We start from the raw sequence: 144,179 nt of genomic DNA on the forward strand, positions 1-144,179 counted from the left end.
TCACCAAATATGCCGCCAAACAAGATCAGCCTCACAGGACCTTCTCTCGGTCCCACCAACTAAGACAGCTAGGTTGGTGTGGACCAGGGAGAGGGCTTTTTCGATCGTGGCCCCCACCCTCTGGAACTTACTTCCCTTTGACCTTCGGCATGCCCCCTCCCTACTGACTTTTCGCCGAGCCTTGAAGACCTGGCTCTTCAGGCAGGCCTATGGGATCTCTGGGGTGGGTTAGGTTTTACATTGTATTAATGTAAGATGGTCTTCAGATGAGATGTTATGATATTAATAATGTGATGATTATGTATATGAGTAGATTGTATTTTATATTGTATTTTATATTGTAAGTCGCCCAGAGTGTCCGTTCAGTCGGACAGATGGGCATCTGCTAAATAAAATTTTATTATTATTATTATTATTATAAGAATGTATAAGTGTGCTTCTAAAATGTCCTATACAACTACATAGTACATACAGATAGGGAAATTTGATTCCATTCACATTTAAAGGTGAACCTATCTCATTCACACTTTCTGAAACAATATGCAAACTGAATCACAGTTATCCAGTGAATACTTTCAGAGTCCCTGAATCAGCCTATTTCTGCCATCATCAGACCTAAGGGCTCTGGTGATGGTGGGCCTTTGCAGCCACACTGGGGAAGACCTGGCATGACTTCAAAGCCCCTTTCCTTGGGTACAACATGGCCACGTGCACCTGTCGCATAGGGGGTGGAGCAGGGTGGCTATATAAGCCCTGCTGTTTCAGCCTCTTTCCGGCCTTAAGTGACACCCACCCACCTCCCTTCAGGGCAGTACAAGTTTAAGTGGTCACCTTGGGGCCAGGTAGGAATTTTTAGCTCACCAGCTTTCATTTGCTGGCATGCTTTTTGCCTACCCTGTACTGTTCTTCTAATTTGGCTGATTTGCTCAATTTGATTTGGCTTAATTTGATTTGGCTCATTTATTACCTGGCCAAGTATTTTAATCTGTAAATAGGTTATTTGGTCACATTTGGCAGATATGTGCGGAATTTCACAAGGGTTTGGTGACCACCCTTAGGCACCTGGTGGGCTCTGAGGCCTGTCTTCCAGGTTGTGCAGCCTGTTGCCAGGATAAGGCTCACTTTGGGGGCTAACCTGTAACACCCACTCAGAGTTGTGTGGCCCTGGGGAGGTGGAGCAGGAAGGCCTCCCTAACCCCCCTGCAAGGATGGGGCCCGGAGAAGGGGATTGGGCTTGGACCACACGCTTTCTCACGGCAGGGTATCCTCGCCTGATTGGGTATGAGTTAGGTTCCACACGTGTCTCTGCAGATCATTTTATTATGCAATCAAGCATGTGATTGGCTTTACTCCAGTAAACATGGTCCTTGATTTACCCACACTTCATCTTGTCTTGCCTCTTCATTTCCTGGGTATGCGCTGCAATGGCTTTCTCCAAAAGAAGTCCTGAACATCATGAGACTAATTTCAAAAACTTCTAAGGATATTGGGATAGACCTAGTCATGCTTTAATCACATTGAATAGTCATGGCAAAGGGACCTTTCAGATGTACCTTTTGTAGTACTGTTTTTTCCAGATTTTTCTGCATGTTTCCACATGACATCATTATCATCATTATCATTCCATTGCTATTCTGGGATATTGCAGTTATCAAATCACTTTTTCTTCTATCATCAAAACTCTGACATTTTTGAAAGATCTGGAATAATTCTGTAATATTTTCATTGCGTAGAAATTGTTTTCTACAGTTTTTCACTTTTAGGTGTGGTAGTGGTGGTTTCAGCAATTTTTGTTTTAAGCCTTTCCCCCATCTTTTTTGTCAGGAGGCCTGTCTCTGCAGTCTTTAAATGGTGGATAGGTCAGACTAACATAAGAAGTTTCTGCTGTCTGTTCTCCTAAACTCCCACAGCATCAGAATTCCAGAATACTAAACAATGGCTGTCAGTAATCTGTGTGCATGGTCATAAATACAACATTTACTGGTTGATTGAATCAGGGAACTATAGCCATAGAACTTTTCTGAAACTGAATGTATCCCATCATTCGTGTGGATAGGAAAAAGTGCAATCACCTTTAAAAAAACAAAACAGAAATGTGTGATTGGTGATGTGAACAGTTAGCTACAATTTCGCCCTCCAAAATAATAGGAACAAGCAGCAACTGTAGTGCAGTAAATGCTAAATCCAAGGGCCCTTACTTAAATCTCATTAAATATGACTAGAACATGACTACCTGGATACAACTCACTTGATGGACTGTATCTGCTGAACATATTGCAATGGAAAAAAACCCAGAAAGGTCATTTATTTATGTTACACATTTCTGAAAAAAAAATTAGATTATTTGTAGAATAAAACATTTTGGAGAACAGATACATAATGGAGCAGATCTGTGATGTACTTTGTCACACTGGGTTTTTCTCCAGATGCCTATATTGTGTATTATGGTACTCTGTAGACATGTAAAAAAAATTCACAGCTGCTCAAACATTGCCTTGAAGCATCAAAATGATCTGGGCAATTAAGTTTTAAGGAAAAATAGTTTATTACACTCATTAAAGATCTCTATCTTTTAATACTTCAAATTCTCACAGCAAGTTAAGTGTGAGAGGAATGCAAGGCTGCTATTTCTAAATTTTAAATAATGAGTTCAAAATGCTGTGTTTTTAAAAACCATGCACCAGTCCTGACTTTTAAGAATAAATAAATGAAAGAGATTATTTATTTCTGGGGGGAAACAAAACTTATGCACAAAACAATTAGTGATCCAGATACATTTTATTTTCATTTTAACACTATCTACATAATTATTTCTAGGTCACAGTACATAGAAGCAAGCATAAATTGACTTATTTCTAAAACATGGTAAACATATAAAATCACAGTTTAGTATTGAAACATGATGAAAGAAATACTTATATTAACTGCTTCTTTTTAATGGTATCACAGGAGTAGTAATAATAATTGTAGTAATGAATTTACACCTCCTAATTTATTAATGCTTTGTTGAATAACATTTGAAGAAATCTCAGTGATCTCAAAACCAGTATATTGATACTAGTGCTGTGCTGAAAATTTCTCTTGCATTTTCCCCAAACATTTCCCATCAATTCATGAGAAAAGAAATTGCATATGAAAATTATCAAAGGGGAGAAAAAAAATTTGGTGTGATTCTCATGGGTGGATGCTAGAGTACTGTTATCCTTACCTTATTTTCAAGCTGGCCAAGATGTATGTGTGAGTGTCCTTTCTTTCCTTCTACAAATCATCTCACCAGTGGTCTGCACTTTTCAGCTCTTTAGCTGTCCACATTTCAATTAAATCCAAAAGGAAGACATCATAAAATAACTCCTCCTGTGGGGCTTCTTCAGATCAGAAAACAGGGGCAGTCAGGGAGGCTGCAGAGTGATGGAGAAATGTTTACTGGAAAGAAACACACGAGCGACTACGGAATGAGAAATTTTGGTTTCTTTCATTTTCTCATTATTCCAATTCTAAATTCAGTTCTCCACATTTCCACATCAGTTTATGATTTTTTTGAAGTCCTCATGAAAATTCATCAGCATTTTAGTGCAAAATTCTCCCAATATACACACATTTGTGTGCAATATTGTGTAAAATTGAGGGAGTGCGACCCTGTTATTTTTACTTGACCTCTCAGCGGCTTTTAATTCCATTGACCATGGTATCCTTCTGGGCTGACTTGGTGAGATGGGTATTGGAGGCACTGTTTTATAATGGTTCCGATCCTATCTCTAGGGTCGCTCTCAGAGAATAGCATTGGGTGACTGTCTTTTGGGCCCCTGGCAGCTGTGCTGTGGGGTGCCTCAGGGTACCATCTTGTCCCCCATGCTGTTTAACATCTATATGAAGCCCTTGGGAGCAGTCATCAGGAGCTTTGGGGTGAGGTGTCAGCAGTAAGCTCATGATACCCAGCTCTATTTCTCAGTAACATCTGGATCGGGAGAGGCCATGCCAGCCCTGGACCGCTGCCTGGACTCAGTGGTGGGCTGGATGAGGGCCAATAAACTGAGTCTGAATCCTAGTAAGACAGAGGCACTGTGAGTTAGTGGTTCCTGAGTTCAGATAATCAGATAATTGGTCAGTTGCCTGCTTTGGATGGGGTCATACTCCCTCTGAAAGAGCAGGTCCGTAGCCTGCGGGTGCTCCTGGATCCATCTTTGTCACTAGAGGCCCAGGTGACCTCAGTGGCTAGGAGTGCCTTTTACCAGCTTTGGCTGGTGAGACAGCTGCAGCCGTTTCTGGACCGGAAGAGCCTGACCACTTTTGTCCATGCACTGGTAACCTCCAGGCTGGATTACTGTAATGCGCTCTATGTGGGGCTACCCTTGAGGTTGGTCTGGAAGCTACAGCTGGTGCAAAATGCGGTGGCGAGACTGCTCACTGGGGCAGGGTATCGCCAACATGTCACCCCGCTGCTGAAAGAATTGCACTGGCTGCCCATTTGCTACTGGGCCAAGTTCAAGGTTCTAGTTTTGGTGTACAAAGCCCTATACAGCTCAGGACCAGGATACCTGAAAGACTGTCTTACCCCTTATATACCCATTCGATCACTGCACTCTGCGGGTGAGGGCCTCCTGCAGATACCATCTTATCAGGAGGTTCATTCTGCACAACATAGGAAATGGACCTTTAGTGTGGCAGCACCTTCCCTGTGGAATTCCCTCCCCTTAAATATTCGGCGCCTTTGGAAGACTTTCCTCTTTCAATAAGCCTTTTACGTTGAGACCAATCCCAGTCTGCGTCTGTGTTAGAATTGCTTAATAGTTTTTTAATAATGTTTTTAACCCTTTTTTTAAAGTTGTTTTTTTAAAGTTTTTAATGCTGTTTTGTTTTAATGTATTTTAAGGTCTGTTTTTATGATGTTTTAAAGGGTTTTTAGCGCTTTGTTTGCTGCCCTGGGCTCCTGCTGGGAGGAAGGGCGGGATACAAATTAAATAATAAATAATAAAAATCAATAAAATTATACACATTTTTGCAAAGCAATTTTTGTATGTTATTTTCACTATGTATATTTTTATGTACACAAAACCCCAGTATACGCATTTCTGTACATATTTCTTGGCAGCAGAACTGCATTGCAAAATTTGGAGAAGTACAAATTTCAGAGGATGGCTATTATTTCAGTTCTTGTATTGTTTCAGAAAGTGTGAATTAGGTACGTTCATCTTCAAAGTCTCACTGAATTGAATTTTCACCCATCCTTACACACCACCCAAGGTCACCTCACAAGGATCAGGGAAGCGCAAAACTCCACACCCACCAAAATGTTCAAGAAAGTATCAAGTGTCCTAAAAATGGTTGAAGCCTCTTTCACAGGGAAATAAAACTTTTTGAAAACTTGGAGGACAGATTTCAGCCCAGCACTAATTGATAAAAAGCTAAGTCAGCAGATTAGATGGAGCTGCAAAATTTATTGATTTGTTTAGAAAATGTATAGCCTGCCTTTTGATGCAATGATTTGCAAGGCGAGGGACAACAATTAAAACCACAAAATACAATCCGGAAACATCAATAAATCAGCAGGGAAAACAAAATGTATCCAATAAAAATTGAGTGGAGACAAACGTACATTCTCTACAGAAGGCCTATCTAAAAGACTAGCTTTTGCAGATCATAAAAAAGGGCCAAACTGGGTGGGAGCAATCTATTACTGACAGACAGTCATTCAAGGAATCATAATACAATGAAGATTATATGTAATTTTTTTTTAAAAAGGAAAACTTTTTTGAAAAAATAAGAAAACAAATAATGAAACTACCACAACTGGTTCAGACTGAAGTGGAAAATAGAACTAATTATCTAACTGTCTAACTAATTGTCATTAGTTACTGATGACAATTCAGCCATGCATTAGATACCTGTTTCAATGGTTTCATCATGTAGACCAGTTTTTCCCAAACTTTGCATCCCCAGATGTTGCACAACTATACCTCCCATCAGCCCCAGCCAGCGTACTAATGGTCAGGAATTATGGGAACTGTAGGCCAGCAACATCTGGGGACCCAACGGCTGGGAAAGCCTGAAAAAGTATGGAAGACAACATAGAACCCAAAAGCAGAATTTCAACTAGAACAACAGTCACCAGCATCACCTTCTGGATTCTCTTTCCAAGATAGTTCTCTCTGTCATCAGGAAAAACTTCCTAACTGTTAGGGCAGTATGACAATGGAACCAGTTACATAGGGAGGTGGTGGGCTCTCCAGCAATGGAGGAATTCAAGAGGCAGCTGGACAGCCACCTGTCAGGTATGCTTTAATTTGGATACCTACATTGAGCCAGGGATTGAACTTGATGGCCTTATAGGCCCCTTCCAACTCTACTGTTCTATGATTCTGTCCTTTTTATATATTTATATGTCTCATGCTTCATTTCCCTTTCATGCCTACTCATTCCATTCCCCAACCCACCCAGTTTTCAATTCTTTTCATTCAGTCAACATTCCATGGCACTGGCACTAGAAGCCCCCTCCAGCTGTTTCTGGGTCCTCTCCCCTTTTAGATGTATTGTGATTCTTCAAACCTTGGGGTTATCACAAGTTTGCATATATATCTTGTACCATGCAGCTTGCTGGGTGACCTTAGACCATGCACAGTCTCTCAGCCTACCTCACAGGGTTGTTGTGAACAAAATATGGAGAGGGAAGAGAACCATGTATGCTACCTTTTGCTCCTTGGAGGGTAGATCAATCAATCAATAGATAGATAAATAGATGACAGCATTTGGAGAACTGAATCAGAAAGAGAAGATCAAGTGGGGCCCCACAACAAAATGTTGTATCCTGTGTGTGTGTGTGTGTTAACTAGGCCTGTGTCAAGTTGAAAAACAAACAAAAAAGTTAGCATCAAAGACAGGGCTCCCTGCTCTAACTGGGGTCTTAATTTTATTTTTTAAATCTTTAAAAAGTATAACTAGTCTGCATTTGTCAATGGAGGATAAGGGTTATCCACACAATTAAGTACTTTATTTGACCTTGGATGAGTTGTGAGGGGGCAATTTTAAGTAACAGCACTTCTACCCTTCGATATTGACAGTGGATTGCATTACAAAGGTGCTGTAAGCTATTCTTTCTCAGCACAGCCCTCTTATCTGCAATAGAGATATAACAGTGAACTACGCTGCAACATTTTTCTATATGTCTCTTTGCAATGTGGAGATAAAACCCATGGACAACATGGTAGGGTTGTTGCAAGCTATTCTCAACTTCAGGCCAACCTGCTCCCAACAATAGAAGTGTAATACCTGTGGACAGCACTGCAGGGTTTTTGTAACCCACCCAGAGCCTGATAAGTGCATTCAATGTGAATTACACTGCTGACCTATATGAGTAACTCTCTACCACCAGCACCTTTGGGCAGCCTGCAGTTTCGAGACAACTGCATTTGCTTCGTTATTGGCATTAGCAGGATTATATTTTAAAAAATGTTTCACACTAAATAAAAACTGAGTTAGGGCAGAAACTCTTCTCACTGCTACCACTTTTTTTTAGAAGGGAATGATGAACACACACTTGTTCCCAGTCCCAGCTGTGTTAAATTCTGTACTTTCATAATTGATTTCCATTCCATGTAAAAATAGCTTTTCAGCATGAACAAGAAAGTGACCCATCCAGAATGAGATCCTTCTTGCTATCCTTTATCCTTTATATTTCTATGTGCATCTTCTACTCCTGTTCTTGCCAGTCCATTCTATTCCCCTAACCCACTTCTCCCATTTCATGCCTTTGAGTTATTATCGCATCCCCCTGAGCATATTGATCTCTCTCTCTTCTGTATGTGTGGTGCGGTTTTGGCTCCAGACCCATGAGCACTGGAAGATTCCCATTGGTATTAATATATCATGATGATAGGTTGCTCTCTGGGTAGGCTTGCAACCTGCTCTTTATTTCCGAGAACTGTTCCTTATTTAGTATTAAATATACTGTTCCTTTTCAAGAAAACCATAATTGCAATGCATTGTAATTTAACACATTACAAGGACTTCTGACACAAATAATACAGTTTTACAATGTGTTCCTTACTTTTGAAGTTCTTCAGCTAGCAACACCACCTCTGGAAAATGTGGAGGGAAGTAGAAGAGCAGAGGGTTCAGAAGAGACTCCCTCCTTGGAAGATACATCACGATGGCACACCTCACAGTGTCTCCACCACCACATCATTCCCAGTTGTTAGACTTCTATTTTAACATCCTCTTAAGAAGCTCAAAGCAGCTTACATGAGGCCTCCAGTCTACTTCCAGTTCCGGTTCCACCCAGACAGAGACTAGCTTAGCTCTAAACATGTGACAGCATCATATCTTAGTTTTTATAAGCCACTTCAAAACATGTTGGAAAGAAGCACATACATTTTGAAAAACACACTCAGACCCTTCACAGAGATATTATTTAAAACCAGATTACGTGCATATAATTTTGGACACTTCACATTCACGTTAAGAAAAAGTTTTCTAAAAGAACATGAAATAAATGCTATTTATATGCCTTGCCTCTTCCTCAGGATATCACAGTGTGGTTAATATAGCTTTGCTATTAATTCCTGATGAAGACACCATGAATGATTATTTTCGTCACAAAGAATATAGATTGCCTTCTTGTGTGATATAGCAAAAATGTTTTATAGCATCCTCTTAATCTTCATATGAAATGAAATCACTTCACTGGTAAGGATGGAAATAAATAGGTCCTTATCTGCCAGTTTTATTTTTGCTGCTGTACTCTATTGTATTTGCTGCTGCATTCTATTGTACTCCATAACTTATAAAACAAATGCAGTTAAATTACCTGTCCTAAGTATTTATATATTTAAAAACTCAATACAATGTTTTCAGACCTCAGTGCATGACAATACTGTTTTTTACTAGTTGATATGCATATATTCTAAGCACCATCATCAGTAGTTTAGTGGCAAATTCAGAAGTGCAAGATCCCTTCATGATAGTCACAGCCACACACCTCCCCCTTTTTTGCTGTTGGGTTGAGAATGAGAGCCTTGTTAATGTCTTCTCCCACAACAACAGATGTCCCTAAGAGCCAATCACCATGAATGGGGAGAGAGTTAGCTACTGAGAAGTTTTCTCAGTAGCTGACACACCTCTTCTCACTCTGATTGGCTCCTATCAGCAGGAAGGGACAGGGAAGCATGTTAGAAGAATCTTTTCAGTGGGTAATGAACACCCTTTTCATGCTGATTAGCTCATAGGATGCTGGAGACATACGGACCCTGCTGGGACCCTGCTCCCAAAAAAGTAAAGGGTCTAAGACCCCCTGAGAACCTGGACCAGCCCAAAGAAAATTAGGATCAGTCTCGACATGACTTTAAACATGTCAGGTTAACTCTCGATTCTCCCCTTTACTTTTAAATAGCAGTTGTGGGGGAAGAGATAGCACAGTTGGGTCCAGCATATAGAAGTATTTAAAATTAAATTTCTATCCCACCCATCCTCTCAAAGGAGTGCTAGGTACCAAACAGCAAAATCACATTTTTGAAAGGAAACAAATAATTTAAAACATTTTTTAAAAAATTCCAAAAAAAAATAAAAAACAATCAAATATGAAGACGTTGACCATTATTTCTGAGTATGGCCTTTGTACTTCAATATTAGTGGAGGAAAGCTGAAATACTGTTCACAAATAAGGGACCAATCCAAACCAAAGATCCACTAGGATGAGCGGAGCTTGCAATACACAGATCTCTGCCTAAACTGGTTGAAAGCCCTAATTCCAGCTCAACCAGAGATATGACAGCATAAGTCCTCCATCCCAACTGTTGGGGTCGAACATAAAGTGTTTCATGTTTCATTATTGCTCTTAGTGTCTTTTAAAAATAAATAAACCAATCCAAGTAAGTTTCCTTTGTGTTCATAAGTTATTACATACTGATGGTAAAAAATATTAGAATCCATTTTAGTTTTAGAGTTTAGTTTTAGACAAAGTTAGAAGCCATATTTCCCCAGGCAGACCAGCCACGTAGACAGTGAGCAACTTAAAACAGAAGGTATTGTAATAAAGCCAGAAAATAGAAGTAATGTAATAAAGCCAGATGAAAAAAGTTGAAACAGTCAAAAGGATATTTGTCTATAATGAAGTCAGACAAAGGGAAAGGTTGAAATGACCGACAGAATAAATGTTGGAGTCAGATAAAGACTGAAGTTGAAAAGGTCAACCAGATAGTCGAAACGGTCAACATGATACATATGTTTGGAAAGGAAGCAGTTGCTGAATTGGCATTGTTTGAAACTGCTGAGCCTACCTTGCCATATCCTGTAATGCCTACGTGATACTTAGATGAAACTTGTGTACTCGACTCTATAAATATCAGCACCCTTCTCCATAGAGAGCAGAGAGGGTGCCATTTTTTCTTCCTTTGAACCATTTTTGCGTAAGGTCTCTTGCAGCAAAATAAACTCACTAAACCCTATTCTGAAGTGGTCTGAAATTTTTCCACCACAATAATAAACAAATTACATACAATAAATATAAAGAAAATAAAGTAATCTAAAGTAATGTGATATTAATAATGCATTGGTTTAATAATGGTTTGAACTAATAATTGCACTAACAAATCAATCAAAGTAAATAACATTGTTATCATTATCTCCTCTTAACTTCCTCCAGCCCATCTAGTTGTAAAGCAGTTCTACCCTACCTAGCATGATGTTGTTGTTATATGCCTTCAGATTAATTACGACTTATGGCAACCTATGAATCAGTGACCTCCAGTAGTATCTGTTATAAACCACCCTGTTCAGATCTTGTAAGTTCAGGTCTGTGGCTTCCTTTATGTGGAATCAATCCATCTTTTGTATGGACTTTCTCTTTTTCTACTCCTTTCTATTTTTCTCAGCATTATTGTCTTTTCTAGTGAATCATGTCTTCTCATCTGTCCAATGTACGATAAACTCAGTTTCCTCATTTTAGCTTCTAGTGATAGTTCTAGTTTAATTTGTTCTAACTCCCAATTATTTGTCTTTTTCACAGTCCATGGTACGCACATGCTCTCCTCCAACACCACATTTCAAATGAGTTCATTTTTCTCTTACCCACTTTTCTCACTGTTCACCTTTCACATCCATACATAGAGATCGGGAATACCATGGTCTGAATGGTCCTGACTTTGGTGTTCAGTGATACATTGTTGCATTTGAGGACCTTTTCTAATTCTCTCATAGCTGCCTTCCCCAGTCCTAGCCTTCTTCTGATTTCTTGACTATTCTCTCCATTTTGGTTAATGACTGTGCCAAAGTATTGATAAACCTTGACAAATTTAATGTCCTCATTGTCAACTTTAAAGGTACATAAATCTTCTGTTGTCATTACTTTAGTCTTCTTGACGTTCAGCTGTAGTCCTGCTTTTGTGCTTTCCTCATTAACTTTTATCAGCATTCGTTTCAAATCATTACTGTTTTATGCTAGCAGTATGGTATCGTCAGCATATCTTAAATTATTGATATTTCTCTCTCCAGTTTTCACACCATCTTCATCTTGGTCAAATTCCGCTTTCTGTATGATATATTCTGCACGTAGATTAAATAAATAGGGTGATAAAATACACCCCTGTCTCACACCTTGTCCAATGGGGAACCAATCAGTTTCTCCATATTCTGTCCTTACAGTAGCCTCTTGTGCAGAGTATAGGTTGCGCATCAGGACAATCAGATACTGTGGCACCCCCATTTCTTTTAAAGCATTCTATGGTTTTTCATGATCTACATAGTCCAAAGCTTTGCTGTAATCTATAAAGCACAGCATGATTTTCTTCTGAAATTTATTGGCTCGTTCCATTATCGACTGTGTGTTTGTGATATGATCTCTGTTACCTCTTCCGTTTCTAAATCTAGCTTGGAGCTCTGGTATTTCTCACTCCACATATAGTAAGAGCCTTTGTTGTAGAATCTTGAGCATTACTTTACTTGCATAGGATATTAAAGCAACAGTTCAATAATTACTGCATTTCCTGGGATTCCCTCTCTTTGAATTGGGATGAATATTGAACACTGTGGACCATTGTTTAGTTTTCCATATTTGTTGACAGATTTTAGTCAAAATTTGGACAGATTCCATCTCAGTAGCTTGTAGCAACTCAATTGGTATGCCATCTGTTCTTGTTCTTCTCTTTTTGTTGTCCTCTTCTATTTCTATACAATAACTGTGGCAATCGTTTTCTTTGTCCCTATGTACTAGTTGTTGCATTTAGAGTTCTGACCATGTTTCTGCCTCCTTTTGCTTTTGCTTTCCTTCTCTCTTTAACTATTTCAAGAGTTACATCAGTCAGACTTTCTCTTTTTTTGACTAGGGGTATTGTCTTTTTACATTCTTCCCTGATAATGTCTGTGACTTCAATCCATAGTTCTTCTGGTTCTCTATCAACTGAGTTTGAAGCCTCAAAATCTGTTCCTTATTTGATCTTTATATTATTCTGGGATGTTATTTAAATTGTATTTTGACATTATGATTGCTTTGTTGTTCTTTAGCTTTACTCTGATTTTTGATATTAGGGTTGCTAGGTCGGAAGCATCCCAACCCTGAGATTTCAGGGGCGCGCCCTAGTGATGTCACAGGGGGCAGGTCGTACTAATATTATGAAGGCAGGCTGTAGTGATGTCATGGGGTGGGTCCAAGTGATGTCACTTGGGCAGGCCCTAGTGATGTCATTAAGCATGATACCTTAAGCATAATTTTCTCTGATTGGAAATTAAGATAAAAATCTTAGCTAAAAGATAGAACCTGGGTAGGGAACATTTAATCTAGCCTACTTGCTTCTCACAAGAAGGGGTTAAGTGCCTTCAGACCAGACCAATCACCAGAAGGCCATTGTAGGAAGGAAGGAGCTTAGTGTTGTGGAAATATTAGATAGAAACACTCAAGAGTAAAGATGGATGCCCCTGAAGGCTGCAATTCTAAACGCACTTACTAAGCCCTGTAGAACTCAATAGGACTTACTTCTGAATAGATATCATTTTGATTGTGCTGTTGGTAAAGCTTGACTAGGGATCCTCTGCAAAGACGTCCATATCCAAGCAGGGCTGGCAACCCCCTGCCTGGAATGCCCTGCCCCTACTTTTTAACATGGCTGCTCCAAACTTCTTTACAGATTTGACCCTTCACTTCAGAAAGAGGTCTGAGAAATGAGTAAGGGTAAGAAGATTCTCTACTCTTTTCTGTCTACCTTGTGGGCTGCTATAAACTCACTTTGACAGCCAATCCAATTCCAGTGAGTATTAACTGACAGAGAGAAAACACACATGGTTTGATCTACCTTGACAGACAGCAGTTTGGGAACAACAATTGCAGCCACACTTCCCAGTATGTGAATTCTCTTTTACCACTATTGGGCAAGAAACAAACTGTCATGCAACCAACCAAGTGCATCATCACTAGGTTTAACGGGGTAGAGCAGAGCACATGGAACCACTGTTGTTGCTTCTATGGCTGTAAGGGAGTGAGGTTAAAGGTTAATGAAATGCAAACAGAAAAACAAAAACAAAACACAGTGATGATTTCCTAAATGCAATACCATACCAACCACAACAAAATTCCTATGAGTAAGTCAGAAAACCCAGCATCCCACAACCAGTCAGGATTCCTAACCAAAAGCCAAAGCTAAAATAAATGTTGGCAGCCAGTCAGCCAAGGTCACAGAAATCCCCATGCAGCACAACCTTACCCAGGTGCTGCAGTTAGTACAGAATGCTGTAGCACAATTGCTGACAAGAGTGATACCCTATCAGCACATAATAACTCTGCACTGGTTGCCGATTTGCTACCAGGCCAAGTTCAAGTTGTGCTTTCCATGTTATGGGTGCCACATAGTACTTGTTCTTGTAAGAAATCAGTCTTTTAGTGTGGCATCACCTACACTGCGGAACTCACTGCTTATTGACATTAGGCAGACACTTTCATTGTATTCTTTTCAGCACCTGCTAAAAACATTTTTGTTGAGGCAAGCCTACCCAGGAAGGTAGAAGCTATTGTGTGTTCTATCTGTTTTTAACTCATTGTTGGTTTTATTATTTTGAATGTTTTCAAATACCTGTCTTTGTTTTTTCCAATAATTTTATTATTTTAATTCCTTCTGTAAACCACTTTGAGATTTTTTTACAATAAAGCGGTATATAAATGTTGTAAATAAAATACATACATAAATTTTGGAGTCACTGTGGCCCTTGAGTCTCTTTCCGTGTTTAGGAGCAAAGGAATCTTCTTCATACCAACTCAGGCAATTTGCTACCATCTATCTCAGTACTGATGACATTGACTAGCATTGGCTCTCAGCAAAGCATATGCCCTGCTGCTGGGCTACAGCTATTTCCCTGTTTAAAAAAGTATCTTTTAAAATTGTTCTTTTTAATTCACTAATGAACACCCAGCATACCTAGGGCAGATCCACATTATCCATTTAAAGCACATTAAACACACATTTGAAGCACGTGAATCCCACTACAGAATCATGGGAACTGCAGTTTGTTAAGGATAGTGGGAACAATAACTGTGAGGGGGAAACTATACTTCCCAGGATTCTTTAGGGAAAGCCATGCACTTTAAATGCAAGTTGGATGTGTCATGAACCTGTAATGGTCATGAGTTATTAGAAATCTGATGACAACACTTTGGTTCCAGTAAGGGACTCTGGGAGATGGTTATAGTCAGAAAGGACAGGCCTTGCCAATTTGCAAAGTTAAGTTTCATTTTCCCAGCTGAAGACGGTTAGAAGAAGCCTTAACGAGCTGCACCTGTTTATCTTTGTTGATTAGCCAGTGCCTGGCACCCAAGGTCATCCTTGGCCTATGCAGTTGGAAAACACCGTTGGGAGGGGGGCCTGAAGGCGCGAAAATGTGAGAAACATCGAGAAGAAAGTTACATCAGTCAATTCCTGATTGGTCAATTAATCTTGGACCGTTAGGATCTTTTTCCCTTAAGTATAGGGCTAGGGACCCACAGCCTTTGTTCTCTGTTCTCTGCCTATGCTGACTGGCACCAGAGTTCCAAACCTTTTCTGCCTTATGGTTCCTGGGGTTGCTTATGGGAAGGCAACCTATGTCTGGTTCCATTGCTTTATGTTGAACATCCATCTCTCTTAGGAGAGGTGCCACGCAACCAACTACCTCGTATGTAAGTAGTTAGGTGAGCTAGTTTATTATTTTCTTGTTGTGTGTATGAATTCTCTTGTAAGAACCTAAACCCCTGTTGGGTGAATGGTCTTAAAGGATTACTTGCTGCTATATGATATGTGCACTTATATATTTTAATAAAGCTACTTCTATTTAACCTGGTGTGTTCATTTGAGAGAAGGGGTGGTTCTAAATTCAGTGTTTTGACCCAACCTCAGTCACTCACTACCAAAGAGGGTTAAGAAGTTAAAAGCTTGGATTTTAAGTGTTAAACCAGAGGTGCCTGGCAAGGAGTGTAATTGTGACTCTTGCCTTTTAGGACCTTGGTTTTATATACCTTCTGGGCTCAGAGATCCCCTGGCTCTGAGTGGACCAGTATACAGGGGTGGTGGCAGCCTACCTTCTACTTTGCAGGGTTGTTGTGAGCGTACACAGCCTTGGCAAGGGTGAAGTAATAGCTTTTCGGTTCCAGTCTCATTTCCCTAAGGGTGGGGGTCTGAGCCTGATGCATGTTCCCGGGACCCTGAGGGTCGGGCGGGCATGACATGGTGGCAGCGGTGGGATCGAAGCCATTCCTGCTCTTAAGTGAACACGCTGTGTGAGATAAGTGCATTGCAGCAAGTTGTAAATTTTAAAGAGACTTCTGACACAATTGTTTGTTACTTTGGGTAGTAAGGTTAGTGCAGAATGTCGCAAAAGATAAAAACCAGATCTCAAAAGAATGGAGCCGAGGATGTGCTCCTGGCAGACACTGCGTTGCCTAGTCAGCTTGTTCAGCTGGAAGAAGGCGCTGCTGCTCTGTCGTTTATGCCTCAGCCTTCTGTGGATGACCAGGAGTTTGTGTCTAAGCAAACTGAGGATAGCGAAGATGAGGAGGAATCAGATTTGGATGAGGAAGAGCTGCCTAGGAGCATGCAGCGCTACCTGGCTAAGCAAATGAAGCTGTTGTCCCTGCAGTTCAAGGCTATGGAGGAAGATCGCCGGAGTAGGGAAAGCTTTGCTCGTGAGATGCAACAACCGCGAGGAGGAAGACCAGACCTCCATAAAAAATCCTTTCCGACTTTTCGTGAGACAGATGACATTTTTACCTTCTTCCAAGTTTTTGCTCACTCTTGTAGAGATCAAGGTGTGCCTAAAAAGTACTGGATGAGTGCTTTACGCATTAATGCTGAAGGCGAGTTGAGAGAACTGTTGAACTCCTTGCCACTGGAGTATGCCGATGATTTTGACTACTTTTATGCTGTAGCCAAGTCTCACTTTGCGCTAACTTCAGAGGATTGTTTTCGGCATTTGGAAACAGACCAGAAGAAGTCTCGGGAAAGCTTCTCAGCCTTTGCTGCACGGATGGGCAGAAATGTGGAACGTTGGGCTGACACAGCCGAGGCTGTAACCCGAGAGGAGGTTTTAGATCTGTTTGCAAAAGAACTGTTTTACAGACGCCTCCCTCGAGATTTGATGGCTCTGGTCAGAGACCAGCAGCCCCGTTCTCTGACTGAAGCAGGCATGCTAGCAGATCGTATGTTTAAAAACAGAGCTGAAGAAAAGTATACTTTGTTTCGGAGACCGGAGTACGTTCCTGTGAAACCGCTGAGGCGAGAGACCGCAGGTATGCAGAAACCAGGGCAACCGGCGAAGGAAGAGAAAGGGGGGCCTGCTGGCTACTTCAAAGTGCCTTCCGCCCGGCCCGAGGCTGCATTGCAAGAGAAGCCCCGTGGAGAAATAATCTGCTTTAAATGTGGGCAAATTGGTCATAAGGCTAATTCCTGTTCTAAAACCTTGTCTAAGCCCAATCCTGCTGGAAGGAAGAACCCAAAGGTTGCTCCAGTTGCACGCGTGAGAGATTTAACGTCCCCTGGAGCGGAACCTCCTGAACTTTCTTCATGGTCGTCAGCCGAGGAGAATGAAGGAGCAGAATCGGATTTTGTATTTTCTGCCCCAAATTCACAAGACCGTCCTGAGACCCCTCGTGGACCAGTTGTTAAAGCCCTGTCGGTGAGTGTTGTACAAAATATATCCGGGGGCCAAGAGGGAGAAGACAAGGATGGTTTGCTGCAAGGGAGGGACTGTCCAGAACCTCTTTCATCGGAATGCAAGGAATGGGTTCAAACGCAGTTTTCAGAACCCATATATGTTAACTGTATTCAGGTCATGGGACGGGTAGATTCGGGCGCAGAGCTCTCCAGTGTTGCTGAACACTTGGTGAAACCAGAGCAATATGTCCCTGACTTACAAGTGACTGTCACGGCTTATGGACCCAGGGCTGTGCAAGCTCGTGTGGCCGAGCTAGTGCTTTCATACAAGAATTGGACTGGGCGCCATAGAGTTCTAGTTCATTCAACCAACAGTTTGTGGGACGTTTTGATAGGAACAGACCTGCTCTTCCTGCACCATAAAGAGACTGAACGTAGGGCGGAGAGGGATGCTCTTGCTAAGTCTCAAGTTTTGTTAGACACCTGGAAAGGTAGTGGGAGAGAAGCTAAGGCTTTAAAGGAACGGGCTGTGTGCTTGCCTAAGCCACAGAAAGAAAGTTCGCTTTTGCAGCCCAGGGGAGGGGGGCTGCTGGAATGTAAAGTGCCGCCTGTTGGCTCTCAAGGAACTAAGACCGTTCTAAAAAGGAAGGAAAGCCTTCAAGGTTGTAAAAGCAAAACAGAAGTTAACTCGGCTGGTTTATTACCAGCGGAGGAATCTGAGCCTCCTAATAGACATTTAATTATGGCCTGTACCAAGGCGTGTGAATTTGCAGAGGATTCTTTGGATTTGGTTACAGAGAGTCAACAAGCAGGGGGGATAACTGAAATTACCCTGCCCGAAGGTTTGACTCAGGAGCAACGAAGGCAATTAGTTCAAATCCTGATGGACTTTAAACCTATGTTTTCCAGTAAGCCTGGAAGAACTGACTTGGCTATTCATTCCATTAACACCGGGGATCATCCCCCTATGCAAGCTTCTCCGTACAGAGTTATAGGACGAAATGCAGAAGTGGTAGAGAGGGAAATCCAAGCTATGCTGGAAATGGGAGTTATTGAACCCTCTACTAGTCCCTGGTCCTCCCCTATTGTGCTAGTGGCTAAACGGGAAGCTAATGAAGTGCGTTTCTGTGTGGATTACAGGAAGCTGAACCAGATTTCCCAAGTGGATCCGTATCCTTTGCCTAGGATGGACCATTTAATAGAAAGACTGGGAGCAGCAAAATACATCACTACACTGGATTTAACTAAGGGATATTGGCAAGTGCCTCTAGATGGGGACGCTGCTGTGAAATCTGCTTTTGTCACGCATATGGGCTTGTTCCAGTTCAAGGTTCTCCCATTCGGACTTCGAAATGCCCCAGCCACGTTCATGAGGCTTATTAATTCTGTGATTAATGGCCTAGGTGAATTTTCTTGTGCGTATCTGGACGATCTGGCCATCTTTAGCCCTGACTGGAAGTCGCATTTGAACCATTTGAGAATTGTTTTACAGCGACTGCAGGCCGCTGGACTAACCATCAAAGCGCAGAAATGTCAATTTGGTCTGGGAGAAGTTGTGTATTTGGGACACAGGGTGGGGCAGGATTGTGTCAAACCCCTAGAGGCTAAGATCGAAGCTATTCAAAATTGGCCTGTCCCTAAGACCAAGAAACAGGTTCAATCTTTCTTGGGGTTAGCCGGCTATTACAGAAAATTTGCTCCACATTTTAGTAGTGTTGCTACCCCTTTAACTGAACTGTGCAAAAAGACTATGCCAATGCGTGTCATTTGGACTGATAAATGTCAAAGTGCTTTTGATGCTTTAAAGACGATGTTGATAAACTATCCTGTTTTGAAAGCTCCTGATTTTTCAAGCCCTTTTGTAGTTCAGACGGATGCCTCTAACTTTGGGCTTGGAGCTGCTTTGCTCCAGGAAGATGCTGCTGGAGAATTGCACCCTATTGCATACATTAGTAAGAAATTGCTTCCAAGAGAGCGCAATTTGGCTACCATTGAAAAGGAGTGTCTTGCTTTGGTTTGGGCTCTTGATAAGTTACGCCCGTACCTATGGGGACGTCATTTTCAATTGCAGACAGACCATTCTCCTTTGTGTTGGTTGAACAGGATGAAAAACTCCAACCAAAAATTGTTACGTTGGAGTCTGGCCCTCCAAGATTTTGATTTTACAATTCAGTTCATAAAGGGGCGTGATAATATAGTAGCTGATGCTCTATCTCGCCTATCTGTTCCAGTTGATTGATATTGATTCATGCCTATTCCACTGACTGATTTCCCGGCTCTGATGACCTCTGGACCGTTTTTAGACCTTGTTTTACTCTTTTATGCTTTTAACATGTTTTATGGACTTTTTAAAGATTTTACGGCTTATGACCTTTTTTGAACTTGGACCAGTTTTGGATCACCCCATTTTTCATTCTATTTTTTTTTTTATTATTTTTTTTTGATAATAAAGTTTTCTTTTCTTTTTGGGTGTTTTAGGGGTCCCTTATTTCTTTTTTTTTCTTTTTCTTTTTCTCCTTTATTGTTGTTATTTTGTAACTTTGAACTTAACTAGAAGGCATAAGACAAGAAGTAGCTCACTTGCTTAAAATGTATTAAATTGTTTTTTCTTTTCTTTTTTTTTTATATGCTGTATTGTAATGTTGATGGAATTTCTTTTTTTTTCTGATTGTTCCCTTATTCCTGGTTGCTGTGGCGATGACGCAGAACTATTTAGAGTTCTGACATCATCTTCCCAAAAAGGGGCGTGTCATGAACCTGTAATGGTCATGAGTTATTAGAAATCTGATGACAACACTTTGGTTCCAGTAAGGGACTCTGGGAGATGGTTATAGTCAGAAAGGACAGGCCTTGCCAATTTGCAAAGTTAAGTTTCATTTTCCCAGCTGAAGACGGTTAGAAGAAGCCTTAACGAGCTGCACCTGTTTATCTTTGTTGATTAGCCAGTGCCTGGCACCCAAGGTCATCCTTGGCCTATGCAGTTGGAAAACACCGTTGGGAGGGGGGCCTGAAGGCGCGAAAATGTGAGAAACATCGAGAAGAAAGTTACATCAGTCAATTCCTGATTGGTCAATTAATCTTGGACCGTTAGGATCTTTTTCCCTTAAGTATAGGGCTAGGGACCCACAGCCTTTGTTCTCTGTTCTCTGCCTATGCTGACTGGCACCAGAGTTCCAAACCTTTTCTGCCTTATGGTTCCTGGGGTTGCTTATGGGAAGGCAACCTATGTCTGGTTCCATTGCTTTATGTTGAACATCCATCTCTCTTAGGAGAGGTGCCACGCAACCAACTACCTCGTATGTAAGTAGTTAGGTGAGCTAGTTTATTATTTTCTTGTTGTGTGTATGAATTCTCTTGTAAGAACCTAAACCCCTGTTGGGTGAATGGTCTTAAAGGATTACTTGCTGCTATATGATATGTGCACTTATATATTTTAATAAAGCTACTTCTATTTAACCTGGTGTGTTCATTTGAGAGAAGGGGTGGTTCTAAATTCAGTGTTTTGACCCAACCTCAGTCACTCACTACCAAAGAGGGTTAAGAAGTTAAAAGCTTGGATTTTAAGTGTTAAACCAGAGGTGCCTGGCAAGGAGTGTAATTGTGACTCTTGCCTTTTAGGACCTTGGTTTTATATACCTTCTGGGCTCAGAGATCCCCTGGCTCTGAGTGGACCAGTATACAGGGGTGGTGGCAGCCTACCTTCTACTTTGCAGGGTTGTTGTGAGCGTACACAGCCTTGGCAAGGGTGAAGTAATAGCTTTTCGGTTCCAGTCTCATTTCCCTAAGGGTGGGGGTCTGAGCCTGATGCATGTTCCCGGGACCCTGAGGGTCGGGCGGGCATGACAGGATGTGCTTTAAATGTATTGTGTGGATCTACTTAATAAACTTTGCCTGCATGTAAATTGTTTTAATTAATTTTTTTAATGGAAATGAGCTATAAAGTTTACCAGGTGACCATGGGCTACTCACCATCTCTCAGCCTAATATGCCTCTTAGAAAAAAAGCAGAGGGGAACCATGACCACCCCAAGGAAGCACACTTAAAATGTAGAGGAAGTAATAAATTATAACCATGGTGTGAAATCAAATACTTATCGGGACATAGTATGAATAAATATTTATATAAGCCTGACTGTCAAATATGTTTATTATTTACACAACCTGTAAAGGTATTTGTAGTGCAATCCTGTGATTATTTACTCAGAAGCAAGTCACAATGTATTAAATGGAACTTACTTAAACAGGGAAGCATGCACAGAACTGCAGCCTCAAGTGATAAGGAATACTCACCCAGCCCAAAGCTCAGAATCAAGCCACTTTAAGCTGTTTTGCAACTGTTTATACTTTTTATGGTTATTGGATTTTAAAGGGATTTATTTATTGTGAGCTGCCTTGGTTTCCAATCGGCAATCCTACCTCACGGGGTTGTTGGGAAAACTCCATATATATATACACACACACTGGAGATATAAAAATACATACACCCCATATAACAGTTTATTGTCAAACCAGTTAGTCATTGCAGAACATTTTTTAAAAAATAATATCAGTATTAGTTTCCTACATAATAAAAGCAATGATGCCTATGTAAGCCCTGCCTAATTGCTTTAAAAAATAGGATCGGAGCAGGAAAGATTTATAACACAAGCAAAATCCTTTGCTATGTTCACTCAAAAGTCATCCAGGAAAAGTCGAGTCAATAGGACATGTCCTTTTACATTGCTCCTTCTACAGGGACATCCGCCTTGCTTTCATCACCCCAATCTTACAAGCATTCCCTGTGGTTTGGGAATCTGATTATCCTTCCTTTATGTTAGCAGATAAAATCCCCTGGGTCACTAGTAACGTGGCCAGATTCTGTGCAGCAGCTATCAAGTGTAGGAAAATGGTTATGAATCTTGGTTAATTTTTTTATTTTTTTAGCCAATTTTGTATGTTTTTAAATTTTAATTGTAAATTGTAAATTCTTTTATATTAACCCGTTTGTATTTCAAGTTTTTGTGTATGATCCAATTTTTTGTACTGGAATTAGTGATACAATGGCTGGTCTGTGACCGAAATAAAAGCATTCCTTCACTCAAAAGTCCAGTTAATTTACAGCACAATCCTAACCATGTCTACTCAAAAGTAAGTCGTCTTGAATTCAGTGGGTATGTGGGATTAGCATTGCAGCTTTACTCCCAGAAAAGCAAGTACTGGATTAAAGCTTCACATTGGGAAGGCTTTGAAAACAGTGCCCTCTTCAACAGCCCAGGAAAATTTAAACTTTTTTGACTCCTACACACACTAGAAAGACTTTTGGTACTGATGCAAGGTATGTACTTACTCAGTTTTTGAGATTTTCAGATAAACAGGAAAAGCAGCAGTTTTCTACCTTTGCAATGCAGTATAGGTACTGCCTAGAGACCTTGAAATCCCTTGTCAATCACAACCTTGACTTCCCTTATTGGCTACAAACCTGAAAGAGTGGGGTTACAGCAGCCAGCTAAGAGATCATTTCACTAAAGTTGCAGGAGGGGGTGACTTTTGGTGTTTATCTCAGGAACCAGACCACCTAGAAACTGGTTTTTCAAATGAAAGCTGAGAGTCTGCAGATTAAGGTGAGTCACCCGGAGAGGACCCCAAAACCTGGAGTCTCCAGGCGGAAACTGGACATCTGGTGTTGTAAAAATCCAATCACACCGCAATCCAATCACACCGCAATCCAATCACACCGCAATCCAATCACACCGCAATCCAATCACACCGCAATCCAATCACACCGCAATCCAATCACACCGTCACATAGCAGGAAATTGAGGTTGAAACAAAAGAAATCTCAAATGACTGGTATGCAAAAGGAATGTGGGCGGTTTAGCCAGTGGGTGGTTCGTGGCTAGAGGCTTTTTTTATATATACTCTTGTAGTTTTGCATTTTAAACTGTATAAAAAGCCTTCTTTCTCCTCGGGGCCGACTGAACTCAGCCCTTTGTTGCAGATGTATCTGATCGTGCCGCTATTGCAATAGCTTAGATAAATAAAATCTTTGGAACTTGTTACTGTATCAGGTCATTCTTTCTTCCATTCATCCCCGCCTGGAAAGAACCCCCTTGGTTTGAAATATTTGTAACACTCCAGACCGGAAAATGGGATGGGCCACTTCTAAGGTTGTGCCCGACACTCCCCTGGCCTGTGTCTTAATAAATTGGTTGAAGCTAGGTGGAGGAGCTGGACTCTCTAAATGAAAACTTATTTATTTATGTACCTCTTAGTGGCCAGTATACACCAGTAATTGAGACCCCAATGACCAATGGCCAGAGAATGGAACTTTTGATTCTAATAGATTAAAGAAACTTAGGCTCCTATTAGAAGATAATTTCCCGGGCCAGATAGACTACATTTTTCTCTTTTACAATGGCCCCCAAAGATGTAAAATAAGACCAGAAATGGAGCAAATGGTAGCCAGTGCCCCTGTTGCTCCAAATACCAAAGAACCCCTGCCTTATCCAGACACGAGTGAAAAGGAAGACCCTCTTGAGGTCCCTGCGACCACATCACTCTTGTATCCCCAGTTGCCATCTAACCCCCAGCTGCCATCCAATCCCGTTGTACCCGTTACACCAACTGCACCAAATACCTTCGAGCCCTACTATCTACATAGCTGAAGTCAGAATAATCCGTTCCAATCTTTGAACCCCGATAGTATTGAATTAAGTCCAGAGAGGATGAACAAGTGGGCAAACTATAGCTTCACGACCCCCAACCGACAGGCTAAACAGGTTAAACAGGTTTTAGCTTCAACTAGCTTACAAATGCCACTCTGGGAGGTTCCAATATCAACTGCAGCCGGGGTAGAGACCCGCATGATGCATATACCATTTTCCACCTCAGACTTGTTAAATTGGAAAACCCAAACCCCAAGATTTTGAGATGATCCTGAAGGGGTGCATAGGACCTATAAGACTATTTTCTTGACCCATAGGCCAAGCTGGTCTGATATACAGGCACTCAGTACCAGTCTACTAACTGAGGCTGAGAAAGAAGAGGTAGTAGGAAAGGCTGCCCCAATTTTGGCCCAGCTTCAGATGCGAGGACCCAATGATCCCATGACTCCCCAAGTGGCCAAATTGAACTTGGTTTTACACAAAACCCTAACTGGAACCCCAATGATCCCAAACACGAATGGGCATTAAACAAATTTAAACAAGCTTGGCTTGAAGGGATGAAGGAGGCTGGCCAAAAACAAATAAACTGGCAAAAGGTCCAAGAGATAAAGCAAAAACCAAAAAACACCCAGGGGATGTTTACCAATGCCTTAAGGAAGCCGTACACGTCTGGGGAGGAATGGACCCAGACAACCCTAACAATCTAGTACTGATGAGGGGCTTCTTTAAAAGTGGTATCACAGATCCAAAAATAAAACGTTTTCTTAACAACAAAGACACCTATGACCATTCCGACATGCCCCAGATTCTCACTTGGGCAACTGTGGCTTACAACAACAGAGAGAAACAAACTAAACAGGAAAAGAGAAAAGAAGAAAAAACAGTCAAAATGTTTGCTTTGGCCTTACAAGGAATGCAAACAGGGAAATTGGAGGACAGAGGAAGGGGCCGAGGAATGTCCCAGAGGGGAAGAGCAACTTACGTATGTTATGGATGTGGTCAGGAAGGACATATGAGATGAAATTGTTGGAAGGAAAAAGGTCAGGAAAGACATGAGGAAGTCAGAAATTACCCAAATAGGGGAAGGGGGCGAGGAGGAGTAAGAACTGGACCAATCCATCCAGAAATGGAGGCCACAGCTTTGGTTGACTATACACAAGATTCTTTTGATGATTGACATCATGAGGGAGAGGATGGCCCCGAATTTATTGGAGCATCATTTTTATTGTCTGGACAAGAGCCTCTTATTACATTAACGGTAAATGGGAAAAAGTATGAGTGCTTGATAGATACAGGGGCAACCCTCTCCTCATTACCTCTGATGGCAGCACCACCAACTGAGGAAAAACATACAGTGGTTGGTATTTCAGGACAGTCAATCCGCTGCCCTGTGTCTTCGCCCCTCCAAATACAGGTCGGGCCATTGACTGTTGAGCATTCCTTTTTATTGTTAGACTCACCCGTTAACTTGGTAGGAAGAGATTTATTATGTAAATTGAGGGCTACAATTCATTTCAAAGGAAGGCCTTTTCCTTCACCTTCCTGAAGAAAATATTGCCTCTTTGATGTCATTGCTAGAAACCCCAGAGGCTTTGACTCCTATCTGTAACAAACGGCAGGAATTAATGGATTCTTTGCCTCCTTGGCTATGGGTCCACCACACCAGGTGTAAAAGAGGCCCCCAGCACCGACCAGGATGAGAAGTAGACGACTGCGGACCAGGATGAGAAGCTGCTGACAGCGGGGTAGCCAAGACCCTAGCAACTGGTGAGGGGAAGATCCAAAAAACCTGAAGAAAAGTGGCTAGCGGAGACCGTACCGGGTCTCAGCCTGAAGACACGATTCATTAGAAAATGAAAACTCTAAAAATGAAGATTGTAGTATTTTGTGTGTTGTTTCCCATTGTAACTAGTCTTCGCACTCTAATGTATTGTTTCAACTTGTAGAGCAAATGACCAGTCATACCAATCTCACCAATTGCTGGATGTGCATAGAAGGAAGCAGTTCTGTGTCTACCACCTTGCCTTTTATCCCTATTCCCCTTTCACCATTCAAAATGACGATGGACCCCCCCCATGATCAAATCAATGCAAGTAATGTCACCTGGAGTATAGCAGGGTTCAGATCAAACTCTGAATGGTGGGAGGTACGCCCAATAACCAGAACATGGTGTTTTACATGTAGAAAAGGGTCCCAGAAAACGAGATATGTGGGAACTTCAAAATGTACATACACTTTGGATTGGGTAGATGATCCCCTATGGGGACAGCAAGGCTTGAATTGTTCCTATTGTGGAAAATGGAATGCCACACATCTGAATGAAAGTTTTTGTAACCACAGAAAATGATTTCGATATCCTATTGACACCATCGGAGGGTGGGGAATCTGAAAACCCAGGCTGCCAGTGCACAGGTTTGAACCCAAACAACTATTGGACATATTTTGCATTCTTCACTTGTAAGAGCCAAAATAAAACTTCTGGTAGCCATGTCGATAGTCAAAAAAGGTTAAAATGGAAGTTTAGAAATGACACATCCATCCAAGGATTTAAGAGGAGCTGGGTGGTAAACGGGACTTGGTATTCGGTAAATAATCCAGCTTGCCTTAAGGGCAGCAGTGCAAAATCCACTAATGTTGTCTTATGTGATTATGATGCCACCAGTTGTGCTCATTGTCGATTCCCTTCACCTTTTTCTGGAGGATGGTATGATCCCTACTGGTTTCCCGCCTATACTGATGAGAATGGTAATCATACCTGGGATAAAGGACCTTTTGGAGGGAAAACTAAGGTGGCTAAAATGAAACATTATTTTAACTGTGGAAACAGAGCTTGGAAAGTCTTACCAAGCGGGTGGTGGGGAACCTGCTTTGTTGCAACCCTACTGCCACCCTTCCACTACCACCCACTCAACACTCCAATATTTAAACCAATATATGCCAAAGTACAGAAAAGAAATATTTATGCAAGCACCCAGACAATGGGGCCAAAAGACAATGGGGCCCTCGACATCTTGTGGAATATTATAACCCCCTAACTTGGTCTTCTATTGGCATAAGAGGGGCTAGAACAATGACAAATTCCATTATCAGGCTACAGGCTGTGGTAGAAGTTCTTCCTAATGACACAGCCCAGGCCCTCTCACTGGTAGCAGATGAGTTATCTCAATTTCATGCAAATGTGTTACAGCAAAGATTGGGGTTAGATTACTTGCTGACTGACAGGGGAGGTTTATGTGGCCTGATCACAAACTCTTCAGAATGTTGTGTAAAGATAGATTATAATGGAAAAGTAATTGTTGAACTAGCTCACGACATAGTCCAAGTAGCTCATGCAGGAGACCAGGTCTGGACTGGATAGAATTGGAGTTGGCTCACTAATTGTCTCCCCAATCTGACATGGTTGAAAACTCTGTTTGTTTCTATTGTAGTAATTACTGTATTATTGATCACTGTATGTTGCTTCATTCAATGCTTACCAAGGTGTTGCTCTATGGCGATGTCTGCCTTTAAGAAACTCACCTCTTCAACTCCTAATGCTGAAAAATGATATTTAATGATACTAAGGGAAAAACAGCAGTATTAGTTTGTCTGAAATACTGTAAACAGTATTTGACAAAAAGGGAGGAAATGTTGTAAAAATCCAATCACACTGCAATCCAATCACACCATCATGTAGCAGGAAATTGAGGTTGAAACAAAAGAAATCTCAAATGACTGGTATGCAAAAGGAATGTGGACGGTTTAGCCAGTGGGCGGTTCATGGTGTTTTTTTTATATAGTCTTGTAGTTTTGCATTTTAAACTGTATAAAAAGCCTTTGTTCTTTCTCCCTGGGGGCGACTGAACTCAGCCCTTTGTTGCTGATGTATCTGATTGTGCCACTATTGCAACAGCTTAGATAAATAAAATCTTTTGAACTTGTTACTTTATCAGGTCATTCTTTCTTGCATTCATTCCCGCCTGGAAAGAACCCCCTTGGTTCAAAGTATTTTTGCAACATCTGGCAACCCTATTCCATATTACTAGTTCATATTAGATTATAATAAAATTCATGGTTACCACTCCAAGGCACTAGACCAGGCCTGGTGGATTTAGCTGGGCAAAAGCATGAAAAGCAGAACAGGTAGCAAGCAAATGGAAAGGAGAAAAAAACCAAAGGGCTGCAAGAGGACTGGCTAACCAAAAATATAATTATATAAGATAAAAATTAAAAATGTTTTCCTATATACTCTTTATATCAATCGGGAGCTAGACCAGGGATGTGTGTGGACTTTTCCATCTTTTGCATTAATTTCTTTACTCATGTGTGTAGACCCACATAAGATTTAGACTATGAATTACCATAATGTATCGGGGGGGGATAGTGTAGTAGGGACCCTTGCTTTGTCAGTGGTTCTCCATGCAGAACACTTCAACACACTCCAGCACTAGCTTCCCAGAACATGTTATAGTTTTACTTTTGTTTTGGCTTCATGACTGTTCTCTGCCTTCTAAACTTATACTCCCTCAGGATGCCAAGATCTCACATAGACCAAGCAAAATCTAGCTCAAAGGCCCAAACAGCATGCACAGAAATGACACAGCCAACCATTTAGATGTATCATGGCTGCTCTACTATGTGCTTTAAACTCACAGTTCTGCAGGCCCAGCAAAGTCCAGATTAACAAAATGCATCTGTGTGTGTGTGTGTGTACACTCAAAAAGAAAGAAAGGAAGGAAGGAAGGGAGAGGGAGGGAGGGTGCTGCACAGCAAAACTGTCTCAATATTGTTGCAGTCTACATTGTCCATTGGGGAGTCATTACAATCACCATAACAAAGCACTCATTTATTTCAGTGGGACTCTTTGTCCTATCAGCCTAATTTCTCTGTAATGCAGTTTTCATGATTCTTAGTAAATATGAAGATTAGATGCTGAAAAAATATTACTCAGATCTCAAGTAACTACTGTTCGGACAGAACATAAGGTGTTTCATGTTTCATTATTGCTCTAAGTATCCTTTTAGAAAGAAACCAATCCAAGCAAGTTTCCTTTGTGTTCATCAACTATAATTAGCATATGATGGCAATCATACAGATCAGTTCTGTGTTCAGTATTAAAGAAAAGACAACTCTATCACTGAAAAGATCAATCAACTAAGCTTAAGAAACGGCTTTTAATTATAAAGCCAGCTATCAAAAAAGTAATAAATAGAAATGCTGAAAATATTAATTAATTCTCAATATTGTGATGGCTACATCTGAAACAATGTATCTAAATATCAAGCTTATGTTAAGCAAGGTCAACCAAAGCTACATTAAATTAGGAAGTGGTTTCTCCATTTCCTAATCCTTTCCCTTTTTTGTTTTATATTATATGCAAAGAACAAACCAAATCATGGGAAGAAATATTCATTAGTAGCCACACTGGTAAAAGGCTGTCATGCTCTATCCTTTAATGTTACTTGCACTAACTTTCTGGCTGTAATTGCATCAGATGAATAAGCTTATTTGCATAATACTCAGATACGCATGCCACTCTTCATTACCAATAAAACTATATCACAAATAAGGAATACTGCATTAAGCGAACAATTTTATTCATAAATCACACTCAGAAGGCATGAAGCTTAATTTGTCAACATGACAGTCTCAGCTGGCTCCTGGCATTGCATCTTTTACATCTCAATTGCATGAGCCACTGCCAAGACTGCTGGGCTGCCACAACATTGCCACTCATGGTTGTCTGTGGGCATCCCAAGCTGATTCCGGATGCTGTTCTGGTTTGATTCTACTTTGTTCACAACAACCATCAAATTGAGGGCCAAGATAGATGGGATAGGAGCAGCCATTCTTGCTGTTCATATGCTTGCCCCATTAGTGGGAATCTAATTTTAAAATCTAAAGGGGCAATCCAATAAGGGGAGCTAAAACGCTTTGCCTCGCCCACCGCAGGCTGTTAACCTGAACACTTCCCACCTCCAGTCCAGTACCTTTCGTAAGGGGGAGAAATTTGCTTTGCTTCCCATATTAATGCAAACCTATACAATTCACACTTCCTAAAACAATACAGGAGATGAAACACAGTTCTACTTTGAAATCCACACTTCTCTGAATTTTATGATGCAGTTCTCCATCCAAAAAGTGTGTATAAAAATGCATATTGTTTCGTGCCACCCCAATCTCCGAGTGGTGAGATTTCCAGGGGTCCCTGTGCTCACCTTGGGTTTGGTTTCCTTGGGAAGAAGGTCAGCAGAGACTGCGGTGTCTTTATGAAATATGGTTTATTTATTTACACACATTCCAACCTGAGCTTAGGATGGAGGGGTTCAAGGCATCAGCAGTCCAATATCCAGCTTTTCCATCAGTGTTACAGGAGGCATCCTAAAGCCATGGTGCAGAGAGCCAGTCTCTTTGCCTGCCTCCAGTTCCCAGCCATTCTCTGACACACTCTAAACACAAGCCTCTCCTTGGCCCCAGAAGAGGGGGGGAAGGCTCTCCTGAAGAGTTTCAATGACAAAAGGGTCTTCCTGGCCCATTCACCAGTTGATGGGCACCTGATAGACCCATTAACAAACCTGGCCACTCAATTAGCTTAACAAAAGAAACTCATCTGACCAGCAGAGCGAATTTCTCACCCCAAGGCACAGGATTCCAAACTGGAGGCTCGAAGGGGACTCATAGAAATTATTCATTTCAACTCCCAAACTCATAACATATATTAGGAGAATATGCACATAAAATGCATATTAATGCAGCTTCGCTTACCTGAATGAAGCTCTGGGGAGCGGTAGCACAGTTGCGGCCAAGGGTGAAGCCGCAGTAGCCATGTAGAGGAAGGGAATGTCGGGCGTCGCACTGGGATGACATGCGGCGTTCCATACGGAGGGGGCGGAGCTAAGGGGCTATGTAAGCCCGCTCGGCCCCCTCCAACTTCCTCTTGGCTTGCGACAACAGAAGAAGAAGGATCGGTGAGGGACAGTTTTTCTTGCTTACGGCGGCCATTTTCTTCAGCCGTGTGGCTGGCGCCATTTTGGAGGCGCCAAGTGCGGTCGTGTGGGGGCCCAGGCAGGCCCTATCCGGCTAAAGTTGACAATGGGAAAGCAGTATTGGCTCCGGTTTGCAGCCGTAAAGGCTGAGCAAGGGTTTTTTGGAGCCTTTTCCCCCGCAGCTGCACAGCACGGAGCTCCGCGGCCTTGGAGGCTTATTTTGCAGGCCTGGTAGTAGGGCTGACACTACAGGCCTTAGAGGCTGTGGGTGCTGCCGGCTCTGGCCCGAGGCAGGCCACCTGGCCTATAAAGAAAAGCCTGACACACTGCCTGCCTGCCCCCTCCCACTATAGTTGCACAAGCACTCCACTGCAAGCCAAGTCTGTCAGGGAGACCGCTTGCCAACACTACATTGTTTAAAAATATTTTAGCAAAATATTTCCTAAAGGGACTTACTTACACTGCAGTGGTTGTGTCATTCCATTAAGGCATACCATGCCCCCCAAGAAAGGTATAGGGGGTCCCAAAGGGAAGGGGAAGGCCAGGAGGATCCCACCCAAGTGCCCCCCCAGTGGCAATGTCTTCGGAGGAAGATGAGGCGCAGCCTTGGGCAGCCGTTTTAGCACGGCTGGATGTGCTAGAGAAGCAGAGAGCAGGCCCACCAAGACAGGGTAACTTTCAGACAGAAGAGGGAGGGTCACCCACAATAGAAGGGACGGTGGCAGGTACTGCAACCATGTCCAGGCCCAGAAGGGCCAAGGCACGGGGTAGGCACACGTATGGTCAGCAAGTGGGTAACGATGCTAATGTTGCTGCATTGATCCTAGCCAGGTTGGATGCGCTGGAGGCAGGGCCCAGTTCGGCTCCAGCAGCAGTTTTGGGGGTAGAGGCTTCTCCCCCCCATCTGGCATCATCTGAACCAGCTGCAGCAGCACCGGTCCACATTGCATCACAGTCTGGGGCCGAGGACGGTGGAGCCACAGAGGTCCCCAGGCCAAGAAGTGGGACAGGTGAGTTACCTGCACCCACACTTGCAGATGCACCTCCACCTATGCAATCACTGGGGTGGCCAGGATGGAGCTGGCTGCCTTGGGGGCCGTGGGCCTCAGCACAGGGCAGACAATCTTCCACTCCAGTCTGTGCTACTTCGCAAGGCAGACAGGGAGTTGCTGCTACCCAGGGAGACAGGCCACCTCCTCTACAAATAGCTTGCCAACAAGTCTGGCAGCATGCTGGAGGGGATTTAGTCTATCAGGCTACCCCCCCCAGCATGACGGTGACACATTCTGACACTTCAGCAGTGGAGCCACAGACCACTGCTGTGGAGACTACAGCAGCCTCAGACCCCTTTAGTTCGGTTGCTGCAGGGGCCATTCCCTTTGGGGAGGCATCTGTCTCCTTGGGATTTCACCTCCTCCCTGCGACTAAAGAGAGGATTTGGCGCAGGGAGTACGTGGACTTGTTCACACTTCTTTATAGAGAACAGCCCAAGAGAGATAAGGATAGGGATGGGGATATGGAGCCAGAGAGGCCTAAACATAAAAGAGTTGAACGGACTTGGCATAATTGGTTGCCAGCCTACATGATCTACGAAGGGGTAGTCATGGAAAAACAGCCATTGCGGGGGCCCCTGTTGATGAAATATCTAGATATTATTTATAGGGCCTACATTGAGTTTTCTGGCCTGGCTTGGTTATCCTATGACGAGGCCTTCCATATGCGGGGGGCTTTTGATAAGACACTCCCCTGGGACAAGAAGGAGCCCAAGCTGTGGCTGCAATTCATGGCAGCAGCGCGCGCCATGACTGGGGACAGAACAGATAGCGGGCATTTACTTGGCAAACAGTCAGCTCCCCTGCCCCGCGGTAACGCGGGGCAAGGGGTTCAACAACGGCTGTTCTGCTGGGAATTTAATTCCCGTGGATCCTGCACCCAGAACCCATGCCGTTTTCGTCACGAATGCTCCATATGTGGGGCGACACACTCAAGTGCCACTTGCCCCAGGAGCAGACCCTTTCGGGGCGGGGGAGGCCGAAAACAGCCCCCTGCAGGAGGTAATCAAGGAAAAGGGCCCCTCCCCAGTTAATTTAAATGTTTTAAGATACCTCCTTAACAGTTACCCGAACCCAAGGGTCGCACGTTTTTTGCTGGAGGGTTTTTCATTAGGCTTCCGAATTCCCTACACCGGCCCATGTTTGGCTTTTAGATCTCGCAATCTCCGCTCCACAATGGGAAAGGAAGACTTGGTGCAGCAAAAGATTGATAAAGAAGTGCAGGCTGGGCGAGTTCTAGGCCCATTCCAGTCTCCCCCTATTTCTAATCTTAGAGTGTCTCCCTTGGGCATCGTTCCCAAAAAGGCAGCCGGGGAATTTAGGCTCATTCACCATTTGTCCTACCCGCAAGGGATGTCGGTTAATGATTTCATTCCAGATAATTTGTGCTCTGTCCACTACACGTCCCTTGATACTGCAGTGCGCATGGTGCGCTCCTGTGGTGAGGGGGCTTTTATGGGAAAGTGTGATATCAAGTCCGCCTTCCGCCTCCTGCCAGTTCACCCAGAGGATTTTGAGCTGCTGGGCTTCACCTTTTTGGGCCATTTCTATATTGATAGGGCCCTGCCCATGGGATGCTCAATTTCGTGCGCCATTTTCGAGCACTTTAGCTCTTTCCTGGAGTGGGCTGTCAGGTGGCGGGGGGGCTTGCACACAGTGGTGCATTATCTGGATGACTTCCTTTTTCCTGGCAGGGCAAACACGGGTGAATGTCAGCACCTGATGTCCCAATTTAATGAGTTGGCCAAGGAACTTGGTGTGCCTTTGGCCCTAGAAAAGACGGAGGGACCTGCCCAGGTCTTGACATTTTTAGGTATTGAAATTGACACAGTAGCCATGAGCTGCCGGATTCCCATGGCCAAAATTAATGCTTTGCGCGTCAAGATCTGGGAGGTAACTGAGGCCAACAAAGTTTTCCTTTCTACACTCCAGGAACTAGCAGGACACCTGAACTTTGCCTGCAGGGTCGTCGCATCTGGACGGGCCTTTTTGAGGCGCGTCTATGATGCTATGATAGGGCTTTCACAACCCCGCGATAGATTCAGGGTTACGGCAGCCTTGCGCGCCTACCTAGCAGTTTGGTCCTCCTTTTTGCAGGACTACAATGGGATCTCTTTTTGGAGACACGAACGGCTCCTGGAAGCAGAGATGCAAGTTTGTTCAAATGCATCGGGGTCTTATGGTTTCGGAGTAATATTTGGGTCTTCCTGGTGTAATGGACAATGGCCTCAGGGTTGGGTTCAAGAGGGACTGGACAAGGACCTGACCTTTCTTGAATTCTTTCCCATTGTACTGGCGGTGCATTTATGGGCAGAGAGGCTGCAGAACTCTACTGTCCATTTTTGGTGTGACAATGAGGCCACAGTCCATGTTATTAATTCCCTTACATCCAGGAACACCAGGGTGATGGGCCTTGTCCAGGCTTTTGTTCTACAATGCCTACGTTTTAATGTTCTTTTTCGGGCACGGCATGTTCCTGGCATTGACAATAGTGTTGCTGATGCTCTGTCATGGAACCAGATGGACCGTTTCCATCAGCTGGCACCGATGGCCAGGGCTCAGACGGATGCCGTGCCCCCTACAATTTGGGAGATTGGAGAGCGGAGTCAGAGAGGGCCATAAGCCTATCTGTTGCCCCCAGCACGCTCGCCGGCTACCAGAGAGCAGGTAGGGCAATTGAAGACTTTTGGGCCACCAAGGGATATACGCCCCAGTGGCCCATTCCGGTGAGTCAGCTGCTGGAATTTCTGGTGGATGGCAAGAGGCAGGGCTTGTCTGTCCGAGCCTTACAAGGTAAGCTAGCCGGACTTTCCTTTCTAGCTAAGGCACAAGGTTTCTCGGATCATTCCACGGATTTTAGGGTCCAGCGCATGTTGGCTGGGTGGGCTAGGGAGCATCCAGCTGCCCCTGATCACCGTCGCCCTATGTCTCCAGCACTTCTGGAGAAACTCATGAGCCAATGGTCAGCTGTATGTTCTTCCACCTATGAAATACAGCTATTTCAAGCAGTGTCCCTTACATTATTTTTTGGGGCATTTCAGATTGGAGAAGTAGTGGCTGGGTCTAAGATGGACCAGTCACAGCGCACCCTCTTAATGTCAGATATCAATATGAAAGCAGGCAGCGTTTACCTTACGTTACGTAGGTCTAAGACTGACCAAAGGGGTAGGGGACGGACTGTTATTTTAGATCCCTCCCCCTTGCCACACATTTGCCCAGTGATGGCCCTGCAAACGTTTATGACAGCTCGAGGAGCAGTGAATGGATTTTTATTTGTTCAAAAGAATGGTGCTCCTCTAACTAAATATCAATTTTGGGCACTTACGAAGAAGGCCCTACTTAAATTAGGAATAGACCCATCAGGTTTCGGGACCCACTCTTTCAGAATTGGAGCAGCTTCAATGGCAGCGGGGCTGGGTTTTCCACGAGCCAGGCTGCAAGCTGTTGGAAGGTGGGCTTCTGGGGCCTACAGGAGTTATGTCCGCCCCATGACTGGGCATGGTAATACAGAAGCCTAATGGTGTTGCCTTGTTTTGGCAGGTTGCCAGAGGGGGATGGAGCGGATGCGCATCCTAATCTGCGGCCACAGCATGATTTTCTGGGCGGGCCGCAGGGCCGCGTCATCTCGAATGGGCTCGCAGCTGGGGCTCAGTCAACGAGCTACTGTGCAATGGCTTGGCCGGCGAGGGATGTGCTGGGATGGGCTCCTACCCGCCCTGTTCCGGCAAGGGTTAGTGCGTGACATTCCGCACATTTTGGTCATTCACCTTAGAGGTAATGACCTGGGTTTACTTAAGGGCAGGGCCCTTACTGTTCAGGCATGTAGCGACATGCGTGTTATAAAGCAACGTTGGCCTTCAGTTTGTCTGCTTTGGTCAGACATACTGCCACGCAGGGAATGGCGTGGAGTTTGGGACCCCAGGAGGATAGACTGGGCATGTAAGAGGGTCAACCGACAGATTCGGTTGCCCATTCCACATCCGCTCATACAGCATTCTAGGGTTGAACTATATAGGGCCGATGGCGTTCACCTGTCAGACACAGGGAACGACATATTTTTGCAAGACCTGCTGAGGAGTCTGCTGGAAGTTCTTCTAAGCAGTGGGGAAAGGGGGACTAAATAGAGATTTGTCCCCCTTTTGTGGCGGTAAAGTGCGGGAGGGGAAATAGGTAACGACAGCTAGGTGGCACCCTTAGGCACCTTTCAAGGTGATTGGCGGTTCCGGAGGCCTATCTCTCAGGGTTATATGGCCCGAGGGCAGGATATGGACTGCTTTTGGGGCCAACTTACCTCATCCACCTGAGGGTTCTACGGCCCCGGGGGGTGGTGACATGGGAAGGCCTCCCTACTCACCTACAAGGTGTGGCCGGGGCAAGGGGTAAGCAAAAGGGGGCTTGCCATTTGCCCCAGCAGGGGCTGGTCGCCCAAGAGCTGTAGGGCAAGCTGCTTGCCTATAGTTAGTTCCCGCACTTAGGTTTCACCTCTGCAGGTCGCTTTAAACGTTCTTGTTTATAATTAATAAAGTGGCCCTTTATTTCAACCATAGCTGCTGTTGTCTGCGTATTATTTCACCCATCGACCGCAAATGAAAATAACATTAAAAAGGCACTATGTTGCACAAATGTGTCTAGTAGGCAAAACTGTATACCACTGAACTGCTGAGGAATTTTCTTGAGAACTTCCTTTTTAAAAATTCACAGAAAATGTGGTGAACTGAACTTAAGATTGGGGGGAAATGAGAAACTAGGAGAAAATGAAAGTGATACCTCTGTCTATCCCAAATGCCTCCTGGAAGTGAGACGAGTTGGGCAGTCACTGGGACAGGTAATTGGAGGGAGGTTAAGAACAAAAGATGAGCAGAGCTTAAATTATGTTAAAATTACTTTTCCTCATCCCCAAATTTCTAGTTGCCGGAAATACAGCATGAACATTGATCTGAATACCTGCAATTGGTGTGTCTGATCTGGTTTAGCTCTTTGTGTCCAAAAATCAAAGCATTTTCTGAAGCAAACACATTTTACAGCCTCAAAGGATGTATTTCCCCAGCCCAAGTGTAATTTGGCTCCAAGGACCAAACTCCATTCTTGGAGCAGAGAGGGGGGTGGAAACTTTTCTCCCATATTTAGACCTCTATGTAAATAAAACCAAACTCTGCTGCATTGACAATGGTGAAAAATAGATAAAATTAAGTCCTTCTGTATTGCACAGCATATCAGAGTCACAGAAATACAGATAGCACACATCCTTCAAGGTGACTCTCTACCTTGAGTAGATGGCAAGCTGTTATTTCCTCTACATCATATCAAGGCTAACTGCTGATGCAGTACAACTGAGGAGAAGAATGCAGGCATTACTGTGAAGGGTACACTATTTCTTTGGCAAGAATTTGATGCTCCATGCAGCTGAAAACTTTAGTTTTGAGGGGAAAAGAGGAGAAGGTTATCACCATGCCATTTATTTATGGACTGTGGCATTTTAAGCATAGTACTGCTGTGTTTTTCAAAACATATGTGAAAACACTCTCTCGAGGGAGAACAAGGAGCATTAGAGTCCTTGTATAGCAGGTGATGCTTTACAGATGACAAATCTCATCTAAGTTATATTTGGGAAGGATCAGTGAAAGAGAGACTACACTGGATCCAAATTTACAACTGTCAACCATTCAATTCAATACTATTTCAAATGGCTTTTAACCTTTCATGAAGATGAAAACTTTGCCCAGTAAGTGAAGTTTTTTAAGAATACTGTAATCTAATGCAAGTCTCATGCCATGTTAAACTTTAGAGGAATAATTTGCTTATTTCAGACATTTAGGCTGCCATCCTATACTTACTTACCTGGGAGTAAGCCCCATTGAATTCAAGAGGTCTTTGAGGAGGCATGTCAAGAGGTCTTTGAGAAGGCATGCATAGGATTGCCCTGCTAGAAAGGGAAGGCTAATGTTTGAAAGGTTATTTATATTTTATTTATGTATAAATATATTTGTATACCAATATTTCATTTAAAAAATCAAAGTGGTTTACAAGTAAAAAAGTAGAGTAAAAACCGTTATAAATACAGTAAAAACAAAGGCCCCCAAAGAGCAACTCCGAGCTCTGAGAGGTCGCGGGGCAAGGAAGGGCAGCCGCCATGGGGGGAGGGGATTCCCAAGCATCTTCAGTCCCGGCCCTCCTTCGCGCCTCAGTCTAGCGCCGCCCTGGGGAGCCCCTCCTCCTCTTGGGGGCTTGGTGCCCCGCCCCCAGACTTTCCTTGCCTCCTATGGCGCAGCAGTCCTCACTAGCCTCCCTCCCTCCCTCCCTGCTGCAGAGCCCAGCGGCTAGCTCACAGCTGCATCTCACTGGTGGTCCTGGGCCACTTGACCTTGGTGCTGGGGGCCATTGTCCACAGCTCCCTCCTGCGCCACATCTCCCGGCCAGCGCACACCATCACCTCGGAGTACGTCATGGCTAATGTCATTGCGGTAGCTTCTGGGCTCTTAAGCATTGCTGCCGGTGTCCTGGCGATCCTTGTGTCCCGGAGCTTCTCCCACTGTTGCCTGGACACAGCACTGGTCCTCTGGCTTCCTTTCTTGTTGATCGCAGCAGTGGAAGCCTGTTTGTCTGCCTGGTGTTGCACAGCCGCCCCCCCTCTCTCTGTGGAATTGGCCCCTCTTCAGCCTCCTACAAAGTGGCCCTGCTTCAGGCAGCTGCCCCATAGGAGGTGCTGCAGAGGAAGGCTCTGAAGGGGAGCCTCACCACCAGCCTCTGGTTGAAATGGACGAGGAAGAGTGCTCCCTTTAAGGGTGGAGGGAAGAGAGCTACCCAATTTTGCTGCTAGACTGTCCTTCATGTTCTTGAACGGACAGATGGGTTTGTGTTCAAGGTGCAGAGCTGGCCAGGCAGGAATCTCCCCCAAACTGTTTTTTTAAGTGTTTTTCAATTTGTATATTTGTTTTTAATGTTTTTAATTGTTGTAAACTGCCCAGAGAGCTTCGGCTATGGGGCGGTATACAAATGTAATAAATAATAATAACAATAACAACAACAATAAAACTATATTGCAAAAAGACATCTTCATAATTGCCTGCATAAGCCTGGTGGAACAGAAAGGTTGCCCCCCCCCCATCACAGTCTCCTTCACATACTTACATTGCTTCATTTGGGCCCCTGGTGTACCTGAAACAACATTATATATATATTACAATTCTAGAAAGTTGCATTATAGGTTGTCTAACTTGATATGGTCAGGAAATCATCATCAGAATATTTTACATATATTAGAATTTACTTTTACAAACCTATGCATATCTACTTAGAAATAAATCCCCTTGAGTTCAATGTGGCATTTTAAGCCTAATACTGATGTGTTTTTCATAACAAGAAGAACAACTCATTATGAAACTTATGTTTCACAACTTATGGTGAATGTTACTTTGCTGATAAGAGATATAGCCGCAAACTAAAAATTGTTGTCAAGTAGAAATTGAGCAATAGCTGATCTGACCTCCTCTCCTCTGACAGCATTACAGTGTCATATTTGCAGTACTCCTTCCAGTAAGGTGAAAGTTCAAGGTCTGCAGTAACATCCTCTGTTTCATACAACACTTGCCCTCTACTTTCACAGATATTGTGAAGGATAACACATGAGGTAACCATACTAATGTAGTTCTCTGCAACAGGTAGGTGTGCAGTCAAACACTGCCAGCATGATTTAAATGTGCAAAACTGTTCCACTCAATTTCTGCATCTGTTAAAACAATAATTGAAGGTAGTCTTGCACTTGTCAAGATGCCCACCATAGGGCTTCATCAGCCACCTTCCCATAGGCAGCATCCACAAGAATAAGAGGAGACACTTGTACCTCCCCCCCCTCCCATATAGAGACAGTGTGGTTTCCTGGAACAAAACCTCTAGCATCCATTGCCTGACAAATAGTAAAATTGTAGAAAACATAGGTACTGTATTGTGGTTATGACTACTCCAGCCACCCTCAATATTGAACCTACCACTCGCAAGTTCCTTGGATCAAAAATCCCTTCCATCAAAATCCAACAGTCAAAAACACCAATGGTTTGAGGGAAGCCCATCTGCATAAAATCTTAAGTGATCTGTGGAAAACCAGATATTCAAGTGTTTACAAAACTGGAAGTACAAAATAGGAAAAGTGCACAAAAGAGAAAGAGGCAAAAAGACGTTACTTTAAAGAGACGTTTGAAACCACGGTGAGGAGAAAAAGTAGACATAAACGTTAAAGAGAGTGTGGTAGCCATCATCCACCTAAAGTCAAGAAACAAGTACATTAATTGCAGTTGGTGAGCAAAATGTTAGTAATAAGCAACTTACCTCATGGTGGTTCCCAAGATGTATGGTATGGGACAATAGAACATGTTTGATGGCTAAGCAAATGTCAACAACAATGTCTCCAAAAGTCAACTTTCCAACACTGAAATTAACAGCTACCTCCCAGTAGCAAGCCACCAGATTATAACAGCCCCCCGCTTCTCCACAGCAATGAAGTCACACATCACAGTATGACTTCTTTCCAAATGTGGGCGAAATATCTTGGCTATATCAAACAAGGTAGCATGGGCCATGCAAAAGTTGGTCAGCCACTGGTCATCATCCCAATGAGCTAGGACTTCATTCTCCCATTAAGAACAACCTCTGTCTCTGACCCACACTCCATGCGAGGTGATTCTTCTCATACGGAAATGTGCAATCCCTGCATTCAGAACCAATGTGTGGTGAATGGAGATAGCATGTGTCTGTTGTCGCCAGTGCTTGTAAAAAGTTATCCTATTCCTATGGCATCTAACTATCATTTCCTTGTGAAACAGCACAAAGGACAGTTACTTGCAAAGAAAGAATACAAGCAATTCTAAACGTAGTTGTAGAAAAAACTCTGCATGCTCCATGCTGGGATGAAAGTTGAAATTAACCAAAACTGGAGACACAGGAAAAGGAACAAAGAGACCAGGCTGGCCATTTCCTTCAGCAATAAATTTAAATTCGCCGCCCACTGATCAACTGAGAGGTTTCAAAGGTAATATACAGCTGTGCATGTATGTCAATTAAAAAAATCGGGAACTTCTGGGGATGTGCCAGGATGAAAAACAGTGCAAAAGTGAGCAGAACGGTAGCGTGAAAGGGGTGGACGTTGAGGAGAGACAGAAACCAAAGGCAAAAAAGTGGAGGACCTTCAATGCCCACATGTATGGTTGCTTGAAACTTCGGGTTTTTTAAAAAACAAAAATAATGAGGTAAAGTATAGAACCTGAGGTAACCAACTGAAAAGTTAAAATAGTGGATTTTGAGTTTGAGTATGGATGGGCCCATAGTTTCCTTTAGGTATCTTGAGCTTTAGTTAAATTTCTCTGGTATTTCTCTGGGTATCTGTTTCAGCACAGCAAAAAGGTAATAGAAAGCCCATAACAACCTGTAAAATCTGAACACTGACCATAGGAATGGGGGGCAAATATTATTCAGTTCACAGTTAAATCTGAATCTATCAAATCAACACTTTTTGAAATAGTATGAGAACCAAAACACAGGCATGCATCAAAATTTGCTCTTCTCCAAACATTGCAGTGCAGTTCTCCAACCAACTAATGTTTATAAAAATGCATATATTAGGAAAAAATGTGCACAACATGAATATATTAGGAAAAAGAACATGCAACAATGCATTGTATGGGGAGAAATTGCTTAAATGTGTACATAGGTCAAAACTGCATACAAAAATTAGGAGAAATTTGCACTAAAATTTGAAAATTTTTCTTGATTTTTTTAAAAAACCTACAACTTTCTGCAGAAATGTGGAGAACTGAATTTAAGACTAGAAAAATAAGAAACGGAGAGAACCAAAGCTGACAGATCCTTCCATCCCTAATTGATAGTATGCACTGGCCCAAAGTTTGTAAATCTGGGTAGTTTGGTATTCAATTATTATAGTGTTGCGTGCCTCCCCAATTTCTGAGCAGTGAGATTTCCGGGGTCCCTGTGCTCATCCAGGGTTTGGTTTCCTTTGGGAAGAAGGTCGGTGGAGACTGCGGTGTCTTCATGAAATATGGTTTATTTATTTACACACATTCCAACCTGAGCTTAGGATGGAGGGGTTCAAGGCATCAGCAGTCCAATGTCCAGTTTTTCCATCAGTGTTACAGTAGGTATCCTATAGTCATGATGCAGAGAGCCAGTCTCTTTGCCTGCCTCCAGTCTCCAAGCATTCTCCAGACACACTAAACTACAAGCCTCTCCTGGAAGGGGGGGGATGTTCTCCTGAAGAATTTCAATGACAAAAGGGTCTTCCTGGCCCATTCAGCGTTGCTGAGCAACTGATAGGTCCATTATCTTACCTGGCCACTCTATTTGCTTAACAAAGGGGAGACTCATCTGACCAGCAGAGTGAGTTCCTCATTCCAAGGCACAGGATTCCAAATCAGGGGCTAGAAAGGGGACTCACAGGGATCATCCATTCCAACCCCCATGCTCATAACAAGAGTTATAACAAGAGTTTTCTAGGTAGCTCACAAGGCAAACAACTGCAACTACATTAAAATACAATAGAAAACAATAAAATTTTAACAAATTAATTTTAACACTGAAACACAAGTCAAACACAATTCGAACTTAATTTAAAACTGAGAGGCCCAGATTGTTTAAAAGATCTAGGTAAATAGAAAGGTGTTCACAAAGAACCAGTGCTGATTTGAATCTCTGGTCCTCTTTATGAACTTATTGAAACAGAAAGGAAATATCACTGCTTATTATCCTTCCAGTATTTTGTTTTCAAATCCCTGTTGCTCACACAGTACCCTACAACAAATACGACATATGATATTTTAAACTGAGAAGCCAATCTAATTCATCGTTAAGCCACAAAATCTTGGCATTTCCCATATTGTCAAATGACTGAAGATCTGTTCAAGCCAGATCTGTATTACATTTTCTGAGCCATGATGCCTTCATCCCATCTGTAGTCCATGTATTTTTACTATGCTATTGGTTCTTTTCCAGGGACATCTGTTACTGTCAGGTAGAGCTGTGACTCTGTGTGTTGAGGTGCATAACAGACCATTCTTACTGCACACCACTCTGTTCTCTGCCTATAAATTGGCCCACATTTCCATAGCTATAAATCAGGATTCCGTGTTGGACGAAATCAGGAGCGAAAACACAACTGTTCATTGGGTTGTGGTAGCTGGGGTAGAAGGAAGAAACATGTCACAATTTGTGATTGCAGCCATCAGTGAAATACAAGTCACTCAATGGATTGGAAGGTAATTTGGTAAACAAAGCTTGATTTGAGCTTTATTTGTATATTTTGTTTCAGTTTCCCTGCCATAGGTTCAATAACTAAACATATTGGGTGGTATTCAATGTTAGTCCTCCTCAGAAAAGATCCACTGAAGTTAATAGACATGACTAACTTAGGTGCATTAATGTCAGTGGATCTACTCTGAGTAGGACTTAACTGAAAACAACCCATTATGTGTTATATACACTATACACCACAAGCTGGAGCTCACTTTATGGAACTGGTGGCCCTCCATATACTACTGGACAATGACTCCTATAATCTATCATTAGCCATACTGTCTGGAGTTAATGGGAGTTGGAATTCAACAACATCTGGAGGGCCACCAGTTAGCCGCCCTGTTCTAGAAAACTTGCAATGTGAGGAATTCATGTAGGTACAATTCAAATTATAGACTTAGCTGTCAAACAAACTTAGTATAATAAAAATGCAAACGGTGCTCTATCCATAGTAGGGTTGCCAGGTTCTTGGCCTGAGACTGATCCTGTACCTTTAGGAGAAGAGAAAGTCAGCCAAGTGCCTGTGTTCTTGCAACTCTGTAATGAGAAAAACCACAAGGTGGAATTCTTTCTTCCCCCTGCTCAACTTTTAAAGATACAAAAGACCTCTTGGAGGCTGGGCCTGGCAACCAAGAGGTCTTCTGTATCTTTAAAAGTTGTGTAGGGGGAAGAAAGAATTCCACCTTGTGGTTTTTCTCATTACAGCATTGCAAGAACACCTACACTTGGCTGACTTTCTCTTCTAAAGATACAGGATCTGTCTCAGGCCAAGAACTGGCAACCCTAATCCATAGTGATAAACAGGTATGTTTTCATGGGGGGATGCTCTGGGACACAGCCCTATTACTTTTTTTGCAGTCGGACCCCTGCTGGCCCCCTCCTACAGACCCTGTCTCTGTCTCTATAGCCAATCAAGCCACAGCAATTCCCAAACACCTAGCGTATGCTTGCATTTAAAAGCTACGCCCTTTCCTTTTGCCTTAGGAGAGAGGGGAAAATCAAGCAAGGTCAGGAGTCACTACAGTTAATCAGCAGTCAGTAGGAATCTCCTTGCATGCTGATTGGTCCCCACAATCTATTGTTGTGGGAAAGAGAGAAATACAAGAGAGTCAACAGGAGTTAAGAGAGGGACGTTTACTGAGAAGGGGAGGGACAGCCAAGTCTGATTTGAGAGGGGGGTTGCATCAGAATCATACTAAAAAGAAGGGCTTTCAAATAGTCCCATGCAGACCCATAGCAGCTAGCATGGAGGGTAAGTGAAGACAGCCACAATGAGAGGGGAGGGAGGATGGAGCTAAGAATGAGGCAACATAGTGTTTTCTCACAGAGCAGGATTAAGGAATGAAGGCTGAAAGAAGGAAGGCTGCTTACAAGGTGCATTGCTTGTAAAGCATTTTTCCCATCAATGGTGCTTCTTGCAGATTGTCTGGGAGAAAGTGGAGGGTGTGAGGAGAGAGACAAAGGGTTAAGAAGAGTGAGGGTATTTTACAGACATCACTGTGTGAGACAGAACTCTTCACAGCTGATCTACAAAAAGTAGGTTTCTTCCCCTTGTAAAATACAAGCAGCCTCATTCTTCTTAGCCCTTTGCTCTTTCTGTCTTCCCCAACCCTGTGTGAGGCTGTCTTCACCCCCGTTTCTCACAGACAATCTGCAAAAAGCACAATCGAGGGGAAAAGAACTGCTTCACAAGCAATTCCCCTTGTATTTTACAAGCAGCCTTCCTTCTCCCTTTCTTCAGCCTTCCTTCGTCCCCTTTGTGAGGAAATGGCACCTCACCTCACTCTCCACCCACTCTTCTTAGCCCTCTTTCTTTCTCTCCCTGCACACCATCCGTTTTGGCTGCAGTAAGTCTGTGCAAGGAGAAAGAAACACTTGCCAAGCAATGCCCTTTGATTTTACAGGCATCGTGTGTGTGAGAGAAGTCCTTCTCTCAGCCGATGTGCAAAATGCAGGGGGAAGAAACCTGCTTTTTGCAGATCAGCTGTGAGAGGGACCTTTCTTGCAGGCAGCAATGCCTGTACAATACCAGCTTCTTTGTCCCCACCTCCCATGGAGAGGGGAGAAACAACCACTTTGTCAGCTCTATCTTTGATGCTTCGGGAAGTGCCAAGCACAAGGCTAGCAACACTCCATGTGCAGCAATTTCCAAGCACATGATTGCCAGCAGGATGTTATGGCTTGGGAACAAGGGGTTTTGATAAATGGGTTGGATAATTATGTCATGTGATTGACAGGTAGGTGCCCCCAGCCTGTGAGGCCAATCCTGGTGACTCATGAAGGGACCCTGGACTTCTAAATTTGCCACTACACTACTGGTGATTATACAGCCACAAGAGTGGCTGTATACTATACCCAGCGTGGATTTTTCACATTCCGCAATGTTAAATTAAAAATACCCCCATGCCATTCTGATGCTTCCCGTAAGTTCATTTCAAAACAAAACCTTACAAAACTTACAGTACTGGACTTCCGGGAAGGGTGACTTCGCTTGTGCCTGCTTTTGAGACGGGCTCCCGCCTCAAAAGAAGCTTATTCAGATATAAATCAGTCAGAACATTTTTTTTTTTTGACTGATGAAATTTCTCCTGGGCAGGGAGAAACATAGAGATCAACCTCAAAAGCCTGTTTTTGTTGGGAGGACTGGATTTCATTAATTTATGAGAAAAGGTCCAGCCAGCAATGCCGGACGGACTTCCGAACAAGCTCTATCTGATTAATGCAATACGTTTATCTTTTCTTCAAAGAGAAAACGGACTAACAGGCAAGCACCCTTCTTTCTATTCTTTTTTTTACTTGGTTTAAATTGTTGCAGCAAAAAGAGATTTGTCAAATGAATCAGCTTTAAAGAACTTCTGGGTGAGCTATAACTCTTCTCTGTTATTCACGAAATTAACAGCTTATCTCTGTTTCTATTGCAAAAAGCTGTCCTGGAAATGCATTCTAAAGATATAAACAGAAGAGGGATTTCTATTCCGAGGAACATTATATTGTCTGGGACTATTCTCTTTTTGGTCTATTTTATTTTGACGAATCTGCTTCTTCACGACGCCACTAACTGTTTTGATGCTGGGAACTAAATTTGCTTTGTGTTCTTGAACATAGAGAGATAAGGCAGGCTGCTCTGTTTATACTGTGATGTCATCAAGCCTGGAATATTAACCCAATTGTTGCTGAAATAAGAAGTGGTTCTTCTTTATTTTTGTTTTGTTTTGTTTTGGTGGTTTTAAAAATGGCAATCAAGAAAGTGGCTGAGAATCTGGAAGTAATTATGTTTCAGAAAATAATGGATGAGATTGAGATAACGAAACAAACCCTGCGACAGGGCAGTAAGGAGCTGAAAATTGAACTGAGCAAAATGACGCAGGAGCTTAAAGAAATAGGGGATCCTGTGAGAGAGGAGAATGAGATCAGAGATGAGAAAAGAAAAAATAAAGGGAAGATCCAATCTCCAGGGCTTGTAATAAATGTGGAATTGGAAAAAGATCTGGAGTTTATGGATATTAGAAATAAAATCTACTGTTTGGAATTTAACGTTATCTCTGAAGAAATTAATGAAGATATTAGAGATAAAGTTATCAATGGCTTGGATAATCTTCTGGACTGGAATGACGTGATGGAGTTTGATATAGAGAAAATCTATGGAATTAACTGCAGCCATGTGACAATGGAAAAACTCTCAAGAGATGAGCCAGTGCATTTTGTAAAAAAGAAGAACAGAGATATGACTTTACAACAATATTTCAGCAACTTATTCAGAATTGATGGCAAGAAAATATTTGGGATAGAGGAAATTCCCATCAGACTCTTATTATATGACTATGGCTATGACAGCAAGATTATTATGGAATACTGATAATGGAAGATTGGACACTGAAATTACTGGACTTAACAGGACTATTGAAGATGGAAGATGGAATTAATATGGATAATGGAATAATGGCTATTGAAATTATTGGACCTAACAGATTTTGATTGATTTTTAATCGATATGTTTATTTGGACTATGGTTATGACAACAAGATTATTATTATTATTAACGAGATGGATTAATCGACATGTTTATTTGGAGAAAAATTGATAGATATATTTCTTAAAGAATTGAAACCTCTCTTTGACTTTTTGTGGAAAGAATAAAGTAATGTTTATGAGATTTGATGATTAATTAAGATAACTACTGGAGGAAAGTGATTTTATAATATAATTTAAGAGACAGGATTGTTATATATTGTAGACCTACAACTGATTTGATCTGCGACAAATGGGAAGTCAACATTTTATTTTTTTGTTTAATTATTTTTGTTTTGTTTTGTTTTTTGTCTTTGAATGTTTTATGATTTTGTTTTGTATGTTTTATGAAAATTTGAATAAAAATTATTGTAAAAAAAAAAAACTTACAGTACTGAACTCAGAAACGCTTGCTTAACAACCCTATCAATTTTCATGCTGATACACAAAACTTCCAGAGAGAATAGAGAGTTCAAAGTCTAAAAAGAGAGAGAATTTCTCTGAGAATTCTCATAATCTGCTGAAATTCATTAAAAATCAGCCATGTTCACAGAGTACTTGTAATCCCAATACTGACCTTGCCCCATACTCTGACCTTCATCTTCTACAGTTTAAAAGTTAAAAAAAATGCTTGGCTGATTTTTAATTAATTTAAGAAATTTTGGCTTGAAGCCAATGCTCAGTAAGAACCAACTGTTAGTGTTCTAAAAGCCTCACAGCTGCTGGGCTTGCCTAATCGGGGCCACACCCACACCAGACTTGATTTCACTTGAGACATTCATGGCTTCCCTCAAAGAATCCTGGGAAGTTTAGTTTGTGAAGGGTGCTGAGAGGAGACTCCTATTCCCCTGAGAGAATGGTTCAACAGTCAGCCACTCTGATTGACGGTCTGTGAGAGGAACAGGGCATCTCCTAGCAACTCTCAGCACCCTTCACTAACTACACTTCCCAGGATTCTTTGAGAGAAGCCATGATTGGCTTTGAGCCATGGCTTTGAGAGAAGCCATGATAAATTGTTTTAAATTGTGTTTTAAATTGTTTTTAAAAGATGTTTTTAAATTTGTAAATTTGTTTTTAATGTTTTTAGTTATTGTAAACCACCCAGAGAGCTTTGACTATGGGGCAGTATATAAATACAATAAATAAATAAATAAATAATGATTGTCCAAAGTGTAACAGAGGCCTGGTGTGGACGTGCCCAGGGACAGCTTTGTTTTAAATTTGGGTGGGAGGTAGGGTTGTCAGTTTCAGGGCCTGAGACTGATCCTGTATTGTTAGGAGAAGACAAAGTCAGCCAAGTGCAGGTGTTCTTGCAACATTATAGTGGGAAAAACCACAAGGTGGAATTCTCCCTTCCCCCTGCACAACTTTTAAAGATACAGAAGACCCCTTGGTTGCCAGACCCAGCCTCCAAGAGGTCTTCTGTATCTTTAAAAGTTGTGCAGGGGGAAGGGAGAATTCCACCTTGTGGTTTTTCTCATTACAATGTTGCAAGAACACCTGCACTTGGCTGACATTCTCTTCTCTTAAAGATACAGGCTCAGTCTCAGGCCCTGAACTAGCAACCCTAGGAGGTTACATGTGCCTTCTGTAGAATAAAAAGGTGGGGGAAACGCTGAAAAGCAATGATACTGTTCACAATGTTTTTGTTTTGGAAAGGAAAGGGGCTTCTCCTCTGCCCAGTGCCCACCCACCCAATCTCCTCCCCTCCCCCTCCTCCTACCCTCCCTGCCCCTCCCCTGTGTCAGTGTTGGACTATGACCTGGGAGACCGGGGTTCGAATCCCCACACAGCCATGAAGCTGACTGGATGACCTTGGGCCAGTCACTGCCTCTCAGCCTCAGAGGAAGGCAATGGTAAAACCACTTCTGAATACTGCTTACCATGAAAACTCTATTCATAGGGTCACCATAAGTCGGAATCGACTTGAAGGCACTACATTTACATTTATTTTTAATCCATATATTATTACCAAAACCTACCACCTGAGGCCTTAGCCACAATGCCAAGCATGCATGGACAGAATGTTGTATTGATCCTAGACTACTCTGTCACTATCAATATTGTAGCTGTGGCTTAATAAACTTAATTACAGTTAGGATGTGTGCATAAAGTGTGTGCACTCACTTGCCTAAATCTTAAGACTAGGAGAATAACTGTAACATTGAAGGCATTAATTTCATGCAAATATATTTAACCTCATCCAGATGTCTTAGATGCCCCAGGACAGAGAAAACATAGCTATGTTGAAAGATCCTTCAGAAACAACACAATGTCAATGATTGTTTAATTAGAGGGGGGGAAATAATTTGTAATCCCATAGACACTAGTGATAAACTAAATGTCAATAAAGGGAATCTGAGAATAGATTTAATAGATCTGCTGAAGAGGCAACAGTAGCATAGACCTTGAAAGCATCAGTTTCTAACCAATAAAGATCAGTTATCTGCTTGTCTAACTGTTATCCTTATGCATGTGATTAACAAAGGTGCAACAAGGTATATCCAGGGGCCTGTCTCAGTGAAGGACATATATGCTTTAAGACAGGTTATTTGTTTGCCCTTCTTAGGGAGCTGAAAATTCTACTTCTGTCTATAAGTTTATGCTACCCCCACTGGGCATTCTGTCAGATCCAATCATCCTATTTTCATTACTTAAGCTTCTAGAGAGTTCTGTCCAGAGACGTACATTTCTAAACTTCCTTGATTCCAAGGCATTTGCTTTATGAAACAAATAAACAAGCAGAATTCTTTCAGAGATCTAGCTGAGTCAAGGAATGTATTAGATTTTAAATGATCTGAAATAATTAAACTGCTTTTAAAAATGTATTTGTAGTGACTATCCTCCCAAAAGCCTAGAGATGAAGCAAAGAGGTGGTTTCAATTTCATGAGTATTTGTATTTTGAAGTATTTGAAGGCCACCATGGTCACTTCACATATTATATTTGAGAACCTTTTCTTCAAATGAAAAGCAGCATGGTGACACTGTGGAGGCCAATGTGTTTCAATGAAAAGACTGTTGGTTTTGAAGGATGTGGAAGATACAGGTTCAAAAACTCATTCACACATGAAATTCATCATATAGCCTAGGGTCACTCTCTCCCTCTGAGTCCAACCCATCTCACAGGGTCATTGTGAGGATCACTGAACAACATTAGAACTGTGAAGTTCTTTGAACATTGAAATGTCTCAGAGGAATGAGAAGTAATCAAGGAGACTGAAGAAAAAGTTGAAACTTGGGGAAAGATGGCTATGCTCGTGTCTAAAGGAAAACCCATTCCTCCATTACATTTTCCTGAGTGCAACCTTGCAGAGATCATGGTTGAGAAATAGGAATAGCTGTGTGCCATTTTACCCCAACAGATACCTTACGAAATGGGTATCATTATGAGAATAGGCCCCCTGCCATTTTAAAAGAAATACAGCTGGGATGGGGAACTTTTGGCCCTCCAGATGTTTGATTGACTACAAGTCCCATCATTCCTGACCATTGGCCATGTTGGACTTAAACTCCTATCATCCCTCATCATTAATCTTACTGGTTAGGGTTGATTGGAGTTGGAATCCAACAACATCCAGAAGACCACAGGTTCCCCATCCCCGAAATACTCAAATGGTTATTACAAAATGTATGGGCAGTATCCAATGAATTAGTTTTCTTGGCACAAGAGTTTCTGTTTGTGCAATGAAATTTGCCCTCCCTCTCATCTCCCTGTGCACCCCCACACCATCACCAAATCTGTTCCAGAGGGTTGGGAGAGTTCCCAGATCAGATATAGGAGGAGCACAGGGAGGAGAGAGGGAGGGGAAGTTCTGTTGCTCAGCCAGAAGCCCTTGCATTAAGAGAACTACTCCACCAGCTACCATCCTATGTCTTTGTAAACTAAAGTGTATCCTTTTACAGAAGGGTAGCCATACTAGTCCACTGCAGCAAAAAAACTTATGGCATAAGTTTCTGTGCACTAGAGTCAGAAATATTCAGAAATAAGTAGCAGAACATTTTAACCTACCAGTATATTATTTTACCAACCTTAAAGTGATCATTTTTGAACTAAGGGTACTTCAAAGAGAAATTCCAGCATGAAGATGCTAAATTACTTGTCAAAAAGTTCAGTTCTATTCATTTGGGTCTAAGTTGAGACAGTGGTATCCTGTCCCACTACTTTTATTTACACAGCATCAATGATGCTAAGATGATGGTCTTATATGCAATTACTGCTGTAGTGAAGGGTTACTGTGCTTATTTTGCATACAATTAAGCTCCAGCTGAATTGCTTCAGACTGTACTGTCATTTCACTCCAGCTTCCACATAAACCCTCATGCCTCTTTACAATCATATACATATATTTCAAACTGAGGATTACATTTCATGCATTTGATAACTGTAGTCCATGAAAGCCTATGCCAGAATAAATTTATTAGTCTTTATGGTACCAAATGGTACCCCCTCTAGGATTCACACCTTAATGTGGTGAGGGGGTTTGAGAGTGTTGAAGAAGCTGAGAGCAACACCGTCAGGAGTTGAGACCAAGAGGCTAGATTCCTAGCAGAGGCACCCAAGGCGGAATGGTCAAAGCTGAGACACCAGACTAAGATGCATCCAAACTCAGAGGAAGGCAATGGTAAACCACCTCTGAATACCTCTTACCATGAAAACCCTATGAACAGAATATTCAAAATGCAACATGAGATAGTCCTGGAAGACGAGACCCCCGGATCAGAAGGCACTCAACAAGCTACTGGGGAAGAACAAAGGACAAGTACAAGTAGTGCTGTGACTAATGATGCAGCTGGGCCAAAGCTGAAAGGAAGCCCAAAGAATGATGTGCACAGATACAAAAGGAGAGTCCAGAGTTGTACAACAAGGAACATGGAATGTGAGAAGCATGAACCAGGGAGAATTAGAAATTGTCAAGAAAGAAATGGAACGTATCAACATTACAATACTTGGTGTGAGTGAATTAAAATGGACGGGAATGGGACATTTTCAATCAGGCAACTACAAAATATTTTATGCAGGAAATGAGAAATGAAGAAGAGACGGGATTGCTTTAATAGCGAGATGTAGCAAAAACAATTAAGAGCTATAACTCAAAGTCTGAGTGAGTTATATCAATGAGCTTTAATTGGAAACCTATTAACATAACCATCATCCAAGTCTACGCTCCAACGACAAATGCAAAAGAAGAGGAATTGGAGAGATTTTACACAGAAGCACAGGAAGAAATTGATCACACATCAAAACAAGATGCGCAGATAATTATGGGGGACTGGAATGCAAAAATAGGGAACAGAGAAGAACTAGGAACTATGGGAAAATGGACTTAGGAGATAGAAATGAAGCAGGAGAAAGGCTTTTTTAATTCTGTGAGGACAATAATCTATTTCTTGCAAACACATTTTTTGAGCAACCGAAAAGACGACTGTACACATGGACATCACCAAATGGTCAATATAGGAATCAAATTGATTATATAATTGGTAGCAGAAGATGGAGAAGTTCCATACTTTCTGCAAAAACAGACTGTGGTACAGATCATGATCTGGCCATATCAAAAATCAGAGTAAAGCTAAAGAACAACAACAAAGCAACCATAATGCCAAAATAGTGTTTAAATAACATCCCAGAAGAATATAAAGGTCAAATAAGGAACAGATTTAAGGATTTAAACCTGGTTGACAGAAAATCAGAAGAACTATGAAGTCAGAGACATTATCAGGGAAGAATGCAAAAAGACAATACCTCTTGTTAAAAACAGAGAAAGACCTCAATGGATGACTGAAGAAACTCTTAAAATGGTTTAAGAGAGAAGGAAAGCAAAAGCAGACAGAAACACGGTTAGAAACCTAAATGCAACAATACAGCGACTAGTACGTAGAGACAAAGAGATCTATTAGTTATTGTATAGAAATAGAAGAGGACAACAAAAAGGGTAGAACAAGAGCCCTATTCCAAAAGATTAGTGAAATTAAAGGGAAATTTAAACCAAGGCTAGGGATATTGAATAATCAACAGGGAAACAAACTGACTGACCGAGATGAAATAAAAGTAAGATAGAAGCAATACACTAAAGAACTCTATAAAAGAAATGCAAAGATGACAGATTCATTCATGGAGGAACCGTATGATGAAGAACCAGAAATTTTAGAATGTGAGGTGAAAGCTGCTCTTAAAATACTTGGAAGAAACCAATCACCAGGAATAGATGGCATACCAACAGAGTTGCTACAAGCTACTGAGATGGAATCTGTCCAAATTTTGACAAAAAATTGTCAACAAATATGGAAAACTAAACAATGGCCCACAGACTGGAAGCGTTCAATATACATCCCAATTCCAAAGAAAGGAGATCCCAGGAAATGCAGTCATTATCGAACTAGTGTTTTAACATCCCATGCAAGTAAAGTAATGCTCAAGATTCTACAACAAAGGCTCTTACCATACATGGAGTGAGAAATGCCAAACGTCCAAGCTGGATTTAGAAAAGGAAGAGGCACCAGAGATCATATCACAAACAAACAATCACCCTACTTGTTTAATCTATATGCAGAAGATATCATACCGAAAGCAGGATTGGACCAAGATGAAGGAGGTGTGAAAACTGGAGGGAGAAATATCAGTAATTTAAGATATGCAGACGATACCATACTACTAGCAGAAACCAGTAATGATTTGAAATGAATGCTGATAAAAGTTAAAGAGAAAAGCACGAAAGCTGGATTACAGCTGAACATCAAGAAGACTAAAGTAATGACAACAGAAGATTTATGTAACTTTAATTTGACAACGAGGACATTGAACTTGTCAAGGCTTATCAATACCTTGGCACAGTCATTAACCAAAATGGAGACAATAGTCAACAAATCAGAAGAAGGCTAGGACTGGGGAGGGCACCTATGAGAGAACTAGAAAAGGTCCTCAAATGCAAAGATGTATCCCTGAACACTAAAGTCAGGATCATTCAGACCATGGTATTCCCGATCTCTATGTATGGATGTGAAAGTTGGACAGTGAAAAAAGTGGGTAAGGGGAAAATCAACTCATTTCAAATGTGGTGTTGGAGGAGAGCTTTGTGTATACCATGGACTGCAAAAAAGACAAGTAATTAGGTGTTAGAACTAATTAAATAGAACTGTCACTAGAAGCTAAAATGATGAAACAGAGGTCGTCATACTTTGGACACATGAGAAGGTATGATTCACTAGTAAAGACAATAATGCTGGGAAAAACAGAAGGGAGTAGAAAAAGAGGAAGGCCAAACAAGAGATGGATTGTTTCCATAAAGGAAGCCACAGACCTGAACTTACAAGATCTGAGCAGGGTGGTTCACGACAGATGCTATTGGAGATCGCTGATTCATAGGGTTGCCATAAGTCATGATCAACTTGAAGGCACATCACAATAACAACATGGTACCACAAGAGTATTGCTTTGATGTGTATTCTGTATTTTCAAAAATAATATGTAAAAATCTACTCATACACTGGTTGATCATATAAAATGACCAAAAAGAGAAGTTATAACAATTATATAAGAAAGAAACAGGGGCCTGTATCTGATACACGGAAGAAAGGTTAGGATGTTGCCTTAGAGTAGTCCATTTGATTTCAAAATTTCCACAGTATAAGTATTCTGAAGTCATAAGAGCATAAGAGCCTTGCTTAATCAGACCAAAGGCCCATCTGGTCTTGCACTCTGTTCTCATAGTGGTTAAGCTGATGCCTATTGGAAGCCCACAAGTGGGATGTGAGCACAATAAAAATCTCCCATTTATGTCTTCATTGTGTATCATATATACAAGTTAGGAGGAGACTAGCTGGAACACTTAGTATGCCGACAGACTGTTAGAAAATTGGTTCTTCAATATTTACTAAGATAACAGCACTTTGTGAAATGGCGCCCCGCTCGCCGTGCAGCTGACGAGCGGGGCAAGGTTGCAGGTGGGGGTGAAGACGCTGCCTCCATCTTTAAAGGAGGCAGTGTCGCGCATCGTGCTTGTGACGTAAGCGCAACGCGCAGCGTGAGGGGCAGAGCCTGCAGGACTATTTAAGTCCAGCCGCCCCTCCTACCTTCCTCTCTCTGGGCTGGCATGGCTGTCTTATGAAGAGGCATTTCGTATGCGGGCGGCATGCGATGTGTCCCTGCCATGGGACAAGAAGGAACCTGAGCTATGGCTGCAGTTTATGACTGCGGCCCGAGCCATGACTGGAGATAGGTGTGATAGTGGGCATCTTCTAAGCAGGCAGTCGACCGCCACCCTTCCCCGCATTAATGCGGGGCAAGGGGTTCAACAACGGCTGTTGTGCTGGGAGTTCAATGCCCGGGGAGCCTGCGCATGCGAGTGCACGATTTGCGGAGCCGCACACCCTTCCACTGCCTGCAACAGATGCAGGCCATACCGGGGAGGTGGCAGGGACGAGCAATGGGGCAGAAAACAGCCCCCACCTCGTGCTAATCAAGGAAAAGGGCCCCTCCCCAATTAAGTTACATGTTTTACAGGGCTTGCTAGCCAGTTATCCAGTGGCCGGGGAAGCCAGTTTTCTTTTCAATGGGTTTTTGTTGGGCTTCCGAATTCCCTACAACGGTCCTAGGGTTCCCTTCATGTCCCAATATCTCAAATCTGTTATAGGCATGGAGGCAACAGTGTGAATGAAAATCGACAAAGAAGCGCAGGCAGGGCAGGTGCTTGGCCCGTTTCAGTCACCCCCTCTCCCTAATCTTCGAGTATCCCCATTAGGGATTGTACCCAAGAAGGTGGCAGGGGAGTTTAGACTTATTCACCACTTGTCCCACCCGCGTGGACAGTCAGTTAATGATTTCATTCCTGACAGTCTATGTACAGTCCACTACACCTCCTTTGACGCTGCAGTGCGCATGGTTCGGGCATGTGGTCATGGAGCATTAATGGGTAAGTGTGACATTAAGTCCGCTTTCTGACTACTGCCCGTCCACCCAGCAGATTTTGATCTGCTGGGTTTTACTTTTGCCAACAAATTCTATGTGGACCGTGCTTTGCCTATGGGATGCTCGATCTCTTGCGCTCTTTTTGAGCTCTTCAGTACATTTTTAGAATGGGCAATCAAACATAAGACGGGTTTGGTTTCTGTTGTCCATTATCTGGATGATTTTCTATTTGCGGGTGGGGCTGGCACAGGTGAATGCCTACATTTAATGGCCCAGTTTCAGGACTTGACAGAGGAACTGGGGGTTCCTCTAGCCGTGGAAAAGACGGAAGGGCCTGCATCAGTTTTGACTTTTTTAGGCATTGAAATTGATTCTGGGAAGCAATGCTGTAGGCTGCCTCAGAATAAGCTTCTAATCCTTCACGATAAGATAAAGGAAGTTACAGGTGCGAGGAAAGTTTTCCTCTCCACCCTCCAGGAGTTAGCAGGGCACCTTAATTTTGCGTGCAGGGTCGTTGCACCCGGCAGAGCATTTCTGAGGCGTGTATATGAGGCCATGGTAGGGCTCTTACGACCCCGCCATTGGTTTCGGGTTACGGCAGCTTTATGCGCCAACCTGGCTGTGTGGTCCTCCTTTTTACAGGATTTCAATGGCATATCCTTTTGGAGGCAGGACCGACTCCTGGAGGCCGAGTTACAGGTCCATTCTGACACGTCTGGGGGTTATGGCTTTGGGGTAGTCTTTGGGTCTTCCTGGTGTAAGGGACAATGGCCACAGACGTGGGTTCAAGATGGTTTAGACAAAGATCTGACCTTTTTGGAATTTTTCCCTATCGTAGTGGCAGTCTATTTATGGGCTGTGGAGTTGAAGAACTCCACAGTCCACTTCTGGTGTGATAACCTGGCTACAGTACATGTTATCAATTCCCTCACTTCCAGGAATGCCAGGGTTATGGGTCTCGTCCGTTCTTTTGTTCTCCAGTGCCTGCGCTTTAATGTTCTTTTTCGGGCACGGCATGTTCCTGGCATTGACAATAGTGTTGATGATGCTCTGTCACGGAACCAGATGGACCGTTTCCATCAGCTGGCGCCACTGGCCAGGGCTCAGCCGGATGCCGTGCCCCCTGCGATATGGGAGATTGGAGAGTAGAGTCGGAGAGGGCCATAAGCCTTTCTATTGCCCCCAGTACGCTTGCCAGTTACCAGAGAGCGGGTAGGGACATGCAGGACTTCTGGGCCTCCAAAGGCTATGCACCGGAGTGGCCTATTCCGGTAAGTCACCTGCTTGAATTCCTGATGGACGGCAGGAAACGGGGCCTGTCAGTCTGAACGCTGCAAGGTAAGTTGGCGGGGCTTTCCTTTTTAGCAAAGGCAGGTGGTTTTCTAGATCATACCGGGGACTTTAGGGTCCGCCGCATGTTGGCTGGGTGGGCTAAAGAACATCCTGCCGTACCCGATTCTCGTCGACCTTTCTCACTGGATATTATTCTAGGGATGGTTCATCAGTGGGAAACAGTCTGTTCTTCTAGTTATGAAGCCAAGCTATTCCAGGCAGTGGCCTTTACGCTATTTTTTGGAGCCTTCCGGATAGGTGAGGTGGTGGCTGGCTCTAAGCACGACACATCTCGATGTGCCCTCCAGTTTTCGGATGTCTCCATGGAAGGAGGCTGCGCTTGCATAACTTTGAGATGGTCTAAAACGGACCAAAAATGTAAGGGGAGACAGGTGCGCTTGGCCCCATCAACAGAGCCTCACCTCTGCCCAGTGCGGGCTCTAAATAATTTCCTAAGAGCCAGGGGATCAACCGAAGGATATTTATTTACCCATGTAAATCTGGATCCTCTTTCTATTTACCAGTTTGGGGCATTAACAAAACTAGCATTGCATAGGATGGGTTATGACGCCTCACAATTCGGAACACATTCATTTAGAATTGGAGCTGCTTCTACGGCAGCAAGTTTTGGTTTTCCCCAGGCAACAGTACAGGCCATTGGACGTTGGTCCTCTGATGCGTATAAGGGCTACATTCGCCCCTTCTAGAGGGCAGGGAATGCGGAAGCCTAATAATTTTTATTTGTTTTGGCAGGTTGCTGGACGGGGATGGAGCGGACGCAGATCCTTATATGCGGCCACAGCATGGTCTTCTGGGCAGCCCGGAGGGCAGCGAACTCGAGCATGGGCTCGCAGTTGGGCCTCAGTAGATGGGCTGCAGTACAGTGGCTTGGCCGGCGAGGAATGCGTTGGGAAGGGCTCCTACCCGCTCTGTTCTGGCAAGGTTTGGTGCGGATAATTCCGCAAGTGCTGGTCATCCATCTGGGTGGTAATGACATTGGCTTGATGAAGGGCAAGGCCCTCAGCGTACAGGCATGTAAGGACATGCAAGCGATAAGGCAGTGTTGGCCTTGGGTACGTCTGATGTGGTCAGACCTGCTTCCACGCAAGGTATGGCGTGACGTTTGGGACCCAGCGGGGATTGATCGAGCAAGGAAGAAGGTCAACCGGCAGATTCGGTTGGCTCTTCTCGGGCAAGGGGGGTTAGTCATAACGCATCCCCAAATTCAGCAACAGAAGGGTGAACTGTACAGGGCCGATGGTGTTCATCTGTCAGACGCAGGTAACGACTTATTCTTGGGAGACCTGCAGAGATGTCTGCGAGAGTTGCTTCTCGGCAGTGGGGTAAAGGGGGACTAAATAGAGATTTGTCCTCCTTTTGTGGCGGGAAGGTGCGGGAAGGGAAATAGGTAAGGACAGCTAGGTGGCCCCCTTAGGCACCTTTGGAGGTGATTGGCAGTTCCGGAGGCCTGTCTCTCAGGGTTTTACGGCTCTAGAGCAGGATATGGGCTGCTTCTGGGGCCAACTTATCCTCATCTACCCAGGGGTTATATGGTCCCCGGTGGGGATGATGTGGGAAGGCCCCCCTACTCACCTGCAAGGTGTGGCCGGGGTAAAGGGTAAGCAGATGGGCTTGCCCTTGCCCCAGCAGGGGCTGGTCACCCGAGAGCTGTGTGGCAAGCTACTTGCTTATAGACAGTTCCCGCACCTAGGTTTCCCTCTGCAGGTCACTTTAAATTGGGTTTTTTGTTTACTGTAATTTAAATAAAGTGGCCCTTGTTCAACCCAAGCTGATGTCTCTGTGTTTTATTTCACCCCTCAACTGCAATCTCATATTCAGTAAGCCTGTGGACTGGTTAAACCATACTTGACAGGTCCAAATTGTTGATTCCAATAGTATAGCCTCCATTTGTAGGATTTTACAAATCCTGATTCGGATGGGTTGGCCTTATGTGGATAACTGGGTGGGCAAGACTGGTTAGTTAGATAAGACTATTATTATTATTGTATTCCTCCTTGCAAAAACATTGTGTGCTCATAGAAAACTAGCTGCACTAACCTCCTATCCGATGCTAAAATTCTCTCTAACACACTAAATATCTATGTGGACTTTTTATATCATTATGGAGGAACAAGATTACATGATTTCTCCAAACACAGGTTTCTTACCATTGCAAAAAGTAGATTTCAGTCTCACTCACCCCTTAACCTTGCAGTCAATCTCTTCCTCCACTTTCACTGATCTTTGGTAGCCCTACTCAGTTTTCCCACCTGCCATTTATCTATTTATTTATTTACTATACTTGTATACTGCCCCATAGCTGAAGCTCTCTGGGCGGTTTACAGTAACTAAAAACAAATACAATTTAAAATACATCTTTTAAAAAACAATTTAAAACACAATTTAAAAATTTAAAACAATATAAAACACATACTAAAATGCCTGGGAGAAGAGGAAAGTCTTGACCTGGCGCCGAAAAGATAACAGTGTTGGCGCCAGGTGCACCTCATCATGGATATCATTCCATAATTTGGGGGCCACCACTGAGAAGGCCCTCTCCCTTGTTGCCATTCTCCGAGCTTCCCTTGGAGTAGGCACGCGGAGGAGGGCCTTTGATCTTGAATGTAGTGTACAGGTGGGTTCGTATCAGGAGAGGCGTTCCATCAGGTATTGTGGTCCCAAGCCGTGTAAGGCTTTATAGGTCAAAACCAGCACCTTGAATCGAGCTCAGAAACATAAAGGCAGCCAGTGCAAGCGGGCCAGAATTGGTTTTATATATTGGTCCCTGTTACCGATCTGGCCTCTGCATTTTGCACAGGCTGCAGTTTCCAAACCGTCTTCAAAGGCAGCCCCACGTAGAGTGCATTGCAGTAGTCTAATTTAGAGGTTACCAGAGCATGGACAACTGAAACCAGGTTATCCCTGTCCAGATAGGGGCGCAGCTGGGCCACCAACCGAAGTTGGTAGAAGGCAGTCTGTGCCACCGAAGCTACCTGAGCCTCAAGTGACAGAGATGGTTCTAGGAGAACCCCCAAGCTACGAACCTGCTCCTTCAGGGGGAGTGCAACCCCATCCAAGACAGGTTGGACATCCACCATCTGGTCAGAAGAACCACCCACTAGCAGCATCTCAGTCTTGTCTGGATTGAGCCTCAGTTTATTAGCCCTCATCCAGTCCATTGTCGCAGCCAGGCACCAGTTCAGCACATTGACAGCCTCACCTGGAGAAGATGAAAAGGAAAAATAGAGCTGTGTGTCATCAGCATAATGATGGCAACGCACTCCAAAGCTCCGGATGACCGCACCCAACGGTTTCATGTAGATGTTGAACAGCATGTGGGAGAGAACTGACCCCTGCGGAACCCCATACTGGAGAGTCCAGGGTGCTGAACAATGTTCCCCAAGCACCACCTTCTGGAGGCAACCTGCCAAGTAGGAGTGGAACCACTGCAATGCAGTACCTCCCACTCCCAACTCAGCCAGTCTCCCCAGAAGGATACCATGGTCGATGGTATCAAAAGCCGCTGGGAGATCAAGGAGAATCAACAGAGTCACACTCCCCCGTCTCTCTGCCGACAAAGGTCATCATACAGGGTGATCAAGGCTGTTTCTGTGCCAAGACCAGGCCTGAAACCCAACTGAAATGGATCCAGATAATTGGTCTCATCCAAGAGTGTCTGGAGCTGGCCCGCAACCACTCATTCAAGGACCTTGCCCAGGAATGGAACATTTGCTACTGGCCTATAGTTATTAAGATTTTCTGGGTCCAGGGAGGGTTTCTTCAGGAGTGGTCTCACTACTGCCTCTTTCAGGCAGCCAGGGACCACCCCCTCTTGCAAAGAGGCATTAATCACCTCCCTGGCCAAGCCGGCTGTTCCATCCCTGCTAACTTTTATTAGCCAAGAAGGGCAAGGATCCAGCACAGAAGTGGTTGCACGAACCTGTCCAAGCAGCTTGTCAACGTCCTCAAGCTGCACCAACTGAAACTCATCCAAGAAACGGGGACAAGGCTGTGCTCTGGATACCTCACTTGATTCACCTGCTATAACACTGGAGTCTAAGTCCTGGCGGATGCTAAAGATTTTATTCTGGAAGTGCCTAGCAAATTCATTACAGCAGGCCTCAGATGGTTCTACCATGTCCCTGGGGCCAGAGTGTAATAGCCCCTGGACAATTCTGAAGAGCTCCGCTGGGCGGCAGATTGATGATTCGATAGTGGCAGCAAAATATTGTTTTTTTGCAGCCTCACTGCCCCTAAATACAGCTTACCATATGCACTTACCAGTGTATAATTGCATCCACTAGGAGTTCGTCTCCCTCTGCACTCAGGCCATCTCCGATATTGTTTCATCACTCTCACCTCTGGGGTATACCATGGAGCCGTACGAGCTCTACACAGGAGAGGGCACTCAGGAGCAACCATGTCAACCTCCCGGGTCATTTCTGTATTCCACAGCTTGACCTGGGTTTTGACAGGAGTGCCAGCCCTATCAGCCGGACAACTCCCCAGAGCCCTCTGGAAACCATCCGGATCCATTAGTCTCTGGGGGCGGACCAACTTAATAGGTCCCCCCCCTTGCAGAGGGGAAAAGCCACTGTAAGTCTAAACTTCAGCAAGCAGTGATCTGTCCATGACAGAGGGACTGATGTAAGGCCCCCCACATTCAGATCACCAACTCCATGTCCAGATGCAAAAACCAAATCTAGAGTATGCCCTGCTACATGTGTTGGGCCAATGGCATATTGGGACAGTCCCATGGTTGTCATGGAGACCATGAAATCCTAAGCCACCCCAGATAAGGTGGCCTCGACATGGATGTTGACATCCCCCAGAACCAACAGTCTGGGGGATCTCAACAGTACACCCGAGACCACCTCCGTCAGCTCAGCTAGGGAGTCTGTTGGGCAGTGGGGTGGGCGGTACACCAACAGAATCCCCAGTCTGTCCCGCTGACCCAACATAAGGTGCAAACACTCCAGACCAGTAGTCACATGGACAGGGTGCTTGCAGAGGGAGATGGAACTCCTATATTGGGATCCTTGCTATTTCTCTGTCTGTCCTCCTTTTCCTATCACAGCATAAAGTCCATGCACTGATAGCTAAAGGAGGATACACATCAGAGCGAAGATGGTGTTTGATTTCACTTGTGACATGGACACCTGCAAACAGGACCCTGACACACAAAAATGACTGTGAAGGCAAAATAGTCTTCAAGTTAAAAGGCATTACAAAGAGCTAGAGGTTCAGATATCTCTGAATTGGAGATTCAGATCATAAAGTCGGGGATGCAAGCTACTTTTAAAGCATCTGCTACTTCCAAAAAAATGACAATTTTTTTATTAAGGAATTTCTATCCCTAAGTTGGTTATTCTAAGCATCTGTGAAATATAGAACACTTCAGAGATTCTTTTGTTCAATAAAAATTGCTTTCTCTAACAAGTAGTGATCATAAGTAGCTCCCTGTGTTTACTTTTACATGGCTGCATAAAATTTGCTTACCTTAGGAAAATCTTAACTGCTTCAAACTATGTAAAATGTGGCATACAATATACCATTGGTTATTGGTGTGCTGCCCAAGCATTTCTGTTGTTTTCTTGTTTTTTTACATGTTATATTTGTATTTTAACAATGTTGTAATTTGCTTGGAGAACTTTGGGAAACAAGCGACTAACAAATCTAGATGATGACGATGACAATCTCATTATTATTTCTTCAGTGTAGCTATCAGATTCACATCCTGATGTCCATTTTTTTCTGATTGCCCCACATCTATATCTGCCTTTGTGTGTTGTGTTGTAACGTGAGCTTCTGCTTAGAAAGAGAGAGAGAAGGGCCTTGTGTCATGGCAACTCCATTCACGTCCATGGATAGAGAGGCCTTCTGGATCATTAGAGGTTCAAGTGGTCTCTGTGGCTCAAAGTTCCTCTTATCAGCTTCTGCTGATATGCCAGCTGTGACCTTACCTGGATGGAGATGGAGATAGTAGATAATGATGATGATGCAAGTGGATAGTACTGGAATTGTACAGCAGCATATATTGTTGGGTGTTTTTTAAAAAAGATATCTGAGGGTGCAAAAAGGATGAAGATATCAATTTCACTCTTCCTTACTGAACATTTAGGGCAAATGTGTACACTATCTATCAACCTAGTGGATCACTCAGAAGGCAAGCACCAAAGGTGCTGATCTCAGCAAGATAACTTTTTCAATTCATCATGATTTCATGTAAATAGGGTTCTGTTCAAAGTAGAACGATAAGGACAGAAGAACTACACTGCTGTGCTTTTGTAGAGCCTCACTTTCAAAAAAAGAAATCATTGATCACTCTGCATGCCCACATTTAGTACTTAGTGTTTGTACCCATGTGGGGATCTCAGATTCACAGATATTAAAAAACAGCTTTATTGTCTCCACAGGAGCTTAGTGATATATAGTAAAGTTTTTATCCACCGACGTAAAGAGCATTGATGACCATAGAATAAAAGTGTGTTGGGTGTATTGTATGGGTGGGGGCAGATAAATGTTTAGAAAAACATGCCTGTTGATTTTTAAGTAGGGAACAATATTTAGGCATGTCATTCAGAAGCTGGAGAAAACTATTCAAAATAACCTTACCCTTTGAAGGAATTTGATTCTAGGAGGAATTTGGTGAAGAATACTAGATGCCCCTGAACTAGGAAATCAACTGATTTTCTATCATGCTGTTTCCTTAAATATATGTAATAGGACAGTCATAGAACAGTAGTGCTGGAAGGAACATATGAACTCAACTAACAAGGCAGGCCGTACTGAATTTGGCTTTGGGAAGGAAATTCCAGAGGGGCTTTCACTTCCTTACTCTGTGCTCTGTATCTGGATGTCATTTTAAAAATACGTAGAGGATATTCCAATGATATAATCAAGTATGGAAGATGGCACTACTAACAAAATGGATATAATGTAAGACAGGGAAGGGGAACCTCAGGCCTGGGGGCCAACTGCGACCCTCAATGCCTTTCTCTCTGGCTTTGTGGTCTCTCTCCAGGCCACACACCCTTCCAACCATACCCTCCACCAGCCCTGTTTGGCATCTTCATCCGCTGTTTGCTTGGGTGGAATGTGTCCTGGACCTCTGACAATGCCACTTGCTTGCCTGGATGGAGGATAGAGAGGGGTGTGTGAATGTGAAGAAAGTAGCCTACTGTACAAACGTAAAGTTCACAGTCTCTGCTCTGCCCAGTTTTGCCTCTGGCCCTGCCCCTTTTATGAAACTTGGATAATTTAAGACCATTTTATGTAGGAGCATGATTTTTCTAATTAAAAAAATGAGTGGAGGAAGATACTGTTTTGACTTTTCCCTTCAGGTGCGAAAAAAGCAAGAATGTACTATTCATAAGTCATCGTAAAGAGGGATGTTCATTGATTTATTTACATTTGTAATCATGCCTATCCCCATGTCTCAGACAATAATCAATATGAACAGATGAGCTCTCATCTCCAAACAACTAAACATCTGTTTTAGAGGGCATAATGGGATTAAAGGGGGTGGGGGAATATGGCCATTGGGTTCCACTTATAGTGGAGATGTCACTGAGCATCAAAATTACAAGATGAACCTTGGTGAATCATATTGCTTGCTTCAAATCAGAGGCAAAGCATTACAATCCCACAAGTTCCTCTTTGCTTAAGATATTAACAGACCAATCCAAACCGCTTTGTAGTGGACCGGGGTGGGTGGGGGGTGGATTGGGTGGAGGTGTCCTTTCACTAGCCCTGCCAGCCTCTGTCGGTCTCCCACCAGCCCCCACCTGTGAAGTAATGCCAGTTTCATTGTGCTCTGCTTTTTGCCTACTAAATGTACAGGTGAGCAGAAGTGGTGCTGGTGGGATCCCTGCTGGTAGCCAGCAGTGGAAAGCCTCAGGGAGCAGGGCTGAGCCAGCCTGGGATCCATTGCATCCCAAGTTGGCTCTGTTGCTGTTGCATGATGGCATCAGGCCCAAACCACCACCAGCAATCTTCCTGCACTCCACCTTTCCTTCCAGCCACTGTGTGCAGTGGTGGCCCTGGCATGCCATAAAGCCCTGCTGGGCTAGGGGGCAGCTTGGATTGCTCCCCAAATGCATAAATTTGTTGAAAGTCCAGATGCAAGGCTATGGCTGTATTTTCATGCAAAAGGCCAGGAGGTATACATGCCAATAGTTTATGAAATCAAATTCACTAAGAGGCAAAAAACCTTGCGGTTTACAAACGTACCTATAGCCCACAGATATTTCTATTCAACTTCAAAAAGCAGGGAAATTGGGCAGCTATAGTGAATGCACCAGGGGAGCAGGAGACCTGATCTCCTCTCTGAGATATTGTACTGCCCTACAAATTGGTCAAAATGCAAACAATTTGGGTTGGCCTTTCACAGTCCAATCCACTTGCTGTGTAGCTTGGAAGAATTTGGTAACATGTGCCTCTGAGGAAGGGGAGAGGGAGGAAGGGATTTGAAGGGGATAGGGATGGGTAGGGGGGACAAAGGAAGGGGGAGAAGGGGCAAGAGGGAGGGGATAGGAGGAAGGAGGAGGGAGGGTGGGTTTGATCGTTGGCATACTTTTCGAGTTCAATGGGATTTATTTCTGTGCAATCATGTTTGAAAATGGAAATGGATTGCCTTCAAGTCAATCCCGACTTATGGCGACCGTATGAATAGGGTTTTCATGGTAAACGGTATTTCGAGGAGATTTTACCATTGCCTTCCTCTGAGACTGAGAGGCAGTGACTGGCCCAAGGTCACTCAGTGAGCTTCATGGCTATGTGGGGATTCAAACCCTGGTCTCCCAGGTCGTAGTCCAACACTGACCTGGGGGAGGGGCAGGGAGGGTAGAAGGAGGGGGATGGGAGGAGATTGGGTGGGTGGGCACTGGGCAAAGGAAAACACTGAACAGTATCATTGCTTTTCAGCATTTCCCCCACCTTTTTATTCTACAGCAGGCACACATAGCCTTCCACCCTAATTTAAACCAAAGCTGTCCCTGGCCACATGCACACCAGGCCTTTATTTCATTTAGGAGAGTCAAGGCTCCTCTCAAAGAATCCTGGGAAGTGTAGTTAGTGAAGGATGCTGAGAGTTGCTAGGAGATGCTCTGTTCCCCTCACAGACTTTCAATCAGAGTGGCTGACTGTTAAACCAATCTGGCCACTGAAGCTCTGTCAATGGAATAGGAGTCTCCTCTCAGCACCTTTCACAAACTACACTTCCTAGGATTCTTTGGGGGAAGCCATGACTGTCTTAAGTGAAATCAAAGTCTGGTGTGGGTGTGGCCCCCTGATTAGCCAAGCCCAGCAGCTGGGAGTCTGGCTTTTAGAACACTAACAGTTGGTTCTTACTGAGCATGCCTGACACTATCATTGACTTCAAGCCAAAATTTATTAAATTAATTATAAATCAGCCAGGCATTTTTTTAAACTCGTAAACTGCAGACGATGAAGGTCAGAGTACGGGGCAAGGTCAGTAATAGGATTACAGATACTCTGTGAACATGGCTGATTTTTAATGAATTTCAACAGATTATAAGAACTCGGACAGAAAAAAGTCCAAAAGGGCTTTGGGTTTTTTCTCTCTCTTGTTATACTTTGAACTCTTGATTCTCTCTGTTTTGTGTATCACCATGAAAATTTACAGGATTGTTAAGGAAGCATTTCTGAGTTCAGGACTATAAGTTTTGTAAGGATTTGTTTTGAAATGAGCTTATGGGAAGCATCAGAATGGCATTGGGGTATTTTCAATTTAACATTGCGGAATGTGAAAAATCCATGCTGGCTATAGTATACAGCCACTCTCGTGGCTGCATAATATGGATAAATAATAAGCTCCTCCCAATGAGAGAGATTTGCCAGGTGCCTACCTCATTATCTTTTGGGTGCAAGCCAGAGACTTTTCTCTTTCCCCAAGGTTTTTAGATACATTTTAATCCTGCTGACTATCCTACTTCTATGGTTTTGTGGCTTCTAGCTTGAAAATATAATTGAAGGGCAGTATAATAATACTTACAACAAACCATTCTAGGAGCTCAGTTATTTGGGACATGCAGTGTTCATCAAGCTTAGAAACCTGTCAATTTGCTTATAGTCTATGCATATCCCTGTAAAAGGAGGGCTGCAACCAGTTAAAGTAGGTTGAATTGGTTAATTTTCAGTTTTTAAGTGGCTTGATTTTATTTATTTATTTATTTATTTATTTATAAATATATTTGTATATTTGTACACCACTATTTCATTTTTTTAAAAAAACATCAAAGCAGTTTACAACAAATTTAAAAAATACAGCAAAAACCATTAAAATACAATAAAAACAAAGATTGACTATTGTAGAAAGAAATCTTCTTAACTACTTGCATAAGCCTGGTAGAACAGAAAGGTTTTCAGCAAGCATTTACAGGTTAAAACAGAAGGCGCCTGCTGAATCTCTGTTGGCAGAGCGTTCCAGAGAACTGGGCTGATGACGCCAAAGGCTCAATTTTGTGTCAGTGTTAAATGAGCCTCACCAACTTGGATGACCAATGCTGCTCCTGTTGATGATCTCAGTGATATAAGGATTCAGGCAGTCCCTACATATCCTGGACTTGTTGTTCAGGGCTCTGTAAATTAATACAACAAGCTTGAACCTGGCTCGACAGTAGATGGACAGCAAGTGCAGATGTTTTAAGAGTAGTGTCACATGTTGTCATGTGCCCCCATGAGCAGTCTGGACACTTCATGTTGCACAAGCGAAGCTTCCAAACCAGGGTCAAGGGCAGCCCCACATAGAGCACATTTCAGTAATCCAACCTCGAGGTTACCAATGCACCGACTACAGTGGTCAGGCTATCCCTTGTCCAGGAATGGCTGAAACTGACAAACCAGACAAAGATAACAAAAGGCACTCATACCCACAGAGGAAAATTGATTCATATATTGATTACATTGGTATATGAATGACTACAGATTTCTAATGAAAGAGCACACATACACACACAAACATACATACATAAGACAGGCATCTTTTCTTATTCTTATACTGGAAAGAAATAGGAAAGGCTAAAATAAACAAAACTGTGACTTAGCATATATTTTGGCATGAATTTCAAACATCACACTACCACATATTTGTAGGGTTGCCATATTCCAGTTCCACTGGAATACCGGGCAGGTTAATTTGCATATTATTTGCATATTATGCAAATATTTGCATATTAATATTTGGATTGTCCAGTTGTTTTGTTTTTGTGCCTAGGAATTCCACAAATCTGGGCAGGTTAATTTGCATATTATGCAAATTATTTGCATATTATTTGCATATTATGCAAATATTTGCATATTAATATTTGGATTGTCCAGTTGTTTTCTTTTTGTGCCTAGGAATTACCACCAAAAACTGGGGAAAGATGTGAGAAATCTTTTTTTTAAAAGCAACATTTTCAGCCTTAAATGCCTAGACTCTAGTTTCCAACACTATGGAGTATTTATTGATTAAGAGAATTTATATCCTGCCCTTTTGCTGTTAAAAACAGAGCTCAGCACAGCTTACAAATATAATAAAAACAATAAAAATACACAATCAATATAAAAACATCATAAAAACACAAAATAGCAACAAACATAAAGTAAGTCAGGGCAGCAGCACGGTTAACCATAACATATACAATATATTTCAGAGATGTGGTGGGTGGAGAAAAACAAGCCAAAATGTTAGGAAAAGGAGTCTTTCACACCACATGCTCAGTTCTAAATACTGTTGCAGCAAGTTTTACAAGTTCCTCCGGTATTCCGCTGGTGCAGGCACTCAGACATTCAAAGTATCTGTATGTTTCTTAGGTTTTATAAAAGCAGAGCTTTGCTTAACTCAAAATTTCTCAACCACATCTACACAGGTTCCACCTCCATACTCAAAATGAAACTGGGCCTGGAAGTGTGCAACAACCCCACACATACCTTGCTAATTAGATTACCAATGCCAGGATGTCTGTCTTATCAACTAATCTCCTGCTCCCCCACACACACCGGGCATCATGAAAGACCCAGTCCTGGGCTCAGAAAGAAAATAAATATCTGGCCCTCTTCAAAGTATTGATAAGCCTCTTGTTTTAATTGAAATAATAATTATAAATTCTTGTTCTTATCACTAATGGGAGTTAATTATCTTGCATATGCTGCTGTTGCTTCTATGGCTGTAACGGAGTGAGGTTAAAGATAAGTGAAATGCAAATAAGAAAAAAACCCACAGAAGGCAGTAACACTTTTCTAAATGTAATACCATACCAACCACAACAAGATTCCTATGAGTAAGGCAAAAAACTAAGCGTCTCACAACCAGTCAGGATTCCTAACCAAAAACCAAAAATATGATAAATGAAGAAATATGTATATAAGCATGACTATCAAATATATTTATTATTTACACAAACTGTAAAGATATTTATAGTGCAATCCTAAGTTTATTTATTCAGAAGCAAGTCCCAGCGTATTCAGTGGAGCTTATTCAAACAGGGGCAGAACTGCAACCTCAACTGATAAGCAACTTCATTCACACAACCCAAAATTCCGAATCAAGCCAGTTTACACTGTTTTGCAACTGTTTATACTTGTTTTATGGTCATTGGATTTTAAATGGCTTTATTTCTTGTTGTGAGCTGCATTGGTTTCCAACCCTACCTCACAGGGGTGTTGGAAAGACTCCATACACACACACGCACACGCAGCAGATGTATAAATACATACAGCCCATATAATAGTTTATTGTCAAACCAGTTGGTCATTGCAGAAAAATCAGTATTAGTTTTTAAAAAATCAGTATTACTTTCCTACAGAATAAAAACTGTAATACCTAAGTAAGCCCTGCCTACTTGCTTTAAAATTGGACTGGAGACAGAAAGAGTTAGAACACAAACATAATTCTTTTTTACATTCACTCCAAAATCCCATTGATTTTCAGCACATTCATAACATGTCTACTCAAAGTAAATCCTATTGAATTAAATGGGATTTACTTTGGGCATATGAGATTAGCATTGCTTTTACAAAAAGCAAGTATTGGGAAGGTTTTCAAAACACTGCCCAAGCTCTGACTCCTGCACACAAGAGGAAAAAAAACTGAAATGTATATACTTACCCAATTTATGAGATTTTCAGAAAAACTGGGGGGGGGGGGTGAAACCACCATTTTGTTTTCTAGACACTGCCTGAGGTCAGTGAAACTGAAACACAATCCCTGATTGGCTGCAATGCTGAACGGGCGGGGTTAAAGCTACAAAGTGCTATAGTACAGTACTGTTTAAAGAAAGATTTAACAGTCGAGGGGGGTGGCTGACGTTTTTATGTATATCTCGAGAACCGGACCACCTAGAAACTTTTTTTTTTTAAATTAAAGCTGGGAATCCGGGCCACGTAAGGGGTTAGCCGGGCGCCAGGTGGCATGCATAGAATCCGGGTAAAACCCAGCTAACCGGGCAATATGGCAACCCTACATATTTGCTACTAACTCTAGTGACCAGTGGCCAGTGGTTTTGTGTTTATTTTTATTTATTTATTTATTTATATATTAAATTTATACCCCGCCTTCTGGCCAAAAGGCCCTCAAGGCGGCTTACAAAAGAAAATGAACATAACAATACATCAATAGAACATAATACCTCAATAAAATACAATTCTCAAAATTAAATAACAATTCTCAAAATTAGATAACAAATAACATTATTAAAGCAAATTATTGAGCAAGTGACTGCTAACCTACTCACTTACCTGGGGGTAAGTCCCAACAATCTCAGTAGGGCTTACTTCTGAGTAGACACAGAGAGTCCTGCACTGCAACACTGCAGTATTGGCATTAATTCCCACTGTCCTTCCAAACTTCATAAAGTAACAGTGCATGTCTACTCAGAAGTAAGTCCTATCGAACTCAATGCGGCTTACTCCCAGGTTTAGGATTGTAGTCCAAAGACGTTTAGGAAGATAGTCGCTGTTTAAACAAGGCTAGGAGAGTGCTGGACTTTGTGCTTGAGATGCAGTTGTTATCTCAGCAGGGCTCTAAAACCATAAGTAAACTCAGTTGGGGGAAACTTCCATGGGGAGTCTTGGGGGGATATTCTCAGAGGTGAATCTGTGAGTGCAAGTGGAGTTATACATTGCTCTATATAACCTATGCCTCCACCCCCACCCCCAGACTAGGCTCTATTCTATTCCTGTTATCTGGCAAGCACAGGCTTGAGAAAACACATTTGCTGAGATAAAGTCTAGTTCTACTGTAATTCACGTTAGAAAAGCAGTCAAAGTTTTAAAACTTTATTAGAACACTAAAGGAATTTTATTGTATTAGATTGCTAATTACTTTGGAATTACATGAATTCTTTCTGGATTGTTGTTTGTGTATTTGAGTAGACATACAGGGGCAACCCCCTGTATACACACTGATAAAGATAAGCCAGTCTTTCTTTCTTTCTTTCTTTCTTTCTTTCTTTCTTTCTTTCTTTCTTTTTGTAATTAAAACAGAAGAAGGTATTTACTCAAAGTATTTTTTTTTCAAAGAAGACCCTATTGACCATTACATGATTGCATTCCATTGTGTTTGTTCTCATAATTTTGCACATTAGTTTTCTGTTAAATGTTAAAGACATTTGGGATCAGTGTATTATAAACTGCTGGAGATTTTTTTATGGGAGGTTGTAGTACAGGTTCTTATTTGTCACCCATTTTTTCATCAAAAATTAATGGGACCAGTTTTGCAAATGAGAAGCAGAAGGGAACTTTTCCCTCTATTTTTCCAAAACTGAAGCTTCTCTTTAATGCATTGCTAAAATCTCGTCTTTATAAATGTGCTTCTTCTAAATGGGAAAAAACCATAAACTTTTAGCAAGGACCAGGAATGCAAATTTATTAAAAGATAGTCGAGTGCTCTTCTAATGATCTAAATGCCATTATCTTTTCAGATGGATAAAGCAGTATTTGGGCACGGCAATTAAAGCCTTCACAACAGTAGAAGAGAGAGACTTCAAAATTACACTAACGGGTGAAGGCATGCAATTGGGGCAATGTAGATGCCAACAGGAAATCCAAAATGGGACAATTTCAGGCATCCACAGCGAGCACAGTTTTCACTCCATGTTGTGACAGGAGGTAATGATTATAATCAAGAATTCTACCAAATTAAGAGGGGATACCAGCCTAACAACCATATTTACAACTGTTGCTTCAGCTTTGAATGATCAAGAGTTTAATTGGGATCTATGGCAGTTTGAATTATTGTGGGTGGGTGTGGGGGTTAGGGGAATAATAAATCTGACTTGCTGCTGCATGATGAGGCTTTGATTTCTAACAAAACTTAAAATACACCAGTGTATCAACTAGATATGGATGAATCTGCCAATGCCAATTTCCCCCAATTTTTCATTTTTTCCAGTCTTAAATTCAGTACTCCACATTCCTGCAGTAATTTGTATTTTTTTTAAAAAAAAAATTCTCATGAAAAGTCATCAGCATCTTATTGTGAATTTCTCATTGTAAACATATTTTGTATGCATTTTTGACCAATGTACACGTTTTTGCAAGTAAGTTCCCCTAATATAAATGCATTTGTATGTTATTTGCACTTAAAATATGTATTTTTAAGCACACTTCCCCAAATACATGCATTTTATACAGAGGTTTGGTAGGAGAACAGCATCATAAAATTTGCAGAAGTTTGAACTTTAAAGGATAGCTATCTTTCAGTTCACATATTGGTTTGAGAAATGTGAATTGGGTAGTTTCTCATTAAAATGCAAACAAAATCAAATTTCTCCCCCATCCCTAGTATCAGCAAAATGCTACAGTGAATCATCACTCATAATAGGAGCACTGCTGTTCAGGGTTCTAGCCAGCCAGCCAACCAGCCAAGCAGGCCCTTCTCCAAGATATCATAAGCTGCATTGACTTGAAGCGGGCCACTATATCCTTCATGCCTTATTGTCCATTTTTCTTTTCCAATCAACATGCTGTGGCTACTGAGCTTCCTCAGTCTTCATCAGTAGTTTTGGGTTTGTTTTGGTCACCATATCTATCTCTCTGTCTCTCTGCCCTTTTTTGCAACAGTATACACCGGTACAGAGTACCAGCACATCTTTTTTTGCTGCCTGTACCAGCTGTTTTGCGCTGGCACTCACAACACTTTTATCAATATATGAGTCCCCCCCTTTTTTTACCAAATATATATTGCATTTCTGCAAACCTCAGGATTTAGGGAAGGCCTATAGGTCAGTGGATAAAATATCTGCTTTGCATGCAAAACATCCCATGTTCAATCCCCTGCACCTCCAGGTATGGCTGGGAATGTTTCATGCTTGCCAGTCAGCAGAGAAACAAGATTGTTTCTAGTTTCCAAATATGTCAAAGGAAGCATGGTGATTTCTACCATATATGCTGGACATGACCATTTCCATTCAAAACTGGAGAAAGGCAAGTAGCTTAATGGAAAAGATAGGATATCCTATCAGATTGGGTTTGTTACTTTTATTTTCATGTACACAGAAGATATTATAAGAGTATTTTGAATTAGCTCATGTATTGTAATGGCTGTGAGAGTTCTGTTAGGTAATATGGGAAATTATTTAAATGAATGGATAGGAAATATGTGAGAATTTGCAGTAATGGCTAAACTGACAGATTACCCAAAAATACCCCCCAAAAAGGAGGAAAGTTTTACTGAAAATTGGACAGGTTCCTCATTGCTCATCTGCTGTACCCACTGGCCTGCGTGTACCAGATTGGTACACAATAAGCAGAGCTTAGAAAATTACTTTTAAAAAGTAATAAATTACAATGACTGTTACTTGGCCCCAAAAAGTAATAAATTACCATTACAATTACAATTGCTCTGAAAGTAACTGGTTACTTTACCTTTACTCAAAAGTAATCACTACAATTACACTTAAGTTACTTTTTTTAAAAATGGAGTGCCTACAAGGTGCTGGCCTTGGCTGGTGCACATCTAAGTAGACTAAAACAACATTAAAAATAAACACACACACGCAGAGGGTAGTTGAATATTTTTTTTATCCATAAGATTAACAGAATGGTGTAACAGAATCTCACATCCACCCCCCACCCCAGCAATGGTGATACCCCAATAACATGTATACTTTTTCACTCGAAATCAAATTTTACACTTGAAATGCTGCTTTTACAATACATTTCTGTTATGTTTCATTTTTGCTCAAAGAGCATGTTACACAAGGAATTTTTACAGTCATTACTTTGCCACTGGTACTGAACAGGCACTCTATTGTGGCACTTGAAGGCATACCTGTGTTGTGCTGCAAAAAACACCACAACAACCCTTTCAACTAAAACACATTTTGATATCCCCTATCATCAAAGAAAAATGCAAACTTTAGTACTTTACTAGTTGCCTTTGTGACTTTTTTTTGTCAGCAGTATAACTTAGAGGTAACTTAATGTTGTACATAGTTGTACCTGGAAGTCCCCTTGAACTCTTTGGGAAGACATGTATGCATGATTGAACTGTCAGAGGTTGAATTTAAGAGTCATAACAGGTAAACAGAAAATGCACATATCAAAAGTAATCCACCAGAATAAACTTTATCCCTTCTCCTGCAATTAAAAATGTAGCCTTGCACAGCATATAGTGAAACTATGGAATTTGCTATCACAAGAAGCAGAGATGGGCACCAACTTAGATGGCTTTAAAAGAGGACTAGACAAATTCATGGAGGATAAAGCTATCAGCGGCACCTAGAAATGATGGCTATGTTCTACTTCCACTGCTTGCCCTCCAGCTCCTTTCTCCTTCCACTCTATTCTTCTCCACCATCCATTTTTTCTCCATCCACCCCCATTTCACTCTCCATCTCCTCCCTCGTCACCTCCTAAAAACCCATAGAGCATGAGGGAAGAGCAACGCTGTGCAGAAGTACTTGATTTTTATCCATGAATCAGAGGAGCAGAATGTTTCTCCTGCTTCCCCCCTCCAAGTAATGTCCTAAAGAAACTCTGGAAACATTACAATTACAGCTCAAAAGTAATGAAATTACTCCTCGTTCTATTACAATCAAAATGTAAAGAAATTACCCACTTGTTCCTCAAAAAAAGTAATAAATTACAAGTAATTAATTTTTCCTAATGAATTACTTCCAAGCTCTGACAATAAGACCATACTCATCCACGATCTCATCATGGATGAAGGTGCCAATTTGGTGTGCATTACTGAAACCTAAGTGGGTGAGCTGTGAGGAGTTGATCTGACCCGGCTTTGTCCACCAGGATACTTGGTGCAACACCAGCACAGACTGCAGGAACGGGAGGGGAGGAGTGCTGTGCTCTACAGAACTTCCCTCTCTGTCACCAGGAAACCACTCTGTATTGGAGCTGACTGTGAGGGTCTGCACCTGGTGTCGGGCCAAGGAGACAGTAAACTAGGGTTGCTACTGGTGTACTGTCTACCCTGCTGCCCAGCAAGTTCTTTGAGTGAGTTGGGGGAGACTGTATTGGAGGAGCCCAGAATAATAATCTTGGAAGATTTCAGTGTCCATGCTGAGGCTGCCTGTAGTGTTCCATGACGACCATGGGGCTGTCTCAAGTTTTCACCACCCAACACATAGGGCAGGACACACCCTTGACTTGATTTTTGCTCCAGATGGAGGAAGGGGTGGTCTGGAGGTGGTGGGTGGTGGATGTCAGCCCATTGTCATGGTCACTTCACCACTTCCTGGTGAAGTTTAGACTTACGGCTCTGATCCTCCCCTGCAGGGGTGGTGGACAGATTAAGATTGTCCACCCCCAGAGACTAATAGAATACACAGGATTCCTGAATGCCATGGGGAGTTCCTTATAGATAGAGCAGGTGACCATGATGAAGCCCTTGTCACACTGTGGAACAGCAAGGCATGTCGGGCTCTCGACATGGTTGCGCTGAGCACTCTCTCCAGCATTGTGGAGCCTGCTTTACACTTTAGAACACCAGTGAGCTAAGGGCAATGAAACAGGCTAGAAGATGGCTAGAGCACAAGTGGTGAAAGACATACTATGAGGATGATCAAGCACAAGTAAAACATCATAATGCTACCTACTGGTGGTGAAGGCAGTGAAGAAGGCCCACTTCTCTGCCACCATTGCGTACTTAAACAGCCGTCCAGTGGAGCTTTTCTGTAACGTCAGGGGCCTGTTGACATCAACTGCAGGAAATGAAGTTTTAGACCCTTCAGAGGCCTACTGTGAATTGTTGGCAGGGCACTTTGAGGGTAAAGTTGCTTGCCCCCATAGCTATATTGATGCCCCATCTACCTCTACTGTAGTCCCCAGTGAGGTGTGCAGTGCAACGTCTGCTGCAACTTCTTGCAAACAGTTTCAGTTGATGCAGCCTGATGACGTAGACAAGGTGTTTGCGATGATGCGGCCAGCAATGTGTCCTCTCAACCCTTGCCCTTCTTGGATTATTAAAGCTTTCCAAGAAAGTTTGACCGAGTAGATCCAGGATGCGTTCTTGCAGGAAGGAGTTCAGCTGCCCTGAAAGAGGTGGTGATCTGACTGCTCCAGAAAAAGCCCACCCTGGACCCATTGGTTTGTGACTACTGCCCGGTCGCAAATACCCCCCCCCTTTTAGGGAAGGTGATTGAGAGGATTGTGGTGCAACAATTGCAAGCACTCTTGGATGAAACAGATTACCTTGACCCATTCCAGCCTGGGTTCAGGCCTCGTTATGGCACTGTATTGGCCTTGGTCGCCCTGGTGGATGACCTCTATTGGGAGAAGGATGAGGTGGTACAACCCTGTTATTCTTACTTGATTTCTCAGCAGCTTTTGATACCACTGACCATAGTATCCTTCTGGGTTGACTTAATGAGATGGGTCTGTTTTAGACCCTTCAGAGGCCTACTGTGAATTGTTGGCAAGGCACTTTGAGGGTAAAGTTGGAACTGTTTTACAGTGGTTACGATCCTATCTCCAGGGTTGTTTTCAGAGAATAGCATTGGGATTATTATCTTTCAGCCCCCTGGCAGTTGTGCTGTGGGGTGCCACAGGCTACTATCCTGTCCCCCATGCTGTTTAACCTCTATATGAAGCCCTTGGGGGTGGTCATCAGGAGATTTGAAGTGAGGTGTCAACAGTATGCTGATGATACCCAGCTCTATTTCTCTGTAACATCTGAATCAGGAGAGGCTGTGAAATCCCTGGACCACTGCCTGGACTTGGTGGTGGGCTGGATGAGAGCCAATAAACTGAGTCTGAATTCTAGCAAGATGGAGGTGCTGTGGGTTGGTGGTTCCCAAGTTTGGATAATTGGTCAGTTGCCTGCTTTGAATGAGTTTGTACTCCCTCTGAAAGAGCAGGTCCTTAGTCTGGGACTGTTCCTGGGTCCATCTTTGTTGCTAGAGGCCCAGGTGACCTCAGTGGCTCGGAGTGCCAGACAGCTGTGGCCGTTTCTGGACTGGGATAGCCTGACCACTATTGTCCATGCACTAGTAACCTCCAGGCTGGATTACTATAAAGTGGTCTATGTGGAGCTTCCCTTGAGGTTGGTCTGGAAGCTACAGCTGGTATAAAATGCACTGGCGCTACTGCTCACTGCGGCAGGGTATTGCCAACATGTCACCCCACTGCTGCATGAATTGCACTGGCTACCTATTAGCTACTGGGCTAAGTCCAAGGTGCTGGTTTTGGTGTAGCTTGGGACAAGGATACCTGAAAGATTGCCTTTCCAGTCGAACCAGTCTATCACTGCGCTCTGCAGGTGAGGTCCTCCTGCAGATGCCATCAGCAGGTCTCTTCTGCACAACATACGAAACGGACCTTTAGTGTAGTGGCATCTACCTGTTGGAATTCCCTCCCCTAAATATTAGACAGGTGCCAGCTCCATTATCTTTTTGACGCCTACTGAAGACCTTCTTCTTTCAACAATCCTTTTAAGTTGACACCTTATCCCAGTCTGTCTCTCTGTTGGAACGGCTTTTTAATACATTTTAAAGCTTTTTTAAAAAAATGCTTTTAAAGATGCTTTGTTTTAATATATTTTTAAGGATTTTTAAAAAATATATGTTAAAATCTATCTTAAACATCTATTTTTATGATTCTTTAGAGTGTTTTTAGTGCTTTCGTTTGCTGCCCTGGGCTTCTACTTGGGGGAAGGGCGAGATATAAATTTGTTGTTGTTGTTGTTATTGTTGTTGTTGATGATGATAATTAACAATAATTATTATATTTTATATAATAATATTGCTAAGATTTTGCAAACTTAAAATTTTGCCTCCTAATTCACAACTTTGTTTTAAGACGCTGTAAAGTAAGGTATTTACTAGTGATACTCAATTCTGTTCTATTTGGAATTTAATTTACTTTAAACATTATTTTTTATAAGTAGCGGCTGGCAGAGAAGGCTTTCTGGTAACAGAGCCTCCTGGCAGCGAAGGCCAGCAACAACGGTTAAAAATGAGCCATGGTGGTCCTTCTATAGGCAATAGGTTTGTAACTACAGCCATCCCTTTTTCTAATTGACTAGATCTGCTTTCTTTAATCTCAGTCATTGCTATGACTTCATTAATTGGCTAAAAACACTGAAAGGGAGGAACAGGCTTATCTCTCTCTCTCACACACACACACACACAAAGAAGACCAGAGCCTATATTTTTTGCCACATATTTCAGGTTCTATAAGGGCTAGAAACCTAAAGCAAGCAAGCTAGGAATCCAGGAAATATGGATTGCAGACACAGATGCTTTGAAAGAAGTTGCTTCTCATATGGTCACATTGGTACTTTTGAGGAACAGAGTCTGGAACAATCACAGCTGCACAAGCATTGTGCCATGGCTGAGCCATAAGCAGTGGCTGAGCCAATAGCAGCAGCTCCAGCTGGAGATCAGAGGTAAGGGATGAAGCTGTTATAAAAATATAGATTATTGATTGATAGAAAGAATGGATTTTAGTTTTCTGCCTGTTTTAAGAAGAGACGCTTGTGACGCCCTTCCCTGGCTCCCCCTGTAAGGTTCCTACCTGCTCGTGGTTACTGCCTATCACTAGGCACCACCAGGGACTCCACCAGTCCGGACTGTCCTTTTTTATGGTTTCTCTCCCCGCTCTAGCACAGATCTCAACAGATCCCCCTGCTAAGCAGCACCACCAGTCACGTCCTAATATCAGTATTCCCAGAGACTCTGAATACTTGTGGTGTTATTCTCTTCACCGCTGCCACCATTTGTTACAGTTTCCCTTCAGCCTTGGTCATTACCTTACCCTCCCTTCTGGTCTGTGAAACCCCAGCCAAGGATCAGGCCTTCGGTAAACCAAATATAGTTTTTATTAAATATAACAAAGATAACAAGATTTCTTCATAAGGCACATAAGCATATGGTTTTATCTAATACTAATCCGAACTCCACCCCCCTCCTTCTCCACGCTCTCCTGACAAACAACTCTCTCAAACCCACCAAAACAACCCACTCACTTTCATCACACAGATTCCACTGTCATCCTTCCATTTATACCCTCAGCCATTTTAAACACTCAGCCAATCATCCAGCATTCTACTGCCCATTCACTCCCCCTCCTCTTTCACTCCACTTATCATGTATCTTCTATTCAAACAGCACTTACCATATATACACTAATACAGGAACATCACATTTCTCCCCCCCTTAACATAACGGCAGAGTATTATTCCTGTTCCAGGATTCATACACCACGTTAACAAATAAAACAAGTCTCTCTGGGGAAAGTGTCTTTCTTTGTTCTGGTCACGTCACTGCAGTCCCAGCCACCTGCCTTGACAGTCCATCGGCCAATATATTGTCCTTGCCTTTGATGAACTGGAAGTCCACTTGATAGTCTTGTAGGGCCCAGGACCACCTCTGCAGCATAGTATTATGGTTTTTCATAGTCTGTAACCATAACAAGGCCCGATGATCCGTTGTTACTGTGAATCTTTGTCCCCACACATATGGGCGCAACTTATTCAGTCCCCACACGACTGCTAGGCACTCCTTTTGGACCGACGAATAGTTTTTGTCCCTCGGCGTCAGCTTGCGACTCAGATACGCCACTGGATGTCTGGTGCCTTCTCTCTCCTGCAGCAAGACGACTCCCAGCACGAGGTCCGACGCATCTGTAGCCACGATGAATGGTTGCTCATAGTCTGGTGCTATTAATATGGGTCCTTTGCACAAGGCTTGCTTCAGCAGATCAAAAGCCTTCTGACATTCATCCGTCCATACCACACGCTCAGAACACTTTTTCTTTGTCAATTCATGCAAGGGGGTTGCTATTTCCCCAAAATTTTTCACAAACTTCCTATAAAAACCAGCCACACCTAGAAATGCCCTAACTTGCTTTTTGGTTAAGGGGATAGGCCACGCTTGTATTGCCTCCACCTTGCTCCATAAGGGGGTGATTTTCCCACTCCGCACCTTATGTCCTAAATAGACCACCTCCTTCAACCCAAACTGGCATTTCTTCGCTTTTATTGTGAGGCCTGCCTTTCTTAATGCCTCTAATACTGTTGTCAGGTGTTGGACATGCTCAGGCACCGACTTGCTAAAAATGGCCACGTCATCGATATAGGCCACTGCAAAATCTGACATGCCTCGCAACACAGTATTGATTAGCCTCTGAAACGAAGTTCCTTAGTCCCATGGGTAAGGTCACAAACTCATATAACCCATCTGGTGTACTGAAGGCAGTTTTGGCTCTGGATTTAGAGTTTAGAGAAAAGGCGGGTCAGAGGAGACATGATAGAAGTGTATAAAATTATGCATGGCATTGAGAAAGTGGATAGAGAAAAGTTCTTCTCCCTCTCTCATAATACTAGAACTCGTGGACATTCAAAGAAGCTGAATGTTGGAAGATTCAGGACACACAAAAGGAAGTACTTCTTTACTCAGCGCATAGTTAAACTATGGAATTTGCTCCCACAAGATGCAGTAATGGCCACCAGCTTGGACGGCTTTAAAAGAAGATTAGACAAATTCATGGAGGACAGGGCTATCAATGGCTACTAGCCATGATGGCTGTGCTCTGCCACCCTAGTCAGAGGCAGCATGCTTCTGAAAACCAGTTGCCGGAAGCCTCAGGAGGGGAGAGTGTTCTTGCACTCGGGTCCTGCTTACGGGCTTCCCCCAGGCACCTGGTTGGCCACTGTGAGAACAGGATGCTGGACTAGATGGGCCACTGGCCTGATCCAGCAGGCTCTTCTTATGTTCTTATGTTCTTATGATTGCTCGTCTAGTTCCATTTGCCAAAATCCTTTACAGAAGTCTAACGTAGAGATAATGGTTGCTGCCCCCAACATCTCTAACATTGTGTCTACCCTAGGCATAGGATACGCATCTGGGACCGTAATTTTATTGATTAGCCGATAATCAATGCAAAATCTTGTCATTCCATCTTTTTTCGGAACCAGGACAATACTTGAGGCCCAGGGACTGATATATTCCCTGATCACTCCTAGTTCCAGCATATCTTTGACCTCCTTTTTGATCTCACTCAAAACTTTCCCATTCACACGGTACGGCATAGATCTGATTGGGGCATGATCTCCAGTATTAATGGAATGTTTGGCTATACTGGTTCGGCCAGGTTTATTACTAAAGAGATTCCCATAGTTTTTCAAAACTCTCAGAATCTCTTCTTTTACTTCCTCCTTCACCTTCTCTGACCATTCCACTTGATCTACCCCTCCTTTGTCTTTGCTTTCCTGTACCAAATCTGGAAGTTCAGTCCCACTTCCCTCAGGGAATAAGGTAACTTGCAACACCTGTGCATCCCTGGTATGGTAAGGCTTTAACATATTTACATGAACCACTTTGCTTTTGTTTAATTGGTCTGTGGTGATTACATATGTCACTGTGTCCAGCCTTTCTCTTATGGTATATGGTCCTTCCCAGTTAGCCTGTAATTTGTCATGTTTCCTGGGTATGAACGCCATAACCATATCTCCCACATCATACACACGTTCCCTGGCTGTTCTGTCATACCAGTAACTTTGCTTCTCCTGTGCTTGACTCAAATTCTCTTTCACTACTTCCATCATTGATGTTAATTTATTGCGGAATTCCAATACAAAATCTACTACAGATGTTTTGTACTCTCCCAGGGTTCCTTCCCATGAATTTTTTAACAGTTCCAAAGGTCCCCTCACTTTTCTAGTAAACATTAGTTCAAAGGGTGAGAAGCCTGTTGACTCCTGAGGGACTTCTCTGTATGCAAATAAGAAGCATCCCAAACATTCATCCCAGTCTTGTGGGTGATCTTGAACATAGCTTCTTATCATGCCCTTCAAAACTCCATTAAATCTCTCAGTTAGCCCATTAGTGGCGGGATGGTAAGTAGTGGTCTTTAGATGTTTTAGACCACAACATTTCCACATACATTGCATCACTTCTCCCATGAATACACTGCCTTGATCCGTCAGCACTTCATGAGGGAAACCCAGCCTCATAAAGATTTTTAATAAACCCTCTGCCACTACAGGGGCTTCTACAGATCTTAGTGCTTCTGCGTCTGGGTACCTGGTGGCAAAATCCACCACCACCAATAGATATTTCTTGCCATGCCTTGTGGGTTTGGAAAAAGGGCCGACCAAATCTACTCCCACTCTATATTATTTATTTATTTATTTATTTCAATTTATATACCGCCCTTAGCAGAATAGCTCTCAGGGCGGTGAACAAACAAGATAAAATACAATATATCATAATAAAAATCATAAAAACATATACAAACAAACAACAAAAAACACTACAAAAACACAATACGACAAAAATTAAAAAATACGGATTAAAAGATTAAAATGGTTAAGAAAATTAAAATGCCTGGGAGCATAAAAAGGTCTTTACCTGGCGCCGAAAAGATAGAAGTGTAGGCGCCAGGTGTACCTCTTTGGGGAGGCTGTTCCACAACTCAGGGGCCACCACAGAAATGGCCCTAGATCTAGTAACCACCCTCCGGGCTTCCCGATGGGTTGGTACCCGGAGGAGGGCCTTAGATTCTGAAGGAAGTGAACAGGTAGGTTCGTATTGAGAGAGGCGTTCCACAAGGTATTGAGGTCCCACGCCGTATAAAAGGGTTGTCCAATTATAGGAAGGGGCTTTAAGGGTGCCTTAGTCTTTACTCCACTTTTTCCCACCTTTTGGCATATACCACAAGATAAGACAGTGTTGTTTTACATCTTTGGAGATGTTTGGCCAATAATAGTGTGCAGCCAATCTCCTCTTGGTCTTTTTTATTCCTAGATGTCCTGCACATGGGACATCGTGGGCTACCTCTAGCAATCTGGTTCTGTATTTGCTAGGTACTATCAATTGCTTCACTGGTTCACATTCATCCTTTCTCTCACCAGGCATCCACAGTCTATATAAAATCCCATTCTCACATACAATTTGATTCCTCAGCTTGTCAGTGAAAGGAATCTGTTGGGTCAGGGCTTGTTCCTTTATTTGGTTCAAACTTATATCTTTATGCAGCTCTTTCCTGAACTGCTCTGCTTCTTTATTATCAGAGACCACTTGATACAGTTTGTCTCCTTCAGCAGGCCTGCTAGTGGTTGCTATGGTGACCTGAGGCTGGCTAACAGATTCCACCCTGTTTTTTTCAGCCTGTGTTAACATGGCTTCTGTTTCTTTGCCAAGCTACTGTCTGGTCACCACATATATTTTTCCTTGTGCCCCAATAACATCTCTTCCCAGTATCACTGGTTCTTGTTGTTGGGCATTAATACCGACTTTATATTCTCCCCCTTTTCCTCTCCACTCCATTTTCACTAGGGCCATAGGCAAGCTTTCTGGTTGTCCCCTCACCTCTTGGATAGTCACAGTTTCCTGAGGTATAATAATAATATAATAATATTTAATTTGTTTGTCGCCTATCTGGCAATTAGCCACTCTAGGCGACGTACATTAAAATGAGATAAAATACAAAAATTCAGATGCAATCACATAATAACAATAAATAAAATATTGGACAGTCATCGGTACATATAAAAACAGTTATAATAGCAGCATACGACAGATGACAAAATCATGGAGATTTACCCATCCCAAGGACCTCATAGGCCTGTTGGAATAGCCACATCTTCAGGGCCTTGCGGAATACGTCTAGGGAAGGGGCATGTCGGAGATCACATGGGAGGGAGTTCAAGAGAGTGAGGGCCACCACAGAAAAGGCTCTCTCCCTAGTACCCACCAACCTAACTGTTTTGGTTGGCGGGATTGAGAGAAGGCCTTGTGTGGCTGATCTAGTAGGGCGGCATAGTTGGTGGCAGTGGAGGCACTCTTTCAGGTAAGCAGGGCTGAAACCGTTTAGGGTTTTAAAGGTTAATACCAACACCTTGAATCGGGCCCGGAAAACAACCGGGAGCCAGTGTAGATCAAGTAATACTGGTGTGATGTGGTCCCGGCAGCGGCTGTTGGTAAGTAAGCGTGCCGCTGCATTCTGTATAAGTTGTAATTTTCGGGTCGTTTTCAAGGGTAACCCCAGGTAAAGCTCATTACAGTAGTCTAATCGAGAGGTGACCAGGGCATGTACCATGAGCGAGAGCTGTTGAACAGGGAGGTAGGGTTGCAGCTTATGTATAAGATGTAATTGATACCAAGCTGCCTGGCTCACAGCCGAAATCTGAGCCTCCATGGACAGCCTGGAATCAAGAACAACTCCGAGGCTGCGGACCTGGTCCTGTAGGGGCAATTTCACCCCATCAAACACCAGGTCAACATCTCCTAACCCTCCCTTGTCTCCCACAAGTAGTACCTCGGTTTTATCTGGGTTCAACTTCAACCTGTTCCTGCCCATCCATCCACTCACGGATTCCAGGCACTTGGACATGGTCTCCACAGCCCTCTCCGGTGAAGATTTAAATGAGAGATAGAGCTGAGTGTCATCCGCATATTGGTGACACTGCAGCCCAAATCTCCTGATGATCTCTCCCAACGGCTTTACATAGATGTTAAATAGCATGGGAGAGAGGATAGAACCCTGTGGCACACCACAATTGAGAGGCCAAGGGTCTGAAACCTCCTCACCCAATGCTACCTGTTGGCGCCTGTCAGAGAGAAAGGAGTGGAACCACTGTAAGACCGTGCCTCCCAATCCCAAACTCTCCAGGTGATCTAAAAGGATACCGTGGTCTACGGTATCAAAAGCCGCTGAGAGATCCAGGAGGACAAGGAAGGTGAATTCTCCTCTATCCAATGCCCTCCTGATATCATCAACCAGAGCGACCAAGGCTGTTTCAGTTCCATGTCCAGTCCTGAAACCCGATTGGTATGGATCAAGATAATCCGTTTCATCCAAGTGTGTCTGCAACTGATTTGCCACCACTCTCTCAATGACCTTGCCAAAGAATGGTAAGTTTGAAATTGGGCGGAAGTTGTTTAAGATCTGGGGATCCAAGGAGGACTTCTTTAAGATGGGTTTTATAATAGCCTCCTTGAAGGCTAGTGGCATAACACCCTCTTGCAAGGATGCATTAACCACTGCCTTGATCCCCTCACCCAATTTCTCTTTACAGCTCATAAGGAGCCATGCTGGGCAAGGGTCATTTAGACAAGTGGTAGGCTTTACAGATGAGAGCACCTTGTCCACATCCTCAGAAGAAAGAGGCCGAAATCAATCCCATTTGACCGGTTTGCAACTGGTCAACTCTAGTTCACTCACTGTATCCACGGCGTACAGAATCGAGCTCCTCAGGTGCTCGATTTTATCAGCAAAGTGCTTTGCCAATTTGTCACAGGAGGCCTTAGACTGTTCCAAGGGTTCCTGAGTAACTGGACCGACCAGGCTTCGGACCACTTGGAACAACCTCCTGGGACAGCACTCTGCTGACGCAATAGAGGCAGCAAAGAATTCCCTCTTTGCTGCCCTTACCGCCACCTGGTAGGCAGCTATTGCTGCTCTAACCTGTGTTCGGGCATCTTCGGAGCGTGACTTCCGCCACCGGTGCTCTAGTCGTCTCACCTCCTGTCTCAATGTACGCAACCGTGGTGTATACCATGGTGCTACTTGAGTTCTGTTCAGGGGGAGAGGATGTTTTGGAGCCACTCGGTCTAAGGTCCCGGCGATCCTCTCGTTCCACTCCATCACCAGGGCTTCGACCGAGCGACCTTCAGCAGGTTCCAATTCCCCAAGCGCCGTCAGGAAACCATCTGGATCCATCATGCGCCTGGGGCGGACCATTCTAATAGGACCTTTACCCCTGCAGAGGGCGTGCGGCATCGAGAGATCCATCTTTACCAGATAGTGGTCTGACCATGACACAGGGGTAAAAGAATTAGCCCCCAACTTCAGCACACTACCCTCCCCCCCGGGACAAATACAAGGTCAAGAGTATGACCGGCTACATGGGTGGGCTCAGTGTTACTAGGCGCAGTTCCCAGGAAGTCATGGTTTCCAGGAAATCCCGAGGAGCTCCCATGAGAGTGGTCTCAGCGTGTATGTTAAAGTCACCCAGAACTAACAGCTCTGGGGACAATATTCGCACGTCTGAGATCACCTCAAGCACCTCGGCCAGGGAGTCTGCCGTGTAGCGGGGCGGGTGGTACATGAGCAGGATCCCTAAACTGCCCTTAGAGCCCAACCTCCAGTACATACAATCAACGAAGCTAGTCCCACGAAGGGGAGGTCTGGCAAGGAGCAGCGACTCTCGGTAAATAACTGCCACTCCCCCTCCCCGCCTTCCGACCCTCGGCTGCTGTGCGTAACGGAAACCCGGTGGGCACATAGCCTCAAGAATAGGAGCTGAGGCTTCATCCAACCAGGTCTCCATAATACATGCCAGGTCTGCACATTCATCCAAGATCAAGTCATGAATGATAGATGTCTTTTGTACTACAGACCTGGCATTACACATCAGCAGTCGAAGGTCAGTAGGAATCCTGCGTCCCCCAGCTTCCTTCTGGATCTGGACAGACCTGGAACAAGGGATGGATATTATGTATCTATCCCTTGTTTCTCTCCGTTGACGTGGTCTGCCCCCAGCACCATTCCAGCGCCTGCCGCCCAATCTTGCTATACTTTGGCCCCCACCCTTCCCTCTTCTTCCCCCCCTGATTTACACATGCCCCTATCTCCTATCCTGAGGTAATATTTCCTCAGATTTTATTAAATCTGGCCTCAGTAATGTCTGAGCGGCACCAGTATCAAGCAATGCCCAATAATTTGCCTCTTGAACACACACTTCCTCTCTTAGACTCGAATCCAAGTCTGTTACTTTTGTCCAGTTTATCTGGCAGAACTGAACCTTTTTCGCTGTTTCTAAAGCCTTGGGCTCTGTTTTCACTGCCCTTGTCTGAGCAGGATTACTAATGGGGTTGGCAACCTCACATTGAAAACGTAGGTGCCCCGGTCTACCACATTTGTAGCATAATTTCTCCTCACTTTTAGGGTACACAGATCCACTCTGGGGTGTCCTGTGCCCTTCAGATTTTATTGGAGGACTCACTCGCTGTGGTGCCACATCCCTTCTGCCAGCGTTATATGGTCTGGGTTTAAAATCTCTTGATGTTTTCCCCACCCAGCCAGTTCTATTGGAGGCAAAGTGATCCGCCATCTCGGCGGCCTCCTGCACCGATATAGGGGAACGGTCTTTGACCAGGAGCCTTATTTCTGGTGGTAACTGACGGTATAATTGATCCAGTATCATGAGGTTTTTCACCTCCTCCACAGACTGAGTTTTTGCACTTGTCAGCCATTTCCCAAATATGTCCATCAGTTTTGCCCCCAGCTCCACGAAAGCCCTCCCTGTCTGTATCTGGCAGTTTGTGAAAAGCTTTCTAAAATAATCAGGCCCCAGTCTGAATCTTTTGTAGACTGCCTCTTTAAACTCAGCATAGGTGACGGGCCTGTCTGAGGGGAAATATTGGTATACCTCTGCCAATTCCCCTTTGATCAGGTTTGATAAATACTGCATGTATTTATCTTCAGGTAGCCCCCACAACTGAGCTGCCCTTTCAAAGGTTGTGAGATAAATTTGAGGATCTTGACCAGGCTCATAGACAGCAAAGTCCTTTGGAGTAATTTTTATTTTTGCTCCATCTCTGTCTTTCCTTGTCTCCTCAGAGTGAAATTTCTCTCTATCCAATTTTAATCTTTCCCCTTGTATCTCAGCATCCACTCTCATTCTCTCAGTTTCCATCCTCAATCTCTCAGTTTCCAACTCCCTCTGTTTATCTTTTTCTTCAGCTTCCATCCTCAATCTCTCAGTTTCCAACTCTCGCTGTTTATCTTTCCCATCAGCTTCCATCCTCAATCTCTCAGTTTCCAACTCCCTCCGCTTGTCTTTTTCCTCAGCCTTCCATCTTAACTTCTCTCTCAAATACTCTATATAAGCGGGATTGCTTAAGTATCCTTCTGGGGTCTCTTCCCTGACAGGTTGTTTTTGCTGGGCAGTTGCAAATCCTATAAGTGCTACCCTCAATTCATCTACCCCTTTACTCTTGTGAGGTAAATTGAATGTTATGCACTTCTCCACCAGCTCCTCTCTTTTCATTTTTATATATTCAGCCATGGTGTTTGAGTTCACTCTCTCTTTGCCACACACTCTTTGCCAGTCACTCTCACAAGTAATCTTGTTTTGTTATTTCTGTTTGTCACACCACTGTTAGGGATTCTCTAGTATTCGTACCACCGTTACAGCCAACACCTGTGATGTAGTCTCCTTTGTTCGTATCCCACCGCTACTGCCACCACGTGTGACGCCCTTCCCTGGCTCCCCCTGCCAGGTTCCTACCTGCTCGTGGTTACTGCCTATCACTAGGCACCACCAGGGACTCCACCAGTCCGGACTGTCCTTTTTTATGGTTTCTCTCCCCGCTCTAGCACAGATCTCAACAGATCCCCCTGCTAAGCAGCACCACCAGTCACGTCCTAATACCAGTATTCCCAGAGACTCTGAATACTTGTGGTGTTATTCTCTTCACCGCTGCCACCATTTGTTACAGTTTCCCTTCAGCCTTGGTCATTACCTTACCCTCCCTTCTGGTCTGTGAAACCCCAGCCAAGGATCAGGCCTTCGGTAAACCAAATATAGTTTTTATTAAATATAACAAAGATAACAAGATTTCTTCATAAGGCACATAAGCATATGGTTTTATCTCATACTAATCCGAACTCCACCCCCCCTCCTTCTCCATGCTCTCCTGACAAACAACTCTCTCAAACCCACCAAAACAACCCACTCACTTTCATCACACATATTCCACTGTCATCCTTCCATTTATACCCTCAGCCATTTTAAACACTCAGCCAATCATCCAGCATTCTACTGCCCATTCACTCCCCCTCCTCTTTCACTCCACTTACCATGTATCTTCTATTCAAACAGCACTTACCATATATACACTAATACAGGAATATCACAACGCTCAGTTCTCAGTTTTGTTCATTGTTTAAAAGCGACCTTGTATAGTAAGCACAAAGCAGTCAGTAAGAAGAACACAGTATAATTCAGGGAGTAAGGGAGTGTTCCTTATCTTTACTGTGAAGCACAGTGGAACTGAGTAGAACTCCCTCCCACCTTTGGAATGTCCATGTATTGCCAACTGCTTGAAACTCAGAGTGTATAACTGCCCGTAAGAATCATGAATGCTTCAGACCTCACAGACTGACACGAGCCTACTGTGAGCTCTCCGCTTTGCAAACGTATAGTTAATAAAAGGCCTTGGTTGGCAATTCTGAGTCTCCGTTGTTTGATATTGGACCTCAACCAGCGGGAACGAACCTTAATTCTGGTGTAACAGTTCTGGTGAGCTTAGCAGCCAGGAGTCCTCTGTTTAACCTTGCGGGTGTTAGGGCCGCACCGGAGAGCTGAGGGTTAGAGTGCTTCAGGCCACTTTTGGCCTGACCCCAGGGCTGGCGGACGGAGAGCTAACACTACGTGAGTATTAATTGAGGGCTCCCATTAAAGACTCAGATGAACCAACGCCTCTCATCCGGACGCGGATTGCCCCTCACAACGGACTTTGGTAAGCATTATCAACGTGTGGGAGAGGGAGGTAAGGGAAAGGCCACTGCCCAGGGATCCTGTGGGATGTGGAATCCCCATCTGACTCGGTGTGTGTGTGTGACTGAGACACAAAAGTGCTTGCGAAGTGAGTGTGGAGTCTGGATTCACGTTTCCGCCTACCGTGGGGGAAGCGGCTGGAGAAAGTCGAAGCGAGAAAAGTGGTGTGTGCTTGCTGGGTCAGGGTTGTGAAGCAACCAGGTGAAAACCCCGAGAATGGGTGTGGGAACATCCAACAGGGGGACCCCTTTAGGTTTAGTGTTGCAACATAAGAACCGGTTCATGGGAAGATACGGGGAAGGTATGGTGTCTGACAAAGGAATGAGACTGTGTTGTGAAAAGTTATGGCCCAGCTGGGACATAGGCTGGCCTAAAGAAGGAACATTCAAAATAGATATAGTGAAAGCCGTTTGCAAACAGACTCGAGAAAGTGGCTATGTGGATTCAGCTGCATATGCTGAGATCTGGTTAAACGTGGTGGAAGCAAGGCCACAGTGGTTACTCGAGTATGAATGCAAACATGAGAATAAAAATTTTAAAGTAATGTTAATATCCAAATCAGGTGGTCAGAAGCCCAATAAACCCTGTCCTATCCTCCCTGTTGAGGAGGACCCATTATTGGACACTCTTCAAGTCCGTCCCCCGCCCTACAATCAAGCAGTGCCTGTTCCAGCAGTTTCTGCCCCCCAGGCAGTTCCTGCTTCCCGATTGCCACAACCAACACCTGTTCTCTCAGTACCTGTTTCATCCACTACACCAACACCTACTCCTCAAGTATTAAAGCCAACCTCTCAGTTTATCCCACCTGCAGCTTTGTTGGAATATAGGAGATCAATAAGAAAGGGTGAACAGACTTTGGCTACTCCTTTGAGACTAAGTGCCATACAAGAACAAATAGACAGGATGCAGCTCCAATTTGAGCAAAGTCTTCTTAATGAAGAAAGTGAATGTGCACCTCAGGGCCCACAGACTAGGTCCCGCACCCGGCAACAGGAACAGGAAAGAAGTTTTGGTACCTTGGAATGTCCTATGAGAGAAGTGGTGGATCTTGCTGCACCTGTTGGTGCACCCCAGGCATATGTATATGTACCTTTTACCACTTCTGATCTATTTAAATGGAAGAATCAGACCCCCACCCTGAGGGAGGACCCTATAAAAATGACTGCCTTATTCCAATCCATTTTCTCAAGCCATAATCCAACTTGGGGAGATATACAGACTTTGCTACAAACCTTGTTAGGGCCAGAAGAAAGGTCCATGGTATTAAGCCAGGCAAGAAGGCAAGCAGAGGTGTAAGCAGGCCAACAAGGGGGATTGCCTGTAGCCAATACATTCCCTGATCAGGACCCAAGATGGGATAGTCGTAATGGTTCACCCCCGGCCTTACAGACTTATAAGCGCCTGATTATGCATGGCTTGACCCATGCAGTCCCAAGAACAGTGAATGTTAATAAGTTATATGAAGTTCGTCAGGGACTTACAGAAGACCCTCCTTCCTTTTTGAATAGGCTTTACACAGCCTTTCGGCAATATAGTGAAATGGATCCCATGCTTCCTGAAAACACCCGGCTAGTAGCCACGATGTTTATTGGCCAAGCAGCCCCAGATATTAGAAGAAAGCTTCAGAAGTTGCCAGGCGCCCAGGCAATGCCAATAGCCCAATTAATGGAAGTGGCATACAAGGTGTATGTGAACAGGGACCAAGTGGACAAAAAGGAGGGGGAGAAGAGATGGAAAAAGGAGTGTACCATGCTAGCTGTTGCCATGGGAACACAATCAAAAGAAAGGAACAGGCAAGTAGGAGATAGGCCAAGGAGAAGGTTAGAAAAGGACGAATGTGCAAAATGTCATTGCAGAGGTCATTGGGCGCGAGATTGTAAACAAAAGAGGCCAGAGAATAAAGATGACAATGATGATTATATGAAGGGAGTTAAAAAGGTCTCAAACTCTGATCCAAGCCCACCATACACTCGGATTGCTGGACTGATGGGACATGAGGAGGATTCAGATTGACGGAGGTCAGGCCCGCCCCGGGGAAGACAAGAACCAACCATTCCCATTAAAGTTAAGGGGCAAAAATATAATGCTCTTGTGGATACTGGAGCAACTTACTCTGTTTTACCGGGGGCCCAGCCTGACATAATTAGCCCCTGTCGCACCCAGATTGAAGGAATAGGAGGGGTGAAGCAAAAGCTACAGTTTACCTGGCCACAATTAACCCAAGTGGGAGAGGATGTCATTGAACACCAGTTTCTTGTGTCTCCTCAATGCCCAGTAGCATTATTGGGGCGAGACATTCTCACCAAGCTGCAAGCTGAAATAAGCTTTGAAAAGGACAAAATGAAAGTACGCATTCCCAAGTGTTATACTTCCACGTATCAGATGCTACTTAGCAGCCCAATTGGAAGTAATGGAGGACAAGTAGCATTGCCAAAGGAGATCCCTTCCCATGTATGGGCAGCTCAAGGGAATCCTGCTCGAGCTAAATATGCTGAGCCAGTGAAAGTAAGGTTAAAGTATGGAAGCTTACCTCAGGCTACTCGACAGTATCCACTGAGGAAGGAAGTTAGGCAAGGATTACAGCCTTTAATACAGCAGTTTCTGCGAGATGGGTGGCTGAAAGAAACTACATCTCCCTATAACACGCCAATAATGGGAGTACTTAAAGCCAATCGACCAGTGCAGTATCGCCTAGTGCAAGACTTCAGACTTGTAAACAGCATAGTTGAAGGAGACCACCCTGTGGTGCCCAACCCCCATACCATTTTGACTCAAATACCCCCAACGTCCAAGTACTTCACTGTTTTGGACTTAAAAGATGCTTTCTTCTCTATTCCTCTCCATCCAGACAGTCAAAATCTGTCTGCATTTCAATGGGAGAACCCCCAAACAGGCAGGGTATGCCAAATGAGTTGGACCGTTTTGCCCCAAGGATTCCTTGGATCCCCATCCGAATTTACTAAGGCCCTTTTAAAAGACTTGGAAAGTTGGAGAGCTCGGCCTCAGCACTGCCCCCTACTGGTTTACGTGGATGATATTCTGATATGCAGTGATACACGTGAACAGTGTGAAGCAAGTTCAGTGTCTTTGCTCAAAGAGCTGGGAGAAAAGGGATATAAAGTTTCCAAGGAAAAGGTGCAATGGTGCCTTCCTGAAGTAACTTTCTTGGGGTATCAGATCAAGTATGGATCCCGTGCCCTTAGTGATGAGAGAAGAGAGGCAATCATGAGAGTGCCCCAGCCAAAGAATCCTAAGGAGCTAAGAGCCTTCTTGGGGCTGACAGGCTTTTGCCGACAATGGATCCCTGAATATGGAGTGAAAGCCAAAGCACTTTATGAATCCCTGACAAAGACAGGCTTAAAAGATTGGAAGCGGAATGGCGATATGGAAAAAGCATTCAGAAAATTAAAATTGGCCCTAAGCCAGCCTCCAGTGCTCACCTTGCCCAATGATCAGAAACCTTATAGACTGTATGTTACTGAAAAGGGTGGCATAGCTTCAGGAGTACTGACTCAGAAATGGGGTGAAACATGGAGACCCATAGGTTTCTACTCTAAAATTCTGGACCCCGTGGCCAAAGGGTGGCCATCATGTATGCGCGCAGTGGCAGCAGCGGCCTTATTGTCGAAAAAGGCTGAGAAAATTGTGATGGGAGCCCCTCTGGATATACAAGGCCCCCATGATGTTGCTAAAATCTTGGGCTCAAAAGCAGATAAAATCCTCAATCCCTCCCGCCATACAGAGTATGGGCAAGCTTTAACAGGAAGACAGAATTTGACTCTAACAGTTTGTAACACTTTAAATCCAGCCACCCTCATGCCAGAACAGGGGGAACTTTTGCACGACTGTTTGGAAGTATTAGAAAGAGATACATTCATACGTCCAGGATTGTCAGATGTCCCCCTCCCAGAGGCAGAACACGTTTTTGTGGATGGCTCAAGCCGCATCTATGAAGGCAAACGTCACACAGGAGCAGCAGTTGTTAAAAAGGATTCAGTAATCTGGACAGGCAGGTTACCTGGACATTGGTCAGCTCAGCAAGCAGAACTATATGCAGCTATAAAAGCACTGAAATTATGGAGAGGGAGGAGAATAAATCTGTACACAGACTCCAAATATGTGTATGGAACAGCTCATGCATTTGGCATTCTGTGGAAAGAGCGAGGCTTTATGGGAAGTGATGGCAGGCCTATACAGAATGGGGAACAGATTCGAAGTTTCCTTATGTCTTTGTTATTGCCACAAGAAGTTTCCATAATACATGTGTCAGCTCATGGATGTTGCAAAGATCCATTTTTGAAGCAAGGAAATAATTTGGCTGATAAAGCTTCCAGTGAAGCAGCGTTGTCAGGAGAAACAGATCCACTGCTGTGTTATGTACAGGGAGCTTTAATACCAAATTTATCACTAGAACAATTAAAACCAGTCTATTCCCCAAAGGAAGAAGAAAGAGCCATAGAGGCAAATGCATTAAAAAGACCTGATGGGTGGTGGCAAACATCAGGAGGACAAATCATAATTCCTCGGCCTTTACTGAGACATGTAGTAATTGCAGCTCATAAAGCCACCCACCTAGGGGGAAGCGCTTTGGGAGATCTTTTGGTTCGACAGTTAATTGCCCCTGGATTATATGTTGAAACCCAGAGAGCGGCTTCCCAATGCCCAGTTTGTGCAGCATTAAATCCAACAGGACCAAAAACCTCCACGCCCAATGGGAGGCAAGGCATGGGCTTTTTACCCCTTCCAACGACTTCAGATTGACTTTGCAGAGTTACCAAGAACAAATGGCTATAGATATTTGCTAGTGATTGTTGATCAACTTACAGGTTGGCCTGAAGCATACCCATGTCGAAACAACACTGCACAGACAGTGGCAAAGATTTTACTAAAGGAAATTATTCCACGTTTTATGTTGCCAGAGACTATAGATTCAGATCAAGGCCCTCATTTTGTTTCTAAAGTGGTACAACATGTGGCAGACTTTTTGGGAATACAGTGGAAGCTCCACACTCCATGGAGACCCCAATCTTCCGGTCAGATCGAGAGACTTAACAGGTCACTTAAGACCACCATAGTGAAAATTTGTAAAGAAACCAAGTTAAAATGGCCACAAGCTGTACCTTTGGCACTAACCAGACTTCGGTCTACTCCAAGGGGGGAGACTAAATTGACACCTTATCAGGTTCTATATGGCAGACCACCGGAGTTGGGGTTAGGTAAAAGACAGGACAGACATTTTGTGGTGGGAGAAGCACAAGTTCAAGAATATGTAATTGCCCTGCAGTCTGTTCTCTGTGATCTCCATAGGTACGTCAGAGAGTTCCAAAGACTACCCCTGGAAGGACCAATCCATCAATTTCAGCCTGGTGACTGGGTTCGCGTGAAAAGTTGGCAGAAAGATCCCTTAGGTGACAACTGGGGACCACCACAGCAGATTCTTTTAATTGCCCACACCGCAATCAAAGTTAGTGGCAACCCAAAGTGGATTCATACAGATTGTGTAAAGTCTTCTGCCCAACCAGTGGAGTCAAAGGAGCCGATGGAACCCAAGGAGGTAGCGAAGGACCTCCCACCTGGTGAGGGGAGTGACAAGACCCCTGAAGCAAAATGGCTATCAGAAACAGTGCCCGGTTTAGGCTTAAAGATAAGACTACACCGCATCCAGTGACTTTTTATTTCAGAATTAGAACTTAGAACTCTATTAAGCTTCACACAATAGAAGTAGCATTTTTGCTGAACAGTAATTGTAGGCAGTAGTGATTTTATTATACAAGCACATTTGTAGGGTACTTGTATCATATTGCTTTCCCTATGCCTTCAAACACATGAAAACAGTATTTCAATACAAGTTCAAAACATTCAATTTGATAAACTGCTGAATATGTGTCACACTATAGGTGAAACGAGATGAAATTCCTTATTATCCCCTCCCAGTCACAGCTCCAGAATTAGCAGTTGAACCAAACAAACATGAGTAAGATATTTATCCTGCAAAAACACTTAAATGGTTTGTTTTTCCATCTAGCTTGATGAAATTCAATGTAACCAGTATTCATTTAATGATACACACATTAATAATTCTAAATGCACTTGTTATACAGAACAAAGCTTTATCTAAATGTGTTGGACTCAAACAGAAACTTTCTGTTAGAGTTCCTAGTGTTCTAGAAATACAGATAATTTTATAGTTGCTTGGATATATTGTTGTAATAAACTAATCAGACTTACCATGATTGCAAGGAGGATAAATTCCAAAAAAAAAAAAGTCGCAGGTCTGCAAAGTATAATCCATAAGCAAATGAATATGCCTAAAATTAATTTTCTTCATGCTTTTGAGGGAGGAATTGTTATAAAAATATAGATTATTGATTGATAGAAAGAATGGATTTTAGTTTTCTGCCTGTTTTAAGAAAAGACGCTCAGTTCTCAGTTTTGTTCATTGTTTAAAAGCAACCTTGTATAGTAAGCACAAAGCAGTCAGTAAGAAGAACACAGTATAATTCAGGGAGTAAGGGAGTGTTCCTTATCTTTACTGTGAAGCACAGTGGAACTGAGTAGAACTCCCTCCCACCTTTGGAATGTCCATGTATTGCCAACTGCTTGAAACTCAGAGTGTATAACTGCCCGTAAGAATCATGAATGCTTCAGACCTCACAGACTGACACGAGCCTACTGTGAGCTCTCTGCTTTGCAAACATATAGTTAATAAAAGACCTTGGTTGGCAATTCTGAGTCTCCGTTGTTTGATATTGGACCTCAACCAGCGGGAACGAACCTTAATTCTGGTGTAACAAAGCCAGAAGCCTGAGAAGACAGCAACATCAGGAAACCTTGACAACAAACCACAAACTTCCTAAGGATACAGGAACACACTGACACATGGGGCACCTGCACACACATCCAAACACTATCAGTCCAAGCACCCCGACATTTAAAACCTAGGGAAAGGACCTTTTCCTTAATTGCAGTGGTGCCTGATGATCATTGGGACTGGTAGGGCAGAAGGCAAGGAGGCCAACGGTATGTGGCCAATGATACACACAACTAGTGACATGTGAGGCCAACTAATTCTAGGTTTGTCTCCATCCTGCTCCCTGCTCAGTTCTACAAGGACAAAACTGACTGTGACAACCAACCTCCATAGAATCATTGTTTCCCCAGAGCCTTCATCAGATATCTCTGTGTTCAAAATAAGTTTACTACATCTTTTTTAACTTTATTTTGTAACTTTCCTAAAGGGAGGGAAGTAATTTACATCAGCTCCAGAACTTTCCCCCCATCCCAGGATGGTTTATGGGAGGCCGAAGGGCTTTGGTTTCACAGCGTCTCCTGACATACCCCTGGGATACCACCTTTTTGTCCTCTTTGGAGATCCAATGTCAGAGCAGCACCAGCTATGAACCTTCCTGCATCCACAGTTAGGAGGCATACAAGGTTGGATCTCCCTTTCTAACAGCGGACCAATCCCCAAAATTCTAGGATTGCATATTTATCATAAAACAGTCAAAGCAATATCAACAAAAATTAATACATAAAATACCACAGATTTATGCAAAAAGATCAACTGAGCAGTGAGGAATGCAATCATGTATACGCTTTCCTGGGACTAAATCTCATGGAAATCAATGGGGATTACTTCTGAGTAGACACATATAGGATTATGTCATGGGCAGAGCTTGGAAGATTACTTTTAAAAAGTAATAAATTACAGTTACAATTACTTGGCCCAAAAAAGTAGTAATTACCGTTATAATTACGATTGCTCTGAAAGTAACTGATTACTTTACTTTTTCTCAAAAGTAATCACTACAGTTATATTTCAGTTACTTTTTTTTAAAAAAAAACACCTACAAAGTGCTGGCCTTGGCTGCTGCACATCTAAGTAGCCTAAAACAATATTAAAAATAAACACACACACACACACACACACAGGGGATAGTAGAATAAAAAAAATTATCCATAAGATTAACAGAATGGTATAACAGAATCTTACATCCCCCCACCCCGACCTCACATTTCAGGGTAGTTGGGTTGATCCAGTGAGCTATTACCCAAAAGAGAGAGAGCAGAGACAAAGGTGTCTCCTCTCTCTCAGACAGTCGAAGAAGAGAAGAGAGGGAAAGGGTGGAAGGAGGAAGGGCAGATAAGCTTCCCTAAGCGTATCAGTCCGCGAGGGAAGAAAGTCAGTCAGAGCATCACACGTAAAGGCAGGCAAGCCTAGCCAGGAGTTTTATCTAAGAATTATGGCTTCTAAGAGCTGGTTGTTGGAAGAGCAAGAAAACTTATCTCTTGGAAGCAAGCTTTGTTGTTGTTATTATGTGCCTTCAAGTCAATTATGACTTATGGCGACCCTATGAATCAGTGACCTCCAAGAGCATCTGTCATGAACCACACTGTTCAGATCTTGTAAGTTCAGGTCTGTGGCTTCCTTTATGGAATCAATCCATCTCTTGTTTGGCCTTCCTCTTTTTCTACTTCCTTCTGTTTTCCCCAGCATTATTGTCTTTTTTAGTGAAACATGTCTTCTCATTGTGTGTCCAAAGTATGATAACCTCAGTTTCACCATTTTAGCTTCTAGTGACAGTTCTGGTTTAATTTGTTCAAACACCCAATTATTTGTCTTTTTTGCAGTCCATGGTATGCAAAATGTGTGTGTTGTACCAATCTTTCAGTAACAGTTCCACAAAGAATTTTCTGAAGCTTGCTTGCTTTCTTTTGACACATGCTCATTCACCTGAAGTGAATTTTTTTAGTCAATAGATTCCTACAAGTCTGAACAGAAGTGAGAAATCAATACATCTTATTGTCAAATTAACATTGTCACAAGGTCTTCAGCTGCAGTTTCCCATAATAAAACCTCCATATGGGCGTGGAATGTGAAATACTAATTTTATTTAGCAGAGAATAGACTTAAGCTCAAAGTTCTCTTGCTGAATAGCATCTTAGATCCAGGCAGCAGAGAGGGGGTTTGTCTCTAGCTTCGCAAAAATGCTAGTTATGGTAGTTGGAGGGAAAGAGGTGCAGGTAAGGGTAGAAACAAAGCAGAACTAATCTTAATGATTTTAAGACAGCAGGTGCTAATGACTTACACCTCAGGGTGCTGAAGGCACCAGCAGTGGAAATATCTAAACTGTTAGCAACTATATTTGAACATCTGTGGAAGACAGTATAAATCTCCGATGACTGTGAAAGAATGAACAATATATTTTTTCAAGAACAAGATTTGGTGATTTACAAATCAATGCATATAACTCATTTGGAAAGTAGTTTAAAAAACTTTTTTAAGAAACCTAATCATTAGCTTATAGAGGGAAAACAGACAATCACTAGAAACTCAAGGAGGTTTGAAATACAGTTACAACTTGCTTTGAAAACATTGACACATCATGTACACACTGATCTTTCCCTATATTCTTTCCTTATGACATCTTTAAAAATGTATTTCTGACCAGTCTCAGGGCATGGTCTGAAATCACATGATGCAACGACCTGAACTGAAAGTAAGCCTGGGGTCTGGTCACTGCCTGAATGGGAATCGTTTGTGAGATCACTGAAAATATTTTTAAAGCTATTACAGGATAAGCTTGCTGTATATTTTAAAGACCTCTGGAACTGTTATCTAAAGTGGCACCCTTGCTTTTCCTATTTTGGTCCAGCCAAAACTCTCTGGAGATGGAGCCAGGAGCTATGCCCATGAACAAAATTCTAGTTTGGGACTGAAACAACCTATTGGGCATATTGAAGATGACTTTGTTGAGTGGGTGGGAGTTTGTTGATAGCTTGAGTCTTCAGACAGAGATTCTGGCTTCATACGCAGACTTGCTTTGTCATGCATTACAAAAGTCTTTTTAGCTTTTGGGAGTGACAAGAGTTTTGACAGCACAATCCTGTGCATGCTACTCAGATATAAGTCCCACTGAGTCCAATCCTGTATATAAGATTCAGCCTAACTACACAAACCTTGGAAATCAGTCTTGTTTTCTCCAGTGGGTCTTACTTCCTAGTAAGTGTGTTTAGGATTGCAGCCTGAGCGTAACTATTCAAACAGCTAACTGGCCAAGTGCACAAAATTCTTCGCAACATCATCAAGCTGATCTTTCTGATGAAGGTGGGTGTTGTGTTGGAACCAGAAAATGTGGGGGAACGCTCTTGATCTTAGCTCTCAAAGCAGACACATGGAAAGGATGTGGTAAATGCAGAAAATCCTCATATTACATGTTCCCCAATTTGTCAAGTCATGGAATTTGCCAACAAGAATGGAATCCACCTGAGTGTCTTTAGAAGGTATTTGCCCAGTTCATGGTTGTGTGTATGGATGATACCCAATGCTGATGACACTCAGGTAGACCTATTGAAATCAGTGGACTTAAGGAACTTACATCTATTCATTTTAACTCCTCTGATACACAGACACACACGTGTATGTAACATCCAACATACAAACACACATACCCTGATTAAAAGTCTGCCTTCCTTATCAACAAAAGTCAACTTGGGTCAAGTTGTGTGACTAAACGAATATGACTCCGCTTCCACACACACAGAGCCACCCACCCACATCAGTAAAAAAAAAGATCCTCCATCTGTGAACAGGGATGTACGAGAACTAGGATGAAGCGGACTCCTTGGCACACCCACAGACCGACCACCTGCCTTGCAGCAGAGTCTGCGTGGGGTGGTGGCCATCTGCGTGTGTTCCCCTGCCTGAGAAGAGAGAAAGGTGTGATTTGGCACAGCAGCCGTGAGGCAAGCCGCTGTGGCGAGCTCTGACTGGGCGAGCCGGGGAGTGGAGGGAAAGCATTGCCGTCGCCTGCTGTTTGCTCGGCTGGCAAAAGAGACTCTGCGGAGGAGCGTTATGCAGCTCTACGTGCCTGGGAGCTGCAGCGGCACAGCCAGCTTGGGTTGTTTGAGGCGCGTGTTTCAGCGGCAGCAGAAAGCAGTTGCCGCGCGCCACGAGGGGAGACTGCATGAAGGCTGGTGCCCCAGGATGCCCTCCTCAGCCTTCCTGAGAAAGAAGGGGAACAGCGGCGGCAGCTCCAAGAGGAAGTGCGGCGCGTCAGCGGGGTGCACGGTGGCAGGGGCAGGAGCAGAACACACGTTGGGAACAGCAGGAGCTGTGGGGGTGGGGGGGAATGAGCAGTGGGGGGACGGCAGGATGCACAGGGCACACGCGCGCACACACACGCACACACACCATCCTCACTCACCTCCACAGCTGTCTTCACCTCCATTCTGCTGCTGCCTTCTCGGTCCATTTTTTCTCTCTCCGGCACTCCACGACCTCCTCCCTCGTGCCTCCTAACACAGAGCACGAGGGAAGAGTGACACTGCGGAGACATCCAGTGTGAGGCACATGTCTTCTTTCCACCAATCACATGAGCAGAAGACTTCCTCTTCCTCTCACCCCTAGTAACGTCCAAATATAACGTCAGAAACGTTACAGTTACTGCTAAAAAGTAGGGAAATTGCTAGTCGTTCTATTACTAGCAAAATGTAGTGAAGTTATGCCCTCGTTACTTAAAAAAGGAACGAATTAAAAGTAACTCGATATTTTTAACGAGTTACTTCCAAGCTCTGGTCATGGGTCACATTTTTGTCCCTGTCCTGTGGATCTGTTTACCCTTTGGATGAACTGAATTTCCTCTTACATTGAAGTGCATGGTGAAGCCCTTGCAGGGAATAAAGGTCCATATAGCATGCCTTAAAAACCCCTAATTTGATGTGTATTAATTTGTGCCAAGAAGTGGTTACTCTATTCCCCACTATTCTGGCTCTTGCCTTCTGGATTTTGTGTAATGGCCAATATTGTGCATGAAGCCCAATATTCATTTTGAACCTATTTGAAAGATGTCTCATATGTGTGACTTCCTAACCCTGTTTTTTTAAATAAATCTGTGGACTATAATTGCTTGTCACATTGGTAATTCATCATTTTGCCTACCTGGAAAGTAATCATGTGTTTAATGACATTGTTTGATACTTTGACAGGGAATGCTGGATGGATATTAATATTATTTGTTTAAAAAATACACTCCCAAACAACATGCCTTTTAAAAATAATATTTTGTAGTTACAACACTCGAAAAACTATTTATTTATTTTCCTATTTATAGAGATGAATAATTAAAAAAAACAGCAGAAGTAAGAACATAAGAACATAAGAAGAGCCTGCTGGATCAGGCCAGTGGCCCATCTAGTCCAGCATCCTGTTCTCACAGTGGCCAACCAGGTGCCTGGAGGAAGCCCGCAAGCAGGACCCGAGTGCAAGAACATTCTCCCCTCCTGAGGCTTCCGGCAACTGGTTTTCAGAAGCATGCTGCCTCTGACTAGGGTGGCAGAGCACAGCCATCACGGCTAGTAGCCATTGATTGCCCTGTCCTCCATGAATTTGTCTAATCTTCTTTTAAAGCCATCCAAGCTGGTGGCCATTACTGCATCTTGTGGGAGAAAATTCCATAGTTTAACTATGAGCTGAGTAAAGAAGTACTTCCTTTTGTCTGTCCTGAATCTTCCAACATTCAGCTTCTTTGAATGTCCACGAGTTCTAGTATTATGAGAGGGGGAGAAAAACTTTTCTCTATCCACTTTCTCAATGCCATGCATAATTTTATACACTTCTATCATGTCTCCTCTGACCCGCCTTTTCTCTAAACTAAAAAGCCCCAAATGCTGCAACCTTTCCTCATAAGGAAGTTGCTCCATGCCCTTGATCATTCTGGTTGCCCTCTTCTGAACCTTTTCCAACTCTATAATATCCTTTTTGAGATGAGGCGACCAGAACTGTACACAGTATTCCAAATGCAGCCGCACCACAGATTTATACAACGGCATTATGATATCGGCTGTTTTATTTTCAATACCTTTCCTAATTATTGCTAGCATGGAATTTGCCTTTTTCCCAGCTGCCACACACTGGGTCAACATTTTCATCGTGCTGTCCACTACAACCCCGAGGTATCTCTCCTGGTCTGTCACCGCCAGTTCAGACCTCATGAGTGTATATGTGAAATTAAGATTTTTTGCTCCAATATGCATAATTTTACACTTGTTTATATTGAATTGCATTTGCCATTTTTCCACCCATTCACTCAGTTTGGAGAGGTCTTTTTGGAGCTCTTCGCAATCCCTTTTTGTTTTAACAACCCTGAACAATTTAGTATCGTCAGCAAACTTGGCCACTTCACTGCTCACTCCTAATTCTAGGTCATTAATGAACAAGTTGAAGAGTACAGGTCCCAATACCGATCCTTGAGGGACTCCACTTTCTACAGCCCTCCATTGGGAGAACTGTCCATTTATTCCTACTCTCTGCTTTCTGCTTCTTAACCAATTCCTTATCCACAAGAGGACCTCTCCTCTTATTCCGTGACTGCTACACTAATACTCTTAAACATTTAGAAATCCCACCACACATACCTGCAAACATATCTGAAATTTAGAAATTTATGTATACAATTTATTCACAGCAAGGTGAATGAAACAGAGTGGTAGTATAAAGTCCATGTGTGAATATAGAAAGATAGATAAAAGATGGGTTGAAAAAACAATCAGTGGACCACTTTTCTCCTTTATCCCTCTATTTGAATGGCCCTTTGTTTGGCTGATTTGCCAGTGGGGGTTGCCATCTTTTCCCCCAGCAATGGTTCTGGGATGGTGCTACATCCTGACATAGCATTGTTTAACCTGAGGCACTAAGGAGAATGGTATTCCGCTAGACTACCATTTGTAGCTTCATCACTGCAAGTGGTGGCAGAACTGCTATACTATAGTTCAAGAAAGAATCCAAACAAAAAGCTGCTGCCACCACTGCCAGATAAACAGTTGTGACACATTCATATCATTTCATTTTTGACCCAGTTCCAGTCTGTAAGCATTTCCTACTGCATATGGGAGTCATTTATTTATTGTCTTAATTAATGCTGATTTGTCCATATTTTCCTTTTATGACCATCCACACCCTCAAAAAAGGTCACCCAGGTGGAAATTATAGCTCTTTGAAGGGTTTCCTAGTGGAGGAGGGCCCATCGATGAGTCATCTGCCTTGCATGTAGAAGGTTCCAGGTTCAATCCCCAACATCTCCAGGAAGGATTAGGAGAGAATCCTGTATGAAATCCTGGAGAGCCACTGCCAGTCAGTGTAGACAATGCTGAGCTAGATGGAACAGTGGTCTGACTCAGTATAAGGCAGCATTCTATCTTCCTTTGTAACTCTCAGCACCCTTAACAAACTACAGCTCTCAGGATTCTTTGGGGAAAAGCCATGACTGTTAAAGTGGTATAAGAGTGCTTAAAATGTATGGTGTGGGTGAGGCCATAATTTTTCACATGTGCACACATAAAGCCAAATACAGAGGAACTAAGACACAAACAATGACAGATCTTGATATAAGATGCACAATACCTGTGTGGTGTAGTGGTTAAGGTGTTGGACTACGACCTGGGAGACCAGGGTTTGAATCCCCATATAGCCATGAAGCTCACTGGGTGACTTTGGACCAGTCACTGCCTCTCAGCCTCATGAAAACCCTATTCATAGGGTCGCCATAAGTCAGAACCGACTTGAAGGCAGTACATTTACATTTTTTACTCTGCATACAATTTTTATAGCAGTTTTATTTTTAAGAAAAAGTCAGTCTACACATTGGTAACTCATTGGAAGTACTACTGTTAACTTCAGCAGGATGCAGAATGCACCTATTATCTGTGGGGAATAGGTAACAACGGATTCTGATTTTAACAACCCTATGGTAAAATTTAATTCACTTGCAATAGCTTTGTTTTGTATATACATCAGTGAAACTTTGATAAGAATCTTCAGTGAGATGGCGGAGTTTGGCTTTTTTAATAAGACAAAGGCAATTTTCTGTGGGTAAAGGTGCTATAAAAACACATCCCAGGCATTATTAGAGCTATTCCCACAAGCGTATTACCCTGCAGGTAGGGTAAAGAAAATGAGAAATTAGGAAGTCAGCCAGAGTTAATTAGTAACAAATTAATACTTCAATTTTCTATGCCTTCTGTATAACATCTTTGTGAGCCAATTGCTCTGCTGACAAGTCTTTGCATCTTCATTAATTTTGTACTGTTTCCATGTAAAAGTGCTTTTTAATTAATCAAATGTTGATATAAGTAACTGTGATGCACATTTCATCGTAATATACAATTCATTAAAGTAACCCAACACAACAATAACATTAACATGTTTTGTTTTTACATTTGTAGGGTGGTGGCATCAATACTGAATACAATATATTTAGAAAGATGTTACACAGACAAACTAAAGAACTGTACTATTCATTTTTTGCCAGCCCAGTCTAACTGAATTCTTTATCATCTTCCCTTACCTGAAATCTGCATCTTAGATTTTCACAGGATAATGGCATTAATGAAGAACATTTGAAATGACAACACTTTAAAAGCCTAACTATACATTACATTATAGTTTTTAAACACATCGGGATTTTAAAAATGTAATCCTGGGTGCAGGACTGACTGACTGGACTGCCTTCAAGTCAATCCGACTTATGGCGACCCTATGAATAGGGTTTTCATGGTAAGTGGTATTCAGAGGGGGTTTTCCTTTGCTTCCCTCTGAAGCTACTCCTCCCCTGCTGGCTAGGGCCTGCTCAGCTTGCCACAGCTGCACAAACCAGCCCCTTCCTTGTTCGCAACTGCCAGCTGCGGGGGAATATGCCATCAAGTCTCTTCCTCATGGGAGGGAAGGGATCCCTTTCCTCCCCAACAAGGATCCATGAAAATCCCCCATCCCCTGCTGCAAATGGCAACTGGGAGAAAAAGCTGCCATTGGCATCAATAGGAACTTTTCAAATTGCTAAACTTCAATGTAAGAAGTACAATTTGAATTAGGATCATGGCTGCAGTCACAAAATACTGGCACAATTGCAAACCATGCAAAGTGTAGTATAATGCAATGTGTATTTAGGCCTTAAATTAATTTACAGTTAATATTTCCTGGGCCTTGTGATGTGCTTTCAAGTTTCTAAAGAAAGAACTGGGGGAGGGCAGGAATGATGGAACAACAACTCCTGTTTATGACAAAGTGTTCAGCTGGCCCAGAACATCTTCTATTGTCATTTAGAAACATCACTAAGGAAATCTCACTTTAGTCGCTGAATTTTAAACCAACTCCCTTTCTCAGTCTCTCTTGGCTAATTGTGATAAGCACAGTTATAATACTGTCAGAGACTTTAAGGCTGTGAGGAAGCCATGTAGCTTTCTTGCAAGGACACCTGAGATTTCAGATAAAGTATGAGAATAAACAATTTAATGAATAAATAATTAACATATAATTAAAATGTTATTAAATCAGGTTTGGATTTGCTGCCTGTGCACAGCCTGTCTCTGAGGTCTGCTGTATGACGATTGGACTAAATCTTCTGCTGCCAAGATACTTCTGTAATGATTCTGAGTAGTTAGAGGCAATGGTATGGACAGAAAGGGTGGCTGTGTGTGGCTGGGCTGGTTGTTAACTTCCTGTTAAAGGGGAAATGTTTCTGTTTGGGGAACAGGCTGCAAACACTGCACACTTACCTACAGGAGAATAAATGAATATTGTTGCGTGCCACCCCAGTCTCCGAGCGGTGAGATTTCTAGGGGTCCCTGCGCTCGACCAGGGTTTGGTTTCCTTGGAAAGAAGGTCAGAGGAGACGGTGGTGTCTTTATGAAATATGGTTTGTTTATTTACACACATTCCAACCTGAGCTTAGGATGGAGGGGTTCAAGGCATCAGCAGTCCAATACCCAGCTTTCCTATCAGGGTTACAGGAGGCACACCAAAGCCATGGTGCAGAGAGCCAGTCTCTCTGCCTGCTTCCAATTCCCAGCCTTTCTCTGACACAACTCAAAACACAAGCCTCTCCTCATCCCCAGGACGGTGGGGGGAGGCTCTCCTGAAGAGTTTCAATGACAAAAGGATCTCCCTGGCCCATTCACCAGTTGATGGGCACCTGATAGACCCATTAACCCACCTGGCCACTCTATTAGGTAAACAAAAGAAACTCATCTGGCCAGCAGAGTGAGTTTCTTACCCCAAGGAGCAAGTCTCCAAATCAGAGGCTGGAAGGGGACTCATAGAAATTATCCATGTCAACCCCCAAACTCATAACAATGTTATGTTATGTTATGTTATGTTATATTATGTTATGTTATGTTATGTTATGTTAATCTAGTTAAGGGGAGGAGAACCTGTGGCCCTACAGATATTGCTGGACTACAACTCCCATTATCCCTGACCATTGTCCATGTTGGCTGGGCCTGATGGGAGTTGGAGCCCAACAACATCAGGAGGGTCACAGATTCCCCACACCAATCTAGTTGTTGTTGTTGTTGCTGCTGCTGATATTGATTGGTCCAGTGTTACCCCTGCGTCTGGACTCAAAAAACAGTAAGCGACACCCATGGTCAGTTTCTCCTATAGAGGACATCAATCAATGTGAAATGGGGCCTGAACACTTCCCCACATATGTGCCACCTCAAACACCCACATGAACCCCAAACCCACCCCAAACCCCCAAGGTCTCTGTACCCAAAACTTATCTGGAAACAGCACCAAAAACAGGCCTCCATGAGGCCACTCTTCGTCTGCTGTCACTGGACCCTAACCAAATAGTTTTAAAGAAGAATAGTCACTAGGACTACTACTTTTGATAAGCAACTGAAGTGTGGATTTGATATTCTGCAAAGTGTGGCAGGCCTGAAAGTTAGCCAATATACATTGTCAGCCAATGTACTTAGAAGTACAGTTTGCATTATGTGGATAGGCCTAATCACATGTTACCATGTATAGCACATAAGCCTGTAGAACTAGGAGCAGGGCTGCACTTTTATCCCCATCCACCTGATGCCACGGGTTTTTTTTTTTCAGGAACTATGTGTTGTGTGTGGTTGTGTGAGCAGAAAGCCCAACACATGAGCTCCTGCTCACAAGCAATGGCTCTGTGTGATTGGGACATTGGAATAATCAGGTGTCCCAATTCAGATCCCCTAGTCGTGAGCACAAGCTCACACACACACAACGTGAGAGGGGACGGGAAGATGTGTCATCAGGCAAGGTGAAAGGTCTAGACCTGTTCCCTTCTCCACGTGCTTATGCCCTATACATGAGCAATTTGTGAACAGGGCTTATTTAAATGTGTAATCTGGTTAGCAAGGTCCTTTCCCTAGTCATTACAGATCAGAAACCAGACAGAGCTTTCATGTTGCCTTGCATCAACTTATTAACATAGCATGTTTCTTTAATGAAGGAAATGCTTTCTCTTAGCAACAATTCATGCATTATCTCTCCAATTCTTAAATGCATTTTTGTTCATTTTCTGCTTGCCTTCAGAAACTGGTGTAATTTTTGTTGTCATGCCACATTTTGAGCTTTAACTCATTCTTGCTTGAGAAAACTGGCTGTAAGTTTTATCAGGTTTCAGAAAAGATTAACAAAAAATATGACAGGAGCAGAATTCTGTAGTTCCTTCCTGTGCAGAAGATCACTGAAGTCAAGTACAAAAACCTAAACCTGTTCTACTTCAGGTAGCAAAATGTCTTAGGCCAACCCCGTCTTAGATATATGTTGTATGTCCTGAATCACATGGGAGCAGAGAAACAAGTACAGTAGGGCCCAGCTTTACAGAGCTTCGCTAATACACCAGTCTCAATTAGACGCAATTAGACTAAAGCCCCACTCATACGGCGCTTGTTCTGCTTTTATGAGGGAGAGGGCATTTTCAGTGGTGGCCCCCACTCTCTGGAACTCCCTCCCATTCGATCTTCGCCATGCCCCTTCCCTAGATACATTTCGCTGAGCCTTGAAAACATGGCTCTTTGGACAGGCCTTTGGGATCCCCGGGGTGGGCTAATTTTTTTATATTGTTTTAAAACTGTCTATTGATGGCCCTAAACTGTTTTGTACTGCTGCTTTTAAAATGATTATTGTTGACTGCACTGTATTTTATTATGTATTTATATTGTATTGTTGAACTTTAATGTTGTACGTCGCCTAGAGTGGTTTCGGCCAGATAGGCGACACAAAAATTAAATTTATTATTATTATTATTTATTAGTATTATTACGGCGGTTTTCAGGCATCGCATGCCATTCTATTCAATGGGTTCCGCTTTACAGCGGTTTTCGCTTTACAGCGGGGGTCTGGAACATAACACGCTGTATGAGTGGGGCCCTACTGTATGTATTCCAACAGCTCTGCTGAAAGTCCAGCTCCATCAGGCCTCCTCTCTCTCAGCTGTAACATGGCAGCAGCCATTTCATCAGGCTGCCTCAGTGTAGAGTTGCCATATTCCAGTTCCACAAATCCGGGCAGGTTAATTTTGCATATTATGCAAATTATTTGCATATTATTTGCATATTATGCAAATGTTTGCATATTAATATTTGGATTGTCCAGTTGTTTTGTTTTTGTGCCTAGGAATTACCACCAAAAACTGGGGAAAGATGTGAGAAATCTTTTTTTTTTAAGCAACATTTTCAGCCTTAAATGCCTAGACTCTAGTTTCCAACACTATGGAGTATTTATTGATTGATTAAGATAATTTATATCCTGCCCTTTTGCTGTTAAAAACAGAGCTCAGCACAGCTTACAAATATAATAAAAACAATAAAAATACACAATCTATATAAAAACATCATAAAAACACAAAATAGCAACAAACATAAAGTAAGTCAGGGCAGCAGCACGGTTAACCATAACATATACAATATATTTCAGAGATGTGGTGGGTGGAGAAAAACAAGAAGCCAAAATGTTAGGAAAAGGAGTCTTTCACACCACATGCTCAGTTCTAAATACTGTTGCAGCAAGTTTTACAAGTTCATCCAGTATTCCACTGGTGCAGGCACTCAGACATTCAAAGTATCTGTATGTTTCTTAGGTTTTATAAAAGCAGAGCTTTGCTTAACTCAAAATTTCTCAACCACATCTACACAGGTTCCACCTCCATACTCAAAATGAAACTGGGCCTGGAAGTGTGCAACAACCCCACACATACCTTGCTATTAATTAGATTACCAATGCCAGGATGTCTGTCTTATCGACTACTCTCCTGCTCCCCGGGCATCATGAAAGACCCAGTCCTGGGCTCAGAAAGAAAATAAATATCTGGTCCTCTTCAAAGTATTGATAAGCCTCTTGTTTTAATTGAAATAATAATTATAAATTCTTGTTCTTATCACTAATGGGAGTTAATTATCTTGCATATGCTGCTGTTGCTTCTATGGCTGTTACGGAGTGAGGTTAAAGATAAGTGAAATGCAAATAGGAAAAAAAAACACAGAAGGCAGTAACACTTTCCTAAATGTAATACCATACCAACCACAACAAGATTCCTATGAGTAAGGCAAAAAACTAAGCATCTCACAACCAGTCAGGATTCCTAACCAAAAACCAAAAATAGGATAAATGAAGAAATATTTATATAAGCATGACTATCAAATATATTTATTATTTACACAAACTGTAAAGATATTTATAGTGCAATCCTAAGTTTATTTATTCAGAAGCAAGTCCCAGCGTATTCAGTGGGGCTTACTCAAACAGGGACAGAACTGCAACCTCAAGTGATAAGCAACTTCATTCACACAACCCAAAATTCCGAATCATGCCACTTTACGCTGTTTTGCAACTGTTTATACTTGTTTTATGGTCATTGGATTTTAAATGGCTTTATTTCTTGTTGTGAGCTGCATTGGTTTCCAACCCTACCTCACAGGGGTGTTGGAAAGACTCCATACACGCACACACACTGCAGATGTATAAATACATACAGCCCATATAATAGTTTATTGTCAAACCAGTTGGTCATTGCAGAAAAATCAGTATTAGTTTAAAAGAAATCAGTATTACTTTCCTACAGAATAAAAACTGTAATACCTAAGTAAGCCCTGCCTACTTGCTTTAAAATTGGACTGGAGACAGAAAGAGTTAGAACACAAACATAATTCTTTTTTACATTCACTCCAAAGTCCCATTGATTTTCAGCACATTCATAACCATGTCTACTCAAAGTAAGTCCTATTGAATTAAATGGGATTTACTTTGGGCATATGGGATTAGCATTGATTTTACAAAAAGCAAGTATTGGGAAGGTTTTCAAAACACTGCCCAAGCTCTGACTCCTGCACACAAGAGGAAAAAAAACTGAAATGTATATACTTACCCAATTTATGAGATTTTCAGATAAACGGGGAGGGGGGGGTGAAACCACCATTTTGTTTTCTAGACACTGCCTGAGGTCAATGAAACTGAAACACAATCCCTGATTGGCTGCAATGCTGAATTGGCTGCAATGCTACAAAGTGCTATAGTACAGTACTGTTTAAAGAAAGATTTAACAGTCGAGGGGGGTGGCTGACGTTTTTATGTATATCTCGAGAACCGGACCACCTAGAAACTTAATTTTTTAAAAAATTAAAGCTGAGAATCCGGGCAATGTAAGGGGTTAGCTGGGCACCAGGTGGCATGCATAGAATCCAGGTAAAACCCGGCTATCCGGGCAATATGGCAACCCTACCTCAGTGGCAAAAATAAGAAGCAGGGCTCATTCCATCCAGTTCATCAGGCACCTCCTATCCCTGAGCTGTTTCTATGCCAGGTGGTCATTATAATGTTAGAACAAATTAAACCAGAACTATCACTAGAAGCTAAAATGATGAAACTGAGGTTATCATATTTTGGACACATAATGAGAAGACCTGATTCACTAGAAAAGACAATAATGCTGGGAAAAACAGCAGGGAGTCGAAAAGGAGGAAGGCCAAAGAAGAGACGGAGGGGGGGGAAAGAAGCCACAGACCTGAACTTACAAGATCTGAACAGGGTGGTTTATAACAAATGCTCTTGAAGGTCGCTGATTCATAGGGCTCCATAAATCATAATCAACTTGAAGGTATATAACAACAAATCAAGAACTGGTCCCTGAGTTTGCTTTTTTCCTCTTCCCTCCCTGTCTCTTTTCCCTTGTGTATTTTTAGACTGTAAACCTGTGGGTCTTGTTTTAATTGATTGCATGTAACCCACTCTGGAAGCCTTTTGGCTGAGGAGTGGGATGCAAATATTTTAAGTATGTTCTCTAAGTATGTAATTAACATAATGATGACCCATCCCCATTTCCTTATTTTGTCCTCTCGAATCTGGATTGGGACCACATTTACTCTAGAACTGCAACTTGTTAAAATTTTGCCTTTTCCTCACTAAGCAGCCAAGAATGACCATTCATAAGGAACAGGGATGACAGGTCTCCAGCATTCTAAAGCATGAGACTCAAATGGTGAGGCATGGTGGTGTCACAAGGCTGGGCTTGGTGATGTTATGAGATGGGGCCTGGAAATGGGAGTAACACTCCATTCAGAAATAAGCTCTACTGAATTCAATGGGGCTTACTCCCAGATAAGTGTGATTGTGATTGCCATTTATATCCCAGTAAGTACGCATACGATTGTAGCATTAAAGGTAAAGGTAAAGGTGTCCCCGCACTTGTAGTGCGAGTCATTTCCGACTCTAAGGGTGACATCTTGCGACGTTTACTAGGCAGACCATATATATGGGGTGGGATTGCCAGTTCCTTCCCCGGCCTTTTTTACCCCCCCAGCATATGCCAGGTACTCATTTTACCGACCATCGATGGATGGAAGGCTGAGTGGACCTCGACCCCTTTTACCAAAGATTCGACTTCCTCCTTCCGTTGGAATCGAACTCCGGCCGTGAGCAGAGCTTTCAGCTGCGTTACCGCCACTTACCACTCTGCGCCATGGAGGATTGTAGCATTACATGACATCTATCAATCTCACTGCTTGTTCTGATTCTAGCTGTGCAAAATGAGGACCAACCTATGGCAATGTCCTAAAATTCATAATAAAATGGGCATAATCGTCATAGAGACATAAAGTATCACTTACCTCTATGGCTAAGGCACCAGCTTATCTCTTTCAGTAGCAAAATTGATTCACATGACAAAATGCAGATACAGCTACTAATCACTCTGCCAGTGATATGATTCAATTCCTTGCTTGGTTAGGTATTCAAATCCAAGTGCTACAGACATAGCCACCATAGTACATGATGGCTATGTACTACCTCCAGGGTCGGAGGCAGTATATCTCTAAATACCAGTTACAGGGAATCACAGGTGTGGGAAATGCTGCTATGCTTGTATTCCATAGGTATCTAGTTAGCCACTGTGAGAGCAGGATGCTGGACGAGATGGGCCTTTGGTCTGATCTAGAAGGCTCCTCCTTATGTTTTTACTAGTCATGATGGCTGTGTGCAACCTCCAGTATCAGAGATTGTATATTTCTGAATACCAGTTGCTGAAGAAGATAAGTGGGAAGATTGCTAATATGCTCATTTCCTGCTTTGTACTTTCCATAGGTGTCTGGTTGGACAGTATGGAAAACAAGATGGTGGACTAGATAGGTCTGGTCTGATCTAGCAAGGCTCTTCTTATGTTCAGTTATGGGTTTTTTGATTATTCAGGACTCAGATGGGACAGGCAGGAATGTTCACACAGACACACACCCACAGCTGTAAGGTGATCCTCCAAAGTCCACCCCATATAAAAGCCTCAGTATATACAGAACTAGGAAGCTACCCATAACCTTCTTTTTATACTCACAGGCCAAATATCTATTGTAAACAGTAGATAAAAAAATATATCCTTCCTCCAATAAAAATACAATTTCTTTCAGTGGCTTACTCTGAAAGCCAATCCTTTGAACATGTACTTCTGTGAATTTTATAAAGGTATGAGCTGTGAAAGATAGAAGGGATTGAAAAACATAGAACATCTATTGAAATTATTTTTCCTCTTTTATGTGGCACTATATAATTAAAATTGTGTGGATGGGTTTTGTCCCCCCCCACATTCCTCCATCAGCCCCAAGCATGTGAAGTTTAATAGCTTTATGTAAGAATGGCACTAAAACCTTACTTCATTTTTTTAATCTGCAAAAATAAACTAGGAAAATCAATGAAGTGCAGTTATACTCTTGTATAATGACTGCTGCTTTCTTTTTGTGTGTGTTGAAAACAGAGCACCTCACAGTCCATGCTGAAGATCAGAAGTTTTGGGGTGTTAAGTAGAAATGCACAGGTGGATGGCTAAGGGAGAATAATTGTCAACCTGTCTAAAGATGGATCCATAGTCCTCATCTCTGATGTTCTATTTTGTTAAGAACATAAGAACATAAGAAGAGCCTGCTGGATCAGGCCAGTGGCCCATCTAGTCCAGCATCCTGTTCTCACAGTGGCCAACCAGGTGCCTGGGGGAAGCCCGCAAGCAGGACCCGAGTGCAAGAACACTCTCCCCTCCTGAGGCTTCCGGCAACTGGTTTTCAGAAGCATGCTGGCTCTGACTAGGGTGGCACAGCACAGCCATCATGGCTAGTAGCCATTGATAGCCCTGTCCTCCATGAATTTGTCTAATCTTCTTTTAAAGCCATCCAAGCTGGTGGCCATTACTGCATCTTGTGGGAGCAAATTCCATAGTTTAACTATGCGCTGAGTAAAGAAGTACTTCCTTTTGTCTGTCCTGAATCTTCCAACATTCAGCTTCTTTGAATGTCCACGAGTTCTAGTATTATGAGAGAGGGAGAAGAACTTTTCTCTATCCACTTTCTCAATGCCATGCATAATTTTATACACTTCTATCATGTCTCCTCTGACCCGCCTTTTCTCTAAACTAAAAAGCCCCAAATGCTGCAACCTTTCCTCGTAAGGGAGTCGCTCCATCCCCTTGATCATTCTGGTTGCCCTCTTCTGAACCTTTTCCAACTCTATAATATCCTTTTGGAGATGAGGCGACCAGAACTGTACACAGTATTCCAAATGGGGCCGCACCATAGATTTATACAACGGCATTATGATATCGGCTGTTTTATTTTCAATACCTTTCCTAATTATCGCTAGCATGGAATTTGCCTTTTTCACAGCTGCCGCACACTGGGTCGACATTTTCATCGTGCTGTCCACTACAACCCCAAGGTCTGTCTCCTGATCGGTCACCGCCAGTTCAGACCCCATGAGCGTATATGTGAAATTCAGATTTTTTGCTCCAATATGCATAATTTTACACTTGTTTATATTGAATTGCATTTGCCATTTTTCTGCCCATTCACTCAGTTTGGAGAGGTCTTTTTGGAGCTCTTCGCAATCCCTTTTTGTTTTAACAACCCTGAACAATTTAGTGTCGTCAGCAAACTTGGCCACTTCACTGCTCACTCCTAATTCTAGGTCATTAATGAACAAGTTGAAAAGTACAGGTCCCAATACCGATCCTTGAGGGACTCCACTTTCTACAGCCCTCCATTGGGAGAACTGTCCGTTTATTCCTACTCTCTGCTTTCTGCTTCTTAACCAATTCCTTATCCACAAGAGGACCTCTCCTCTTATTCCATGACTGCTAAGCTTCCTCAGAAGCCTTTGGTGAGGTACCTTGTCAAACACTTTTTGAAAGTCTAAGTACACTATGTCCACTGGATCACCTCTATCTATATGCTTGTTGACACTGTCAAAGAATTCTAATAGGTTACCGAGACAGGACTTTCCCTTGCAGAAGCCATGCTGGCTCTGCTTCAGCAAGGCTTGTTCTTCTATGTGCTTGGTTAATCTAGCTTTAATAATACTTTCTACCAGTTTTCCAGGGACAGAAGTTAAGCTAACTGGCCTGTAATTTCCAGGATCCCCTCTGGATCCCTTTTTGAAGATTGGCGTTACATTTGCCATTTTCCAGTCCTCAGGCACGGAGGAGGACCCGAGGGACAAGTTACATATTTTAGTTAGCAGATCAGCAATTTCACCTTTGAGTTCTTTGAGAACTCTCGGGTGGATGCCATCCGGGCCCGGTGATTTGTCAGTTTTTATATTGTCCATTAAGCTTAGAACTTCCTCTCTCATTACCACTATTTGTCTCAGTTCCTCAGAATCCCTTCCTGCAAATGTTAGTTCAGGTTCAGGGATCTGCCCTATATCTTCCACTGTGAAGACAGATGCAAAGAATTCATTTAGCTTCTCTGCAATCTCCTTATCGTTCTTTAGTACACCTTTGACTCCCTTATCATCCAAGGGTCCAATCGTCTCCCTAGATGGTCTCCTGCTTTGAATGTATTTATAGAATTTTTTGTTGTTGGTTTTTATGTTCTTAGCAATGTGCTCCTCAAATTCTTTTTTAGCATCCCTTATTGTCTTCTTGCATTTCTTTTGCCAGAGTTTGTGTTCTTTTTTATTTTCTTCATTCGGACAAGACTTCCATTTTCTGAAGGAAGACTTTTTGCCTCTAAGAGCTTCCTTGACTTTGCTCGTTAACCATGCTGGCATCTTCTTGGCCCTGGCGGTACCTTTTCTGATCTGCGGTATGCACTCCAGTTGAGCTTCTAATCTAGTGTTTTTAAACAACTTCCAAGCATTTTCGAGTGATGTGACCCTCTGGACTTTGTTTTTCAGCTTTCTTTTTACCAATCCCCTCATTTTTGTGAAGTTTCCTCTTTTGAAGTCAAATGTGACCGTGTTGGATTTTCTTGGCAATTGGCCAGTTACATGTATGTTTAATTTAATAGCACTGTGGTCACTGCTCCCAATCGGTTCAACAACACTTACATCTCGCACCAGGTCCCGGTCCCCACTGAGGATTAAGTCCAGGGTTGCCGTCCCTCTGGTCGGTTCCATGACCAACTGGTCTAGGGAATAGTCATTTAGAATATCTAGAAACTTTGCTTCTTTGTCATGACTGGAACACATATGCAGCCAGTCTATGTCCGGGTAGTTGAAGTCACCCATTACTACCACATTTCCTAGTTTGGATGCTTCCTCAATTTCATATCTCATCTCAAGGTCTCCCTGAGCATTTTGATCAGGGGGACGATAGATCGTTCCCAGTATTAAGTCCCTCCTGAGGCACGGTATCACCACCCACAACGATTCTGTGGAGGAGTCTGCCTCTTTTGGGGTTTCGAGCTTGCTGGATTCAATGCCTTCTTTCACGTATAGAGCGACTCCGCCACCAATACGTCCTTCCCTGTCCTTCCGATATAGTTTATATCCAGGGATAACCGTATCCCACTGGTTTTCACCATTCCACCAGGTCTCGGTTATGCTCACTATATCAATGCTCTTCTCTAAGACCAAGCACTCCAGTTCTCCCATCTTGGTTCGGAGGCTCCTAGCATTAGCGTACAGGCACTTGTAAGCAGTGTCTCTCTTCAAGTGTCTTTGGCACTTGTGGTTAGGCCTGTGGTAATTTTGCTCTTCTGAATTTATATCCTGTGCCCCTGCTCTCACAATGCCTACTTCTAGGCCTACCCCTTTTAAAATTTCATCATTTCTTTGGTTTTTATCCCAGGGGGGAGGTTTATTCCGAACCGGACCTTTCTCAGCTCCTGTCGGGTTTCCCCCCTCAGTCAGTTTAAAAGCTGCTCTGCTACCTTTTTAATTTTAAGTGCCAGCAGTCTGGTTCCATTCTGGTTCAAGTGGAGCCCGTCCCTTTTGTACAAGCCCGGCTTGTCCCAAAATGTTCCCCAGTGCCTAACAAATCCAAACCCTTCCACCCGACACCATCGTCTCATCCATGCATTGAGACTGCGAAGCTGGGCCTGTCTGGCTGGTCCTGCGCGTGGAACTGGTAGCATTTCAGAGAAAGCCACCTTGGAGGTCCTGGCTTTCAGCATCCTACCTAGCAACCTAAATTTTGCTTCCAGGACCTCACGGCTGCATTTCCCCATGTCGTTGGTGCCAACGTGCACCACGACCACTGACTCCTTCCCAGCACTGTCTACCAAACTATCTAAACAACAGGCGATATCCACAACCTTCGCACCAGGCAGGCAAAACACCTTGCGGTCTACACGCCCATCACACACCCCACTGTCTATGTTCCTAATGATCGAATCACCCACTACAAGGATCCCTCCACCCCCTGGAGATATATCCTCGGCACGAGAGGATAGCTGCTCATCCCCCAAGGAATGGGTCCCTTCTAAGGGATCGTTTCCCTCTTCCTCAGCTGGATGCTCTCCTTCCCCGAGACCATCGTTGTCCATGATAGCAGGAGAGCTATCATCGTTGGAGTGGGACACAGCTATAACATCCTTGAAGGCCTCCTCCACACACCTCTCTGCCTCTCTCAGCTTTTCCAGGTCTGCCACCTTGGCCTCAAGGAAATGAAGTCGTTCCCGGAGAGCCAGGAGCTCATTGCACCGAGAGCACACCCACGACTTCTGCCCAACAGGCAGATAGTCGTACATGCTGCAGGCGGTGCAAAACACTGGAAAACCCCCACACCCCTGCTGGATTCTTACCTGCATAGTTTTGTTTAAGGTTTATTACGTCAATGGGTTGGAGACTGCGGTTTAGTTGAGGTCAGGGAACAGACGGGCAGAGTGGGGGGCCCTGGCCTCCTCGCCCTGCTGCCGAACTCGCTCTGCTGCTTAACTCGCCTTGACGCTTTGTCAGCTGGGGCTCCCTCTAGCTCGTGGAGCCTATGGAGCCTGTTAGATATGTTGATGCTGAAACAGTAGAGCTTGCTAGGAAATGTCTAAGACCTTAGACCTTCCTAGCTCACTTCAACTGCTACAGCTAAAATGTCCTTAAGAGGTGAGGCCCTGAGCCTGCTAGAGCAATACAGTGGCCATCCATGGAACAGCTGTGTCACACAGGAGCTGAGCAAGAAAACACAATTGGTATGTTAGGCTGTTCATCCCATTGATGTTAACCTAACTATATTAGTTTACAACATTCCACTACTTTATTTTATATATGGCTGCAAAATGGCTTCAGCGTTTTGCACATGTGTGACACTTTATTTTTGTTGCAGTTCTGATAATCCACATAAAAATGCAAATACATGAAAATACTTTTAGCAAGTCTTTCCCATATTTTCTCATTTTAAGATTTTTTAAAAATAGAGAACCCATAATAATTGATTCCTCAGAGTGAGACAGTGATTTGGTTCAGTTGTAAGACCAAGCCATAGTTTAGTGTCACATGAACAAGTAGTTAAGGAGCCTTGGACCAGCAGGATATATCCGTCCTCCACGTCTCCCTAAGTGACTATCTGCCCCCTACCCTGGTTTGAAGTTTGCACTGGTTCTACCAACTAGGATCAAACCCTGGTTTTTGATCCTGATTTGCAGAGAAACTGTAAACCATAATTTGTCAGTTCAAATTAAACAGAAAACTATAGTTTGCTTCAAACCATAATGAAGGTCAAGGAGTCACCACATAGGGTGGGAGTATGGATTGCATGAGCCAGAAGCTCATCAACTGCATGCTCACAAATATACCAAATCATGGCCTGGTATTATATCTGAACCACTACAATATAATTATTTTGAGTGTCAAAACAAAGAGTGGAATAATAGAGTTTTCAAAGATGCAGTGTGTACAAACCATGGGAATAATAATTCCACATTTACTGAGGAACTTGAATCTACCTAATTCTTTAAAATATTTTTTCTATTAATTCCCATGCAAAGGGGAAATCATATGATGCGAACACATTTTAAAGGTCAGAGCTTGTCATAATTTTGGAAGTATTGAACGTCTTTATAATTATAGGACTAGGAATAAGTAATGAAGAGAGGATGATTGTACTAAATGAATGTGGAAATACTTTGGCTGTCAAGAAAAATGCTAAAGAATAAATTAGTAGAAAATTAAGAATGGCATAGTTCCTAATATTCCTTGAATCATGTTACATTCATTACTATCTGTTCTTTGACTTCCTGGTACTATGTATAAAACAAGGATCCAACCCATAAAAATGTGAGGTGAGGTTCCAATTCAGAGTCAGTTACAAGGAAAGTTATTCTGGTTTGGTTTCAGTTCAGGCCAATAAAAGTTCATTAACCGGTTTGGCAAACATGAACCAACCAGTTCAGTTCAGCTTCACTTGAGAAAATTTAAATATAAGCCCTATATTGCTCATTTGCACAGAGAGGAAAAGCAAGCTATTCAGTCTCCAATCTCTAGGAGGATACTTCTTGGCCTTGAGGTCAAACCACACATTGTGTTTACTATGTAGTCTACATTTGTGCATGTGCCTTTTTCTTACTCAAACTTAAGTACAGGGAACTGCTGTGGATCAGGACCACAGTTTGCAAAGAGGGGAGAGTTAGTCCTTCCCTTCCTGGCCAGGACCCCTCTGAAACTCACTGCCCCTGCAGAATAGTTACCAAAGGGGGCTTGTTTACTATTGGTTACTGTTGGGGGGGGTCATGGCTGTAGAGGGAAGGATTCAACCTCTCTTGATATCCATCTCAGAGTAACTTTTGAGTAAGAAAAAAACATATGGAGTGGCAGGTGATGTATTAAATATAAAGTGTTGTGTGGTCCTTAGTGATCTAGCAACACTCACTAGTATCCCTCCATTACCCAATATGGAAGGTCCCATCAGGCTGGGCATTCTGTCAGCTGTTGAAGTCACGCCTGTTCAGATAAGCATTCCCCGATCGCCAGACTGAACCTTCAGCTTGAGTTGTTTTAACTGCTGTTTTAACTGTTTTGTTTCCTATGCTGTTCTAATGGCCTTGTTTATTGTACATTTTAATTATGGGTGTTTATTTTAATGCTTTGATGAAATTTCTTTATTGTGTATTTTAATTATGTGCAGCCAAGTTTTTATGACTGGCTTTATACTTGTTAAACAGTCTAGATTGAAGCTCATTCTTCTTAAAATTGTAATAGCTATGCAAGTGTTCAAGGTGAACATGTGTGAGCCTAATGAGGAAAGGGGCATGGTGAACACCTGAACCTGCCCCCCAGCAACCACACACACACACTGGCTCCCCTTCAGACCTTCCTGCTTTCAGCATGTTCAGCATGTTTGGGGAAAGGACATAACTCAGTGACAGAGCATCTGCCTTGCATGCAGAAGGTCCCACGTTCAGTCTCCAGGTAGGGCTGGGAGAGATTCCTGCCTGAAACCCTGGAGAGCCCCTGCCAGTCAGTGTAGACAGTACTCAGCTCAATGGACCAATGGTCTGACTCAGTATAAGGCAGCTTCCTATGTTGCTCTCATGAAAGCCCAAGGAACCACTATCCTCCTCTCATTGTCACTGGACAGTATGTTTTAAAAAGACAGAGCAGAGACATCACCTGTAGGAAGTCTGGGGCTGGTGGAAGGGAGCCAGGGAATCATTTGGAAGAGGCCACTCCAGAACAGCCAGAGTTTTTCCTCAGGATTTCTCTGAAACAGCTGTCAGAACAAGCCCATTCTGAAGAGAGATTGGGAAAGCTCCTTACCTTTCTCTGACAGAAATCCCTCTGCTGTTTGCTCGTGTATTCATTTACCATCTTCACAGTACCCTAGAAATTGAGACTATGCTAATTACAAAGAGCAGGTGAGGTGTAGTTATTTTAGAAGCCTCTATTTATCTCATGCCCCTAAAACAACTTCAGCATAGCTTTTTAATCCCTTCCCGAAATGAAATTCTGTCAAAAAATATTTTTCTAGTAGCTGCTTGGAGAATATCTGCTGGAAAAACAAATCCTACAAATGTGGAGCTGCAATCAAGCATGCCTTTCCATGGGGTTGTTTTGTCTTGTGTTCCATGCACTGCTTCCTTTTAAACGCTTCTTAAAATGCACCTCTTTTATCTGTTATGTTTTCCCCCTTCTGTTGATCTTTGATTTCTTAGGGCGCAATCCAACTGGTATTTGCGCCAGGCTGGGAGGCTGGACGCAGATGTAGAGGATCTTTGGCTGAGCTGGCAGGCTCCCAGTGCCACCAGGCTCCACTGGCAGAAGCCCCTCATCTTGGCTCAGCCGTGGCGGTGCCGGGACCCTGCTGGCTCAGGGGATGGCCAGCCTGGTGGATGGAGAGTTGGCAAAAGCTGGCAGTAGCCCAGAAAAAGGGGAGTTCCAGGGGTGGTGGTGGGGAGGAGCCACAGGGGGCATCCAAGTCCCCCTCAGAGCTCTCCCACAGTCCTGATCCACAGAAAAATTCCGCTGGCATAAGGGTCATCAGAAGAAAATAATTGCAGTGTTGGTTTATGGGGAGTGCTTCCTCATCAGTAGGGCTATTCGTGGCTCTTCCCTTCCAGCAACAATAGGAAGTGGCTAGCATCCAAACCAAGAAAAAAAGGGGGGGGCAAAAACCAAAATGCTAGAAAAGTAGGATTTTATTGTATGTTTAAACCCAACGCGTTTCAGCCTGTTGATTTTCAGGCCTTCATCAGGGGAATGCAAGCTAACGAGAAGTTCAAATGAGCAGACCGCTTACAACAGTATAAACGCCTCAAAGAACAGAACATTAGGCATGTGTATATATACAAGCAACCATAATGTTCTGTTCTTTGAGGCGTTTATACTGTTGTAAGAGGTCTGCTCATTTGAATTTCTCGTTAGCCTGCATTCCCCTGATGAAGGCCTGAAAATCAACAGGCTGAAACGCGTTGGGTTTAAACATACAATAAATTCCTACTTTTCTAGCATCTTGGTTTTTGCCCCCCTTTTTTTCTTCCCTTCCAGCTCCTGTGCACAGCTCCCGATGGAGCCTGCGTTCAGCAAGGCCGGTGGCTCCTGAATGGCAAATGGATGCCGCAGAGTTTCCCACTAGCTCCTCTTCTGCCAGCCCCTTCTCCTGTTGGCTTCCTCTCATTTGGCTAGATTCAACCTGTAGTTCAGAAATCATAGGATCATAGAATAATAGAGTTGGAAGGAGCCTGTAAGGCCATTGAGTCCAACCCCCTCTCAATGCTGAATCCAATCTAAAGCATACCTGACAAATCATATTACTCAGCTTGTTTTTTTCAACACTTTGTCCCTCTTTGCTCTTTTGCATATCGGTAATGTTTTTATTATAAGCATGATTTTAAAAACTTATCTTTTTAAATTAGTTTAATACACTGCTTAGTAACTTTAAATGGTTTCTGAATAAAATATGTTTTCTGTAGAACAGAGGGAACAGCAGACTGCATCCATTTCCTTGTACCCCATCAGTCAGAGCCTCCACAATCACATTGGGGACAAGTGCTGCCCCTCGAGGTTTTCCTCAAGAGAAAGGTTTTCAGGGGTGACTGGCTTTCAACACATCAAATGGTTGTTTCAGGAACCAAGGCCAGCTGAGTGTGTTTACCCAACTTTTGTTCCTTCAAACAATCTCAGGGTTTGCATTAAGCCAGCCTTTCCCAACCTTTGAGTCCCTAGACATTGCTGGACTACAGTTTCCATAATTCCCAGCCATTGGCCATGTTGGCTGAGGCTGATGGGAGTTGGAATCCAACAATCTTGGGAACCCAAAGATTGGGAAAGTCTGGGTTAAGCTAAGGAGACAGAAAATACAGCTTCAGATTTAAGAATGCTAAAACAGATTAAGTGCACATGAACTGTGACATGTTGAAGGATACACCGAGAAAAAAATTATACTCAGTGGCTGCTGCATCCAAATTTTCAGGTAACAAATATAAAGCGAATAAACAGGAAAGGAACCATAGGTCAGTGGTAGAGCATGAACTTTGCCTGCAGAAGGTTCCAGGTTTGATTCCTGCCATCTCCAGTTTAATGCATCAAGTAGCAGATAGTGCGGCAATCATCTGCTTGAGACCGTGGAGAACTGCTGCCGTTCAGAGTAGAAAAAATATTAGGTTAGATGGGCAAATAGTCTGACCTAGTATAAAGCCATTCCTATGTTCCTAAGAGCAGTCTAGGCATGGATGAATCAGTCACTTCTGTTTCTTGGTTTCTCATTTTTCCCCATTGTTAAGTTCTTTTCTCTCCATTTACACATCAGTTTGTGATTTTTGAAGAAAAAAGTGTATGTGAAAATTCATTCACATTTGTGTGCACATTTCCCATTTTTCATATTTTGCCTTATATGCATTTTTGCAAATAGTTTCCTAATACAATGCATTTTTGTACATTACTTTCACTAATATAAGCATTTTTAATGCACTTCCCCCAACTTTTTTGGCTGGACAACTGCTTCACAAAATTCAGAACAGCGCAAATTTTGAAGGAATGAGCTGTGTTTAGTTCTCATGTTGATATGGGAACTGTGAATTTTGTAAGTTAGATGTTAACCAAATGTCTTCCCTATCTCTAGAGCAGCCCCATGGGAGGAAGCGTGAAGGAGTAACTTACGACTGAACAGGGCTACATGACTCTAGCTTGTGAAAGAATGCAGCTTTCAGTATGGCATGCTAAATTATGTTATGTGCCACCCAGCAGGTAAAACAGATTTTTGTTCATTTTGCAAGCTTATACTTTCAAACATGTGAAACACAACTTTGTATTAGCCCTTCCCTTTTAGTGGGATAATTGGTGTAAACTTATTTTGCTTTGTTTCGGGTAAATGGTATTGTATCTTAATTGGATTTCCATTTGTGGTTACTACTTTTAATTCAATTTCCAGAGAGTAGCTATGTTAGCCTGTGTTGCAACAAAACCAGCAAAGCTATATAGCAAGCAGCAAAGTCTAACTAACAAGTTTATTATTGCATAAGCATTCTTATATCATTGTATCAATGCCTTGCCTCATTGTGTCATTATTATAGCATAAGCAAATTTATTGTGACATAAGCACTTTATAAGCAGTGTGGTGTGAGAGCCAGTGTGGTGTAGTGGTTAAGGCAGCCTTTCCCAACCAGTGTGCCTCCAGATGTTGTTGGACCACAACTCCCATCAGCCTCAGCTAGCATTGCCAATGGTCAGGAAAGATGGGAATTGTGGTCCAACAACATCTGGAGGCACACTGGTTGGAAAAGGCTGGGTTAAGGTGTTGGACTATGACCTGGGAGACCAGGGTTTCAATCCCCACACAGCCATGAAACTCACTGGGTGACCTTGGGCCAGTCACTGCCTCTCAGCCTCAGTGGAAGGCAATGGTAAACCCCCTCTGAATACCGCTTACCATGAAAATCCTATTCATAGGGTCTCCATAAGTCAAAATCAACTTGAAGGCAGTCCAAGGGTTAAGCACTTTATACAATCATGTTACCATGCAAACAAAAGAGAGCTGTAAGTTTAGCAGAAATTATCTTTCTCCCCATTTAATTATTCATTGGGGCCAAATTCTACATCACAATCAATAAAGACAATTCATTCAAGTACTCCATGTATAACTGGTGAGACTACTCCCATTAGTAAGTGCTACTTTAACATAAGAAGGCTTCTACAAAATAGGCTGATCGTTCACAGAAAATAAAGCAGTTGCAATAGTACAAAAGGGAATCAATCAGGTTTCCACTTAGCTTGGCTGGCTTTCCTGAGAGTAGGCAGGGCAGCTTAGAGCTGCTTCCAGGGACAGTAAAACCCAGGGATATCAAGATGAGGAAACCTGCATGGCTGTAGGGCAGGCACTTAATAATGCTGATGGTCTATGCGGTATGTTAGAGCAGCTGTCACATAATATATAGAAAGAAACCAGAGGCAGTGAAATATATTGTTGCTTATTTGTTTGTCTGTGTCTGCAGGCGGAAACCTCACTATACAATCTCTCTGAGGGGTATCGTGACTCTTCAGCTATACCTGCCTGTTAGTTAGTGGAACAGCTAAAATACAGCTTAGTGAGAAATAATTGATTGACCACAAGTTTTTTGCCGGGCTATGTGGTTTTTTTATATATGTGTAGAAACTGAGGAGCATCTAAACTGTACTACTTTTCTCCCCTGAAGTGGGAAATGGTTTGGATAGAGAGGAGATCTCTCTCTCTCTCTCTCTCTCTCTAAAGCTGGTGTATCATGGGCTGTCATATTCACAAAGCAAAATTATTTAATAAAAAGTGACAGCCCAGAGGGGCATATTGAAATGCAGAACACCAAGGGAATTAGAAAGGTCTGTGGTTGTTTTGTTCAACTGTCAGCTATTGCCTTCAGTGTGATATAAATAATGTTATGTAGCTAAGAGGCATTCAGGAAAAAAAGAAATCATGTATGGATTGATGGTCTGCATTGTTTGTACACTGGTATCACAAATTGCTCTGACCTAGGTTTCAGGCCTCACTGAAAGAGTTTACTTAGACCCAAAATAGACATGAAGGTGGGAGCCATGTTTGTTTAATCATCGGAACTAGCGCCAATGCCTGGCATCCTTGGAAAGCTACCAGGACCCCAATGCCTTAGCAGGGGCCTCCGATGATCCCCATCCTGGGCCCCCCTTACTTTTTTTTCTTATCCAGCATTCCAAGTAGAGTCAGCTGTGACATTATGAGAAATAAGGAAATAAGTATGGCTATACCAAGCTGCTCAGAGTGCTGTCATTGCAGCCTGGCAAGCCCTCCAGAGTCCATTGACAGAGGAAAGGGGACAGACTCAAGGGCCCTTTGCCCAGGGCCCCTTCAAACTTGAAGCCATTCTGTTAATCATTTGTCTTTCCTGGTGAGAGTCTCAAAAAAGGGGTTGTGGGCAAAGAGATATGAAGTGTCCTTCAACCATCATTTCCTGTGTTCCATTTTCCAAGGCACTGTTCTCCCAAACAGTGACTCACTTCTTGTATTGGACAATACGCTACAAAGAAGTCAGTGAAGGGGAAAGGTTTGCCTCCCCTTTCTCATTTGCCACCTTTGATGTTACAGCCATACATCTCACTCTCCTGCTTTCTATGTGAACAGAGCTGACATGCAATTAAACAAATGTGAGTTTTTAGTTTGACCATCATATATGTTTTATGTTCACCGCCCAGAGAGCTATTGCTAGTCGGGCGGTATATAAATTTAATAAATAATAATAAATAATAATAAAATAATAATGTAAAGCTGTTAGAATGTTGAGAGACCGGTATTCAAATCCTTGCAGCCATGAAGCTCATTGGTTAACTCCAGGCGAATCACAGTTTCTCAGCCTAGCCTACCTTGTAGGGTTGTTGTGAGAATAAAATGAGGAGAGGATATTCCACCTTGAGCTCCTGGGAGGAAAGGTGAGATGTGAATGAGTGAATGATATAGTGAAAAGAATATGTGCCTGACTTTGTCTGAATGTGTAAATGTTTACAGTAGAATGGAACAACAGCTACACTGAGTAGACCACAAAGCATTATTGTATTCTGGTGTTAATTATAGCAATCACATATGACAGGACAAAATGTTAAGATTGGAATGCCAATGTGACATCTATACAGAATGATTGTTGTCTGTATTCATTAAAAGGATTCAAAAACACCTTCCGGATTTGCACCAGCAAGGTGTCACTCAAAAGGCAATACCTACAAAATTTAGCAAATGTTACTCACTGACCTTAGCAACCCAATTATTTCTAAGCACTCTCTGTACTTGACAGGGGATCTGAATCTTAAAATGTAAGTGTATAATCTATGCAAGATTGCTTTTTATCTTCAATATGACTAAGGTGTGCTTAATTGTGTCTTGTATATGCTCTACACTGTAGAACAATCAGAACATATACAGCCAACCAAAAAGGAAATTATAATAATTAATGTACCTAATTAACAATGATTTACATTGATCTGTGGCTAAGCAATGTAAACCACTGCCACTGAATTCTTATGATGCTGAGAAACGGGGAAAGAAAGAAAATATTCCATTGTGATTTCAGAGAGGTAATCTACTTTTATCCTCACTCCAGTTTTAGTAATTTATTTGCCGTTAGACTTAATGCTAGACTTGGCATTCTTCTCTGGATGAGAGACTAGCCATCAGTAGACTTGTCTGGAGATTTACTTCTCTCCATACTGATGTGTATATATATATGTATAAAATTGTCCTTCACGGGCAAGACTTATTCTGGCTTCTGTAGTGGAGCCTTATCAGTTCAGACCACTAGATGCTGATCTGGCTGAATTAAATGGATGAATGTAGAGAGAGAGAAAGAGAAAAGTTACATCAGTAAACTGAGCCTTGGAATTTAATTGCCTTGGCACAAATCACTTGTGGAATTGTACAAGTATTTAGTTGCCTTTGCAGGGTGGGGGCAACAATCAGAATGCAATATGGGGCAGTGGCACTAATGAAATAGTTGTTTTACACACACACGTATATATATATATATATATATAAGAGGGAAAATTTAAAATGCGACTGGGATGTCATTTCAACCACAAGAAAATGGGCAAATGTGTCTTTTGGGCCTCGTGGATGTCCTGCAATAAAAAATGATTCAAGATACCACAGAGGAAGCAAATATCACAATAATATACTGGAGACATGCTGACAGTTTAATGCAAGGGGAAAAAAATAATCAACTGACAAGATTTGTCTGACATTGATTCTTCGGAACAGCTTAGAATGGCTGGGACCTAACTACCCAGTGGAAGTTTTATGAACTCAGACAGAAAAGGCTTCAACTATACAGGTGGAACAATTGAATAGGAACATTTTTAATTTGATGCAATTCATTGAGGTATTGATTTTGTAGTTTGATGATTTATTAACGTAACATGTAGCACAGCTGGATGCCTGAGTAATGATGACACTGTTACTGACTTGGAAAATAAATCGTAAATCTTGAAAACAAGAGTGCTATAAATCCCTGAAGAAAACTGGGGGCACTGCATTTGGAGACACCTAGAATACCATCAAAAGGAGGAAGGAAAAAAAGTATCTGGCTAAGACCCCAAGTTGTATGTGACTCCAATGTGCAGAAGTGAGTTGGCAGAAGTGCCTATCAGTGTTGTGAAATATTTTGCACATCTTCAGTATGCATATAGGAAATTCTTTGGCATCAAAGAGAACAGAACCAGCCCTGATGCTCACCCAGTTTCATATGTGGTTTGGTGACCCTGTCTTCTCTGAACGAATATTCCTACATGAATGCTACTAGACCAGGAATGAGGAACTGGATCCAGTCCACTGGTTGGGTGCTTACCTCCCTCATTCCATGTGGGCCATCTACCTTCCATTCACCTGACAACATTGTGATATGAGATTACCCATTTTCCTTCACCCACATGGTTTGAAATCAAATTGTAAGAGGAAAGGCATAGGACTTTGCAAACCCCACTTTTGACAGGGTGCTATGCCTTTACCTGCCCCACAGCTGATGCCATATCTGACATCAGTTATAGGGCAGGCAGGGTGTGACTTGGCCAAAATGGCCTTGTGGGCCAAATGGTGAAGTTCATGTGCTAGAGGTTCCCTGCCATTTTACTAGATTGAGGCTGCAACCCTATATTTATTCACTTGGAAATAAGCCTTATTGAATTCAGTGGGACTTACTTTTGAGTAGACATGTATAGCATTGTGCTGTGAGGAGCCTAAGTATATTTTTTTAAAGAAAAACAACAACAAGACCTCCATACTCCTTTCTCTGCTTCTGTGGTCTTACAGGAACTGACTTTTCTTGTGTTTGGGTTTCTGGGTAGGGGATGTAATGGCAGTCTTATGACTCACCTGCCACTTGTATTTATGTTTGCCATGGCTGAAACTGTTTTTCTTTTTTGCATTTGACAATACTGTTATGGTTGTTACTGTTTTTATATACTGCTAGTTTTAAAATTATCATTATTATTCTTAGTATCGTTTGTTAGATAGCATCGTTATATTGATGGTTTGCTCAGACTGTTTTGCACATATTTTTAAGTAGAGACCTTATCCAAGTCTACAGCTGTGCTGGAATTGTTTTTTTCAGTTGTTCTTAAAGTTGTTTTTTAAAGATATTTTAAGATTTGTTTTATTATGTTTTAAAGTCTTTTTTAAAAGATGTTTTAGAATGCTTTTAGTGTTTTGTTTGTGGCCCTGGGCTCCTTCTTGGAGGAAGGGTGGGATATAAATTTAATAAATAAATATCATATTGCTAATGGCTGGGTTTTTTTTAGAAAAGAAGAACAATTTACAAATTCTGGTTAAAGATAACTCTTCTACCTCTTAGGTTCCAACCTCCAGAATTTCAGCCCTTGTGCATTACATTTTTGCATGGCATATTTCAGCAAATGCATCTGTAGTCTTTGACAAGATGCTAAAAATATCCTCCTGTTGCCATTTGTGCACTCATTAACCTGATAGGTATGAACAGACATAAAAATGCTACATGCAGATGAAACTTGACATTTTCATGTTTATATGAATACTTTCCTGACTGCAGTGTTTATGAAGTAGAGCCAGTTTACGCAATCAGCCTGATCAAATGGTAAAGCCTTTCCTGCAGTGTTTCACTTCAGGCTGCAGGTTCAAATAGGGGAAAAAATCCCTGAACACAGAAAACTAGCTTTATAAGAAGGCTATTTTCCCATCCAACCCAGTATTTTCTACTCTGACTAGTAGCAGGTGTCCTAACTTCCATATGACCTATGTGGAAGAAAACATAGCTTCACATTGTGTTTGTATCAGTAAGATCTGCTAGAGGCATTTTATTAAAATAAAGCAAACCAAAACAAGACAAGCAAAACAAGCAATCACTTGGAGAGCAATTCAGACAGGCATAAGTCCAAACGTTCTCTGTCCCAAGCAGTTTTCAACATATTCTTATAGGGATATTTCAAAGGCATACAGAAAGCTGGTTTCATCAGTGCTACGCACATACGTTTATCTACTTATGGTTAGAAGGTCGAGCATTCAGCAGTTTTTCTCAGAATGTTCTGTGACATATCTTTGCAACATATTCTTCTAGCATACTGCAATGTCATTCTTCCCATCACCCCCTTCTTACTTGCAAAGTCTTAACCAAAATTTGAGGTCCATAAATTTTTATTCCACATTTTCCCCTTTTGAGGTTCTTCTGCTCAACCTTATCTCAAATGTCCACTTGCATTAAACCATTGATGTCACTCTTTTCATATTCTTTCATTTCTATAATCTCTACATAAACATTATGTACTTCCTGTTTTTGTTCCAGGTGCAACGGCTTTTGCATTGGTTTCATGGTACAAGTTAAGCAACATCGTACAAGCATTATGATAGCATAAATTCCAATTAGTATAGCAGTAATATCAATAAGGCATGTATTATGGTAGAGCCAAGTGATTCAAAAATAGAACTGAACCATGACCATAAATCCTAATGTCTCTCACATGTATAATAAGTAGTTCTATATGTTTTCATACTTTGGTGTTTAAAATTACATTTAGCATTAAAGTAATGGGGAATCTGAGACATTGAGAGTTTGCAATATAGTCGGATGATGGTGGTGTTTTTTTAACAGAATAAAGTATAATTGCATGTGCTCCATCCCACTGGTTTAGACCCATCAATTGATGGCCACCAGAGCCATACACCTTGGGAGAGTTTCTCCATGGTGCTTCAGTTATGAAGGTCCATTCCTGCTTTCCCCAGATACATTCTGGCCAGAACAGGAGCAGCCAGACTAGCCCAGAGAGTAGAAACCAAACAACAACAACTCATATCCACTTTGGGAAGTGGGATCTAGTTGGAGGGCTTCTTTCTCTCTCTAAGATGGTACCTGGTCTGCTGAATATTTTCAGTTGCATCTTGTAGTGGCAAATCCTCTTCACCAGTGGGTGCTTAGCTCACCACTAGACTTCATAGATTTTGCCTCCCCTGGCAGGCACTAGGCTCACTACCAGTAAGAAGAGGCTTTTAGTATCCCTCCAAAAAGGGAAAACAGAAGCACGAAGAAAAATGCCAAAAGAAGGAAGAATCAAACCAACCAAAAACAGGAACGAAGCCAATGATGGTCTTCTCCTTCAGGGCCAAGACGTCTGAGGGGGCTGACTGGTGTCGCTACTGGAGTCATCAGGTTCTGGCGGTGAAGTCTTTTTGCAATGTAACTTGTGACTCCACGTCTGGAGTGCTTGGTACTTCACAGCAGTGTTGGTGGTCAGTAGTACCTAGAAGGGGCCTTGCCAGTGAGGTTCCAGTGAAGAGTTCCCAATCACCTGGCTGGATCAGATGACACTGGTCTTCTGGTTCTCTGGGTAGGGTTGCCTGGACCTGTGAATGAAAGGCCTTAATACATTTCATTAACACCTTACCATAGTTCATGACTTTTTTATCATTTAAATAAAGATCACAATGGGCAGTATTTACAGAAGGTGAAACTGGGGTTCACATTAGGTGACCCATGAGGATTTTGTGAGGTGACAGTCCATTTTTTTCTATTCACTGTTGCTCTGATGCTCATAAGGGCAAGGGGAAGAGCATCTGGTCATTTAAGTCTAGTTTCAACCTTCAACAGCCTTTTGGTAACTGTTATGGGGTTGGCCTTTGCACAAGGATAGGCCTCAATCCATCTGGAATACATGCATATGATAACAAGAACAAATTCATAAGAACAACATTTATGCATTTGAATAAAATCAACCTGAATATTTACAAAGGGTCCCCATGGTGGAGGATGGGCTGCTCTCTTTGTCCTTACAGCTTTGCCCACATTGTGGGCTTGGCAAACAGGGCAGGTGTGGCAATATTGCTGGGCCATAGTTGGAAAATGTGCAACATGCTAATCTTGATGTACTGCATGTATCATGCTCTATTTGCTAGAGTGGGCCACATCATGGTGCACTCTAACAAGATAGGGAAGAAGGACCATGGGTGCCACCAAGTGGCCATCTGGGGAGTGCCACAAATGGTCTGGGTGCAAGAGGCACCCTGCCAGTCTCCATTTGTCTTTTTCAGAATCTGGGGCCTTATCTTGAAGGAGAGCAACATCTTTAATGGTTGCTATTGGAGACTGGGTAGAGGTGGCCTGAGGTGTAGAAAGGGCCTCAGCTTTGACAGCAAAGTAACTTTATTATGAGGAATTAAATGAGCTTGGCATTTAATAACAGCAATAGCAGCAGATAACTGTAAAGTATCAAATAATGCAGCAATTTAGGGTCTATTTTTAACAGTAGAACCACTAGAAGTGAGAAAACCTCTCTGTTTCCATAGATGTCCATAATCATGAAGCACCAAAAGCATAGCAAGAATCAGTATAGATTTTTACTGTTTTGTCAGAAGCTAGGATACAGGCTATAGTGAGAGCAAAAAGCTCAGAAGCTTGAGCGGAATATGCAGCAGGCAATGGATTGTTTTGTATTATTTCATGTTGAGAACAAACAGCAAAACCAGCAACAAAGTTACCCTTTGCATTTTTTTGGCATGAGCCATCTTCAATAATTATGACTGAGATCTCCTTTACATAAGAAACCAAAGCTTTGGTGCTAGGACTTTGCCAGCAATGCCTTTAACTTGAAACAATTTTGCAGCGCTGTATTTATATCTAATTAAAAATCCAAATTCAAGAGTTAAGAAGGTTGAAATATTAAAAGTGAGAAGGGAGCTCCAGAGGAAAAATGTAGCCTCTTTTTGCAAGATGCTAAGAGGGAAAAATCCATCTGTAGAAGGAAAGGGAGGGAGGAAAAGTGTCCCTTAGGTACAGGTGATAAAAAAAATAGGTGAAACATTTTGTAGCTACATAACAAAAAAGACATAAACATTAATAAGACATTAACAATCCCCCAACTAATCCTTGTTGGTCATGACTTGGCTGAAAAGGGTTAGCAGATAGTTTATGAAGGTTGCATTATTTCTGAAAATGAAAATTTGGCTTTCCCTAAACAGACCCATTAAGACATTGTGTTGTTAACTACCTTTGTTTCTTCAACCAGATGAGTTAAAAACCATTTTAGCAAGTTAGGCTACATCATAGAAATCCTTCAAAGAGAGAGGAATTTCACTTTCATTTCAGAGAGCTAGAGTTATTACTTTCTGAATTTTTCTTCTTTTAATTATATACTAAGTATGGGTAAACACGTGGGTACAGACTTCCAATATGCAAATTTATACAGATCTCACCACCCAAAAAATGACAAATTCTAGTTTTCTGGGCTTAGTCCAGAGTCTCTGACCATGCACAGAGTGCTGCACATGAAAAATTGCTCTGGAATTCCCATATCAAGGTGCCAGCATCAGGCTCACTTGTAGTCAAAGGCTAGCCTCATGTAAACTTTAAAATTTGTCTAATTTATATACCCAAAAGTTCTTTAGAGCCAATTAAAAATAGAAATACAATCATGCTGTTTTAAACATGGCCTGGGAAGGAGGGGTAGCTGGTGAATGAAGCTTCCCCTTCTAGCCTTGAAGTGTGCCTTTGTAATTATTTACTGATCTCAAGCCTCCTCCAGAGAGTGGAGGAAAAGCAAGGGTGGTTGAGCTGTTGGCATTGACCCACTCTCGTGCCTTCTCCCTTTTAGTTAATTTGTTTGCCAACAAAACATTTCTTAACCCTTCCAAACCTTTGTTACCTGCAAAGTAAAATAAGCAGGAAAATAGTTACATTTCCTAATCCTTCAGTTTAGCTCTCCAGCCTTCTCCACACACTTTCTTCATGACATACTGTATTCCAACCATTTGTAGCCTCAACTTCCCCTTCACTGTAATGGGTACATGGGCCTTTCTTGAGCAAATACCTAGCTTGTGCACCAAACTGATGCTTTTTAAAATACCATTCTATTCCTCATAGGGAATGTTTTAACACAGTTCCCTGATCTGTAACTCAATCCACCTTTACACATGCTCTCACCTTCAGCTACATTCTTAAATCACTTAGGCAAACCTATGTTTTTGTTCCTGAGTCAGACAGCAGAAAAACCTCCTCATGGCATTTTTTAAGCAACACTTCATTTCAATTTCAAGTGGGGGGATTCAAAAGCACTCTTCCATTTGTACCAAATACACTTTTTGTTAACTAATTTTGTTTTAGATACTCAAAAATACAATTCGCAATAATTTGGGGGTGGGAATACTAGTGAAAAAAGTCAATAATATATTCTGGGGTCTCTTCTTTAGTTTCCTTGGGCTTCAGTTGGGGATACAAGGTACCTTAAGAAGGTTGGTAGGCATGCCTGGGGTAGTGCACATTTTTCCCTTTTAATTCTTTTAGTTTAGTTTTCAATTTCTCATTGGAGTCCTTAAGAAGATAAGAACATAAGAAGAGCCTGCTGGATCAGGCCAGTGGCCCATCTAGTCCAGCATCCTGTTCTCACAGGACTCTAGGTTTGAAATTCTCGGTGCCATTTTGATATTTCTTCATATCAATCAAAATATACGACCCATAGTCAAAAATTCCCACCAGGGAAAACTATACATCCGGACTGTCTCTAGTATAGATATAGTATAGATATTCAAGTTTTTCCAAAATCTGCAACTTCAGTGGCCATCATTGTTATACATGTAAAAGCTGGTGTTCCTTTTGGTGGGGCTGGTACATCAATCTTGGATCCTCCACCCCCCATTTTCCTTGCTCAGTTCACATGGGTTTTTCACACAGGAGAAGCTTATTTCAAAAGTCCAGTCTGGTTGTGGGATCTGTCCACCTAATGCCCGGAGGAAAGAATATGTGATGGCACCACGATGTGCATTTTCCTACAGTTAGATCTGGCTCATAAACTGATGAGACATCGGGAAATGGGAAGGGAAAGTTTTTTTAAAACATTCAGCAAACCTCTCAGGAGATCACTTAATCCATGCAAGAGCACAGAGCTCATTTGCTCCATTCACACAGGGGTCCATTCTCTAACACCACTTTCAATTCTACTTTGAATCCCTCTCCCCAGGAAAATACTACAAAAACATGTACACAATTTACTTACACTATTTACTTACACAGTGAGTGTAACAGATCTGGCAACAAAAGCTCAAATAGTGCCGTCTCGAACAAGAGATGGCCAGGCAGCATGGGCAATCCCTCACTGACAATTCCCAATAGAGATTTCAAAAGATCTCTTACCTCTAGGGGTGGCGCTGGAGAGTCAGTAGTGGATGGTCTAGACCATTTGTTCTCTAGTGAGTGTGGCTATCTGAGTCATGGCACCATGAATTGTGGAAGAAAACAGAGCTTTGCATTGTGTTTGTATCAGTAAGATCTGCTAGAGGCATTTTATTAAAATAAAGCAAACCAAAACAAGCGAAACAAGCAACCACTTGGAGAGAAATTCAAACAGGCATAAGTCCAACAGTTCTCTGTCCCAAGCAGTTTTCAGCACATTCTTATAGGGATTTTTCAAAGGCACACAGAAAGCTGCTTTCATCAGCTCTATGCCCATGTTTATCTACTTATGGTTAGAAGGTCGAGCATTCAGCAGTTTTTCTCAGAATGTTCTGTGACATATTGTTGCAATGTATTCTTCCAGCATGCTGTAATGTCATTCTTCCCATCACCCCCTTCTTACTTGCAAAGTCTTATCCAAAGTTTGAGGCCTATAATTTTTTATTCCACACCTGTTATCTGAGATCCTTTTATATGGAGACCCAAGAGAAATTCAACCTGGAACCTTCTGCATGCAAAGCACATGCTCTACCACTTTCCTATGAAGGAGCCATCACATATACAACTTCCATCCTGCAGCTTGATATATTTCAGTCCAGAAAAAGCTCTGTCACTTGATCATGCTGATTGTTTAAACTAGCCTAATCTGTCAGGCAATTTTGGCGTGGAAGGAAAAGGAGCCTCAGTGGTTCAAGGTGAGTTATGAGAGTGCACAGTAAGTGAATGTTCTGGCCATAATGCAGCAAGTCTGGCAGAACAGCATCACATCTATCACTAAGGCATCATGGAAAGGAAAGGGAAATCTGTAGTAGACTCCCAAGGAACTACTGTGCGTCCTGTTGTCTATGGATGAAGACTATTATTTATCCATTTAGATCTGGAATTTTAACCTGAAACATTTTCCCCCACTTTGCTCGGTATTCTGATTACAAATATTTTACCTAGTGGATGTGGAATATTAATTGAGATGACATTTCTTTTGAATAATTCCTAATGTAGTGTGGAAGGTGACCTGATTTGAAAATTTTGTGAAAGAGATGTAATCAATCTTATTCTTCCAGTCTTTTCAGCATAGTTTTTTAAGCTGGGTATGGTTGAAAAATGGATGGGTGATGAAATGAGAACTTTGAATGCAGGGAAGTAGCATATCCTCCTACTTGTACATGTTAAATAAGCATAGTACGAGATTGGTAGGTTTGTTCCACTATGTGTATACATTTACTGAGATACACTGAATGCGTCATTAACACTGACACTTCATTGGCTAGTTGCACTGTCTTATCTGATCTTACAGTTTTTGCTCTGGATGGTGCAATCAAATAGACTGATTCTGTAATCCATGTGTTTAAGATACTGGATGGTGCCTTAAACACAGGGATGGTAGAATCAATCTATTCCCAGTCCCTGTCACTTTTGCTTGTGAGTCCACCCTACCCTTTTTCTACATCATTCTGTGGATTTTATTAATTTTTATTCCACATGAAAAATTGTATTTACATGCCTGTTTAAATGCAATTTTTGTGTGCATTATTTAATTTAATGCACATTTTCACCTGTGCATTACATTTAATATCTAAATGCATGCATTTCTATATTTTCCTTCAAAACACTCATTCCTAAACATACTTTCTCTCAAATATATTTTTAAAATGTACTTGGAAATGTTTTGAGGGAAAACCTGCAAAAACAGGTTTTCATTGGGGAGATGAAACAACTGGTAATCCTCACATTTGTCCACTAGGGTCAAACTCCTTAAATATCCCTGCTTGAGCATAGGGATGGGCAAATTGCAGTTTCTCTCCGTTTCTCATTTTTCTAATCTTAAATTTAGTTCTCCACATTTCCACGTTTGCAATTTTTTTTGTAAAAAAAGGAAGTCCTCATCAGCATTTTGTGCAAATTTCTCCTAATACACATATTTCTATGCAATTTTACCCAATATATACAATTTTGCAAAGGACTTTTTCCTAATATAATGCACTTTTGTATATTATTTTCATTAATATATTCATTTTTATGCACACAACCCTAGTATATACATTTGTGTACACATTATTTGGCTGAATAAAAAATCTTGAGAAGTGCAAATTTGGAAGGATGGCTGTGTTTCAGTTTGTGTATTGTTTTGGAAAATACGAATTAGGAAAATGTGAATTGCCTTTAAATGTAAACTGAACTGAATTTTTCCCCTATCCTTGCTTGAGCATTACACCTTCTTCCCCCTTTTTTTGTTTTTATTTGTGCATTTTCCATAGTAAATACAATCAATCTTACTCAAAAGAAACCCTCCCTCCCCCGCCCCCGATGCTCCAGGTATATATATCATTCACAAAGAGGTAAGGTATTTAGCAAGTCATGTGTAATGTTGTGGTCAATTTTCGGCTTTAGTTAATATCATGTTGATTGTCTCAGCAGGTTACTCCAGAGATTGCTATGAGTTTATCGCAGAGCTTGGAAAAGTTACTATTTTGAACTACAACTCCCATCAGCCCTAGGCAACATGGCCACTGGATTAGGCTGATGGGAGCTGTAGTTCAAAAAAGTAACTTTTCCAAGCTCTGGTTTATCGTGGTGTCCTAGTCATGTTGCCTCTAATGTGCTGAATAAAAATGTACCTAGTTTCCTCAAAGTTATCTTTGTTTGATGTATCTTTTAGAGCTTTAAGTTGCTTAGAAAGTTTTTCCAGATGGCTTCTTAGCAATACAGTGAGTAAACACCTGCACAACAGCACTGTCAATTTTTTTATTATTAAATTTGTATCCCGCCCTTCATTCTAAAAGGAGCCTAGTGAACCAAACATGCAATAAAACACTAAAAAATCTATAAAACATCTTTAAAACAAAACATCTTTAAAACATTTTAAAAAAAACAATTCCAATACAGATGCAGACTGGGATGAAGTATCTACTTAAAGACTTGTTGAAAGAGGAAGGCCTTCAGTAGGTGCCGAAAACAGACAGTGCCTAATAGTTAAGAGAAGGGAATTCCAAAGGGTAGTTGCTACAGCACTAAAGATCCACTTCCTATGTTGTGTGGATCGGACCTCCTGAAAATATAACATTTGCCGGAGTCCCTCCCCTGCACAGCACAGTGACCAACTGGATTTATAAGGGGAAAGCTCTTTCAGGTATCCTGGTCCCAAGCTGTATAGGGCTTTATATACCAAAACCAGCATCTTGAACTTAGCAGTTTGGAAGCTTCTCCATCTGCTTTTTACATGGAGTGTAGCAATCATACTGTGAGCTATAGAATTTGACTTTGTGGTTTCAACTTCCTGCCATGATACAAAGCATAATGTATATGGTCCCATTGTTGTAAGACATCAAACCCAAGATGTTGTACACTATCACAGCCTGTGGGAGAAAATGCTTGACCATTGTTTTCTGTAATCTTTAATTCAAAGGTTAACTTTTGGAACCATATCAGACTAATTCAGCTTTCACTTTGGAACACATACCATTAAAGTAATGCTGTTTTGGACATCATCAATCTGATGCCTTCCCACTTTATAATCAATTTTCTATTAATTCATAGGCAGGCAGGCAGGCAGAATATGTACCATCCCCAAGAGATAAACTAGATGCTCTTAGGACAATGCAGCAGCAACACATCATGAAAATACATTTCTAGGATATAAATTATGGGATGCTAATAATTTCTCAAGGGGTCACATAATTACATTAGTCAAAGGCAAAATGGATTTCCCCCTGTATAATATTATTTTCTTCCCAATTTTAATGTTCCTTGTAGCATGTTAGGGAGAAAATGTGCTACTTCTTCATGCCACACATGTTTTTCCATCGTTAAGGAGGTCTATCTCTAAAATGGTTCAGCAGCCTCTTCATTTCTCACTCCCAACAGCATGTGTTTTTCGTATAATGAGAGCATAAATCAGGACTGATCTTTCCATGCAGGACAACGGTGTATTAGAAAGGTCTGCACCACTTCAGACTGCAAGCAGGGGATTCCAGTTTCAAATGCTTCTCTGCATATAACATCAACTGTTGCCACTTGCCTACTCTGCCTCCATTTTTTGTCTTCTGCTCCAGGTATATGAAGGAGAAGAGCTGCCTGAGGCAGTGCCTTGGCGCGCACCTCAGCGTCGCGCTAAGTGCGACACGAAGTGTGCACTTAGCGTCGCAGTTGGAGTCGTCTTGGGGCTGTCTTGGAGAAAGAAGACAATGGAAGAAATGTTTATAGTGCTGTTGGTTACAGAAGATGGGGTTAGGTGAGAAGCAGAATGGGACATTGGAGAATAGTTTTAGATAGTTTTATAACTGTTATGTTTGATTTATTTTGTTATGTTATGTACATTGTTGAGATTTATTGCTTAGTTATGTTTATTTAAAATGTGATGTATTTTCCTTTTAATTGTACTGAATATGAATTGTATATTATATATTGTATTTGTTTTTTTTATGTTGTAAACCGTCCAGAGAGCTTCGGCTATAGGGCGGTATAGAAATATAATAAATAAATAAATAAACTCCCTTGCAAACAGAAATCCAGCATAGCTGGAGTGGCAAGGGGTTAAGATGTTTTTAAATTAGACACATATGTGCAGTATATGGTGTGTAAAAGGTTAAAAGGAGACTGACTGCAACCATGGCCCTCCTATGACTCAGTGGATAGGATTTATGTTCTGTGTGTGTTTTAGCCCTCTACCAGTGCAGTTCTGTGTAAGCTGGCCTCAGAGCTAGCCCTGTTTTCCACTTGTATAATAAAGCAACTATTACGCTGTTCTCTTGGAGTTCTGCTGTGGTGCATAATTAACAGGAAGCTGTGCAACTGTGTGAATAGATCCATGAGGGGTCCACTTAAGAATATTACAGTATTTTAATGAAAAAACTACTGATTCATCCAATGTGAATGTTAACTGATGATGCAGAAGCAGGACGTAAAAGCAGAACAGTTGCTTTATAAATTGCACTTTATTTCATCTCTTTCTTCTGCAAATCAGAAGCCCTAATTTTGCCCTTAGTACCTTCAGCTGAAATCATGGAAGGTTTTTTTACACTTAATTCTGGATTTTATTAACAAAATGGGTTTTATAGGACATCATCAAAGGCCACTGGAGATAATGGAAAATCCTTCATTAATCACCAGGCATCATATTGCATTTTGGTGTACGGAATTCTTGCACTGTTAGGATTTTAAAGCATTGGGTTAGATCGAATATAGTGCAAGGCAGCATCTGCTCATGCAGTGGAGCTTTTCTTCCTCTCTTCCCTCCTGCAGCTCCTATGGACACAAAAATCTGTTCCAGAGGTTTGGGGAGACCCTATAGAGCAGATTTGGGGTGCACACTGGTGGCTGGAGGGGGGAGAGAAACTGGAAATCCCGTTGCACAAATGGATTTCTGCTGTAAACTGGGCCATCACAACTGGCTCTCCCTCATTGCTTCTGCCATTCCAATGATACCATGACAACACATGACATGGCAATCAGACTTATAAATTAAGTGTAGGGGTTACTTACCCATCACCCGAGGACACCACAGCACCTTCAAAGGCCTTCAGTGGTGCCTCCAGCAGTAGGCCAGAATCTGAGCTTTCATTTTTTTAAAGTAATTCTCTAGCCATCCTAGAAAGAAAGTTATGGAGCAAAATCATGGGCAAATACCTTTCTAAATAATTCATGTGAAATGAGCCAGCGTGGCTACTCTCATTGTTATTAGCCAATGAGTGAAGTCAGAACAGTGATTGATAAATGAGTTGTTTAGGCACAAGGCAAAAGGAATCCCTGGGGTCCTAAGGAGCTTCTGTTTCGCACTTTGTTTTAGTGCACTTTTCCTGCTTCTGTTTTCCTTTCTTGTCTTTAGAATCTCCATAGTTTGCCCTTCCTTTTCTACTAGCAGCCAGGATGCATCTTTCTTGTGCTGCGTTTGCCTGAGATCAGGTAGTGCCTAAAATTTTTCTGCCAATACTATACACTATATGTTTGCATAAATGTTAAAGAACTCCCCCCCCACAGAAAAAAGTCAAAAAGGGCTCTGAGTTTTTTTTCTCTCTTTTTACATTTTGAACTCTCAATTCTCTCTGACTGTTTTGTGTATTGCCATGAAAATTTAAAGGGTTGTTAAGCAAACGTTTCTGAGTTCAGGACTATAGATTTTGTAAGGTTTTGTTTTGAAATGTGCTTATGGAAAGCAGTAGAATGAGATGGGGGTATTTTCAATTTAACACTGCAGAATGTGAAAAATCCATGCTGCCTATAGTATACAGCCACTCTCGTAGCTGTATAATTCTAGCATTCACCAGAAATTACAACAGAAAAACAAGAGTTGACTTGTAAAGTATAAAAAGTATTAAAGTATAAAAGTATTAAATACTTGCAAAGTATTAAAAAGCAGCAGTTATTTTAGTAATTAAACATTTCTTAATCAAAATTACATGGAACACAGAAGCAGCTTGAAAAGGTCAGGAGAAAAAGTGTTCCAGAAAAAAAGGAGGAAGGCATGGCAGCTAAACACATGGATAGACACTTGTGATATATATAAGATTATATAGCAACTTGAATTTCTCTGAATATTTAATTAACAGAATGGAAAGGGTTTTTTCTTCAATAGCCCTGGAGAATTGGGGGGGGATATTACAAAAGTAAATTATATGTATTCACTTACTGTTTGTTTTCAGGAAATAAAATATGTTAAATGTTAATGGTGTCATTAGTGGGCTTGTTTTCCTTTGAAATGAGTACAGTTAGTACCTTAGAGCAGTGGATACAATTGACTTAGTTTATTTATTCATTCATTCATAATTACATTTATATCCCACCTTTCCTCCAAGGAGCTCAAGGTGGCGTACATGGTTCTCCTCCCTCTCCGTTTTATCCTCACAACAACTTTGTGAGATAGGTTAGGCTGAGAGACTGTGACTGGCCCAAGGTCACCCAGCAAGCTTCATGGCTGAATTGGGATTTGAACCCTGGTCTCCCAGGTCCTAGTCCGACATTCTAACCACCACACCATGCTGAAGATAGGGTAGATGTTGTATGTTCACAAACAGTAGGTCCTTGGCATTTCTACTTTGTCAGACAGTAAGTAGAATAATTTCTTGAATTTATATCCTATCATTCTTCTGAAGAGATAAGATAGTGTAGGTGCTCCCATTTTATTTTTAGAAATATCTAGCAAAGAATGTGGTCATTCAGATGAACATAAGAAAAATCCTTCTGGATCAGATTAAAAGTCCATCTAGTCCAACATCCTGTTTTCCAAGGTGGCCTCCCCAGATGGCTCTGGGATCTCTACAGCATAATGCAGAACACCTTCACTGTTGACCCATGTCACTGATATGCCATGGTGTGCTACTTCTGGATATAGAAGTTCAATATCAGAGCAAATAGTCACTTATCCCCAATACATGTATCTAATCACCTTTTAAAGTTACCTAAGCTAGTTGTTATTGTCACATATTATAGCAGTGAATTGCATAAATTAGATATGTGTTTTATGGAGTTTTTTGTTGTTGTTGGCTGCCCTGAATCTACTGTCATTAGGTAAGTTCTAATATTATGAGAGTTCTCTCTCCATCTGCTTTCTCCACACTGTGCATACTTCTGAAAATCTTCAGTGAGCTTCGCAGCTGAGTGATTGTTTGAACCCACATCTCCCTAGTCAAACATCAAGGTGCCCATGATAAAGGAATTATATGACTGGGAATTTTGACATCTTTGGATCAGGGGTGTTTCATGGTAGGGAGGAAAGTTAAACCTTGTATGTTTTCACTTCTATTGCATTTAACAACTTTGGACAGGGTGATTTGAATCAGGGCTGTGGTGCAGGGACAAAAGGTTAGAAGACCTTCCTTCCCCACCCAGCCCCACTCCAAATTCCACCATATCCACCACAGCTGCTTTTTGTAACAGAAAAAAGGGAGTTTCAGACACAGAACTCCACATCATGTATGGTTGTCTGTAAGTCCTCTAAGCCAGTATAGCATCCTAGCCCCCCAAAGTAAAATTTATCTAAGCCGGGGTCCCTTTGTCATAATACTAGAACTTGGGGTCATCCAATGAAGTTAACTGGAAATTCAGGACAGACAAAATGGACTACTTCACACAGGACATTGTTAAACAATAACATTCTCTCTTACAAGTTGTAGTGACAGGTAGCATCGGTCGGTGTGTTTGCATGGGCTCTCTGTGATTTTGCTGCAGCTGCCTGCCTAAGCCTTGGCTATTTCATCTCCCCACTCCTACAGGTATATAAACAGGGTGGGGCTTCCTGAGGCAGTGCTTTGGCCTGTGCCTCAACGTTGCCCTGAGTGTGATGCTAAGTGTGCACCTGGAGTTGCCTTGGAGATTTGGA

Source organism: Rhineura floridana, chromosome 5 (assembly GCF_030035675.1).
Source record: "Rhineura floridana isolate rRhiFlo1 chromosome 5, rRhiFlo1.hap2, whole genome shotgun sequence".
Classification (NCBI taxonomy): Eukaryota; Metazoa; Chordata; class Lepidosauria; order Squamata; family Rhineuridae; genus Rhineura; species Rhineura floridana.